Here is a 144,179-nt window from a genome sequence, read left to right on the forward strand (position 1 = left end):
GGGCCAGCAGGTTTCCAGAGATTACATTGAGTATTGGCAAGTCAGACAGAGGGATGGGTTAAGGAAGGAAGGCTTTAGGAGAAGATCTGTTTAGTTCCATTGGAATGGTGTCCTTACTTAAATAATCTTTGTGCTAAGAAAGCTTCCTTTAGGAGTCTCCCCTAGTCTTTCATTGGGTTCACAGAATCCCTGCAGGAATTGAGATTCTTGGAAGGTTTTCATTTTTTGAATGGATATTTGTTGTTTCTACACTCACTGTTGCTATGAAAATTGAGTCTCTGTCTATCACTTGGATATTCTGCTTTATAAAGCAATATTTTCAAAAGACCTCAGAGTAGCCTTTTGTACCAATGCCAGGTTAAAACCTTCCTTGACCTAAGACCAAGAATGTTATCATAGAGCCTACTGACCCTTTGGGAAAAGGAAGTGAATTGATCATTGTAAATGATTTAAGAAGATACCAGCAGCAGTCCATGAAGAAAAGAAGCTAACACAATTTCTTTCAACAAGGTTAATAGAATGAAAGAGCCTCATGGCTATTCTGGTGTCTCAAGATGTGAGTGAGAGCATCAGATGGAACAGTGCAATATGTGCAGGTCTATACATCATGGGAATTTAAAAGAGAAGGAGAAGCTTCACTTCCGAGCCTAAATAGGAGCTTCATTAAGATATAGTGACAGATAGCTAGGTAGAGAGATACATGATAGATAGACAGACAGACAGACAGACAGACAGACAGAAGGTAGTTAGCTAGCAGTTAACTAGATGATAGACAGCTGCCATGACAGGGACTGCAGACCAGTATTCCCTCTGAGTAGTCTCCCCAGACCCAAATCCTCCAAAGAAAGGACATAGCTGACTTTTTATAGCCTTTTAGGTATGACAGTATGTTTTAGATCACATGATTTAGTTCAGCATAGCATATGAGACAAAGGACATGGAGGAAGCAGGCACTGGTTAGGACCTTAAATTAGAGCCTGATGTTAGGCCACAGTTACAGACAGATTCTTAACTTTCTGTTTCAGAGACTGTTAGCCTGATTCTGGGTATGGGATCTGATCTGAAGGTACAGGTCCATGTTCCAAATCATCTCAGTTTTATTTCTTCTAGGCTTTAAGAAGAGGCAATACAAAGTAAAAATGACATTAAAAATCTTCCATGTCACAACCCTGAAAAGGCAGACATAGTCTTTTATTTGATTCTTGAAGTTAAATCATAACTTTAGAAGATAATGAGTATAGGCTGTGAGTCTGCAAGGCTTGGAATATGAGAATCAAAAGCATCAAAGTTACCTGTATCATGTGATCCCAGACTTCAATTATGTTTGATACATTTCTGGCTATGAAAACTGCAATTTTTATGCATAAAATTTTATATTAATGAAGAGCTGGACTTCATATTCACTTTAAAGTGAGTTTCCCACTTTCCTCCTGAATTTGCTTTTCTATTGTGCTCTGAATGTTTGTGTTCCTCTAAAATTCATACGTTGAAATCTAATTCCCAGTGTGAGTATATCTGAATGTGAGTTTTTGAGATATGATTAGGTCAGGAGGTTGAAACAATTATGATGAGATTTGATGTCTTCAGAAGGAAATTCTAGAGATATATATTTCCCCCTTGTAACTATAACACGGGATTTCTCTCTGTGAAGATGTCCCTCTCTCTTAGTCTTGACTGGACAGCATATCTGCCAACACCTTGATTTTGGGATTCCTACCCTTTGGAAGTGTAGGAAGTAAGTTTCTGCTATATGGAAGTCATGCAGTTTGTGGTTGTTTGTTGTAGTACCTCGGTCAGATTAAGACAGCTGTGTTGCTATTCCATATCAACAGTATCACCATCCTTCTAGGAAATCAATATAGATACTACTCATTCGAATTTGCCACTTTTTTCTTCTTCTACTACTTCTCTCAAAACCCATCTTCAACTTTGTCCCATCCATGAACTTTCTAATTATTACACCACGACTTTTGGTACATATGTTGACAAATTTGTTTAAAAACATTTCTGGGAAGATCTCAATTTCTCTTTTCATAACTACCACTTTCCCTTACTCCAATTTCCTTTGTGGGCAAGTTTTAAGTTCTGCTGCCTCCAAGTACCAACAGTGACTTATGTGCCGTGTGATCTAAGAATGTATGAAAATTCAAACTCATAATCTTCCATTCTCACCCCCTCAAGTGTTAGTTTTGAGGTATATGCCACCACCTCAGGTTCTCACTTCCTACCTGATGGTTGTGAAGCTTATAGCAAGTTGCTAAGGTAGACAAGAGGACTGGTGGTTGGTTGTAGCAGTCCTACATTGATTGCCTAAAATGTCTTCTGAAATAGTCTTTTACCATCTTGTAGTTATAAAATTTAAAAAAATCTAGTGTGTAGTTTCTTAAGGTTTTTAAGCAAATGGCCTTCCTGCTCAAGAGTCAATGAAATGTACCACTTTTGATCTTAGTTCAACTGGGAAATCTTCTCTTTGTACAAAAAGAAAAAGCAACATAAATGTCTAAGAGATAAAAATTGAGCCCTACTTATTCCTTCTGCTCCCTTAAATGCCATCTGATTGCTCTTCGTGTAAAAATGGGTTGCCTGGTTCTGTGAAATATTTTATAATACTAGTTACAACAGAAACAAATTGTACTTTGGGGGAGAAAAGTAAATGATAATTTCTCAGTTATTCAGATAATGTAGGTCTTTAGAAGACCTAAGGGTTGTATGGTTTGGATAAAATTACCCATGGTGAATATTTAATGTGATATTTTTCTTTTTGTCATTCTCTGATATTCAAGGTATATGAGTCACAGGCTTGTCACAAAGTAATGAGCTTCTATGCAGTGACCTCTAACAGAGCTCACTGAAAATAACCCTTCCAAAGCATGTTTACACAGTGGCTATTTGGCCGTTAAACAAATACAATATTTAATAGGCCCAAAGTGATCTGCTTACATGGGAGACTGTAATAACTGGAAGGAGACCATGCTAGAATATTGAGAAATTAATATGTGGCTTCTACAAGCAATGATCCTTGAAGAGAACAACAGTTTGTGGAAGATAAGATAAATGCCACCTGCTGCGATGTCTCCAAGGGACAATCAGGAATGTGGTATCCTCTGAAACAAATGCAACTTTCCAGATCTTGAACAGCCAGCTGAGGTGGAACACTGGGAAATGAGTTAACTATTTGGCTTTTCCCTGGCTACTCATCCCCTACATCACTGGGGATGACACTGTGCAAGTTGCAACAGCTGGCGTTTTCATGCCACAAAGCTTGCTCCCAGTTGCTGTAGCACCCGAAAGATCTCCATGGAACCTCAGAAATATCTGTAAATTGTACTTTCCATTCCCTGAGTATTACTTGGTGCAAGGTCTAGTGTTCAAGTGCTTTACATTTCTTTAGGAGATAATATATGGTTGTTTCCAATGGGAGGTGCATATGCTTATAATCTTCACTTTAAAATTAAGAAGCAAGCAGTTCAAAAAGCATAACTGACTGATACAAGGTCGTAACACTTATAAGACATAATTGGGACTCCAGTGCTTTGCATCATATGTTATGATCTCAGGGAGATCAGATAATCACTGGACAAGCCATTTCTTATGAATATGTCATTGTTCAGGAACAAATATGTGATCTCTATAAGGGGACATATATTTCTCTGACCTTTTCACCTGCCATAATGCCAACAAAACAGCAGCTATTTAAAAGTATACTTGTTAATTTAGGGTGTTTAAATTCTAGCCCTTATCCCTGTATAATATCCTTTTCATATGAAGCAGTGAAAATTTATAACACATCATTGTGTTCTAAGGCTAGAAATAATCGTGAGGCAACACAAGCATTAGTATGTAAATATTCATGGGTTGGTATCCTTCTGTTCATTGTTTCTGATTCTTGACTTAGTTTTGCTATTTGAGAAATGAATGATGTAAAGAAAATCAGAACCACTTTCCCAAATCTGGTTGAAAGAGAGTTTGAAGAAGGGAAAGGCAAGGTTTGTTGAGGACAGGGTGTAGATTTGGGTAGCTGTTGTGATAAATTGCAAAGGGGAAAATTCCTTTAGACATTAAATTATCTTATAGTCATCTACACATTGCTTCTGTGGCACTGGTGATTCAATTGAGGACAATGAACATACTTGCCAAGTTCTCTACCACAGAGTTCTATGTTCAGCCCATGGGGAGAGCTTGTAGAACTAATTATTTTTTATGATGTAGCTTCAGTTGATTTCCTTATGGGGTATCCATACTATGTAGGTGATTAAAACATGTACTATTTACATATATATAGTACTTTACAATTTACAAAGCTAAATTTCACTTACTTCCCACAGTAACAATATGATGGAAGTCATGAGGACAGGAGAAAGATTGTCAAGCTTATTTCATGGACGTTTAAAGACTCTTCCACAACCACACAGCTTCAAACAAGCAGGCTAATGCAGAAGCCCAGATTCCGACACCCTTGCTTATGGCACTCTTCCTTAGGCAATCTTTACAAACACTAGAACAAGTGACATGGAATATATATGAACAATCTAGTGATTTACCTAACTAAATATTTTATTTTAACTGTTGGGAGCCACGAATATTTCATAAACTAGTGTCTCTGTTAACATCAAAGCTGCGAATGCATCCAAACACCCCAGTCTCTCTTCAGCAGCCAGTTTGGGCACTCATGACTTTAGAAAAATTGTTCTTGAAACTTACTATATTTCTTGGACTATCCAGCTCTTAAGGAATAACAAATTACACATGTTTATTCCTTGCTGTGTTAAAAACTTTCTTTACTTTTGTTTTAAATAACTGCTTCTCAGACCTATGTACTCTCCAGCCCCAGTCTTCTTCCCATCCTCTATGCCATAGTCCTCAGAAGGGCTATGGGGGCTTGTCTCTAAGCCTCTGTTTTACATCCTTCTGATGTTGGACAGGGGCACTCTGTGGTCCTAGGAACAATATTACAGCATGAAGGACCTTGGGTCTGCTTTGGAGCTACACTGTACCTATTTACTGAAATAAGAATTGAAGTGCAGCTTTCTCCCTAAATGTCCTAATATCTTGAAAATGTGTATCAAAGATTGGTATTATAAAATTCTTTCCTGTCTTTTGATTATATCCTAATGAAAATTTGCATCATCCAAAGAATTCTATGATAGTCCAAATGCAATCACTATATCATTGGTATGTAAAAGTGCTGTTCTGGTTTGAATCCTTTCTTGTGACTGACCTTGCCAATGTGAACATGTTCATATGAATAAGATTAATGATTTAATTATTTTTATGCAAGCTATCCCTCATGTAGGCTGTTTTCCTCAACTTGACTATGTTAATTCATAAAGAAACCACTCAATACTCCTTCTGTAGGAGTTTGTGGTACAATAATCAATAAAGACATAGTGAGTGTCTGTGTGTTGAGACCCTAATGAAAACAGGATATATTTGACAATAAACTGAAGTACACAAAGCTCTTCTCAGTGCATGCTTCCAGAAGGAAACAAGGCTATGGGTCTTAGAAGGCACAAGCTGCCAATATAAATATAGTTGTTCTTCTAATTAAATACCCAACAATATGATTGAATATGAAATAATCTACTTGTGTGAACATTATTTCATGTCATGTCTTAATTCTTTCTAGGCCTTGGCCTGGATTTTGCTAATTGTATAGTAAGTTGTTCAAGTAGGAATTCTTGCACACTCTCAGTCTGTTTTCACCATGCTCTGGTTGACAGTATTCTTTTAGGAAATGCAAAATAACAAGAAGACTCCCTACAGTCAAAAAGTCTAAATTTGTTTAGCTCATTAATTACTTTGCTGTATAGAAGGTTGTAAAGGACAGAATGCATGTAAAACAGCTCATATAGTTACAGGTAAATAGGAAACAGGTGAAATTAGTACTGGCAATGTTCTTCTAAAATAGTCTTTTACTATAAAATTTGCCTTCTATGTCACCTGCCAAGGATGAAGTCCTATATTAAATAAAACATGACTTGAGGAGAGCTTTCTTTTTCTTTTGGGTTTCACAGTTATCACAGTTTCAGTACCTGTATATGGATGGTCTATGCTACTAAAATTTAAAGAAAGAGAATAAGTTAATCAGATGAATTTCTGAACTTTTAAGTTTTAGAGAAAATTAGAATTAGAGAATTTGATGATTTATAAGTTTAGGTTAATATTATGAATTCAAAATACCTAAATATTAAGATTCCAAGAGAATTTATAAATAGTGAAGTGGCATTCATGTTATGACATTTCAGCAATGTTCCCTATGCTATAGATGGCTATCCTTAAATGTTTTCGGCTGCCAGCACTGAAATCCTCTTAGTTAAGGACCATAATTCATTGTTCAGGAAGAGCTAGGACATGACACACATCTGGTAACAAGACATTTACTCTATCCTGAGGCAGAGACTAGTTCGAATTGAACTCCCTCGTTCACAGGTAATTTTAAGATAGGGGAAGACACAGACCACCTGGAAGAAAAAGAGGTGTTGTGGGGGACCCATTGCCACCTTTTTGATGTCCAGTCATCTACAGAGTGAGTGGGCTTGCCACAGAGGATGATGAGTTAACTTGGATCTCACTAAATCTCTACTATGTGCCCAAGATCAGAAGTTTGATTTTAAAAATGGTAAAGTTTCTTCTGTCAAGGAGCTTTTAGTTAATCAGAGTGAGTGAGATAGATGTCTAATGAAAGGAGCAAATTAGGTCCTGCTGAGCCAAGTCCATCAAAAGTCAATTGAAACAACAGCTGATTCTACCTGGGGCCACAGTGATATTCTTTATTTTTAAAGATTTATTTTTGTTTTCATTGTGTGTGTGTGTAGGTATAATGTATGCCATGAGCATGTGGGTACCCAGGCATACTGGAAAACGGTTTTAGATCCTTTGGAACTGGAGTTACAGGTGGTTGCAACCAATTTATGCCTACTTGTGAGAGTTGGTACTGTTCATGTCTGCCCAGCTATGTGCATGGCAATACCATGCTGCTGGTGTAAAATCAACTATGATGAGAATATTTATATGACAGAAATTGGCAAACATTGAGCATGGTTTTTTTTCCTCCTAGAAAATGAGTCATTAAACAGCATCCTAATGCTTGTGAGCAGGGAGAGGTTATAAAAAGGTGTGGAGAAGCTGGTAGTTGGGCTAAATTTTGTAGAGTGGTTATAAAGAAGTTCCTGGATTCATAGGGGAGGGTTTTCAGGGGCTAGGGGAGGAGGGATGTATTTTTTTAGGAGCTAGAGAATAATTAGATTCATCATATATATTTTGAATGGTTATAAACTCTAGTGAATGTTTTAATTACTTAATGATCTTTGATATCAGATTCTAGGTTTTATTAATTTTTGTATGCATGTAACTTTACATATGAACAATATAAATCTTTTATAAATAAATAAATCTTAATATTCATCAAGCTTTCCATATTATTTATCTGGACAGAGTTAACCATTCAGACTAATCACATGCCAAGAGCAATGTCAGGAATCCAGTATGATTATGTACACATATACATTTCATGGAAGGGAAACTAAAAATGGAAGCAGAGGAGGAGTTGACCAAAGGTCATAAAGTTCTTAGCAGTATATAAACCTGGTTGGATTCTGGATTCTTTCTCTAGCATAGGTACCATGAACAATCTTTAACAGATGTCACACTTTTCCTTCAAATGTCTGTCGTCTGAATGAAAGCATCCAATTGGTTGTAATTTCAGTCAGTCACTTTCTGGGAGGCAGAAAGAATATTTACATTTCTTAAGCTTCCTCACCAGGAAGTGAACTTGTTTCCTGTCAATTGTTTGAGTCACCTAAATAGGAAGGGAGTGTAAACTGAGTAGCAGTAATGATGGGTGTTTCCTGTTACATGTTTTAGTTTTAGCATGAAAATATGACTGAAGAAAGCAGCGATGGCCTTGTTCAGAGGAAATACTATGCAGACAAAGTATGCTGTTATCCTAACAGGAATGAGTCTAATTAAAGTGCATTTATTTTTCAAGGTCCATAGTCTTTTTTAACTCTGCTATTTTCACACAGAAAATCTATGTAGCTCTGGGCTTGTCTGATTGAACAAGAACACTCAAACACAGGGTGACTTCTTTTTCAGTGTGTGGCTTTGCAATTCAGAAGATGTAAAGAGGTTTTCCCTGGCTTTCAGCCTCCCAATCTATTTTGATCATGGAGGTTAATAATGCTGAAAAGCACTCAGCGTATATAATGCTGCAGAAGAAATGAGAGTTCTATGTTTTATGGCTGGGACATGACTAGTAATGTATCTGCTGGGAAAGTTGGCATTCAGAATGGAGCAATGAAAATTGAATTCCATCAATTCTTAGCCATTCATCCCTTCCCCCACTCTACCTTAGCCTATGCCTTTTATTTTACATGAGAAAGAAGCCTTGAGAACCCAGAATTGAGCAGGGTGGTGGCTTCATGCTTTGTGGGTTGTCACTATTGTGTAGAGACTTACTCATTTGGCTACGTAGTAGGATTACCTGGGAGCATTAAAGAGCTTGAGGTTCCTTGGAGAAGAATGCAGGCGTCAGTATTGTTTTAAAGCTATGTCACTGGTTCCAGTGCACATTCAGGAATGAGAATGCCTGTAGTGCAACCTCTGAACTTCTCATGCATTAGCTTTGCTCCCAAGTATAAGGCAAGAGCAGTGAAGGTTCTAGTTCTCACTCACTCTCTCATCCTCTCTTCCCTTTTTTTCTCCTTTCTTTGAATGAAACAGTCATTCCTATAATACACATTCTTCAGTATAAACATGGGTGTGAAATTCCAGGCTTCAGCTGTTACCTTGGGCAGATTACTTTAGCACTCTGGTCTTCAGCATCCTTGCCAAAGTCAATTTCTGCCTCATGGTGTTGTTGGAAACATTAAACAAGCAATTTAAATTCAAGCTCTTGGTTGTAATACCCTGCACACAGTAAATGTAAAATTCTATTTTACAGACTACAGAATTTTCAGAGTGTTTTCATACTTAGTGTTCTATTGTAATTTCATTGCAATTCTTTGTCATTAGCAAGTCTAGAATTTTCTACCCCATTTTTTAGAAGAAGACCCTGGGATACAGGAAGCATGACGTTCATCCTCTAACACATAGAATTTTTTTTTTTTCTTTTTTTTTTTGGTTTTCCGAGACAGGGTTTCTCTGTGTAGTTTTGCGCCTTTCCTGGAACTCGCTTTGGAGACCAGGCTGGCCTCGAACTCACAGAGATCCGCCTGCCTCTGCCTCCCAAGTGCTGGGACTAAAGGCGTGCGCCACCACCGCCCGGCCACATAGAATTTTTTATTGGGATTTTTCTTGATTATGGGGAAACGATACACTGTCTGGGAAATATTTTTTTTCCCTCATTGCTGCCTTGGGCAGGATAAGGGTCTACTCATCTTTAATAAATCACTTGACCCTCATCCAGAATCCAAGCAGTAAATGTTTAACAAGCCCAAAGGAATATCCAAGATTACAGGAGGAAAAAGTTGACTGCCAGCTCCCTTAGTCTCTGTTTACAGCTCCCATCTTTATAATTGATCTGGTTAAAAATGTACTTTTAGATAAAAGATCTGTTATCAGTTACATAACACCTCATTATGCCTTTACATGCTATAATAGTGGAATGCAAAGAAAGCATGTTTGTCACATCATTTTGAATAGAATAGTTAAGCTTTTAGGTTATAATTTGATGGAAGGATACCAAAAAGTACTAGTTCATACCATTTAGGGAATAGCTACAGTCTGATACATGTTATTGGTAGAAATTCCAATTATCTGATCCAATTCAGTAAAAATTTTTATTTTTATTTTATTCCTCTTTTCAGAGTTGTATGAGCTATCTCTAGTTTTGGTTCAACATACAGAGAAAAATATCAAAAGAAAGCTCCTGTGAAATGGATTTAGTGTTGATTTACCCAAGTTACAAAAATAACACTTGATTCCTTCCTTCCTTCATTCAAGCAACTCCTTATTCAACAATGTTGCCAAATTTAGAGATTAAGAATTATGACTAAAGAAGACATAAATTACATACCAACTCTAGGAACAGACAATGAAGAGAGTGAAGTTTAAGTTATCAATATCCTTTTGAGAATAATCACTGACTTTGACTTGTAGCATGAATTCTAATTGGTCTTAATAATAAAAACACATAGTCAGATATAGATGTAAATGCTGAGAGATCAGAGAGACAAAGGAGCAAGCCACAGCCACCTCTTACCTCGCTAACTCCTCAGCCAAAAAGAGGGCTGAGCTCCTATCTCCTCCCACCTTATATTCCTCTTTCTGCCCAGCAGTTTCACTTGCTGTCTCCACCTCCCTAGTGCTGGGACTAAAGTCATGTGCCTCTCAAGTACTGGGATCAAAGGCATAAATCCCAAGTGCTTGGATTATAGGTGTATGTTACCACTGCCTGGCTTCTAAGGTTAACTAGTGGCTAGCTCCACACTCTGATCTCCAGGCAAGCTTTATTTGTTAAAGCACAAACAAAATATCACCACAATGACTATTATGTGGTGTGTAAATTTACAACAAATATGTATACATGTGTGTTATAAGCTTACATAAGATTGATAAAAGAGGGGCTAGAGAGTTGGCTCAGAGGTTAAGAGCACTGACTGCTCTTCCAGAGGTCCTGAGTTCAATTCCCAGCACCCACATGGTGGCTCACAACCATCTGTAATGAGATCTGGCACTCTCTTCTGTATACATAATAAATAAATAAATATTTAAAAAAAAAAAAAAAAAAAAAAAAAGATTGATAAAAGAAAAGAATATGAAGAAGAAAGCAGTTGTTATAGAGTTACTGCACATTAAATCTTGGAAATTATTTAGAGCTCAGTGACATTATTAAGTATTTCTTCAATAATTTATCTGATTGGTCTAATACTTATTTTACTTTTCTGCTAATTGGATTAATGTCAATATGTTATATTTTATGATAGAATAAATGGAACAACATATATTACTTACTTTGATTTTTGTACATGGTCAACTCTCAAATGTTACATTTAATCAAATAATCTATCAGCCAGACAGGAATTAGAGTTCTGAGTCCAGGTATCTGGCATCCCATTCATGTAATTCTCTTTACTTAATTCTGAGACCTCTATAGTGTCAAATTAAACTAAACATTAGTTTCTCTGTTCAGGTGAATGCTGAAAATGAGCTCTTGCTAAAAATTTACTTATTTACCTCCTTCCTCAATGTCTCTTGAAAAGAGATACATTATGGTGAAATATACCTTATAGGAGGAAAAAGATGCAAAGTTGCATGACTTGCTATTTAGAAAATAATCCAACTGGCTGGAAATGTGCCTCAGTAGTTAAAAGCCCTGGCTGGTCAACCAGAGGAACAAAGTTTGATTCTTAGCATTCACACAGTGGCTCTCAACTGTCTGTAACTACAATTCAAGAGACTCCAACTCTCTTTTCTGGACTCCACAGGCACCAGGCACAAGAAGTGGCACTCAGATATATGTGCAGAGAAAACATGCATACCTATGAAAAAGAAGGAAAGATAATAAAATTGAAAACAAACAAACAAAAAAGCCAAACAAATCCTGCAACTTTAAACTAGTCAGTGATTGTACTTCTGTAGTTAGAAAGTTTTCTTTAGGGCCTGTAAGATAGAGCCAGTGGATAGAGGGGTTTGTACTCAGGTCTGAGTATGGAGCTGAGTATGGAGTCTGAAGATCCGTTAGCCCCTGAGAGAATTTCCTAAGTGACAAAGGTGCCACAATTCCTGTTTTGAAGCAGTGGAGAGAGGAGGTACTGAGACTAGATGCCTTCATAAGGGGCTCTTTCTAAACAGCATCTGGTTAGAATGAGCCTAGGCAAGCAAAGCCTCAGGAGAGCTTGTATAGGCTTTCTCTGCCCAATGGTTGCACTTTCTATTCTTTAACTACAGCATCCAAGTTTCCAAGAATTGGATTTTCTTCTAAAAAATCTTGCTCATTACACTTTTCAATCACTCCTTTAAAAAAGTGTTCAGTGGATGCCTAGTGGCCTACTGGTATTGTGGTCCTGGCCAGCACATTGTCTGTATTCCAGAATGCCTTTGTATCTTCTTCCAGTCATTGGTGGTGAGTGAAGAAGAACACACTTTAGAATACTTTTGCCTTGCTGTAAAAACAAGGAATTTATAAACATGCCAGTATAAAAGAGGGCCTAGGGGATCATTACTGAAAGCATAAAAGACTAATTTCCTCTATAAAATGACAGCAATAAAAGCCTTGTAAATATGGGTCTCCACAGACTTTTCAAAATCACATCTTTTTTTTAAACTCTCAGTCTAGTAGAGTCTATTATATATTTAAAAGAGTAAATTACCAACTTGTTGTCTGTTCATATGCCTAATCCAAGGCAACATACACCAAAGCAAAAGATAGCAAAAGGAAAATGAGTAGGAAGGAAAGAAAGAGAAAATGGAAGAAAGAAGGAAGGAAGGTAAGAAGGAAGGACAAAAATAGGATAATGGTTGATAAAGGATACTTTCTAACAGTGTAGGAAAGTCCAGAAGATGAGTGAGGGTGAAGTGTAGGCAACATGGTAATTTAATAAATTCTAATTATAAAGTAAAGTTCAAGTTTGCATATAAGCTCTAATTTTTAAATGTGAAGGACATTTCCTATTGAGAGTTTCAGAAAACATTTATATTTTCACTCATTTCTCCATGGTAAGCAGATTAATGAGCAGATATAAGTTGTCAGAGATGTACAAAGGTTGTGACAGTGGTCCTTGGTGAGGAAGTGCTGCTCAGTGTCCGTACTGAGCAATGGGAGTGGGAAATGTGTTCTATGCTGGTGGATGATAAAGGAGGAGGAAGTGGCAAAGTTTCTTCGTTATCAGTAAGTGAATCTCTATTAGCAATAACGAGGGAGACAAGACACACACACACACACACACACACACACACACACACACACACACACACAGAGGGGGGGGCGTGGATAATCCAGATCATTTATCTATTGTTTAAAATACATGTAATATCCAATAAAAAAGTCACATATCTGATGCAACTGCCTAATTGTTCCTTGATTTGTAGAAGAGTGACATAAATGATAGGGGATACTCTTCAAATGGTTTCAAACAGAAAGTGAGCTTTGTATGTCATTCACCTATAACATACGAATTTGCTCATAAATAGTCTTTTTTTAGATTCACACTGAGAACAGAGTGCATTTTATGGTATTTTGCTTGTATTGAGATAGCTCTTAGTTCCAATTTCCTCTGTTATCTAGACTGCTTTTTGTCTTGTTTCTAGGTATCTCTATATTTTCTGAAAATACTTTTCCAGCCACCTTCATGTTGTCATCGCCTTGCAAAACTGATATTTTCTCATTGTATACAGGATAATCTATTAGCTTCTTCCCTATATATACATATAATTTCCCTTCTTACCCATGCCAAAATCTTCCTTGGTCACCATGGTAGGAGGAATCTCTGAGAGCTTTAATCTAATGTTTGAGATGCTAGGAGGTAAGTGCTTCACAAGAGTAGTGACAGGTGTAATGGGGTAGATGATAGTGGAATCTGTTTGTGATACAGCACAATTATATTTGTATATAAATGAAAGATGATGGAGAAGTTTGTTATTTTAGAATCTTGGTGAACAGGATCCTGAGACTGTGTAGGATGCATTTCAAAATCAACTCATCAACTACTTTTTCATGGGTTAGATGCCCTTTAGGTTACCGAGCATTGAAACAATGGATAGCACATACCCCTCAACTTAAAGAATATAAAGTTACAAAGTTCTTTTAAATAAAAACAATTAAGAAGACAAAGTGCTGAATTAGCAGTCGTTGTCTGTAATGTTATCGGGAATGAGAATAATAGGGAATTAGAAATGGAGTCAGAACTGATAGGATGTAAGAGAAAGTGGGGTATGAAAGATGAGGAGCAGCTAGAGGTAGAACCCAGTGGTGGAGAGCTTGCCAAACATGCACAAGGTCCTCAGTTCAATCTCTAAAACAAAAAACAAAAACAAAACAAAAAACTCAAAACCAAAACAACTAACAAAACAACAGCAACACAAAAGGTGAAGAAGCGAGGAAGTACCGTATTCTAGATGGACAGTGGTAAGCTAAGTGTGAGAAGAAGTCTTGAATATACTGGCCAGAAGGGCTCCAAGTGGAGAAAAGGAGAACAGTGTCAGTAAATCCACTTGGAGAAATATATATATATATATATATATATATATATATCTTCTGTTTTCCAAGTACATTCAATGCAGCTTGGGTTGAAAAGTAAAACTTATTAAGGTGGAGATCACAGAGCCTGGTCTCCTGCTCTGAAGCAATCAGGCAATTAGTTTGCTTGCCTCTTTATCTCTGAATGTATGTATTCTTTCCCTACAAAGTTCAGTCCTGTTATCAGGAGTTTTAACCTCAGTTGACTGGCTCTGTGTCTCTGTTTCCCTTCTATTTCATAACCCAGCCTTACTCATAATTTTTCCAGCTCTTTTAGATCTGAATACAGGCAGAGAGAATGGGAATGAGTTGGATAAATGCTCTTCGTCTCATTTGCTCAAAAGTAAGAGAGCCTTAGCTGCTTGTACATGACTGGGAAAAATACTTTTCCTTAGTTGGGAAGAGGCACTCACCGATGTACATTATTTTTCTGAGAAAATGAGAATGTGCTGCAGGCCGCAGGAATATATCATAAGAACTCAGCTGGTTATGGCTAAGTCACTACCTGGAGGGATCAGGGAATTCCTCCAGAGGAAGCCAAATTCCAAGGAGTTTTTGGTGTTATTTGGCTTGTTATATATCAGCTGTCTTCTGTTCTGAAAATCATGTGTGCCTTCATAGTTTTCCTAATTGACTTTTCCCTAAGAAGGGCTAACAGTGTGGACTGATCACTCTCTGGACATACACAATCCAGGTATTTGGAGAACAGCCTCAGGAAAGGCTTTCTCTGGAATCAGATATCTCCCTTGGCCACTTTCAAGGACTAGCAGTAATAACAGTCCACATGCAAGTGTCCTGATTTAAGATAAATTCCACAAGGAGACACCGCCTAGGTCAGGTGGACATTAAGAAATAGCTTTACACAATTTAGCTCGGACCCTCCTTTCTTACAGCCTTACTAACTTTATAGACCTCTAACTTCTTACCTAACCACTTCTAGGAATATTTAGATAACCTTCTGTGCTGACAGCTATGCTCAGCCAGAACCCCAGTTCAAGTGTCCTTGTAATTATCATCATTGGCAGCATCTGGCCAGGTCCATCCCCAGATGGAGGAAAGTACCTTATCAGAGATACTTCTGTACTCTCTAAGAACAGACTTAACCATCCAGGCTACCTGTTTGAGAAGGCCTGGCATATGTGCCAATTAAGGTTTACTTCCTCCTTTCCCAAACCTTACCTCTAGTTCCAGATCTCCCTTTAACTATCACTAGAGGCATCTAGCTGTACACAGGTTGCCTAGCAACTGAGCACACTTTCCCCCACCCTGCAAAAAAATGGCAGATAGCTTGGACAGATACGAGCCACAGGAAAAAAGAAGACAGTTTTATTTTCTCCCATTGACCTAGCAACATTTATATTTTCTACTAATCATGTTTAAAACTATAGTTAAGCACATAAGAGCCCTCTTCTTAGATATTACCTGAATTTAGCCCTTAGTTGATTCATTTCCCCATTGGTCACTTCCCTTTGGGGTTGCAAATGATAATTAACAGTTATTGCCTCCCTATGTGATTCTTATTAGCCCTCTGTTTGACCCTGGAAGCCTGGATTTGCACTGCCAAGGGATTACTCCTTGTAAGTGTATATATACCAGGACTTCCAGGGCACGGGGACACAGAGAAGAGAAAAGAGAATGGAAGAACTAGATGGGTAAGAACTTGAGAGGAACAAACTGAGATGGGGAAGAACTAGATTGAAGGGCTAGAAGAGAGTACTAGAGGAATGAGATGGAAGATGAGGAAGAGCCAGATGGGGAAGAACAAGATGAGGAAGAACAAGATGAGGAGGGAGGAGATGGGAGAGGAGATGATATGCGAAAGAACAAGATGGATGAGAACCTAGAAGGGGCAGAACTAGATGAAGGAATTAAGATAGAACCTAGAGGGGACCAAAGATAAGTGTAGAGAGAAATCAGGCAAGAAATGAGCTAAATATGAGAGCAAAATATAAGCTTGTAACTGACACAGAATAATAAAGTATATGGACTAAGGAGTTTCGTGTACATAGATTCATTTCTTTTCATCAAAGATTAATTATCAGCTGGTTGTAGATTCTTTCCAGATCCTGGGAGAAGACTATCAAGGGGCTGGACTCCCATAGTCCCCGATAAGAATGCATATATTCATTTGACTTCATACTTTATTATTTAGCTTTCATTTTTAACTTTTCATAGTGCTGTCAACCACTCCAAATAACCTTCACTAGGCTGATTCTGGCACTGATTCAGATTACATTAGTGTAAATTTCGGGTTTCCATTGCCTGCTGTTTTTGCAGTAACCTGCAGTTTTATTCTCAATGGTATCATTAGCACCTGCTTCCCTTGGGTGCTGATGGGTGACTACAGAAAGCCCCCAAGCCTATAATAATTTACACTGTTGACTCCTCCTGCAGCTAATTCATCTTTATGATCTGTCATATTCTTCATTTAATGACTTAACCCCCTCACTGCTCTTACAGAGTTGTTCTGCCCAGAGTCAATTGATTTTTGAGCCTTTTAATAAGATTAGAGAGTTAAAGAACCTGACAGATCATCTCATTAGTATGATTTTTTTCAAGATGAGAAAAGCAAAGATAATAAAGGTTAAATAATTTATTAAAACTCACACAGAATTCAGCCTAGACCCTGTTTTCCCAGTCCTCACTGAACATTAGTTTTTAATGTTAAACGTTTTTGAGAACACTATTTATAAGCACTCTGTCTATGCCACTCCCACTCTGTCCTCCCCCCAAACCCTCCTTCTTCTCTCCCAAATTAATCTTTTCTTTAATTATCATTGCTACATGTATGAGCAATCTACTGAGTCTATCTGGCATTGCTCATAGGTACATGTGTACAGGGTTGACCAGTTAGGATTGGACACATACGTACGAGCTCTTTCCTGGAGGAAGCTAATTCTCCCTTTTAAAGTAACTATTGACAACCTGTAGCTCTTCATCTAGGGGTGGGACAATGTGAAATTCCTCATGCATGTTGGCACGTCAGGTGGTGTTGCCATTATGCTGGATGAGGGTCCAAGGGACTCACTAGGCTGGGCCTGAGCACAGGATGTGTGGCTGGGCTAGGCAAGGGGTTTTGGGGTGACACAAAAAAGCAAGTGTCCTGAGAACTCACCAGACTAAGCTGGCACACAGGATGAGCAAACAAAACTAGTTGAGGGCATTCATTTTATTGTATTGATTATGGCTTAGGATCAATTAGGCACCCATGACTCAATGAACTTGTGGGTGTGTCGTCCCTTGTAATGAATCTACTTGTAGCCATGAGAGTGAGGGACAGTTGGTTGAATAGTCCTGTCTGAATATAACCGTAGAAAGCTAAAATAGAGGGTTACAGAAATTTTTGTAGTGCAATATGTATTAATCTTAAATCTCACATACATTAAATTTCCTTAGAATACATTTATTTCTTACTAAAGGATCAATTGACCATTCTTCCTTTTCTATCTCTTTTATTTCATGCATCTGTCAGTCATTCATTCATCTTTCTAAGCATTGCTTTTGAGTATTTCTCAAAATCTTTCCCCAGTTCCTTTTTCAAAATCTGTCACATATGGTCTGCTCTTTAGATTTGAATGTAGCTTCTCAGCTGCTTTCCCTATATTCTATATATCAGTTACTTTTTTGTGGCCATGATAAGATACCACTACTAGAAGCAACTTAAGAAGGAAGAGATTATTTTGCCTTACTGTTTCAGATGGAGATTCATAATGGTGAGGGAGGCATGACATTGAGAAGCTGGCTAATCTCATCTCCTTTCACATTCATGAAGAAGAAAAAGCCAACTGGAAGTGAGGCAAGACTATGACGTCTCAAAACCTATCTCAATGCTATGTCAACCACTAAGGTTTCAAATACCACAAGTCCCATGACTTCCTTAAACAGAATCACCAATTTGGGACCAAGTTTTCAAATATGTGAACCTATTGAGCTGTTTCTTACTCAAATCACTACATCCTTTATTTTCCTTTCCATAGTTCTGCCTTTCACACTCACTCTAGTTTAATGGTCAAAAATAGTGGTTCTCAACTTGTGGGTCATGTTTCACAGGAATCTCCTAAGATCATCAGAAGACACAGATATTTACATTAAGATTCATAGTAGTCACAAAATTACAGTTATGAAGTAGCAACAAAAGTACTTTTATGGGGGTCACCACATTAAAGGGTCACCACATTAAGAAGGTTGAGAACAACTGGTCTAAAATCCACGCTATCCTTAATCAGAACATCTTTTGGGTGATTTTTGCCTCCTCACTTGGAGAGTATCTTCAACCTGGGCTAAAAACAAAAATCAAAACTCTTTCAAGAAATGTGTTTGCATAGATGGATTCAAAGAAACCAATGCCTCAGTAGATCTTCAGTATTTAAATGGTCATGCAATCACAAAATTCATCTACTATTACAAAGAAAGGTATACATTTAATTAAATTTAAATATCATTTTGATTGCACTAGGCTATAACATGGTCTGAATACCAAAGAAACTAAGAGTTGAAACACTGGTCTCTAGGATAGAATTCTTCAATCAATAATCACCATACTTTCATCCTTTTAGGTTTCCTATGATTTCCATCTTGCACATTTTTCTGTTGAAGGTAAAGCTTGAAAGTTAGCTGTGATTGGAATAATCTGAATTCAAAACAATGAGCAGTAAAAAAACCAATGAGTGTAATATTTTTTGGATATAAGTAGAATGTCTAAAAATTATCATGTTTTTATCTTAATTATCTAAAAACTAGGAACAAATGGCTCACTTGATTTATCTTGGATTAAGTAGAATTTTTCAATAAGGTAGTGAAAATCTAATCCTTAAATCCTAAAATATAATACTTTTTTCCCCCATAAACATCCAACTCTTGTTTCTTTTTATAAAATGTTCTTTTTGTGAAAAAGTAAATATATGCATAGTGGGTTCATAATTAATTCTTCCTGCATCATTTTAGTATAAGAATTGTAGTCCTATGAAGAAAGTAAGAGTTATTCAGTGAACAACCACATACACTGTACTTAGTCTTATAAATCCTAGCTACTTTTTTACATATGCATTGATTAATCTTGTTTATCAATGCCATTCAAAGCAAGATGGAGGTTCTAGGCATATACTTCTGCCATTGCGTAGAAGGCTTGTGAACATAATACATTTGTAAAATAATACTTATAAAAATAAATCTAAGTTCCTTAGCCTAATTCTCATTGACCTCCAAGGAAGAGAGGACACATCCTTGGCAGGCAGTTTCTTCTGTTGTGCTCCTCCTTGGGGTTCATCTTGATACCCCTTTCTATATTATTATTTCAGCAAATGAAGCCACTTGAAGTTCCGTTGAAGAATGCCTGTTTGTCTAGGTAGAATAGCTTGCTTTCTCTGCTAGGGGTTCTCTACTTGCCTTCCAGCTACTCTCTTATCCCTATGATCCCTTAAGGCCCACTTAAGGGGCTAGAATTAAAGACTAAAGGATTAAAACAAACAAACAAACAAATGAACAAAAAACCTTGTTGAATTCTATTGAACACAATATGATAAAAACTCCTTGTATTGCAAGTCATAACACATGGAATAATACTCGTGATGATCAATCTTCATTGTCAGCTTGACAGGATTCACAATCACATAGATCATAGTCACACACACACTGTGTGTGTGTGTGTGTGTGTGTGTGTGTGTGTGTGTGTGTGTGTGTGAGAGAGAGAGAGAGAGAGAGAGAGAGAGAGAGAGAGAGAGAGAGAGATTGTTTCCAGAGATATTTAATATACAGAGGAAGATCCATTCTGAATGTAATTGGCAGCATCCTACAGAATTGGTTAATAGACTGAATAAAAGGAGGATGGGTGGGTATGGAGAAAGTAAGTTACATATCATCATTCTCTTCTCTCTGTTTCATGACTATGAAAGCTATCTCATGTTCTCTCTGCCATGCTTTCTAACCTTAATTAACTATATCCTTTCTTCTTATGTATTTATATGTGTGTGCATGCACAGATGTGTATACTTATGCACATATAGATGTGTGAGTGTATGGAGGACAGAAGTTAATGTCTAGTGTCTTTTCTCTATTAGTCTTTATATTACTTTCGAGTTAGATTTACCTCACTAAATACAGAGCTTGATGATTGATTAGATTGGCTGGCCAGCAAGCCCTAAGGATTCCTCTACTTCCACTTCCTCAGATTACAGGTCCATGATATTGTGTTTGTTTTTCACATATGTTCTGGAACTTCATTCATGTGCACAGCAAAAATTTTACCAACTAGACCATATCTCTAGCTATGGTCTCCATTTTTTAAAATAAAAATTTCTTCATATATTATATTCTGATTATAGTTTCTACTTCCCTAACTCCTCCAAGAGTCTCTCCACACCTCCACCCACCCAAATACACACCCGTTCTTGTCCTCTCTCATTAGAAAAAAAAAACAAGAATCTAAAAAAATAAATAATGAAGTGAAGTAAAATAAAATAAAAACTGGAATAGGACAAACCAAACAATTGAACAGAAAAAAAGAACCAAAGAAGAAGCACAAGAAGCATGGACAGCTGTAGATCACACACCTTCACACACAGAAGTCCCGTAAAAACACAAAAACAGAAACCATAATATTGGCGAAATTATTAAGGCAACTTCACGTAGTTAAAAGGGAGGTTTATTTTGTGGGGTAAACTTACAAGTGGAGGGATAGGTTACAGGGTCTAAGCAAGGTGTAGCGCAGTCTGCCAGTGTTCTCTGGAGAACTCTGCTCGGTCTACCTCCAGCGTCCAGGGTCCAGGAACCAAGAGAGCTCCCCCATCCAGATCTTGCATCTTCAGGGTCCTCTCTTGGCTCCGCCTTGTAGGCGTGACAGTTACCGAAGCCTCAAAGGGGGTGGTATTTTCAGGTCAAAGCTGGAACAGCTACCCAATACACCATAATGTATAAGAAAGATCTATAAGGTTAAAAAGAAAGAAACAAACAAAAAACCAACCAACCAAACAAATGAATAAATAATACCCAGACAAAACATTATGAGACAAAAACCTTCCAAAATAACCTTGAGTTGCTTTTGTGTTGATCTTCTATGTCTGTGCATGGAGCCTGCCCTTCAGTGTGATTTGTATACCCACTGAGACTCTCTGGAGAGAACTGATTTTTTTTCTCTTCGTGAGTAGTTGTTAATTGGAGATAGCTTCTAGGTTAGGGATGGGGACATGTGTCTATCTCTCCTCTCAGCACTGGGACCACACTTGACTCAGACTTGTGATGTCCCTGTGCGTGCAGCCAGAGTTTCTGTGAGTTCATATGTGCATTAATCCTGTTATGTCTAGAAGGCTGTGTGTTCTTGGTGTCTTCCCTTCCCACTGGCTCTTACAATCTTTCCATTGCCTCCTTCAGAGAGTTCCTTGAGCCCTAAGGGGAGGGATTTGATGGAGACATCCTATTTAGGACTGAATTTTCTAAGGCTTCTCACTCTCTTCACACTGTCTAGCTATACATCTCTGTATTTGTTCCCATCTACTTCAGAAGGAAGCTTATCTGATGATGTCTGAGCAAGGCACAGATCTATGAGTATAGACATATGTTGTTAGGAGACATTTTATTGCTGTATTCCTTTAACATAACAGTTGTATTTGGTTTTCTCCTATGTCTACGGACTGTTTAGTCTCAGGTTCATGGCTACCTGAGTAGTATCAGGCCTGGGTTCCTTCTCATAGAGTGTCTCGTAAATTCAATCATATATCAGTTGGTTACTCCAACTTTTTTGCCACTGTTGAGCCAGTGCATCTTGCCCTGTATCCATTCCTAAACCATAAACCAAAGCAAAACTTTTCTCCTTTGAGTTACTTTCCAGGTATTTCATCCTTGCAATGGGAAAATAACTAATACACTATGCTTTCTTCAGAATTCCCCTCACCAAATATTTCTGTACCTCTTATTTCTTCCTGTTACAATGTAGGAACTTTTCAATGCAAAAATCTTATATGATTTATAATTTTATTAACAATATATAATTTAATAATAAACATTTATTAAATAAATTTACTTTTAATATAAAATAAAATACTCTTAATATAAAAAATAAATGTATTTCAGTTCAGTCATATTTATGTCGGATTTTTTTAGGGAATTTAAAAAAAGTAAGGATTTCTTCTTTAACATTAACTAGATGGCATTATAGCAATCGTTCAATCTTTCTGGGTCTTTATCAGATAAATGGTGGTAGAAGTACTTGCTCTACCTACTTTGCAAAGCTTCTTTGGGATTAATATGTCTGTGGCCTAAAGATTCCAGGCACTTGAGAAACAATAAGTGTTAAATATATTTACATGCCACACACAAGAGAGAGCAATGGCTCGTAAAGGACAATGTTTAGTTGCTGCCTTCCTGTCCAATCTCAGCTGAAATTAGTATGAGGCTCTGGGGAGTCCACAGAACCTAGGTATGTAGCCAGTTTTCCTCCTACCCATGGTTATTGTCATCCCTCCCTTCTAGCCCATTCCCATTCCCTTGTGCTGATTCCTAAAAACAGTTTCTACCTGGGACAGCTAGTGGCCACACTGGGCTGGGACTCAGGCAAGTTTCATTGTCCTTCATTTCCTCCATAAATGTTATTTCTGGGTTCACCCCTATCCATGCAGCAGTCTACATACAAGTGCCCCTCCTCCCACCCTATCTCCATTCTCTGGGGATTCCACCGACCGTAGGTATAGAACCAGATTTCCTCCTTCTGATGGACCCATTCAGCCCTCTCTTTTAGCCCATTCCTCTTCCTTTGTGTCACTCATGGGAACATACAAACACTCCCTACTTAGGGCCCTGGACTCAGTAAGTGATTTTCACTGTTCTTCATGTCCTCCATCACAGTAACTCCAGTTTCACCCCAACACTGTAGCAGAGTGCTTTCTGGTGCCCTTTCTACATTCTTCCTCCATTTCCTCCCATGTACAACTCAATGACAGTGAACCATTTACTAGAGCCCATGTGTATGCCTATTTCCAAGCCAATGAAGAGCAAATATATGCCTCTTAGTGTTGTTCAGAACTCCCTCTAGAGCAGTAAGGACATTGCTTATCACCATCATCATCATCATCATCATCATCATCATTTGGAGCATGGATAGATGTGTGGGTTTCAGGACTAAACAGGTCAGAATGCAGTCATTAGAGATTCTACTTCCTTTTATTTCCCATTCTTACAGGTAAACCAGGAGTTTTATGCACAACATGGAGATAATATAATATAATATCAAGAAAGAGAAGATAAAAAATATCTTTCTTGGCTCTATTTTCAGCATCATCAAGGATGTCATTCCTCATGTTTTTTGGCATCACTGGCAATCATTGTTTCATATGCTCATTTCTGAAAAAGTCATTAGCAGGCAGAAGGTTCAGACTACCATAATAGATGTGATCTGCTTAGGATTTACCTCTATGGATTAGTATGAGGCTAGTCCCTGACTTAAAACCCAGGCACATGATAGCTAGGTAAATAAAAGTAGGGGGAAAAAGTGATAGATGTTAAAGAAGTGTGGAGGCCCAAATTACTCAGGGTTAGAGAATCTGAGCTTGCTTTACCCAGCTGTGCTGCACATGGGCATGGTTACCAGGTGTTTGGAAGGGTCTACACTTGCCTGTACGGTATGCTTTGATCTGGCAAGGGGGAGCTCTTTTGCCCCACCCCTTGGCATTGTTATAAAAAGCCCTTTTGAATAAAGTTTTGGGCCGTTGGGTATTGACCCAGGTCCTCCCAAAGCTATCCTGCATTTCTGTCTTTCTTCTTGTCAACTAGATCTATCTTTCTACCTGATATTTTCTTATCCTTCATCTCCTCAAGAGTACCCTGGGTAAAGTGGGGGCAGGTCCTCCACAAAGAGGCAACTGATAAGATCTGTTAAACTCCTTTCAAGTTAATCAACTGATTTGAGGGAAATTATTTGGGAGGTAGATCCAAAGCAAAGATGGTAGTTAAAAATCCCTGTATACATTCATCTCTTCATGGGAATTTTGATTAATATTCCTTTCATTATTAAATTTCCTTTGGAAATCCAATCTACTTATATATTATGTACATATTTTTCAGCGTGAGAAACTGAACCTAGGGCCACCCACATTCTAGGCAAATGCCCTTTCTCAGCTATGCTCTTAACAACTACATTCTATTTTCATTTTATCTTCTTCAAATTTTTCTGTTTTAGGTTACCTTCCAAGCCTTCTCTGAGAACTCATTTTTGTCTCTCTTGTATTTCTGTACCATGTTTGCTGTCTTTAACATTGCATTCCTTCTGCAGAACTGTTTCTGAAATCTTTTTAAAAGGGAGTCTGTGCAGGCGTCTTCCCCCACTAGATGGTTAACAGAGATCTGAGAGTGTGCACTATCCTTTCACGTGCTCGATTGCCTTCTCAGTGTGTCAGACACAGCCGGTTATTAACACACACACATGCATATCCTTGAAGACAGTGTCTTGTTTGCATGACCGTGTACAGATATGGTGGGATGTAGCTTCTTTATTCTCTTCTGACTTAACTGTATCAACAACAATAGTGGTTCTTTTTCTTTTAGATGTTTCATCAAAGTTACTTTTTTTTCTAATCAACCTAAAACCTTTATTTGTATTATAAAAATAACTCTCTGTAGATGAAATCCTAAACAATCTTAGTAAATAAAAAACATAGAGCCAAATACAGAGGTAATAGCCAAAGAGATCAGAGAGCCACGACTACCTTATCCTACCACCTCACTGCCATCGCTTCCCCAGAGAGATCTTCTTCCTGTCTGATTTGTGTTTTTATTGCCTTTCTGTTCTGCTTTCTCATTGGCTCTAAGCTCAGTCACATGACTTCATTGTCACTGCCTGTCTATACAGACCTCCAGGTCTCCTTGGTTGGTAATGGGATTAAAGGCTGGTGTCACCATGCTTGGCTGTGTCCTTGACCACACAGAGACTCTGCCTGCCATGAGTTCAGATTAAGGGCATGTGTTACCACTGCCAGACTTCTGCGTATGGCTCGTTATGTGACCTCTAATCTCCAGGCAAACTTTATTTATTAACATACAAATAAAATCACATTTCAGCACAATTAAAATATCACCAGAAATCTCAGATTTTCTTTGGCCTAAAGGGAAATTGTCAACATTTGGCCCTTTCAAATGGAGAGTTTCCACCAGATAAATCCACAGCTTTCTGTTCCTCTGTGATAGTTCCTTCTAGAATGCCTCTACCCTCAGTTTCTGGTAAAGCTTCCCTTGACATGGACATTCTTTCACTTTGGATGCCACATTTTCCCTGTTTTATTTTTCATTACAGATTGGCTTTTCATTTGCATAGTGCAAATGATTGGCTCCTTCAGAAATACTGTATAGTATATGTCATACTCTGGTGGACTGTGAGACTGAACAGCCATGGAAAACTCACTTCAGGATTCAGGGCTGTATAGATATCAGAAAAGACTGGCAAATGCCAGTGAAAGGATTTGCCTTGGTATCTTTTCTTCAGAATCCCATAAGCAGTGCTTTGAAAACACTTGACATGAATGTTTTTTTTTTGTAACTGAAGAATTAGTCTGTTATATACTGAAAGAATGTGTCACTAGGGGATCAGAAGGAGACTTTGAACCAATTCATATTTTGATTGTGGCAATTAATCAGTGAATGATGTGTCTGAAATGGAGAAGAGAAAGTTACTCATGATGTGGTTTCATTCTGTTGACTGGCCTGCCTTATAGTTCCTATGAGAAAGGAGACAAAGTGATTAGAAGAAAAGAAAGAAATAAGAAGAGGGAGACATATTCTCTATAATAATCAAGGAAGAAATGCTGTAAATAATTGCCAAGTCTAAAAGTTAATTTAGAGAATTTCAGTTCACAAAATTGCAAAGTATCTTATTTTTTTGAGCTATATTTGTGAAATAGTTTTGTAGACAGAAAGATATTTTGGATGCATATGTATGGTGTGCATGTGTGTGTGTATGTGTGCTTCCATTTGTGTGGATGCATGTCGATGAGTGAGTGCTCCTGTATGTTAGCACTGGTGTATTTCCATATGTGTAAGCCTGAAGTTGACATCAAATGTCTTCCTGATCACTTGCCATTTTGATTATTGAGGCAGTGTCTCTATAGTGAACCCAGAGTTCTCCAGTTCTACTAGTCTGATAAGAAGATCTCTGTCTCTGTCATTCAAGAACTGGAATTACAGGTACCTGCCATTCCTATCAGAATTTTCCTTTTACTTGAGTGGCAATATTTTTATCCATAGAGTCATGTATTCTAAGCCCTAGATAGTCCCACGTTTTATCTTAGAGACACCTTATACTACTGTTACTCTTCTTACCCCTTTTACAGATAAACAACTTCTCCAGCTCACAGGATCAAGCACATAATAAATGTTCAGTAAAATTTCTTGGATGAAATAGTGTGTCTAGTATAATGTGATTTTGTAGTGAACTGTATCTTTGGATGCAGTTATTATTATCTTCTGAATAATCAATCCAGTTCCAGGATCTTTTCAGTAATTCATAAGCCTGTCCACAGAATGACCTGGATGATGGAGGAGAGTCAATGAATCATGTCTACCCTTTCCTGCTGGAAGATTTCAGAAAGTCTGTGCTTGCCTAATTAAGAATGTTTCACTCCCACAGAAATGTACTGGTTATTGGAAAAAATGACTCAAGTAATTCAAGTTTATGTAAAGTATTACAGGGTTAAGTTCTATTGTAGTTTCTGTTGTATCTGATTTTAGAGCTTCCTGTGAATTAGGCTTTTTTCTCTCTATAAAAAGACTCACCAAATTATTTGACTCCACACACATTCCATACACACTCTAAAACACTTCTCTCTTAGCTTTATGTCCCTCTTTATTTCACAACTCAGAGAGTCCAGTTAGTGTTGCCTCATATGTTCATGAGATAATCACTAGAGCATTTGTAATTTACCAATGGCCATACTTCCAAAGAGAAATGATTCATCTCCACCCCTGCTGCCATTGAGTATTAGCAGCTCCTCAGGTAGGACTAGGGCCTCAGAAGAACTTGTATATCCATGTTGGAATTTTAACTGGCTTGTGTAGTGTTGTGCATGTAAGGAAAGCTTCTGTATGTCCATATGTGCAATAACTATCTTGTGTCCAGAAGATAGCAGTGTTTCATAGCACTCCTCCCATCCTCTGGCTCTTATATTCTTTTGGTTCCTTCTCCTGCAATGTTCTCTAAGTCTAGGGGGTGATGACTTGATATAGGTGTCCCATGTGTTGCTATAGTAAAATACTACAAATGGGTAACTTGTAAATAACAGAAATGTATTGCTTACAATTATTGGGGCTGGGAAGTCCAAGATCAAGACACTAGCAGATTTTGTGTCTAGTGAGGGACTGTTCCTTACAGGCTGTAGCTTCTTAGTGTCCTTACATGGTCAAAAATGTGAACAAGTTTTCTTGATTATGTTTTATTAAGAAATTAACCCCACTAATAAGGGTTCATGGCCCAATCACCTTCTAATTGTTCTGCCTCTAATTACTGTTGCATTGGTGTTAAGGTTTCAACATATTAATTTCAGAGCTTTATTAATTAAGAGCTGTATATAAAAGTATATGAAAACATTCAGGCCCACAATGGGCATGGATGGCAGTGGAGACATAGCTTAATGTTGTTAGCTGTGTATCCTGAAGAATTCTTTAAAGGGAACTCTACTTATGTGAAAGCAGGATCTAAGTTTATGCCACAGGAAAGAATCTCCGGGGGGGGGGGTCAATATGAAGTTGGAGTTAAAATTTTACTATATTTTAAATCATTCATGGATACACACACACACACATACACACACACACACACACACACACACACACACACACACACACACATACCAGATATACACTCAAGAATGACTCAGTCTTCTCAAGACAGAGTCTCATGGAAGTGTCTTAATGACAGCTTTATGCATGATAGCTGAGCACTTGCAGTCACTTATTCTTAACACTTTGACCAGTAATGAATCTCTCCATTAACCACTGCTTCTCTGGCCAAGATGAAAAGCAGCACAGATCTATGAGTATAAACATAAATTTTATGAGGCAATTTTATAGCATGACCATTTAGAAAAACAATGGTAGGTTTCCCTTGGAGCTATAACCTCACCAGCCATGAGCTTTTGAGCAGGTTTATAATAGCCAACGAGTTTGCTCTTGTGGAGCAGGCCTCAAATCAAGTCAGAAAGCTCCTAGTTGCCACGAGAACCGCCATGCCATAATTTCACTGCTGAGTGCTTCTTGCCTGTCAGGTCAATAATTCAGTGTCCAGTGAGAGATAAGATCTCCAGTAGCCTACATAGCACCTTCTAGCATTAGAAAAGCTAGGTAACATAAGATAGTTTCCTGGCTAGCTCAAGATTGATTTCTGTTGTATTTTGCAAACCTAATGTGTGGTGTCTTCAGCAAAAGGGTCTTGTTATCTAGTTATGATGGTCAACAGAAGCAATGCCAACAGTCTGTGTTGTGTAAGGTGCTGTTGGGGCCTCCATGACTAGTGACTCATTGCCTGAGACCAAAATTTTCACTTCATAATGCATGTATCCTGGAAGCAGCAGTGTATTGAAAGTTGGAACTCATTTTTATTCTGAAATTATTTTAAGTTAGCTTACAAACTACCAGGATCTATAATATGTCTCCATATATCCTTGGTTTTTGTTCAATTATCTCCCAACTTCTCTACTCCTCCATCCTTCATTCCCATTCTCACCTACATTTAACTCTTGGTATTTATGCCCTCTGTTTTTCATATCACATGCATTCCACCATTCCCCCAATTATATTTTAACTTAGCTCGCAGGATCATAGATTTCCATATACTTATTTTTATCTAAATATAGGAAGCAAATTTATTAGGTGCTTTATGAGGTGCTTTGTAAAGATTTATAGGCTGATAAAATATAAGTCAAAAAAAGACAACAGAATTCTTATTGTACTTAAGTCACAAGGAGGTCAAGAGTACAATTTTGACTATAAATGCCATTCATAATATTGTTCGTGAGATTTTATCAGACAATGCGTTACATAGTTGTTGTCAGGTGGTTTGCACATTTTTGGCAAGAGACTTAAATCATATTCCCAGGTGAGACATTCCTTTTGCTTCCCAGCTCCCTTACATTGTCTCTCCTTTTCTGTTCTGTATCAATGGCATCCAGCTAGAGAATAACTGACTTTTGATACTGCTCCTGCTTCTCAAATCAGTGTGGCCTTTGCAGACTGCTACAAACCACAGCAAATAGTATTACTTCAACAGGGAAGCATATGCTCCGTTCCCACGAAATAGCTGCAATGCAGACTGGAGCTAACATGGTGGTAAGGCTCAGTCTCAAGCTTCTACGACTCACAAATTCCATAGATATGTTGTAAAGATTGTCCCCCTCTTACCAACACTGTATTAGCCATATTTGGAGATATTCAGAAAGTTCATTGCCAATGGCTTATGTCAGAAGTTGTAACATGTTAATCTTACGGTTATTTATCTTCACTCCAAACAGTGATTCTTTGATTAACCCTTTCTTGGAGTCAATGGATGATTCCTTACTCATTTCTTCCTGACTATCATCGTCCACAAAAATCTAGTGACAATGATCTTAAAAAGAAAGCAGTAAAGATTACATGTTGTTTGTAGCCATGCTTTTGCTATCAGACAAAATGGGCCTCAGCTGCTGAAAGGCAGAAGCTGGTGATGTGGTTGCTTTTTCACTTCACCTAAGTTCTATTAGCTTAGTCTTCAAGTCAGGTTCTGAGGTTAGACCACCAGCTTCCCCAGCTTTTGTCTCTTTGCACATATCATCTTTCAGATCTTCATGTGCCAAGGTCTAACTTCAAAGTGGGGGAGGAAATCATGGAGATTTTGAAGTGTGGAGGAAGGAAAACAAAAGGTCCATTCAATGTGAAAGAAAATGAAGAATGCCCCTTTTATTGTGACTAAGTCACTGTATTGAGTGGGAAGAAGTGAATTCTACTCTTAGTTTGGATTTCAATTGCTGTGCTAAATCACCATTGTCAAAAGCAGTTCAGAATTTAAAGGGTTTAATTTGCTTAAACTTCCATATCACTGCCCATCATGGAAGAAGTCAGGGTTGGAACTCAAACAGGACAGGAACGTGGAGGCAGGAGGTGATGCAGAGGACATGGTTCGTGTGTTGCTTAACTTACTCCTTATGTCTTTCCCAGACTACTTGCTTTTAGCACTTAGGACCAGCAGCCCAGGGGTAGCACCACCCACAATGAACTGGGCCCTTCCACATCAATCATCAATCAAGAAAATGCACAGGCTTGGCTAGAGTCCAATCCAGGGAAAACACTTTCTCAGTTGAGGTTCCCTTCTCTCAGATAACTCCAGCTTGTTCAAGTTGACATAAATTAGCCAGTACACAGTGAGAATGAATGGTAAGAAGACTCAATAGCAAGACTGTAGCCCACTTCCTCCTTCATTCCTCTGGTGCATTTCAGAAGAATATGCTGCCTTGGCAATTAGTTTCATTAAAAGCTGGCACCTCCTGAATTGTGGGTCTGTGATCAGGCCCTGTCTGTTTAGCTGCCTGTTTTACTGGAAGTTGTTTGAAGTGAGGAGAGCTTGGTTTTAAATTAAGATGTCCTTGAGTAGTATGAGAAAATATTTAATTAATGTATGACCTTTTGTTAATAAGGAAAAATATGACCTATAGTGCATTGGATAAAGCTACCTGGAACGCAGTAAAAGCTGAACATTCTTGCTTAGAAATTGTTTATTATTGTCCTGCTAAAGTTGGGAGAAAATAATCACCATGGGGCGAGACCTAAGACATCCAGTGGGAGGCAGTGCGAAATAAAATCTATAATGCACTCTTTGTGGAAGGCATATTTTTTCTTAAGCATAAGCAAACTGAAGCTTAAGATTAGTCCTATATTTTGTGGTTTTCTGGCAGGGGCCATAGATGAGCTTTGTATTAAATTCTTCTTTACCAGTTCCCACTATACTGCTTAAAAGGAGAGGTTCATTTTAGTATCTGTGGTAAAAGTACATGTATAGCAAATTTTATGTTATGCAATTTGAAGATTTGAGGACATATGCTCCAAAGTAGCTTCTTAACCCAGTGCAAAATTATTTCATTGGAGATTTATTTCTTTGAAATTAATGATGATTACTTAAAATACCTGGAAGGACAAAACACCTGTTAAGGCCTAGATTTTTTTCCCAATAAATTTGTTTATAATTTTTCCTCCTTTATGGAAAATTTATTGCAATACTCCAACAGCGCATTACTTTTTTTTTTTCAGCATCTTGCTCTGCAGCTTCCTTCGCCACTCTGCAGCTTCCTTCGCCAGTTTTGCTCATATGCCAAAGAGCCTTGAAGGTCTTCTTGTCTGTGATGACTCTGGCTTTCTCCTTTGCTGTAAACATTCTGGATGGGCATCACAGTCCTATTAGCTGGGTTCCCAATTTAAGCTCTTCAGTAGAACTACCACTCTTCTTTGGAGCAGAAGGCTTCCTGGGGGAAAGCATGAACTTGGAGAGAGGTACTCCTTTGGGCACTGTGCATTGGCCTGTAGTGATTCAGTGGGTTTATTGCGCTTCCTTGGGTCCACAGAGTGTGAGCCACTTTCTTATTTATTTATTTATATTTTATAATTTAATTTAATTTTATATATCAGCCACGGATTCCCTTGTCTTCCCTCCGCCCGTGGCCCCCCCTCCCCCCAACACACCCCCCATTCCTATCTCCTCCAGGGCAAGGACTCCCCTGGGGATTCAGCTCAGCCTGGTAGATTCAGTTGAGGCAGGTCCAGTCCCCTCCTCCCTTCACCCAGGCTGAGCAAAGAGTCCCTGCATAGGCCCCAGGCTCCAAACAGCCAGCTCATGCACTAAGGACAGGTCCTGGTCCCACTGCCTAGGGGCCTCCCAAACAGTTCAAGCTAATAGATTGTCTCACTTATACAGAGGGCCTGATCCAGTTGGGGTGAGCCACTTTCTTATGGATACAAGCTACCCTGAGTTCTTACAGGCTGAAGCCCTTACTAGATTGGACCTCTGTGGTATCTCACTGTTGGGCACCTCACTAAGGGCTGATGAGACTGGATGTGGGACGAGGGGCCATGTAGCACCTCCTCCTGCCGGGCCTAGTGTCTGTGGGTCTTGTCTGCCAGCTGGTTGGACCATGTGTCCACTTGCTGCTGCAAATTCTTAGGAAAGTGGAGCTTCAGGATCACACCATTTGATCTGGGCACATTGGCTTCCTCCTATGCAGGAGAATGGCCGAGTGGAAAGGGCGTTTATAATGTTTTTAATTGAAGTAGAATTACAACTCTTTCTGGCCCCCATTTTCTCCTTCCAGCCCCTCTCATACTCATTCTTCTCAAGTGGTAGCTTCTTTTTCTTTATTGCTGTCACACACATGCACTCACACACACACATACACATCTTATATGTAGGGTGTGAGTGTGTGTGTGTGTGTGTGTGTGTGTACAAATATATAATTAGGCCAGCTGAGTCTGTTTTTCTTGTGTACACAGTTTCAGGGCTGACTACGCTGTATTGCACAGCCAATAAGTGGGCTCATCTCTCAAAGGGGCTAATTCTCTTTCTCCCCATAGTCATTTGTTGGCTTCATTTCTTTGTCTAGGGATGGGAGCCTGTGAACTTTTCCCCTTCCATACTAATATGTTCATTGATCTTGATGTGTCATGGTTTTTAAAAAAAGGCATGAAGTTGATAGGGGACATATAAAGTCTATGGGAGGAATTAGAAGAGGGAAATGGAGATGGATACGATCAAACTCCATTGCATACAAATATGAATTTCTGAAGAATAAAGAAAAGATGTAAATTCAAAAGGGAAAAGTGTATGTGTGTGTGTGTATGTGTGTGTGTGTGTGTGTGTGTGTGTGTGTGTGTGTGTTTGTGTTAGATAGGAAAGAGGAACTTGTTAAAAAGAAACTAGATTGAGGACCAAAAGGTAACAAGGACGAAGTAGAAATTTAAAAAAAAAAAATAGAGAATCTGAAGAGAACTCACAAATGGAGGACAAGTCTATGACTAGCCATTCCACAGGCAAACACACACACAGACACACACACAGACACACACACACACACACACACACACACATGTGTATTTAGACACACTTCATCTTCATGCCCCTTTTTTAAAACAATGATACTTCAAGATCTTGGACAACTGATTTCTATGTGTAACCCCCAAAGTGTCTAATAAATATTTAGCATTCAAGTGTCGGTAGATGGCACTCTTGTCTCGTATCAGAACTCTTCTAGGAGGAAATGGAACTTGCTTGGAAAATCTATAGGTGGAGGATGAGTTTGTCTGGCTGTAGCCACAGAATTAACTCACTATCCCTTTAATGCCAAAGGGATTTCCTTAGCCTAACTCCCCCAACCACTGCTCATCTTTCAGAGATTCCCTCACAACTTGTATATATCTAGCATTTGTGTGCCATTGTGGTTTGACCCTACTCTGTACTGGTCCAAACTGCCTCAACGTAGAAATCACAATTATTGCAAATTATTATTATCACAACAAATGATAGTGTTCTGTACTGCCATATTAGTTTTTCAAGGAGTTAAAATAGCCAAGACAAAAGTACCTTGGCCACAGTTTCCTATTTCCAGAGAAAAAAATTGAAAACCAAAGTTCCTGGGAATCCATACTCTTAATCTACTGAGGATTCACTGGAGCTTTTCCCTACTAGTGTTTATGTTTTCAGCAGTAAACAAACCAGCCATGCAGCCATCTATCATCCATCCATCCATCCATCCATCCATCCATCCATCCAGCCAGCCAGCCAGCCAGCTAGCCAGCCAGCCAGCAAACAAGCAAACAGCCTGAGAAAGAGGGAGGAGGTCCTAACGTTCTTTCAGGTGCATTTGTAGTGTAAACAAAAAACAAGAAAGCTATAAATGTCCTGACAAGGATTAAGGTACCTTGACAACATGTGGGATGAAGGCCTCTTTATTGTCAAGGTGGTTACAGCATTGAACTTGAGGAGAATTTTTACTCTCTGCCTAGACCAGACTGCCCTTATAGGTGAGAACAGACTTGTAATTTTATAGTGAGAAACACCATCACGACAAATCCAAATCAAAAACGAAAATGCTTAATAAAAAATGAAACCCAAACCAAATAGCCTGTAGTTCAGTGTGAGGTGATGGCTATGATGGTGCCTTCCACCCCAACCCTGTCCTTCTGGGCACAGAACGTCAGAAGAGCACCCAGAGATGTCTTCAAGTTCTAAATTAATGGTAGCCCAGACCAAAATCTAGAAAGGGTTTGAATGCTGAATTAAAGTTCAAATAGGAAAAAAGAAGCCCTAATATTCTACTCTTTGGATTTGTTTCTGTTCATGTAACTAACATTTTCCCAGACTGAAAATGTCAGAATCTCCTGTATCCTTCATTGTCCATCCATCAGTTATCTCTTCATCCGAACAAGCTTCCTTAAGCTATTCTCTCTCTCTCTCTCTCTCTCTCTCTCTCTCTCTCTCTCTCTCTCTCTCTCTCTCTCTCTCTCTCTCTCTCTCTCTCTCTCTCTCTCTCTCTCTCTCTCTCTCTCTCTCTCTCACACACACACACACACACACACACACACACACACTCTCCCTGTCTCTCCGTCTCACTCTCTCTCACTCTCTCCCCCTTTCACTCTCTCTCTCTCCCTCTCTCTCTTACACACACACACACACACACACACACACACACACACACACCTGTACATCATCTTCTTGTTTTTATTAATGGCACTCTCATTCTGGCCTGATTCACAATATCCTGCCTATTTCAGTCTTCTCTTCCAGTTCCTGCCACATGCAGATTCCTTTTCAAGCAAAGTTTTCTCCTCCCAAAGTGTGCAAGGCTCTAAAATGTCTACAGATTTGAATGTAGATAAAAGGAACACAAAGGCTGTGAGGTTGACTCATATTTGGTACTTTAGATTCCTCCTCTTTAAAGATGGTGTTCTGCCTGTGGCTTGCCTGTACCTCTAAGAGCCACTTCTCTATACACATGAAAGGTTTTTTTTTGCCTTAAGTACCCATGTCTGCTTGCCTGAGTACATTCTCTAGTTGCAGAAACATGTGTGCTTAAAGTGTCTTGGTGTTAGTGCTCAGGAAAAAGTAACCCATGACCAAAGATGTTGTTAGATTTTCTTTTACTCTAGTCCCATGTTGGGTGACAAAATGTTTTGCTCTTTGACTCTTTACTCTTTGGCTCTTTTTGGGGGGCCCTCCACACAGCTCCCAAATAAATCACACACAGAGGTTTATTCTTAATTATAAATGCTTGGCCTTAGCTTGGCTAGTTTCTTGCCAGATTTTCTTAACTTTAAATTACTCCATATACCTTTTGCCTCTGGGCTTTTATCTTTCTCTATTCCTGCATATCTTTTCTTTCCTTCTTACTCCATGTCTGACTGTGTATCTGGGTGGCTAGGTGGCTGGCCCCTGAAGTCCTCCTTTTTCTTCTATCATTCTTTGCTCTTTTATTTTCCTCTTAGATTTCTCCTTATTCTATCTGTCCATCAGCCCCACCTATCCTTTCTCCTGCCTCACTGTTGGACATTCCACTCTTTGTTATACCATCAGGTGTTTCAGACAGGCAAAGAAACACAGCTTCACAGAGTTAAACAAATGTAACTTAAACAAAAGTAACACACCTTAAAATAGTATGCTACAACACAAAGACAGATGGGAGCTGATAGATAATGACCCCATTTTCCTTGTGACAGCAAGTCTGAATTGTATTTTCAGTCTCTCAGTAGGTGTGTGGTGGGAATGTGTCTTATTTGCCCAAAGTAACAACCCACTTATTAATTCACTCCTTATTAGCTTTTCCCCCCTTCTCCAGATGAATTTATAACTCACTCTCTCAAGTTTCTTGAACTCCTTCTCATATTAGCTACACACATCTAAGTTTTTAGAGGTCTGGTTTTCATGAATACTTACTTTTCACAATGTAATTCTATCTCAGCTCAGTAACTGTATATTATCCTCTGAACAAATCCTGTGCTTTTCAATTTATTTCTTTTGACCAGAACACTTTCCTTCTGTGAACTAAAACTCCATTCACATTGGGAAATTTCATGATTCTTACTTCTTCTTTCAAGATGTAATCTTCCCTTGTTTGGTAATCCTTATGTATTTGTTTTATTTCTGCTAGTAGACTGGGCTCATTAGGAGAATGTTATCTATCTTTGCATATATTTTAATATCATGTACAAGCAAATGTTCAACAAATGAATGCTGACTTACAGGTAAGTGAGTTATCATGGACAGGAATATTTCATAAACCATATGTCCAGATACTCATTTTCTGTCGTACTGGAAGATGAATGTTTTAAATTCTCAGGAATCAATATACAGTCATTATTCAATAGGTTTAAGGATTCTGATCATTCACTCAGTGAATATACTCTGAAATTCTAGAAGTACAGCAGTTTGTTTTAATTTTGCTATTATTCTACTATTATCTTGAGTCTTAGAACCAAGTAGTTGTAGCACTACCTAAATATTTGCCATTCCTTCTATATGGCTAGATAAAAAAAACGTATTCTTAGAAGAACTGAGCAGGTGGAGATGGACAGTCTTGTCCACCCAGAGCCATTTGCCCTAGGCAGGGAGAAGATCCTTGAGCACCAGATGGTTGGGTGATATTATAGCGAGAGAGTATATGGTGGGGTGCAGAAGAGAAAGACAGAATGGTTCATATCTTCTGGAGAGTGGTGGGGGCAGTGAGCAACAGGGTGATGTGGGAGGCCTGCTTACCACCCAGGGCCATGGCGACATCCAGTCCTGGGCTGCTACCAAGTGCCATGTCTGTGTCTATGGATGTGCTGCAGCCACGTCTGTGTTGATGTCCATGGACTCCTGTTACCACTGAAGAGAGAGGATGCGCAGGGTCTAGGCTGCCAAATGAGGCCACATTGATGCCCAATGGCCATGCCACAGCACAGGCTATCCCAATCTGAGTGGTTTGAGTTACCCCTGGGGCCATGAAGATATCCAGGCTTCAGCTATAACCAAGGGCCATGTCTGGGTCTGTGGCCCTACTGCAGCAAAGGCAAAAGGGCAGTTACTGTGCCTGTTACCATGGAAGTTTGTATAGAAGCCAGAGGTATGGGCTCCTCCCTGGCCCTATGTTGGTATCTGAGGGCCACCCTGAAGCCTGGTTCATGGTCTTACTGCAGCCTGCATTTGTGTTGATGTCCATGGCCTGAATCACCACCAAAGGACACACAGATGCACCTGTAGCCATGTTGGAGACTGAGGGATGTGTTGTAACAGGAGCCATGTCCATCTGTCAGCCTGCACTGCCTCCTGTGGCGATAGTATCAACCCGGCCTGAGCTACCCTTAAGGGCCATATCTGGGTCTATGGCTCTACCACAGCCAGGGTCTGTGTTGAGGTCCATGGCTCCTGTTATCACCAAAGGCCATGAGACTGCCCAGTGTCTGGGGGCCACCATCTGGGGCCATATTGAAGTCAGGGAACCATGCTGCTGCTGAGCCCATGATGATCTGAAAGGCCTAAACTGCTACCCAGGGCCAAGGTGACATCTGGGCTCAAGCTGCTGCTGATAGCTATGTCTGGGTCCATGGCCCTGCTGCAGCTGGGGCCTGTGTTGATGTCTGTTGTCCTGTGTTACCACAGGGGTCCATTGGAACCATGTGTTGAAGTACAAGGGTTGTGCAGAACAGGCCCAGCCCTTCACTGCCCTGGAGAGATAACAGACCCCGATGACCCTGGCACAGGAAAGCTGTCCCATCCGTTAGTAGAAGAGCTGGCTCCTAGCCCAATATTTGGGAAAGCTTGTCCCACCCCTTACCATGCATGTGGAAGAGCTGGCTCTGCCACTCATCTGAAGGGAGTGGTCCTAGCAGCTGGGTCAGAACAAACAGCTACAACCCAGACACACATCCAGGGCTTTAAGTGGGCACTCCCCAATATCTATGACCTGCTGGGGATCATGAAGGGACTAGTCCTTTAGTACCATAGCCATACGATCTTTATGGCTCAGAGAAAATGCAGGATATCATAGAGGAGTTTTCAGTGATGGTGTACCAGAAGCCAGAGGTTTTGAATCTGACCAACAACACATTAAACAATGAACATTTGCAAGTAAAGCTATGTGGACAAAAGAGTATATTACATGATACACACAACTCCTAATGCCACCAAGACTAATGAGGTGATAGAGAGGTAGGAAAGATGGTGGAGTGAAATGTCTTTCTTGTTTGTTTGTTTTTAATTAACGTTCTTATTTGCATTTAAAATTTATCTTATTTTCATTATTTTATTGTTATTTATTTTTATTATATCTTTTTCTTTCAGGGGGCACTACAAGAATGAAGGATGGATACTGAGGGATTGGAAAATGAGTGAGATTAGCATGCATGATGTGAAATTCCCAAAAAATCAATAAAAATTATGTTAATTTTAAAAAAGTAAAGAAAAAATGTATTTTTAGTAAACTCAGAATCTATTCTAGACTCATCTTTTCACTACAATTTCTTTTCACTGCTCCACATATACCAGCGTGATCCCTGGGTTACTGTGGGAAAAGTCCTAAGTAAGAGTAAAATTAAAAAAAAAAAAAAAAGCTGTTGAAGTGTACCATCTACAAATTCCCCAAGGGACCAGCCATCACACATCATCCTTTCTTGACTTTAGGTCATTGAAATGGCCTAAGGCCAGCTTGCCTGAACTCCTGGGACACAACATCATGATCCCTCCTTCGATAAAGAGATACTCATAGCTGGTTCTCTGTGGTTAGCCTGGGTTGCTTTCATCACAGGTGGTCGATAGGAGTTCATGCTTTAAGATAAATAGTCTGAAAATAGCACCTAACTGCTGACAGGTGTTGAGATATCTTAAGTACATGGTCCTTACTGAGATCGAACCATTGACAACCTGCCTCCAGTATGATGTCTTCTGACAATTGTGTGTGTGTGTGTGTGTGTGTGTGTGTGTGTGTGTGTGTGTGTATCCCTAAAGATGCCAGAGACAAGGGGATTTAAACTTTTAGTTTCCTCAAAAGAAGATATTATCTGTAGTGGTTTTTTTTAAATCTTTGTCACTAGAGAGCAAAGCTAGATCAAAGAATTTTATTTTTTTTCTGGATATTGTCTTTTTTTTAATCTTTATTTTTGCTTGCATCTATATGCTTCTTAGGAATTGAAGGTTTGATTGCCAGCAGGATTAGCAACATTTCTTTCTCCCACCTCAAATAAAGATAAGATAAACGAAGGCACTCTTTTTTTTTTCAGAATTATGGTTCTGTCCTCTTATTGCCAAGTCTTTAAGATTGAATCTATGGTGTTCAGCTACTGATTTATAGTCCATACAATCTATGACTTGAGCAAATATTATTTGTGGAACGCAATCAAGAAGCTTCATTTCACTGGGCAGAGGTGGCACTTGCTTTTAATCCCAGCACTCCAGAGGTAGAGGCAAATGGATCTCTGAGTTTGAGGCCAGCCTGGTCTGTAGAGTTAGTTCCATGGCAGCTAAGGCTACACAAAGAATCCCTGTCTTGAAAAAAAAAAAAAAAAAAAAAAAGAAACTCCATTTATTATCTCCCCAGATGCTTTTACCTCAATTCTGCTGATTTTTTTCTCCCTAGTGCATCTGCTGGTGTGGGGCCATGCCAATTCTCTCACTCTCACGCCTCAGGGCCAGCTCTCCCATCTGCCACAGGTGGTGAGGGACAAGGGAGGAGGGAGATATTCTCTCTCTAATCCACTCCACAGTATGGCAGAATAGGAATGGAGTCAGACCTCCCATGCATGTTTGTGGGGGCAAATCACCTGGGCCCTGGTCAACAGGGTCAGCTCTCTATGGTGCTGCCCAGGCAAGGTGCAGGACCTGCTCTTCTGAGTGCTGCAGCTGGTGAGGAGCAGGACTAGTTCTTCCACTGTCATGATCCCAAGACCAGTTTTTCATGTCTGCAGTAGGTGGCTAGGTACACGGAGTGAGGGGCAAGGTGGTATCTCTCCCTCATCCATGTCCTGGCAAGAAGATGGGAATTTTGGCAGAGATGAAAACAGTAAAAAGAACCAAGAAGAAATGATAGAAAAGTACAATAATATACACAGAAACTTCATTTAAGGACTAAATATCCACACACAGGATAGGAAAGAAACAGTGTATTGAGACAGGTCAAGAAAAACTATCCAACTAAAAATTCAAAAATTCAAAGAAATTTAAAAAACAACAACAAATGACCATCTGAGATCTATTGGACAATATCAAACCATTTAACATAAAGAATAGTTGTGTACACACATGAAAGATAGTATGGTTTCTACAAAGAATATAGGCAGAACCTCATTGCATTATTCTGTAGCTCCTTACCACATCCTGGATAGGCAATATATGAATGTGAAATGGTAAAAGGAAAAGAGAAAATAGTATGGTGGGTATTATCTCCTGGTATCATGTGTGTGTGTTTGTGTGTGTGTGTGTGTGTGTGTGTGTGTGTGTGTGTGTTAGTTTGGAAGTAATTGGCCCCATAATCTCATAGAGAGTGGCACTATTAGGAGGTGTGGCCTTGTTGAAGTAAGAGTGCTTTGTTGGAGGAAGTATGTCACTGTGGGGGCAGGCTTTGAGGTCTACTATGCTCAAGATACTACTCAATGTCACAGTCCACTTCCTGTTGCCTTCTGTTTAAGATGTGGCCAGCATCATGTCTGTCTGAATTTTGCCATGCTCCCCATCATGATGATCATGGACTGAATCTCATGTCCTACACAAAGGCCACAACAGTATGTATGGAGATATAAGGCATTTACTCATGATAGGTCCTGTGGATGTGAGAGCAGCACTGGCCCCACTCCTTGCTGCCTGCTGCATTGAGTGAGCCAGTTGGAAGAGTGCTTGGAGAGCTCACCCAAGTGGCAATGATGAGGGAAAGCTGGTGGGCTAACCAACCCAGATACCACCAGGCCCAGAACCAGGGCTCTGAGTTAAACCACCACAAACATCCACCTCATCTATGAACTGCTAAAGTATATGAAGAGGCCAGACCTGCAGATCCAAAGCTACAGGGTCTCCATGACACAGGACAACAACAGGATAGCCAAAAGGAGTCAGTCAGGGCCCAGTATCCATAGAGTAGTAGAACCCACATGGTCAGCTCTAGTGTGCTCCCCAGGTGAGGTGCAGGGCCTGCTCTCCCTTGTGCTAGAGTCAGTGAGGGAGAGGACCAGCTCTCCCACCTGCCATAGGTATTGAGCTGAGAGTAGGGAAGGGCATCTTTCCCTCACCCGTGCCACCACATGGCAGATGAGGGGCAGAGTAGGGTCAGCTCTTCTGTGCTGCACAGGTGAAGTACAGGTGAGCTGCCCTGAAGGGCATGAGCACACTGGCATGTGTCCTGTATGTTCTCATTTTGAATGGACAGGACTATTTAAAAATAAGCTTTGTATAAATCCTCCTTTGACACACTACTTTCTCATGTCATCAGGTATATTATGAGGACAGAAAAATATCTTCCTGATACTGGTTTTCCAGTGTGAACAGTCCTGAAAGTTCATGGCTCTTTCCTGTGTTTGACTCACATTTCATCCTGAATTTGGGAGGTAAGGGTAACATATGGATTATGTCATTTAAGGTATGAGGATTGGGGTGTATTTTTTTTTAAATTCTGATTCTGAATTGCGTTCTGTTGCATCCCGAGGCTTTGAACCAGACCATTGATTCATTTCAATGAAGACTTATAAGCATAAATACATGGACTAAAGGGTACACTGTGCATCTCCCTGGGTCACACTACAGCTTCCATGCTGAGATTTTTGTTTGTTTTTGTTTTATTTTGTTGTTTTACTTTGAACTATTTTTGTTTTGTTTTGGGGGGGAGTTCACAAGAACAGAGGACAGAAGTGAATGGGCAGGAAGTTGAGTTGGATTGGGATGCATGATGTGAAATCAACAAAGAGTTAATAAAAAGCTAAAAAAGTTCCCATTTTCTAGTATGTTTTTCCCACAAGACTATTTTCCTTTTAATTTAATTTTTAAATTGAAAATAGATTTTTCTGATTATGCTTTCCCCCTCTAGCTCCGCTCAGATGCTCCCCATTTCCCTGCTCACCAAAATCCACACCCTAAATAGGCAAAAGTTGGAGACTGCTCAATTCATAACGTTATCACCATATCCTACACAAAGGCCACAGCAGTACCTATGGAGACATGAGTGGCTTATTTATGATAGCAAAGTGGTGAAAACAGAGAAATAGAGAAGACACTACCTGATCGTGAGCACACTGGCACCTTGCCCTGTCTATCTTACATGTTCTCATTTTGAATGGACAGGATCTATACTTTTAAAATGGTTTTTAATGAAGTGGATTCTTTGATAAATCTTCCCAGAAACTGAGGTGTTTGTAGTACTATGATCTGCAGGAAGTGATGAAGGGGCCATTGTTTTGTTGTCAGGAGCTTGACAGGGCAGCTTGACAACCACTGTGTTGAACTGCCCCTACTCAGAACACCAGGAGGCTGTGAAGCTAATCATTTCAAGACCCACTTAATAAGAAAGTATGATATTCTGCTGACTATTCAAAAGTAAGCTTTGCATAAATCGACATACTACTTTCTCATGTCATCAGGTATATTGCAAGAACAGGAAAATATTTTCCTGATGCTGGCTTTCCAGTGTGAACAGTTCTGAAAGTTTACAGCTCTTACCTGTGTTTGACGCACATTTCATCCTGTATCTGGGAGGTGGAGGTAACATCTGGATTAAGCCATTTAAGATATGGGGATTATATTGTATTTTTTTTTTAAATTCTAATTCTGAGTTGCTTTCTGTTGCACCCAGGGTTTCATTCTTGCTCAAGTTTGTGTGTTTTCCTTTCTGTGAATTCCTGCATCTAAAAATGACATTGGTGGTTGTTCCTGTTCATGTTTCATTTTTATGCTTTAGCCCCTCTCAGTTTTTTTTCTTTTCTCCACTAGTATTACTATTTCTGAGTGCTCTAAATGATGATTTTTATGCAGTTGGTTTTAGTTAAGCTTTTAACGCTTGAGGTTGTACTTCCTTCTGTGGAAATGCTTATAATTTTAATTTTTCCCTAATGGATTTAAACAACTCTTATTTAACATAAATCATTAAAATGATATGTTCTTGTTAAAAAAAGAGGAAATAGAATTTTTCCATTCTGATTGTTCTGATTGCAAGTTCACCTCTCTTAATTCCTCAGATATTCTCCCCACTTCCCTACCCAAACAATTCCACACTTCTTCTTTCTCTCTTTCATTAGATACAAACAGGCATCTAAAATGATAATAATAATATAATATAAAGAATAATGATAACATAAGGTAAAATAAAAACAAGCAAACTAGACCAAATGAGAACAAAACAAACAGGAGAAAAAGAAACAAGAAAAAAGTTGAAAGAACACACATAAACACAGAGACTCACATGTATGCACACACAAAAGTCTCCTAAAAACAAGAAACCAGAAACCTTAGTAAATAAGCAAAACACATGCAAGGTTAAAGCAAAAATCTCAGACAAAACATTGTGAGACAACAATCTTTTCCAAATATCACTGTATTGCTTTTGTGTTTGCCATCTGCTTGTGGGCATGGAGTCTGCCCTTAAGTGTGATTTGTATACCCAGTGAGACTCCATTCAAGAAAAGTAATTTTTCCTTTGTGAGCAGCTATAATTGTAGATCGTTTCTTGGTTAAGATAGGGGCTTATGTTCACTTCTCCTCTCAGCGTTGAGACCCAATTTGGCCCAGACCTGTGCATGCACCTGCACAGGCTGCCATAGTCTCTGTGAGTTCATGTGTGTTGATCCTGCTGTGTTTGAAAGGAATTCTTTCTTTGGTGTCCTCCATCACCCCTGACTCTGAACATTTTTCTGCCTCCATTCCACAGGGTTCCCTGAGCTCTAAGGTGGGGGGTTTAATGGAGACATCCCATTTAGGACTAATTGTTTCAAAGTTTCTCACTCTCTGTACACTGTCCACTTGTGGGCCTCTGCATTTGTTCCCATTTACTGCAGGAGAAAGCTTCTCTGACTATGGTTGAATAACACACTGTTATATGAATATAGCAGACTATCATTAGTAGTCATCTTATTGCTTCATTTACTAAGAAGAACAGTAGTATTTGGAGTTCCCCTAGGTCCATGGACTAGCTAGTTTTAGGTTCCTGGCCACCTGTGTAGGGCATGGGTTCCATCTCATGGAGTGTGCCTTAAATCCAAGCAGGTATTGGTTGGTTACTCCCAGAAGATCTCTGCCACTATTGTACATGCATTTTGCAGAAAGGTCACTATTAGAGATCAGAGTATTTGTAGTTAGGTTGGTGTTTACTTTTCTCCTATGGTAACATGCAGAAAACTGTCCAGTATGATGTACACTAGTCAGTAGAGATGGAGGCTCTAATTAGTCATCAGCTTAACTTCTCCATATTGAACAAATTGTGTAGATGTTTTGTTCAACAATAGGACCTTAACATCCACTTTTGGAAAGCAACCAATAGCCTTGGCAATATTCTGGGTTGTTTGGAAGTTTCTGTGTGACTCTTTTGTTGAAAAACTCAATTAGATATAACCTGATCCTGGAAATGGAGGCTTCATTTGGTGACAGGAAATGTCCAGTTGAAGCTATGTCTCCTCCAGTATTAGATGATTTCATTTAGATCAATTTCATTCACACACACACACACACACACACACACACACACACACACACACACATATTTCAAGAATCTTCTACAGTGTCAAATTTTCATATGACCCATCAAATAGACCTTAGCATTAGTTGTTCTTCCCACATTCCTTCCCTTGTACCCTTCTTCCCTCCTCCTCCTTGTTTGATCCTCCATGTCCAAGCCCATCAACACCTGTAGCTATCTATTTTATTTCCTCTTCCTAGAGAGATAACCCTCCTTCACCCCCAGTACCTTGCTCTATATCTAACCTTTGTGGTTATGTGGACTATAGTCTGCTGATTAAAGACTTAGGAACTTACATCCACATGTAAGTGAATTCATACCATATTTGTCTTTTTGGGTCTGGGTTGCCTCACTCAGGATAATTTTTTCAAGCTCTATCCATGTGGTTATTTGAAAGAGATTTGCCTCCATTGGCTCATAGGTGGTGGCACTATTAGGTGGTATGGGCTTGTTGAAGTAGGTATGGCTTTGTTGGAGGAAGTGTACAACTAAGGGGCAAGCTTTGATATCTCAAATGATCAAGCCAGGTCTAGTGTGACATTCAGTTCCTGCTGTCTGCCAATCCAAATCCTGATGTAGAGCTCTCAGCTCCTTCTCCAGCAGCATGTTTGCTTACATGCTCACATGCTTCCTGCCATGACAATAATGGACTAAACCTCTTAACTGTAAGCCAGCTCCAATGAAATGTTTTCCTTTATAAGAGTTACAATGGTCATGGTGTCTCTTCATAGCAATAGAAACCCCAAGACAATCCATCTACCTGAGAATTTAATTCTTTCAACAGATGAGTAATATTCCATTGTGTAAATTCACCACATTTTCTTTCTTTATTCATCTGTTGACAGGCACTTATGTTGTTTCCAATTTCTGGCTATAACGAATACAGCAGCAATGAAAATGTTCAGGCAAGTATCTCTGTAGTAGGATACAGAATCTTTTGGATATATGTCCCAGAATTATATAGATAGATCTTGAGGAAGGTCTAGCCCCAGTTCCCAGAGAATCCATTACCCTCATTTCCAAAGTGACTGTACAAGTTTGCACTCCCTTCAGCAAACTGACTTTTTTCCTTATTCTACATCCTCGGAGCATGAGTTGTCATTTATTTCATTGATTTTTGGCTATTTTGACTGGTATAAGACCAAATCTCAAAGCAGTTTTGATTTGCATTTCCTTGATGACTAAGGATGCTGAATGTTTCATTAGTTGCCTCTCAGCCATTTGTGGTTCCTCTTTTAGAATTGTCTATCTTGATCTGTACCCCATTTTTAAATTGGGTTCTTTGTTTTCTTGATGCCCAATTAAAAATATTATTAAGATCATAGACTTCTATCAGGTGTGCAGTTGGTAAATTTTTTCCCATTATGTAGCCTGCCATTTTTTTCTGAATGTTTGTGTCTTTTGCCATACAGAAGCTTTTCAGTTTCATAAGGTCCCATTTATTATTTATTATTCTTTGTGTCTGTGTATTACGTATAAAAAGTCTTTTCTTGTGGCAATATGTTCGTAACTATTTATTTCCTACTTTCTCATTTAGCAACTCAGTTCATCTGGCCTTATGTCCAGGTCTTGATCTAGTTGGAGTTGAGTTTTGAGAAGGGTAATACATATGGATCTATTTGTATTCTACTACATGTAGACATCCAGTTTGACCAGCAACATTAGTTGAATGTGCTGTCTTTTGTATTTTTTACAGTGTGTATTTCTAAATTATTTATCAATTCAATTGTCCATAGGTATGATCTGATGTCTGGGTATTCAATTTGATTCCAGTGGTCAACATAAGACTATTTTCTGCACATATTTCTTTTAAACCTCTTTTCTTTTAACTCCAAATCTGAGTCATTTTGGGAACCTGTTTCTATTATTTATTTCTTTTTTATTCTTACATTGCATATTGTCTTTCTATGTATTCTAAATTATGATTGCTTGATGGATGCTGTACAAAGGAATGGCAGAGTTAAAAGTGCCTACCGCTAGCCCATATTTAAGGAGACATTCCTTCTGTCAACCATTGTTAATGGAATCTACCATGAGATCTATTAGTTATCTAGAAGGAGAATCTACTATTAGCAGTTGTAGAGGGCTTGGTTTGTTGAGATTTTAATACATTATCCTGTTGATTTCACATGATCTGAGGACAGAATTACAAATGCCTCAGCAGGATATGACAATTAAACATGAGAATCCGATCATTTTTTTTCTCTCTCCTTAGAGCATTATCACCTGACCCCTGAAATGTGATTTATGTCTCAGATTGACTACCTGAATGCAAGATTGGGGACCACAGTTGAATTCTGTTTCATTTTCTTTCTTTTTCTTTTTTTCTAAATTTAGGAGAGTTCTTTGTTTTCCTGTTCTGTCTCTTGTTTTAGGGGAACGACTGCAGTGTTTTGTGTAAGGACTTGGATTGTCTGCTGGAAGATCTTTAATACTTATTTTAAGAACTTCCCACATGCTTCATACAGGAGTATGTGCTTCTTTTGCCCCACATGTCAACATGCTGAGTTCCATGTTGAGAAAATAGGTATAAAAGAGTTTATAGGTGAATATGAATTAACTGTTGCTGGCATTCTTTAGAGTTCTAAGTTGTCTTCATAGCTCATTTGTATCTATTCAAAGCTAAACAGGTAGTGAACATTTCTTTTCATTCTCATTTAAGAACGTTTCTTCTTTCTCCTATCCTGCTTCTTCACCAAGGATGTAAGTTATGAAATTTAGTTCACCTGGGTTTCCGTTTATTTCAGATCTCCAATAAGTTTGCTGTTGTTGTTAGTGAGAACTATACTCTTCACTTTCTGTTTGGCCATAATGTGTGAAGTTTGGGAAAACCTAGAGGTAAATTAGAAAGCATTGGCTTGTGGCACAATTTTGAGGCCATGAAAATTTGCATTGAGTATATCTCCTATCTTGGAAAGTCTGTCTGATTTAAACCCAAGGCTTCTGTTATCCTTCCTTGTTCCTTATCTAAGGACAGAAGTCATTTCCTGGAGGTGTGACTGCCTTGATTGTAAAAGCACTGACATATTTGTCATTATGGGTTTATATGTTTCTCAAAGAATGGTGGGTTCATTAATTTATGCAGTCAAAATGAGTGAAACAGCAAAAGCCTGGTAGTGAAGAAAATATTGCAGTAGGTTAATCTTTCCCATACAGTATTTTAGGTTAACATTTCTTATATGGTATTTTAGTGAACAATCCTATAGATTGCAGTTACAATGAAGAAACACCAGAAAAACAACAAAACAAAACCAACCTTACATACTTTAGATCTTCAGTCAATGTGTTTGCTCTTATTTTCTATCCTTCCTGCAGGTCATTCCTACATTCAAGTGCATTTAAATATACTTCCCTGGAGATCCTTTCTCATCCTAACTGTCCTATAAAGAATTCCTGGTGGCTAATTGACCACAAGGAGATACGATACAAAGCAGAGAGTCCTACTAGAGAAGAACTCTGTTCTATTAACACGTTTTAAAATCCAATTTTCAACATGCACAGTGTGGAACGTAAGGTATAATTATTGTATACTTGAATAAAATACAATCTAATTACAGTTTATAAAAAAAGAGGGGGTAAGAATTTTGAAGTTCACCTTTTATAAATCAATGTGTTTTTTTTTTTTTTCTCCCTGGTGTCTAGCTTCATAGTGCTAGAAAGTGCAGGCCACTGTGGGGGAGCGGAGAAGAAAAGTCATCTTATGCAGCAATCTGCAATACTGACCTGAGAGGCCCACGGTGTACTGATGAAAAAGTGGCATAATAATTTTGTAGCCACCAACTACTTTGGATTTGACTGGATCTGAGGCCTACTTTACAGAAGCAAATCCATGCCTGGTGTTGTAAACACAAACATATGGCTAGTGAGGTCCTAAGTCCAAGACGAAACTACCACGGTTATTTTTCTAAGTGGTCATGCTATCAATCTGCCTTCCACACATTTATATTTCTGCACATATATTTGTTCCACCTAGTTCAAAGAGGTTTCCTTTTGCATAAGGTAGAGGTTAATGTTAAATAATCATACTGGACAAAATACTGAGAATTAGTGACTGAATACTGCTGTAAATGGAATATCTATATCAACATCCTGCTCAAAGGCCCAAGAAACATCATGAAAGAGGTGTTGGAAAGAATTTAAGAACAAAAGGGTAAGGAAGAGTGCTATGAAGTGCTTGAAAAGCATTCTTGATAAGATATGGCTCTTATATTCATGAACTCACAACAGCTGTGGCTACTTACAGAAGTCATGAACAAGATCAAGTCCACCAAATCCCCACAAGGATGGGAGGGGAGCTCATGAGGTCTCATGAAGCTGAAGAGCTGTAGCCAGCTGATAGCTTTTTGGGAAGAGAGGATTCTTCTTTGGGGGTGTGACCACTAGTGGGTAGCCCATGCTTAGTAGTAGCCCATACCCATGCATAGATGGGAAGCATTGATAGTACTCCCTCTCTCTCTCTGTCTCTGTCTCTTTCTCTCTCTGTGTCTTTTAAAGAACAAAAATTGACATGAAATATGAAAGGTGTTATGTTGGATAGGATCTGTGGAGAGTTGAATGAGTGAAAGAAGGATGAATATTGCCATAATTTAGTTTTGATTTTCAGCTTGAAACTCCTGAGAAGAGGGAACCTCACCTGAGGTATTTATTTCCATCAGATTAGTCTGTGTCTATGTCTATAACGAATTGTTTCTTTGTTAATTGATATATGGACCACTAGGCGGTACCATACATTTGTAGGTAGGCCTGAGTTTTAATAAAAACATAGCTTTGCAGGCCAGGGGAAGCAAACAATCAGTGTTCCTTCATAGTTTCTGCTTCAGTTGTTGCTTTCCGGTTCCCGACTTGACATCTTGCCTTGGATTCTTTCAGTGATGGGCTGTAACCTATAAACCAAATAAAGTCTTTCCTCTCATATGTTGCTTCTGGTCAGTGTTTTGTTACAGCAACAGAGAAGCAAACCAGTACAGAAATGATCATCTCTCATTGTATACAGTAAAACTACAATTATATTTTATTTAAAATGTTTTGCCTTGTATAAAAAATTCTCATTAATCCATTATCTGAGTCCCCAAAGTTCACTCTAAATATATGTAAATAAATATAGCAACATTTTCCTTTGTTTGTTAACAATACCCAACTATGAAATACTTCTTGAGAGCCAATTACACTAAGATTTAAGAATAAATTTCCTGCAATCATGGGCAAACAATTTTTTGTTCTGTGTTTTATTTTTTGTTTTTGCCTCCTTGCTTTCTGATTTAATAAAACTAGACATTTTCTATACCCCTAACTTTCCTTTAGCAAGTGGTGTTTAGAAAGAAAATCATAAGTTGATATTCTTAAAAATACTGTTTCATTCATAATTTTGAGTAATACTAATTTCATAAGAATTGTAATGACAAAGACAGTCCAAATAGGAAAAACAAAAAAGCTTATGACACACAAAATGAACTATTTAAAAGAATTTGTTTTGAAATGCAAAGGGTTATAAGTCAAGTACATGGTCTACATACTGCTATTTATTACCTCGTGTTGGCTTAAATTCATCTCTTCTGACGATCCTGCGTAAATCATGGTAAGTTTCATAAAATATGAGAGCTAGTCCATTTTTAAAGTTGCCACTGATGGTGAACTTGGCACTCTTGGCAGCATATCAGTTGCTGTACACTTCCATAAGACCATCACTTCTACAGTCTTGTAGTAGTTGAATGAGAGAAGAAAAGGTATTCGTAGGAAACAGGTGCAGAAGGTTGATAGCTTGTCCAGCTGTCAGTACTCAGACTATCAGCTAAATACAAATTGAAAAGTTAAATTTCACTTTCACCAAATTTACTGGGTAAAAATCTCAATTTTTTTGTTTTATTTTAATACATTCATTGATTCTCAGAATATGCAGCTTTATAGTGGGCATATTTTTTATTCATGAACTTTTTTTTTACTGAAATTAGACTACACAGTACAGAATACCCAGAATAACATTAATCAAAATATACATGACAAATGGAATTCCAAATAGTGCCAAATACACATTAGTTTATAAAAAAGAGACATTTCTTTTACTTTTTTGATATATAATTACATTTCCTCCTTCTTGTTCCTCCTAAAAAACCCTCCCATACACCCCTCTTATATTTTTTCCAAATTCATAACCTCTTTTTATTATTTGTTGTTTCATCATATATATGTATATATAAATAAAATATGTATTATACTTTGGACTGACCATTTATTATTGAATAAGAGATTAGTGTGCTCTTTTCCAGGGAAGAATATTTCTCCAGTTTTCAGTATTCCTCGGTTGCCTATAGCCCTTTGTGTCAGCTTGAAGCCTTTTAGGCTACCCTCCTAACCCACCACAACTCCCTATCCAGGTTAACAAACATACTGTTGTATTTCTGCTCATTTTTATACAATCATGTTTGTGGGTGCAGCTTTTGACTTTCCTAAGAGACACAGTCTTTCAACATTCTCTGTTCCTCTGTATCTTACAAAGTTTCTGTCATAGGTATGGGTACATTATCATAAATGTACCAGTTGGGACTAGACAATTCTGCATTTCAACTGTTTGTGGTTTTCTGTAATGGTCTAAATCTGTTGCAAAGAGAAGTTTACTGGATGTGAAGTGGAGACTACAGTTATCAGACTAGACTCTGGGGACAGATGTCTGAAAAGATTTTTGAGAAGAAAAAAAAATAGTGTTCTCTGACACACTTCTTCCTTGCCAGTTTTTTCTTGACTATACCTTCTCAAGTACTTCCAAAACCCTTGTAATATGTCATTGCACTAGAACACAACTTGAAAAGCCCCCTAGGCCAGTTTCCTGAACACTTGCCTCTAGTAATGAAGATAATAACATCTCCATTTGGGTGCTTTCCATCCTTCTCACACTGACATTCTTTTTCTGAGTCACAGACCATAGGGTTAAGAAGAATCCCAATGATGGCTTAGGTCAGCTTCCTTTTTCTCTGGATGCTGCAGTTTAAGCTTAGAGAAGTTGATATTAATTCAGTGACAATGGCTGGAAAATACAACCATGGACACAAATTATTTAGATTCAGGTATTCCCATTTTCCTGGGCTGGAAAATGAAACCTAATGGCATTATTGGTGATTGTATTTGTCATAAAAATATATCAATCTGGATGCCTTAAAATGTAAATTTATTTTTCCTATGGTCCAAACAATTATAAGTCTGAGAGTAAGGCACCATCAGTTGCTTTACAAGGAAATATCTCTGGCAAGTGTATAGTAAGGTACTTGATTGATTTGTCTGCAGTGACTCCCTTTATGAGTGCATGTAGAATTATCTCCTGTGATCTTCCTTGTTTATAAGGATAATGATCTTGTGAATTACAGCCAAATTGTTATTACTTCATTTAAGCAAAATTACCTCTCAAAAAGTTTAGCTGCATATACTGTCAAATTAGGACTTCAACAAATGAATTCAGTCTTTAGTACTGACCAAAAGAGAGACCACCAGTTTTTCTATAGTGGAAATATAAATGCAATTAAACAAAAAGAAAGGTCTAGGTATCTCTGAAATACCAACCTCCAATCACTGAATACAACAATTCTTTCACATTTTTCATTCTAGTTAACCTTTGAACACTATGCCATGTGTACTATCATTTATTTTCATCTTATAATGGTCACTGATGTGTCCTGTCACTTTGGTAGCCTTCTACTTCTCTGCCTATACAATCACCTTCTTATGCTGTTAGTCTGGAATAGTTTACAGGCTGTAGATGCTACCCAAGGTTTTGTACCTGACTTCATTTTATCTTCCTCTGATCTCTCACTCTTCCTGACAAGTTCCCATTGATTCAATTCTCACTTCTGTCCAAACCCTTGTTCTTTAATTTATTTGACAATTTTGTATGAGTACACTGTATTTATATCATTCCTACTTCCTTCCCCGCTTCGTCTCCTATCCTGTCCCATAAACCCTTCATGAATTTATGACCTCTTCTTCTATAATTGTTGATACACACACAGGCATTCACACATGTATTTATACATGTGTGCTCCTGTGCGCACACACATACAAAACCTACTGAACCCACTTAGTACTGCAGTATGTACGTGTACTTATGGCTGACCATTTAGGATTGGGATACCATTTGTGAAGAAAGTTGGTTCTCCCTCTCTCAGCATCCCCTGAATTCTAATGACCTTTAACAATACCTAGAACACTGACACTGAATTTGTTACCTCTATCCTTCCATCCATCTCAAACTGCTGCTTTCTGAGTTTTAGTTACTCTCAACTGGGTCTTTATTTCTTACTTTAATCCAGCCACTCACAATCTCCCTGTCTCTTCATGTTTCTATTAGACCTTACTTTTTCCTAATACTTCCATCAAGTTTAGAGCTTTAATAGATTTAATGTGACATAATTTAGTAGGCATAGTAGCTGACAGCTTTCTACTCTAAAACATTTCAAAATGGTTTACAGATAAAACTTTAAAAGTAATTTTATTGTTGATGTCCCTTTATTGTTACAAAAGTTTTCGGTAGACTATGACAAACTGACAAATTACTTGTTTTTAAAACGGGTTTATTTCTTATTTTTAATTATATGTATATGTGTGTTTGTGGATATGTATATTTGAGTGCAGGTGCCTGTGGAGGCCAGAAGATGTTACTATATCCCCTGGATCCAGAGTTACAGGTGATTGAGAGCAACCTGATATCAGTGCTAGCAACTCAACTTAGATCTGCAAGAGCAGTTTGTATTCATTCTTTTTTTAACTGTAGTTACATCTGTTGGAATATACTTTGTTCATGTGTTCAAATATCATCTTTAACAAAATCTCATTTGATTTTTTACCAATGATGACTTGGGAGCCAGGTGCTGGGGTGAAAGCCTGCTAGCTCAGAGAGGCAGAGAAAGCACCCTGCTGATCATTCATCTCAGCCAACATCCTAGATGCCTCCTCCCTTCTCCTATGCCATTTCAAAAACCTCCTCAAACTCAGTGTTCCTCCCTTCTACTACCCATGCATCTCTCAACGTCTTCCCAACTCCCTCTTATACTCTATGCTTTTTTCTTTTTCTTTTTTTATTAATTAAATTTATTCACTTATTTTTACATCCTGGCCACATTTCCCCTCCCTCCTTTCCTCCCTTTCCTTCCCCTAACATTCCTCCCAATCCATTTCTCCTCTATTTCTGTTAAGAAAGGGCCAGACCTCCCATGGGTGTCAACAAAGCATGGAATATCAAGTTGAGGTAGAACTAAGCTCCTCCCCTTGTATTAAGGCTGGGCAAGGCATGAGGAATACATTCCTGGAAGCTAGCCAAAGCTTTAGGGATAGGTCCTGCTTCCACCACTAGGAGTCCCACAAGTACACGCTACATAATCGTCACACATAATGTAGATAGAGGGCATAGGTGGGTCCCATGCAGGCTCCCTATCTGTCAGTCCAGCGTCTGGGAGCTCCTATAAGCCCACATTATTTGTTTCTGTGGGTTCTTTTGTGGTGACCTTGACACAGTCCCCCCACCCCCAGCTTGTACAATCCTCCTTCCCTCTCTTCAACAGGATTCTCCAAGCTCAGCCCAGTGCTTGGCTGTGAGTCATTGCATTTGTTTCCATCAGACCCTGGGTGAAGGCTCCCTGATGACAACTGGGGTAGTTAGGATGACCAGTTCAGGCTTCCTATCCACTATTGTTAGGAGTCTTAACTGGGGTCATCCTGGTAGATTTCTGGGAATATTTTATTTTGTATTTTGAGATTCTAATATAGTTACCTTGTAGGGAGGTTGCTATTGTAGAATCTATAGTTTGTAGGAGGATGATACTGGTGATTACTTTTTTCCTCTGGTAGAGTGGAGAGTACCTTCCCACAACATTAATGCCAGTCAGTAGGGGTAAAGCTTCTAGTTTGTACCAGTTTGACTTCTTCACATTTGGTGACATAAGTAAGTATTGTCTCCAGCAATAGAGCAATACCATCTGGTTGGAGGCAGCAATCAATAGCCTTGGTAATAACCTTTGTCATTTGAGGGTGCCATGGGACCCCTATGGCCAATGACTCAACAATATGCAAGTCATTCGTGGCATTGGATATTTAAGTTAGTATAAGATGTCAGGTTAGACTTCATTTGTATATGTATATATTTTAGGAAAATTCTTTAAAGGAAGGCTTTGATAGTTCAAATGGCCTTTAATGTAAGTTGTCCCTCCTAATATTCCCTTCTTTTTGAGGGAGAGAGAGAGACAGAGAGACAGAGAGAGACAGAGACTGAGAGACAGAGAAAATAAACTTGGGTAGGAGAGATCTGGGAGGAATTGGGAGAAGAGAAAAACACGATCAAAATATATTTTATGAAAAAAATGCTGCCGGGCAGCTGTGTTGTGCTGTGGGATGGTCTGTATGTCAAGTGTGTTGCTGATTGGTAAATAAATAAATCACTGATTGGCCAGTGGCTAGGCAGGAAGTATAGGTGGGACAAGGAGGAGAATAAAGCTGGGAAGTAGAAGGCTGAGTCAGAGAGACACTACCAGCCGCCACAATGAGAAACAGCATGTGAAGATGCCAGTAAGCCACGGGCCATGTGGCAAGGTATAGATTTATAGAAATGGGTTAATTTAAGCTGTAAGAACAGTTAGCAAGAAGCCTGCCATGGCCATACAGTTTGTAACCAATATAAGTCTCTGTGTTTACTTGGTTGGGTCTGAGGGGCTGTGGGACTGGCAGGTAAGAGAGATTTGTCCTGACTGTGGCCCAGGCAGGAAAACTCTAGCTACAGTGGTGCATGCCTTTAATCCCAGCACTTGGGAGGCAGAGTCAGGTGGATCTCTGTGAATTCAAGACCAGCTTGGTCTATATAGAGAGATCCAGCAGAGGCACCAAAACTACACAGAGAAACCCTGTCTCGAAAAAACAAAACAAAACAAAAATACTGTGTCTAAGAAACAGCTGAGAATATTGGGCATTTGGGCATCATAAAGAAATGGCTGTGATTTATAATTCTAGTTTGTAAATAAATAATTGTAGCAGGCTTTCTCAGACTGCCAGCCCCCAAATTGTGACAAGGAGACTTATTATTAGTTATGAATGCTAAGTCTTATCTTTTGCTTGTCCCATTAATTAAACTATTATAGCTTAATTTAATCTGTTTCTCTTCATCTACACTTTGCCTTGGAACTTTTTACTTTTCTTTCATTCTGTATGTCCTATTTTCCTGCTTTCTCCATGTCTGACTGGCTGGTCTTTGCCTGGCTGGCAGGCCCCTGGCTGCTCCCTGGCCACTGGCTGCCTGGCACATGGTGGGCTAGCTGGTTCCCCTTTTCTCCCTGCCTGCTAGCCTTGCCTATTCTTCCTCTGATTAGCTATTGGCCATTCTTTTGTTTACTAGACCAATCAGGTGTCTTAGGTAGGCACGGTGAAACAGCAACACACATTTACATAGTTAAACAAATGCGGTATAAATAAAAACAACACACCTATGTAATTAAACAAATGCAGCATAAACAAATGCAACACATCTTTACATGGTTAAACAATTATTCTGCAACACAAACATATGGGACACATCTTTACAAATATTCTATTCCACAACAAATAATGGATGGCAATATACAAATAGATCATTTCTCCCTTTCCTTCCCTCCCATGAGTCCCTTCTATATACCCTCTCTGCTTTCTTTCTGCATAAATACAACTAGCTCAGTTTGTATTGTGTTGGTTGTAGCTAGACTTTCTTTGGACCATCAGCTACCAAATAATGACACAAACACTTCTTATTAAGTATAGAGGCTTGGTCTTAGCTTAGGCTTGTCCCTAACTACCTCTTATAACTGCATTTATATTAATCTACATTCTGCCAAATGGCACATTACCTCTCTTCCATATTGGATGTCCCACTCCTCTGCGTCTGGCTGGTGAATCTCCACCTTTCAGATTCTTCCCCTGAGGTCTCTCTTTCCCTGGAAGTCCCACCTATCCTCTACTGCCTAATTAAAAGCCTTTCAGCTATTTATTAAACTAATCAGAAGGTGCCTTGGCAGAGACACGTCTTCAAAGTGTACAAAAGATTATCCCACAACAGTTAGTTGTATGTGTTTTCAGGACTGACTATCCAGAATTGTGTAACCAATTGGTGTTCTCTTCTCTGGAAAAAACTATTTTCCTCACTCTCATCATTCCTTAATTGCCTGTAGTTCTTTGTCCAGGGTTGAGACCTCTTGGGCTTTACACATTCTGATCTAACTCACACTCACCCACCATGTTCCTTTTCAACTTTCTCATACTTTAGCATGTCCATTGTCCTCCTTGTTGAACTCATGTGTTGGCAGTCCTATTGGTGAGACTTTTAAGAGTATAGCTTCTGCCATTCCTAGAAGACACAATCTCATAGCAAACTACCAGTTTCTCTGGCTCTTGTAGTCTTTCCACCCCTTCTTCTACCTGATCCATAGGCTTCAGATGAAGGAATTGTTTTGTAGACATATTCATTCTGTCAAGGCTCTACAATTTTGTATTTTGATTGGTCATGTTTTTTTTTGTAAAGGTCTTCATTTGTCGCAAAGGTAAGTTTTGTTTTGTTTTGTTTTTTTATTAAGGGATGAGAAATACAGTTGTCTGTGTGCATAGGGATAAATATTTAGAATGTATTTAGGGGTTATACTGATTTAGTAAAATGGGAGTTGTAGGTTCTCATTCAAGATCACTTTACTAGCTGTGGGAAGTTGGGTTTACACAACTATTTCTATCACTCCAACAAAATGCTTGTATATTTGGATATTACATTGTAGGATATACAGTTATTTAACTTTCATTGTATGATTAAGAGAAATACACTGTATTGTAAAGAATACTGACTCTGGCTTTAGGATATCAAGACCCTGTCATTTATTAGATATACAATTTAATTATTTAAGCTTTCATTTTTCTTTTCTATTAATGAGTGTTGTCTTAAAACAATAAATCTGCAGGTTCAAGTGTTTTTTTCATACAAAACAATTAATATACCCTGTGTCCATTTAATGTAGGAAATATAGAGACATCTCAAATTTTCTGAATGGTGGTCTGCTTGGAAGATAGGTGGGTCATTCATCATTTGTCAGCATGTATGATATTTCTTTTCTCTCTGTCCTCATCCTGCTTTCTAGTCCCAGATGCTGTCACCTCCCTGAACTAATTTCCCCAGACTATAAATAAAAACACTATTATCATATTGACCAAAATCAATTGGTTGTATATAACACATCTTTATTTGAATAAACTTGGGAAAGTAGATGCTTATCACACATGATTGGATACGTTTTTGGTGAATATTAATCTTCATAGTTCATCAACAATTCCTACTCACAATGAATTGCTTCCTGGAAATTTTCTTACATGTGGCCTACTTCTGTGACTGTGGACCCAACTCCTCAATCAAATGAGGACCCCCATTCCTAACTGTTCAGTTTTCCATGGCATATTGTAAATCGAAATATTCAAGATCAATCCCCTTTTCTCTTTCAAGCAACAAACTCAGTTGCCTTTGTAAGCACAGTAAGAGTTTTTTCCCACTATTTTTAGGGTATACTTATATATTTTTACAAACATGGCTTTGGAAATAAAGGAGCATTATTTATTTTTAAGAACTTCTGATGCCCTCTTACATCAATTGGCTAAAATTGTACCCAGGTTTTAAAATTTCATTTTTTCTCTTATTCACCAAGAATAGTCCTATAATATAACACTAATCCCAACAGATATATACGTTAGATGGCTAGGCAGATTGAATACATGAGCTTATGAGAATTTGTTGGAACTACAGAAGAATCCATAAGAAAAGTGCCAGTGATTCTTTGAAAGATACCCACAGACCTAACATATATCTTGCCAAATGTGGGTGCACATGGACATGCATCTATCAACAATTCACCAATTACTGCTAGCTTGTTATAGTTTCTTCTTCTATCAGCTAGGTATTCTATCTCCATTAGAAATTTCAGATGACCAGAGGTGGAAATTAATATAGAGAGTTTATCTTTATGTCTAGTATATAGTAAATTATTAAAATGTATAATTATCCTTTCTTTTATTTTTATGCCTTTATACTTAAGGTGGTATTCAATCAGATTATAAAATATTTCAATTTAATACCAATAAGATTGTATTCAATTCAAAAATAAAATAGGTAGTACTATGAGGTAATGTAAATAATATTAAAATAGTCATATCTACATTAATAAAAGAGATGCATGCTAGAGAGATGTATCAGTGAATAAGGTGTTTGGCAAAATATAAGCACCAGAGTTCAGTTCCTTAGAATTTATGAAAAGTCAAGTTCAATAGGATGCATCAGTAATCCTAGTACTTCTATGTTGAGATAGAAGACAGTGACAGGAGACTGCCTATCATCTTGTGGGACAACTAGCCTCCTGCCATGCAGTGAAGAAAAACAACAAAGGGAGAGGGAGAGGAAGGTGGGTGTGTGTGTCTGGGATATCCTGTCTCAGCATGGTAGAAGACTAGGACTGACACTCAGGGTTCTCTTCTGATCACTTCCACACACAGCCTGTGAAAAGTATGTGTCAATACTCATTTAAAAGAACATACACAGAGAGAGAGAGAGAGAAAGAATTATAAAATTCTAATTTTCTAATTTAAGGTCCATTGTAGAGAATAATGATGGTGAACAGGCTTTCTATAAAATAGTCAATATGCACTTAAAAGATATTCAGCATCTCTTTCCATCAGAAACATGCAAATTAAAACTTGGAGATTACATCTCACTCCAATCAGAATGTCCATCATTAAGAAAATGAATGACAACGCATACTGGTAAGGATGTGGGGAAGGCGGAACACTGATCCATTGTTGGACACATTGAGTCAGTCACTATGGAACAAGTTTGGCAGTTTTTCAAAATCTGAATTACCATATGACTTAGTTATACTAACCCTGGGAACACAGCCAAAGGGCTATGTATTGTGTCATTGAGATGATTGTATATATATGTTTATCCCTGCTCTTTTTACAACAGCAAGGAAATGGAGTAAGCATAGATACCCATCAACTGACTAATGGATGATGAAAATGTAGTATATATGTACAATGGAACTTTATTCAGTCATAAAGAAAAACGCAATTATGAAATTTGCAGAAAATACATGGAACTGGAAAACATTATATTAAGTAAAGTAACTGAGACTCACAAAGACAAATACCATATGTTCTTCTAAGTGTGGATCTCAGCCTCTGATAAATATTTGTTTCCAGATGGGAGTAAATATGGGCAAAGGCCAGGAATCTAGAAAGGGGTCTGGATAATTGAAAAAAATGAGGAGTTTTGGTTCAGCAACATGAACAATTTCAATATGAAATCAAGAAATTTATGCCCAACCAGATAACTGATGAAGAAACTATATTCTTTAATTACTTGGGAAAGGGCTGGTGAATGTATGCAACTTGTATACTTTACAAAGCCTTTATTTTGTTTGGTGTTTCATTGAGCCTTGTGAGATTGAGAGACATTAATATCTTCATAGGAGACCATACAAGGAAGAGAAACTGGTGATTATCATATGCTGATGAAGTGTTTGATTGTGGAGGTGATTGTATGATACACTCACAAAAGTTTTTTCTCTCTAGTTCTTGTTTTCATAGCTTTGTTTCATACAGAAGGGAGGCCCAATTGCCATCTTCTTATTTCTTTTCCTTTCCTTTGTCTACCTTAAAGTTGTGCTTGAACTTTCGGAAGCTGTTAGGAATGACTGTGTGTGTGTGTGTGTGTGTGTGTGTGTGTGTGTGTGTGTGTGTGTGAGAGAGAGAGAGAGAGAGAGAGAGAGAGAGAGAGAGAGAGAGAGAGAGAGATTTGGAAAAATAATATGCTATTACTACCCATAGATTACAACTTAATTCACCTGTTTTTTTGAACACAGGGATGCTATTACATACCCTGATCTTCAAATCTTTGAAGCAAAAGCAAAACCATGTTTTCTCGTATTGAAAAAAATTTTCTTCTCACTTCATATATCCTGACTACAGTTTTACAATTTTCTCCCTCTACTCCAGCAAGTTTCTCCCCATTCCCTCCCATCAAGATCTCCTCCCCTTCTATCTCTCATTAGAAAAGGACAGGCTTCTAAATGATAATAATAAAGTATAACAAAAAATAAAATTATAAAATTAAAAAAAACTATGTTTTCTCCCATTATATTTGGAGATTTCCTGATCATTTTTATTTGGAAACTCTTATTCTTCAACCACAGATTTTCTTTCACATAAAAGAATCTTGGTTCTTTGTATCTCTACTGGCTATTCCCTGCCCATTTGTTGAAGTGGAGCAGAGATGCCTTTATGACTTTAAATTTTAGAAGAAGAAACTGGACTCTCAGAGCCTAGAATATTCCTCTCTAGGAAGGAAGTTTCCCATAAAATGTATATATATAATATTTTTCCTTCAAGTAGCTGCACTTATAGATGGGGTGGTTTTGTAAAGTTGTGTTTGACCTGATCATATAGACTATCACTTATATATGATACTTATAGGTGTTTAGATCCAAAATTAGAAGTATCTTATATTGTTTATAACATTATTATTTTGCCAAATAAAATTCAGCTACATCCTGAATATGCTATAGAACACCAGTATGACTCATGGTTCAAACCATTAGAATCTATGTCTAGAAAGATAGGAATAGAGTAGCTGACTCAAATTCTAGTCTAAATTGAAGGCTATGGAAGGTAACATGAGAAGGATACAGGTAAGTTCAGGTGGTTTGTACTTAGGCTCAATGGTCATCAACTTCTATTTTTTTTTTTTTTAATTTTCAATTTTAACTCTAGGTCAGTTCATTATTAATGCCCCAAAATATTAAGTGTGAATTTTCTTTTTAGATATGAGGAATTATTATTACTCAGAGCAATACTGAAAACAAAACTATTGTCTTAAAACACCAGAAATAACTGCTATGATTTAGTATGAAGAATGCAGATGCTATGTTATAGCATGGAGTCTACACTAAATCCAGTTCTAGTGTAGCAGAGTGTGACATCAAAGTGGGAGTGGAAATTAGGAAGCTTTAAGTACACAGAAAATAATACCAGTTTTCTTAAATAGCATGTGGTCACAGCAGTTGCTACTTTATGAAGAAAATTGTGCTGTCCTACAAGGGAGATGACGACATATTTTTCCCTCAAGAGGAGTAGATGTATTTTGGCAAATAGCACCAAAATTAACTAGATGAATGGATTTTTATAGATTATGTAGTGCAGACACCTGGTATAGCTTAACTATCATATTAACAAGATTTAGCCGCAAAGATTTCCTGGTGATTAGAAGCATCGGACTCTTAAGGAACACTGCCTAGGATTAGTATCTTGGTGAAATTTATCAGTCAAGTATGTGCCCTTGGGCAGATTATGAAGAGAGAAATGTTATTTTTTTAATTTTTTAGTTAAATAGCAATTCAGAATCATACAATTGAACTTTAAGATTTTAGATACAGTAAAGACTCAGCATTGAATTAATTTCTGAAGTCCTAAAGTAACCATATCTAGTCCAGTAAAGGATTACCAAGTGACTGCTGAAGAAGGAATCTTAAGTCTACCCAGGCATTTGGATCTCTTTTGAAACTGAAATGATTAGAGGGCTGTATTTAGGAGAATAATTTAGAATTTAGATTTTTAGGATGTAAAGAGCACAGAAGAAAAATAATTTGAGACTTGAATTACTTGGGACTGTAGCTGGAGAATTTTTCTCCAGCTCCCACCGCCAAGTCCCGCCAGTCCCGGAGCCTACTTATAAAATAAACACACAGACTCTTACATTATTTAAACTGCTTGGCCATTAGCTCAGGCCTATCATTGTCTAGCTCTTACTCTTATATTCAGCCCATTTCTATTAATCTTTACTTTGCCACGTGGCTCATGGCTTACCGGTACTTTACATCTTCCTTGTCTTGGCAGTGGCTCCAGCCGGTCTCTCTTTCCTTCCTCCTTTCTCAATTCTCCTCTCTCCTTGTCCTGCCTATACTTCCTGCCTGGTCACTGGCCAATCAGTGCTTTATTTATATAGAGTGATATCCACAGCATGGGACTTTATATTTTCATGGGGATTTAACATGAGGACCATAATTATTCCTCAAGAATTTGATAATAGAGGGTTATTTTGTAAACTGGATAATATTATTTTGGCATTTTAATATCCTGGGCTCTTAATAACTTTATTTTTGGAATGCCATGTTGTTTTGACCTGACAAATGTTCTCTGTTCATGACACCTTCTGTATGTTCAGTGGGAGGGAAATACTCTCAAATTTAGGAACCTGACACAGCAAGAGAACTTCTAGATATACAGGGGTTTGAATATATATTCATATCCCTTTCTTTGTATTCCCTAATATACAAATTTTGGAGGCAGCATTATTTTACTTAATCTGTTTTGTAACTCATAGAGTCCTGGTTTTGAATGGGGTGAAGAGAAAGAGAGAGAGAGGAGAGGAATTTTATAAAAAATATTTATTTCATTATTTTGTCATGTGCATATTTCTCTCTATTTGTGCATATAATTTGTGAGTATAAAATCTAGAAACAAAGCATGAGAGAAAATGAAGCATATTTATTTTTATGAGACTGTCTTAATTCACTTAACATTATCAGCAGCTGCATTCATTTTTCTAAAGATGGCCCAACATCATTCTTCTTTGCAACTGAAAAAAATCCGCTGTGACTGGGAGGGATAACTAACACTAAAAGCCTTTTGAAAAAGTCTTCCATAAACCTGCTATAGTACAAGTTTCCTAAAATAGGTACATATATAAAAAAAAGGTTTAATAGTGTTGTCCTCTAACAAGGTGACAGCACTCAACTTGATACCACATTCTACCAATTAAAAACTTCTGTGCCAGAAACGGATTACCTCTTTTTGAGTTATTGGCCAATGGTTCCTGTAGACCCCCAAACATAACAGAATATGGTCATTGCTCTTGGTTATTCTTCAGAACTTTATGGTCAAGCTCTATTTCTGACAATACCTGATACTTGAGTGATAAATTTGGAGAAATAAAGTGGGTATTGTTCTGGATGCTTCATCACTACTGAATACCTCTCACAGTTATGGAAGTTGGTAGACACAGTATCAGAGGGGAAAAGTAATCATTAGGCTCACCCACCTGTCAACCCTGTCAGCTATAATAATGGGACCTTTGTGGCAAAGTATGCTGACTGGTACAATAGTGGCATGGGCGTTATAGGGTTAACCAACACCTTTCTGACCAGATCAAGGCCTGCTCCATGAGATAGAACACATATCTGACACTGTCAATGAGTCTATAAATTTGTTCCTCGTCCCTATGGGAAAATATGCTACTGTTGTTCTGCTAAATGGACATAGTATTAGAGTGATTCTCAGTGACATTTTGATATATCCATTGATTAGTGCAGCTCTCAAAAATTCATAAAAGAAGATTCTTCTTACAGTAAGATGGGATTTAACACAGAGATCCAAAATGAGTCAATATATGAAAAGTAAGTAACCATAATGTTCAGTCCCAAGTGGGACATTTATATCACACCCTTTACATCAAGGCTCAGGGATGTTTTCAGAAGAGAGAGTATAAAAAGTATAAGAGCCAAAGGTGGTGGCTTATTTGAAAGAAATAATGCTTCGGACATAAAAGAGCAGTTACACATAGGAACTCAAGGTGATTCTGACAGAATGCACAAGATCTGTACAAGTGCAAGCCAGAAAAAAAATCTATGATGGGGAGCACATAGTCTTACACTTAGATAAAGAGATATTGGAGTTTGATAGCTACTGGAAGAAAAAGAGTCCATTTTCTTTAACGGTGTGACTTTTGGTATATTGATTACACTCCAGGGTAGGCCACACATTAAAGAGTAGTTGGCTAATAGAAGCTGGACCCAACTGGCTTCTAAAAGGAGAGAAAAAGACAGAGGGAAAACACTAAATTGGATTAGTAGAGAGGTGGGCATGGATGTGGCAGTAATTAGCAGTTGGGGGAGGTGAGGTGAATATGATCAAATATATTTTATGAAATACTCAAAGAATTAATAAAACTATTACTAAAATACATTGTATATGTCACATTTTCTGATGTTGAACATAAGGATTGTTTACATAATTAGCTATTATAAATAGTGTTACAATAAATGTTGATGCAGGACAAGTGTCTCTGTAATATGTTGACCCAGGAGTAAATATGTAGGAATGGTATAACTGTGTTATATAAAAGTTGTATTTTCAGTTGGTTTCCTCCTCCTCCTTCTTCTTCCTTAGAAACCTCCATTTAGGCTGGGTGGTGGTGGTGGTGGTGGTGGTGGTGGTGCATGCCTTTAATCCCAGCACTTGGGAAGCAGAGTCAAGTGGATCTCTATAAGTTCCAGGCCAGCCTGTTCTACAAAGCGAGATCCAGGACAGGTACCAAAACTATGTAGAGAAACCCTGTCTCAAAAAATCAAAAAAAAAAAAAAAAAAAAAAAGAAACCTCCATTTATTTCCATAGTGGCTAGATTGGTTGACATTCTCAGAAGTAGTCTGTAGGGGTTCCCTTTTGTTCACACCTACTCTGGCATTTGTTATTTGTTTCTTAATGAGTGCCATTGTGACTGAAATAAGATGAGATTTCAATGTAGTATTATTTATCTACATTTCTCTAATAGTGAGTTTGAATTTTAAAAAAAGAATTTGCTAGCCATTTATGTTGTATCTTTTTAGAATTATTTGTGCATTTACTAGCCCATTTATTGATTGAATTATTTGACATCTTATAATTTAGGATAAAATAATTAGGAAAAAAATAATTTAAATATTAATACTCTGTGAGATATATATCTGTTAATGATTTTTCTCTTATTCTCTAGGCTGTCTGTTTACTTGGTTAATATTTCCTTTTATATTAGAGAAGATTTTGTTGTTGTTGCTACTGGTTTTACAAAATCAGTAGGACCTGCTTGCCGTCATTGGCCTATCCTAAGTGACTGTAGTCCTTTTCAGACTAGGTCCTTATAGGTCCTTACTAATGCATATATCTTGAATTATACTGCCTTCTACTTTACCTTGTAGTAGTTTCAGAGTTTCAGATCTAATGTTGTAGTGGTTTGACTGAGGATGTCTTCCATAGGCTCAGATGTTTGAACATCTTATGTCTCCCATGGTGGTCCTTTTTGTATACATTCAGGAGGCATGGCCTTGCTGGAGAAATTATGTCATTGTATGTGGGTTTGAGATTTCAAATCCATATGCTATTTCTATTTCACTCTGTGTTTTGTGCTTGCAGGCCAAAATACTTCCTGCCTTGACTCTGTTATCATCAACATTAACCCACTGGAACCATCAGCCAAAATGAACTTCTATAAGTTACTTCAGTCATGGTATTTTGTCATAGCTGTAGGAAAGTTATTAATATGAGTAATGAGGTCTTTGATCAGTTTGCAATTGATTTTTGTTCTGGATCAGAGAAATGATCAAGTTTCATTCTTCTACATGTAGATTTCCAGTTTTCTCAGCATAATTTACAGAAAGTGTCTTTTCTTCAATGTATACTTTTTACCTCTTTGTACAATATCATGTGGCTCTAGTTGATTGATGTTACATGATTAGTCTGTGTCTGTTTTTGTGACAATCCCATACTATTTTTATTACTATGATGTTGTTTTATATTTTGAAATTAGCGGTGGAAGTTCTTTTAGCAGTGTTCATATTGTTTAGGGTTGTCTTGGCTATCTGGTGTCCTTTGTGTTTCATATAAATTTTACCATTCATTTTTGGGTTTTTTTTGTATTTTTTGTGAAGGACTTAGTATTTTCATTGCTGATAATTTTTTCAACTTTTCTATCAGGGAGATAGACTGGTGCTTAATTTTATTTCTTTTGTTTGTGATTCTTTGTTTGGTCTTGGAATCAGGTTAACATTGCCTTGGTAAAAAGAGTTTAGAAGAATTCTATCCTTTTCTATTTTATGAAAAAACTTTAGAAGTACTAATGTTAGTTCATCTGTAAAGATCTGGTAGATTATTAATTATTGTTATTTATCGTTATTATTATTATTTTGATGTAGTCACCAACTACCTCTAGCTCTTATAATCTTTATGCCCCATCTTCTGCAATAACCCCTAAACTTTAGAAGGCAAAGATTTGGTATAGGTATCCCATTTAGGACTAACACTTATACTTTCTTATTAATTTATCTTTGTTCATATGTGAAGGCTTCAATTTCTTTATCTTCTGCTCTAGCTCTAAAATTCTATCTTCTCCTTGGTCTATTCTTTAGGTAAAGTTTTCCATGGAACTTTTTCAGTACTTTGCTTCAGGTTTTTTTCTTCAGTTTTCTATTTTTCAATTTATTATTTCATATTTTGTAGTGACTTTCTTATTTAATCCTATTATCTTTATCCTCTTGGAACTTACTTGGGAGTTTATTTATCTCTTCTTTTATTCCTTTTAGAATGCTTATAATCATTTACTTGAATTATTTGTCTGGAATGTCAATGATTTCTCCTTCACTATTCACAGTTTCGATGGGATTATGCTTTGAGTTTCTCCAGTGTATAGCTCACAAAGGACCATTGTCTGCCACACTACCAAATGAGCAGGTGTCTTTTTGAAATAGTATTTCTCAACTGTTGCAGTCAATTGCTTAATGAAATATAAACACCTCCTTTTGCAAGTGTAGCACAAATCTGAAAAGGTCTTATTAATAAAAACAAACCCGGAGCCAGATATTGGGGTGAGTTCTGAAAGACCAGAGAGTCAAAATAAGGCACAATCAACCTCACCTTGACAGCTCCTTAGCTGATCCTGTTTCCACAAATCCTCAGACTGAAAGCCTCTGAGTTCTCATCCAAATTGATCTCAGCTGAACTCCTGCTAAAAGCCTAAAAGCTCAAAAAGCTTCTAGTTCTTGGTATTCACATCTTATATATTGTTCTGCTTCCTGTCATCACTTCCTGGGATTAAAAGTGTGTGTCTTTCCCAAGCAAGACATGAGATCTCAAGTGCTGGGATTAAAGGTGTATGTTACCATGCCTGGCTGTTTCCAGTGTGGCCTTGAACTCATGGAGATCTGGATGGATCTCTGTCTCTGGAATGATAGGATTAAAGGTGTGTGCCACTACTGTCTGGCCTCTACATCTAATCTAGTGGCTGTTCTGTTATCTGACCCCAGATAAGTTTTATTAGGGTAAACAGATAAAATATCGCATTTCCCCTTGTTTGTCTAATATAAAAAAGTTATAACTAATATGACAAACTATATAAAATAAAGTATAATAACTATAATAGATACAGTCAAGAATTACATTAACAATGTCTAGTCTATTAACATTTGACAGATTCAGACAAAAAACTCCATTATATACATTAGCAATGTCCAGTCCATTAACTTTTACAAATTCAGACAAAAAAAGTTTCATTATGTATCCTATTTTGGTGAGTCCAATACAATATTTGTATATAATATATAAAAATCCAATCCAATGTAAAATATTTAAAAGTAGTAGATTCTTTATAAAAGTAGATTCAATAATCTACCCTTTTATCCTGTTATTTCTATATCTTTTTGTTTGGAGTAGATTCAATAGTCTACCTCTTATCCATATCCTCTTTTTACTTTTTTTCTTTTTTTAAAACGAGAACCCTGATTATAATATCCTTTGTTTAGCTTTTTTTCCTGATCATTAACAATTAACAACTTGTAACCAACCATTGTAAACAATGACAATATCCATAACTCATTAAACGACCAAAAAACACCCACCCCACCGCTTGGGAATGTGGGCATCATGTTCTTAAAATTACTTCCTGCTTTCTGGGAGCAAAGACATTTGTAGGGGATCTTGAAAAGAACATTTTTGGGTTAATTGTCAAGTCCTGGGAGAGGTAGCGGTATCATTTGTTATCCAGTCTCTTCAAAATTAAAAAATTTATGGCTTGTCCCAAGTCCTTGCTCTAGTTGTCCATGAGGCTGGATCATATCAGCTAGCCATGTTAAAATTATCCTGAGCAGTTTGTAGTCCAAAGTCGATCTTTGGGTGGTATTAATCAGCTTGATGGCTTTATCATAGTACAAGTCCATGTGGAATCATCATTGTGGGAACCTGAAAAGAAAAATTTTCATTATTTATCCTATTTTGGTGAGTCCAATACAAAATTTGTATACAATATACAAAAATCTAATCCAATGTAAAGTACTTAAAAGTAGTAGTTTCTTTATAAAAGTAGATTCAATAATCTACCTTTTTATCTCATCATATCCATGTTCTCTTTTTTCTTTTCATAGTAGATTCAATAATCTACCTTTTATCTTATCATTCTATATCTTCCCATTTTTCTTTTCACAGTAGATTCAATAATCTACCCCTTTATCCTATTATTTCTACATTTTTTCATAGTAGATTCAATAATCTACCTCTTATCTATGCAAACATAGCTTCATACTCCTTGACTGAATGACCTCCCCTTTTCTACCCTTGAAAATGTTTGTTATTGAAAGTAACATGTGAAATTTTTAAACCTATCTATTTTGAGTTGTGTCTCCCAGTATCTGGGGTTAATACTCCGTGGGATTAGATGTTACTTAAACCTCAAATTGACCCACCAGTTCCTCTGGAGTGGACTCTAGATTTTCCTCTCCTGCTATGTACCTCGTTCTGATTTGCAATTAGAGCTATGAATATTTAAGCATCATCCAACTCTTCTAATAGCTGTTATATAACTGTCTACAGTGTGCTCCCTAGAGACTGTGGCTGACCATGCCTGGCTATTATCTGTGTTCCAACATGATCGGAAATATCTGTCTTATACTGAAATCCATCTTCAAATTTAAAATGCATTTACTCACCTTGTGAATTTTACTTTATAATGCACCAATTATTGGCTTCTTACCATCCTACTTATCATGCCCCTCTTCTATCAGTGTATCCTGGGTTTACCTTCTAGACAAAACCTCTTGAACTTTAATTTTTGTCTCATTGGCCACATCTGGGCACACTCAGGCTAAGATAATACACAAAATGCACCACAAATTCAAATGAATAACAGCTTTCTTCCCTTTTGAATTATTTCTACTACAGTTTACTTTGTAAACATGAGTGGTCATGAACTGTGTTGAGAATTTTCATAATGCTCTGAGAACCAGAGAGGGCTTTTTTTCCCCCTCGATTAAAGGTTAGAATACTTTTTCTGCAGTAAGCCAAATAGTAAATATTTTAGGATTGTAGATTATACATTTAGTGTTATATATTATTCTCTGTATTATTTATTATTTAATATTATTTTAAAAATACAAAAGCTGCTCTTAGCTCTCAGGCCACATATGGGTTGAATTTGCCATACAAACTGTCCTAGGGAGGGTTCTGGCTTCACAACATGACCTTAATTAGACACGAAAAGCTAGGCTTTAGACAAGTTCTCACTCTTCAACACTGATTTATATTTATTCAGAATGTCAGAGTTTTGGCTATGAGACAACGTGTCCTTAAACAGTGTAATAATATAGGTTTAAATAAGTGAGAAATACATGTGTTGAATTTTTTCCATAAACCACACGAAAGGAGAAAGTGCTTGGAATAGCTTTGTCTTGGGGGTAGTGGAAGATTAATTTTTTAACAAAAATATTTGTAAAATAGTTTTGGAGACTCAACATGAGAAGAGAATTGGTTTTGCCTTTAGTAGGCATTCTGTACCTTAAGCTTGTTCTACCCCCAAATATGTTGATGTTTCAAGTAGAATTTCAGCCCTTATAACTTTTTTTTGTTTCTAACAAATGACTAGATCTCATTTATTAGATTCATAGAAAACATTTAACTATATATAACTTATATAGGGGAAAATGGCCATATTTGAAAACAGCTACAAAGATCAGTGTAGAACACAGGATTATAATGAGCAGAGTCACAGAACACACTAAGGAGGTATATATAGTCAGTCCCACTGCAACTTATTGGGTCAAATTTTTAAATATTGACTTATACTGTGCGCTGTTCCACAGGCGGATCTCCAAACTCGTCAAAGCACAAGGAGCTGCTACTTCTAACTGAGCCCAGCATTTTAAAAAATGGGAACTCTTGGTCACAGTATGTCAATAAATCTGAGTTGTTGACCACAATAAGGATGTCTCTATTTTTCCTATGTGTCGGGTGATAGCAATAGTGCACAGGCAAAAAGGCTTGTAAACAATTGACGCACTGTGCATCTAATATGTTCACATGCATCAAGGGAAGGTATCCATATGGGATGATTTGTTTGAGAAATTCTAGTATTGGGGATGATGTATCATGAAATACTAATTTTCAGGTCAAAAGTTTGTCATTACATATTTAGTCTAAGACATTGAGGGAAATTTCAGAGTGTCATGCACATGTGAGGTTAGGTAGGTTAGGTTAGATAGAGAAAAGTATTTTTCTGAATGAGATTTGTAAATCTTGAAATGGATGATTGGGGGATTGTTGTAATGATCAGTGGGTAAAGTGACTGCTGTCCCAGGGTTTCCAGAACTCACGGGAAAGTCTGGCAAGGTAGTGTTGACCTCTAACCACAGAGCTGCTGGGAGAAGAGACAGGAAATGGCAAGTTCCAGGTCCAGTGAAAGACTAGCTGAAAACAAAATAAACAAAACCAGACATTGGTCTCTGGTTTATAGACACAGAGAGATAGTGGGGAGAGGGAGGAAAGGAGAAAGGGAGGGAGGGAAGGAGAGAGGGAGAGAGAGAGAGAGAGAGAGAGAGAGAGAGAGAGAGAGAGAGAGAGAGAGAGAGAGAGAGACTTAGACTTTCTTGGTCCAAGAACAAACTAATAGGAATTTTTAAACTCCATTGCTTGAAGTCAAGCATTTTGAAATCATGTCATTTCTTAGAAAGTATTTAGTTGTATTAGTACTATTAGAGCTGAGAACTATTGTCTACAGTGTAAGTGAATAAACTGTACTCACCTTTAAGTATCAGCCTCTGTGAAAAGAGGGTTATAATTCAATATCCTTTATGGTCAAGGCAGTCTGAAGCATCAGTCCTCTTGAATTTGAAATGTTTCACTTATTCACTGTATTCACAGTAGTGGTAAAATCAAATATGATAGGTGAACTCTCGGAAACATGAATTCACCACTGGATCTGAGGTGCCACCTGAATGCTGGTAATGTGTGGACAAGTAGATGTGTAGCTTGATATTTAAAATTATTTTTATTATTTATTGTATTTTTGAGCTTATAATTACATTTCTCTCTTCCCATTCCCCCTTCTATGCCCTCTAATATACCCTTCATTGCTCTCCTTCAAACTCATGGTGTTTTTGTCTTCTTATGCTACTTGTTATTACATGTATATATGTGTATATATATACATTTATATTCCTAAATATATCCTGTTCAGTCTGTGTAATGTTACATTTATTTATTTTGGAGCCATTTGACACTGGAGAACCAATTGTTGTGCTCTTTCCTAATGATTCCTTTTTTCTTTTAAATAGAGACAATTAGATCAGAGAATTAAAAAAAAAAAGAAAAAAGCACAAAAGGATAAATGGAAGAGAATAGCCAAGAAATGATTATTTTATTACTAGAATTCATTGCCCATGTATAGTTGAAGTTTAGATATTATGCCAATTAGTTTTTGTTGACAATATGAAAAAAATCCTCCGTCACCTGGGAAGAGAAAACCTAATTTGAGGACTCGCCTAGATCAGATTGTCCTGTGGCTCTGTCTGTGAGGAATTTTCTTGATTGATGATTTAAGTGGGTGGGCCTAGCCATGGTGGGTAGCATTACCCCTGAGCAGGTGCACTCAGACTGTATAAGAAAGATAACTTAGCAAGAGTTAGTGAACAAGCCAGTAAGCAGTCTCTCTCTCTGTTTTCAGGTTCCTGCCCTGACTTCCCTCAGGGATGACTTGTTCTTAGGAGTATAAGCTGAAACAAAGCCTTTATATACTTAGAATGACTTTAGTTATGGTGTTCATCACAGCAAAGAAACCAAACTAAAATGGGTATGTTTGGCTTTCAAAAGGAGATTTCATTTTTTTCTTCTTATTCTAAGAATATTGCTACTGCATATTGTATTTAAGTGCCTGTCTGAAAATTACAATTCCTATTGATAAATAAGGAAATCTATTTAATGTTAGTATAAGTCAGATCTTTGTACCTTCTAGTTTGTCAAAGATAATTTTGGAAGACTCTTTTGTATTCATTCTTGGAGAATACTGGCTAAACCCAAACAGAGAAATCTCTTATCCTGGTAGAGTTTCTGACTTTGGTGAGGCCACCGTTGTATTTCGGTGTTCTTCACATCTGATCCTTTTGCTTATCTGATCATTATGCTTATCTGTCTTCACATACCTTGAAAATGAGTATCCATTCCACATTAGACTCATATTTTGCTTTCTCTTGGCAAGTTTACACAATCCTTTAGAAATGTATTTCTCTCCTCTGTGCTCCCACAGTACTGTAAGACTTGAATTATAGTGTAACATCTATTTTTTTTTATCATTTTTACTGAAATGGAAGGAACTTTTAGAAGTTTGCATGTGCTACTAAGACAAGCACAGAGTGTGAAAGAGTGCAGCTCAATGGCCTAGAGGTCAGATGTTTGTGTTTGATTTGCTAAGGTTCTATGTATCTACATAGTACTTTAAATTGTTTTGAATTAATAGCCACTGGAAGAAAATGGGAATTTATGACACCTTTGAGAAATGATAGTATTGCTATTCTGTATGGAATGTTCACTGGGGCTGAGAAATGAAAATTCCATATATTAGTAACAAGTGCTATCTGATTGACCATGGTTCTCAGATATGGTCCTCAGCAGCTGGACTTAATTGCATTATTTATTTACATTATCTGTCTTGTCTCGGTAGGTATTGGAGAGTTCAGTCCTATTTCCTGAAATTGTTCATTATTAAACTGCTCAATTCCTTTGCAAAGTCGTCCTGATCTCTACTCTGTCATTTATAAAATGATCTTTTTATCTCTTAAACTCTTAATGCATTGATCTTAATGAAGGAAGGTGTGTACCTAGGACATTTGGAATAGTCTTTCAAAAGGGTATTATAGAACATCAAAAGAGAAAAAAAATGTATCTTACAAAGCATATCCTTCTCCAGGGGTTAGATGGGTAAGTTCCTGATCTTCCCATCTATGACTCATCCCCAAGGCCCTAGTTCTACTTCAGGTCCAACACCCAGTGCCCAGTCTGGGCTGGCCATGCCTACCTGTGCCACAACCAACCTCTAGGCTTCTTCCAGAACCTACTCTTCCTGCCCTTGATCACAGGTGCCTCCCACATCATATTTAACTTCTCCACCCAGCCAGAACCTACACATTTTTCTTCACAGTCTAGCTGAATGAGTTCACTTGATCATTCCCACCTTGAACACACTTTATCCTCAGATATACTTCTGAACTCTAGGCTTGCAGCAGAATGCGTTTTCTGCACATTAATCCAGACCCCTATGTCCACCTAACATTCATTTGACCTAAAACACCCAACTTCTAGGCCCAACACATCCATATATCCTATCTTCTGCCCCAATCTGCTCTGTCAGTATTGGACACATAATGAAAAAAAGAAGTCTATATGCCCAGATCTCATCACAAAAATCTTGAGTATATAGTCTGGAGTAGCTGCAGATTCCAGGAAAATGAAAAGGTACAATTTTAAGGAGGAGAGCACCAAGAGAGAGGGGCAAATAGAGTACACAAGAGATCTGGAGAGTGGAGTGAAGAAATGGTGGGCTTTAATCATAATTTATGGGAGAGAAATAAATACATAAGAAATAAAGAAAGACGATAAAATAATAAGGATGTTTCAAAATGTTATAGGAATCAAACTACTGATTGTCTACTAAGAGTACTTATAATACACATAAATCTGTGTGTACATATACATATATTGTTTAATTGAATTTTCCCATTGGGGCTGACAAAGACTTTCCACAAGAACCATAGAGGATCTCACAAAAACTCTCAGCACCAGGCATTAGAGTTCTCTTTTAAGTCATTGTTCAGGGTTGTCCAAGAGACTCCCAGACATTGTAGACCATTACTTTTGGTTTTCCTGCCTCTCAGAGATGGAAAGTAAGTCCTTATTCCTGAGATACATTGCACTTTATACGTTGCACCTGAGTCAGATCTGACCTGAAATGTTCCTCCCAGGGGGCTAGCTTTCATGGTGCCGTAACTTGCCATGCAACAAATAGGCTAAACCCAACTTTGATGCCTGTATACCACAACAACCAGAGTGGCATGGTAACCCTGAGGGTGAAGTACTGGGACACATACATACCTAGGTTGTAACCAAAGCTTTTCACTTGAACTTAAGGTTGATTCAATAAGAGGTAGACCATACCTAGTAGTGGAAACCTAGACAAAACACATGGTTAGTGAAGTCATGAATCTTGGAAGAGAGCTTATAACCACCATTTTAATAAGCCAGTACAATTTTTAACTACATTCTAAATATTTATATTTATACCCACAGATAAGCATAGTTATCAGGCTACACCAAGGAAACTTCTTTTTTGAACAGACAGATTCCAGATATAGCAGGAATCTTAAAAGTTCTTATTAATAAAATCAAACCTGAGGCCAGTTATTGGGGTGAAAGCTGGAAGATCAGAGAAGCAGAACAAGTCACAGCTACTTCACCTTGCCAGTTCCTCAGCTGATCCTGTTTCCTCAGACTGGAAGCCTCTGAGTCCTCATCCAGAATGAGTCTCAGCTGAACTGTAGCTCAAAAGCCTAAAAGCTTAACCAGCCAAATGCTTAACCAACCAAATGCTTCTAGTTTCTGGTCTTCACGCCTTATATACCTTTCTGCTTTCTACCATCACTCCCTGGGATTAAAGGCTCACTTTCTGGGATTAAAGGTGTGAGTCACCATGCCTGGCTATTTCCAATGTGGCCTTGAACTCACAGAGATCCAGAGGGATTTCTACCTCTGGAATGCTAGGATTAAAGGTGTGAGTGCCACCATTTTCTAGCCTTTGTATCTAGTGGCTGTTCTGTCTCTGACCCCAGGTAAGTTTATTAGGATGCACATTATTTTGGGGAACATAATACCACCACATTTCCCCTTATTTTGTGTAAAATTAAAAAAGCTTATAACTAATACAAGAAAAACTATCCAAAAAGTATATACAATATATACAGTCAAAAATTACATTAACAATGTCCAGTCCAGTAACATTTGATAAACTCAGACAAAAAATTTTTCATTACTTATCTTATTTAAAACAAGTAGTTCCTTTTTAAAAGTATTTTTTCTTTTCATAATAGATTCAGTAATCTACCTTTTGTCATTTTTATATCTTCTCCTTTTTCTTTTTAGTGTAGATTCAGTGATCTATCCATTTATCCTATTATTTTTTTATCTTTTTTTTTTCAGAGTAGAGTCAATGATCTACCTCATATCTATATTCTCTTCTTTCTTTTTCTTTTTTTTAAACAAAACCTCTGAATCTAATCTCCATGTTCAGCTTTTTTTTTTGACCATTAACAATTAACAACTTGTAACCAACTATTGTAAACAATGACAATATCCAAAACTCATTAAACGACCAAAAACCTCCCATCCCACCTCTTGGGAATGTGGGTGTCATTTTCTTAAAATTACTTCCTCTTTATAAGGTGAAGGCATCTTTAGGGGATTCTGAAAAGAAAATTTTGGGGTTAATTGTCAAGTCCTGTATCATTTGTCCAGTCGCTGCATAATGAGAAAGTGCAGGGCTTCTTTCAAGTCCTTGTTCAAGTAGTCTGTCAGGCTGGATCATCTCAGCTAGCCATCTCAAAATTGTCCTGAGTAGATTGTAGTCCAGAGCTGATCTTTCCGTGGTGTTAATCAGCTTAGTGACTTTACCATAGTCCATGTGGAATTGTTGTTGTGGGATCCTGTCTTTTTGAAGATTTCAAAGCTGTTGTTAGGTGTCATGGTTCCCTGAAGACTTTTTTTTTTTTTGTGCCTCCTCTGTAGTTTGGAGTAATCACAGTCTGATAAATGTCTGTCTCTCGGAACCATGAATGTTTTTCCCTGGAAGAGAATATCTTCACAGCAATTTCTCCCCACCATTTGTCTTGCCAAACTTTTCCAAACTGACTTTTGCCCAAGCTTTCTTGTAACAAGATGGTCCTGGCAATTCTCTGAACAAGCAGCAGTAAACCCTCTGTCCCAGGTAGCAGCATCACCAAAGTTACCAACGCGATGAGAAGGAGCCAGCAACGTGGAGCAGCAGCCTCTGACTCCATGATCCCACCACTGCTTGTGGTTCCACCTGGGGCCGAAGCTTCTCCCAAGCCTCCTAGGCTGGCCTCAAACTCGGGATCCTCATGCCTCCACCTCCTTCAGCAAATCCTACCGGCGAGTGCCACCACAACTGGCTGAGTGTAGCTCGGGCCTGAGCTGGGGCACACAAGGCCACAGGCAAGAAGGTTTTTCATGAATTTGTACCCGACCTTTGGAGAACAGTAAAACTCAAAATGCAGGGTTGTTGAGTTCGGTCTTAACTGATACAGCTAAGGCACAAGTCCTGCACCCAATGCTCAGGGACCACTGTGCAAGAGTGGTTGGAAGTATTGTTAGAGTCAGAGAAAATTGCCTATAAGATTGTGTTTTCTAGAAATGTCAAAGGAGCCACTCCGATGACATATCGCCAACACTCTCGCCCAAACATGAGGATAACAATGACATCAGTGGTCATGCTTTTGTCATGAAAGCTCAGGATGCCCAAACCGAAGACAGACGTCTAAAAAATGCTGAGAACAATTTTTTAAAAGATCATGAATTTGAGAGAGAGAGCAAGGCTTTTATATATAGGACGGTTCAGAGGAAGAACAGTGAAAAAGGGAAATAATTATAATCTCAGGAAAAGTACTACATAGGACTAATTTAGATAAATGTGAAAAATATATTCACCTGTAATTCATGTGGTTGATTAATTCTATAAACTGTTTTCATTTCAAAAAACATTCTATATTTTATACTTTAAAACATAAAATAAGAGACCAAAATATAAAAAATTAACTTGTATATGATCTTCTATTCATAATAAGATCCACTAAATTTTGGGCTGGAGAGATGGCTTAGCAGTTAAGAGCATTAGCTTTTCTTCTAGAAGACCAGGGTTCAGTTCCCAAAAGCCACATGGTGGCTTCCAACCAGGAGGTGAGGAACTTCATAGAACAAAGGACAAAAGCACACACGTGCTGGGAAAACAACAATAGACATAAAAGTAAACTAACAAAGAAAGAACCATGGAATTTTGTCTTTGTCTATTTCTTTACAGTATTTCTCAATATTGTAGTTATTAGGCACATAGCTTATCACCTACCTTAGATTATAAGCCATTTGAGCAAAATCTCTTGGTTTATTTCATTTCTGTACTGAAAGGTCTCTTCATCATGGTGGATAATAAATATTTGTAAGTGGAAACCTTAAATAAAGTAAGTACATTCAGACAGAGCAAGGAGATTCTAGATTGGCAGAGGTTATTGTGCAGTAATTTATAACTGTGGAGGGCATACTGAGAGCACAAGAAATAGCCTTCCCCAAGGAGAAGCCAAAACATTATCCTGTGATCAATTTCAAAGGCCATCAATAGAGGCAAATCCAATATACTAGTCAGTCTAGATGGTACAGTTTTCAAAGGGAATAATTAAAGCATGTTATATTTTGAAAGAAAAAATATTCTATGAAAGAATCTTCATGTCCTAAAATATTTGACATCTGCCCTGCATCTTTATTAAAATATCTGTTTTTACTGATAAAGAAAAAAAAATCAAGTAACAGAAGTCACTGAGGGGAAAGAACCCATCAGAATTTTAAATATATATTCCTTTTATCTATGTTCATGACTAAAGTCTTAAAGAGACATGGCCAAAACTTGCTGGAATATATACTTCAAATCATACGAATGTTGGAGGTTTTATTAAAAAATGAAATGCATCTTGTTTCTATTAGATTCTGACTACTGTTGAAGAAAATGAAGTCTCTCTAATTACCACAAGAGGGAGATATATAAATAGCAGCCTAGGCACTAAAGCTTGATGGATTTCCATATTCTAGCCTCCTCTGAGAAAAGAGAACGAGAGGGAGATTTTATGTTTTACATTTTCCTCTCATAAGATGCCAACATTCTCTTCTTTGCTGTAGTTACTTCATTCTCTGTAATGGATTGAGCATTCATAACCTGTTTGGAAATGAATACATATGGGTCTACCTCACTTTATGAACAACTCTGTTACAAGGGAATTTTAGTTCTGCTTAACCGATTCACTTGTGTCAGCACGCACTTGTATATGTCAGAGTCTCAGTCAGACAGAAAGGATATGGAAGGAACATGAAAATGTTTTCATTGGGAGTACCTAAGTATATTTTCAGGGTAAGAGTTGCCAACACTGAAATAGAAGATGAATTGGATTACTGTCAGCAACACATAATAAATGATTAAAGAGGATAGAAAGAGAGAAGTGATTACTTCTGGCTGGTGATTCAAGAGAAAGTGTTGCTTAAAGTGGGTCATTAAGAAAGAATGCAAGCTCTATAGACCAGACATTAAGAATTAGATTTTTCAGGGATAATGTAAGCAGAACTAGAGTAACTCTGGTATTTAACTCACTTGGAAAATTACAAGTCATCAGAGGGCTGAAAAGAAGGAAAGTAATGATGGAGAAGAATGGAAAACGTAGCTGAATTCTTTAGTTCATGTCATATATATATATATATATATACATACATATATATACATACATACATACATACACACATATATATATATATACCTTGCATGCATATACTAATTCTGACCTTCTACTGAGCCTTACTTTCTGACTCTTTCAGTTGATAAGATTCATAAATCATTCTCTCTGAAAAAAAAAACAACTTGGCACATGAATAAACAGGGAAACCCATTTTCCTACTCATTTTTTTGGTGCCTGTTGACAAGCATGGTGGAGAGAGCTTTGATCACAAGCATCATGAGGGTCTATTGCTGTGGCATTAATTCCCTGATCCAGAGATTATAGCCATAGTGATCTGCTGGAAGCATTTTCTTAATTGAGGTTCCATCTTCCCAGTTGACTCTAGCTTTGTGAAGTAGAAAACAACAATATCAACAAAATAAACCAAAATATAAAAAAAAATAAAAAATAAACATCAAACCAGTGTAATTGATCAAGAGCAGACTCCTTCAGTCCTTCTAGTTTTCCAGGTATTTTTACCCTGGATTTGGACTCTTTAGGTTTCAAACAAGTACTATTCAAACCATGAGATTGTATATTGAAGAAAAAGGAAATCCATTGAAAGACTTTAAGTAATTGCAAGGGACACTCAGGTTTGTGTTTCAGGAAAAACATATTGATGGAGTATGGAGTGGATGGTGAGGAAATTGGACACAGGATTGCATACTGTTAAGGATGTTGACATAGGGGAAAAATTCACATAAGTGTTTACAATGAGAAATTACCATTTTATTGCCTTCATGGGCACATCTTGCTATGTCAGTTGTAATTATGACTCACAAGGATCATGGTTATGCAAGACTGTTGATTACTGGCCTCTACCCCCAGCATCCTACAAAGTACATTCTGGTAGTATGAAAGATAGCCAACAGGAAGGAAGCTTCCTAGTCAGTATCAAATTGATTTCTCCATATTTTGTGACACAAGTATGTTGTCTTCAGCAACAAGGTTGTACCATCAATTCTGGTGGGCAATCAAGGGAAATTTTAAGTTTTGTTTGAAATTTCACACAGCTTTAGTATATTCCTAGTTTGTTTTCTTCAACTCAAAGTTTTCACTCTTGCCTTGTGTTCTCGTGGATTGAATTTTTAAGGAGTATGAATCATAGCAACTACCTACAGTTTATTTGTCCATGGGGCTTGAATATTAAGAATAAGCATCAAAGGTAAATTTTAGATGACGTAAGTGGAAACAATTGCATTTTGTCATAGGCATTCTAGGACTTGTTTACTAGTACTACAGTGTTGACTCTTCTCATCATGGATACAACATTTTTTGAGTGACCCTATATATTGTTTTTGCAAAGAAAAAGCCCTTAGCATATTCATTGAGGTTTTGCAAGCATTGGTTGGTAAGAGGCAAGGTCTTGTCCTTTGTGGTCACTTGTCTACATGCAGTCTTTTGTATACTTTTAAGAGATCTATCACCACTGTCTTGAAAATATACAGTGATAGAAACAAGTTTGTTTGATTTTTCTTGTGTTGGGATATAGATGATGATAAACAGTGATCATCACAATCTAGGCCTCTGTGTTGATACTGCTATTTAATCATTGGGAGTAGCATGATGCTTCAATTGATATTCTTTGTTTCCAAGCACATAAAACCATATTTCTGACTCAGTGAAATGCTATTTAAATCAAAGTGTTTGAGTACATTCTAGACTCTAAGAAAACATTGAATAATTAGGCCTTTCTAAGGGGAAGGACCATGAGAGTAATCTGAAGCAAGGTAGAAGACTAAAGAGGTATTTTCTTCCAGATGCTGCAATTAAAGACTGAAACTTCACTATTTCATCATTAATGATTCACACATGTGTCTATGACCAGGAAAGAAAATGTGACATTGGCACATACCACACACTGCTATCTCTTGACTGTTCAGCTAGAACAGTCTAATAGTTTCAGTTGAATGAGGGACATGTCCAATGATTATGAACAGTGACTATTTGCATCCAGTTTGATAGCTGGTACATGGTTATTATTCTTAGCACCAAACCACAGCCTATGGCTGTGAATCATTACCATTGCTTCCCCCCAAAAGAAGCTCATCTCTGAGAAATGATCTGACCATGATGACAAGTAGCAAGAAGAGAATGAGATTCTAAACCAAGGCAGCTGACTATTCACTATTTCATGTTACCTGTTACTAGAATGTATGATGTTAAAGCTATTAGGACTGTTGTAACATTCTTTTCACATTCCAGTTTATTTTATTTGATCAAAGGCTAACTTTGTCCCAATGGCTGTTTTCCTTCCCACATGTCCTATATTGATAAGAGATACCCTCAAACCCACATGTGTTTTATCAATATAATTCTGTATTGAAGGGCTTTCAGAATTAGACTGACTAGAATCAATGTAATTAGACTGAATATAACCATGGAAGCACAAACAATGGCTCCACACAGGTATCAGAACTCAAAAGGTGTAGCAAGAAAATTTGAAACAATGAGTCAAGTCATAGGTTTCAAGTTAGTCCCAGAGGATTTTACTATATTCATATAAAGAACAAAAGCTAATATTTAAAGAGCAAGTCATGCCCAAAAGCCTCCATTAAAAAAATGAAATACAGTATTTATTCTACCATAAAGGAGAAATGCCAGATCTATGCTGCTCTGAGGTAGGCACTTGTGTTGAACTCTGTGAGCAGAGCAATTTGATGTAAAGATGATCTCCCACCCCAGGGAACTGCCCTTATTTACCCTCCCCCTTTTATAAAAGAAGAGGGGCACCCATTATAAAGCCTGTGGTAATATGCAAGAGTCATTATTTTCTAGTTTTAGAAGCATTCTGTGCACATACGGTTAATCTATCTTGACTTACGTGAAACTGGATATATGCTTTGAAATCCTATTCTGCAATATCTGAACTTCATGGACTCTATATCCTGCTTAGCTCTTTCTGTCTTTTTGAGAAGGTTATGAGCATATGCATAGACAATCTTTATTGCATTTCTTCTTGGCTAGAAAGTTAACTGATAAAGCACAGTTTATTTTTGCCATTGTTGTTTTACTTTTGGCCCTTTATTTTTCTTTCACATATTTCTTGAGCATTGTGATTGCTCAAGAGAATAGGATTAGGGTGCCATTGTCATGAAGATACATTCCATGAATATGTGTGTATCATCCCATAATGAAAACAAACTAATTATAACACAGAAGAGGATGATACTTTGGGGATTGATGGAGGTCAAGTTAAGTAAACGGGAAGGAGAGAGTGACAAGAGAAAACACTGACTTAATGGGAAGGAAATGCCATGATGAAAAGACAAGACAGTAGATTAGGGGATTCTGGAAGGAACTGAAACAGACAGAAGGAGGGGGAGGGTAGAAAATGGCTTTCTAAATGAAAGCACACCAAAAGGTACAGAGTTTGCTAGCTGCTAATGCTATATGAACCCAACGATGATGATAAAAAGTTATAATTGAAACACTGTTGGTCAAAGTTTTTATGATTATCTTCATTAAAGAAGGATAAATTGTTGTATTACCTAGACTCAAACGCTGAGGCAGGCAAATAACTATTTTCTGCCTGAAAATTTGAGAACTGGACTTCTACATGGTGGCCCTTCCATTCTCTGCCATTTACACATTCTCTGTGACCAGATGGTGAAAAGAGAAAGGAAAAATGGAGGACCACCTGCCTTCTAAGAAACCATAGACGGGGTTGGAGGTATAGCTCAGTGGTAGACAGCCTGCCTAACATACACAAAGCCCTAGATTCCATCTCCAACACTGGATCAAAAACAGAAATATCTTAAGTGAAACACATGAGTTATGCTCACATTGTATCTGAGACAAAGCAGTCTACATTTCTAAGGAAGATAGGAAAATCGTTTAGCCATAGGTTCATATAAAATTTAGATACTACAAAAACCACATTTTTGACAATTCTTTTTTTTTCTATAGAGATCTAGTTGCTGAGGTTTTGCACCAGGAAATCTGGTAGAGAATTTGTATCTGTGAGAATATTTAGCTACATAAGCCCTCTGGCGCTAGTAATAACACCTACCCACCAATGTCTAATGAACATTAAATGACATAATTAGTATAAAGCATTTAACACAATGCTTGGAAAGCCATCAACTCTCAGTAAATGTTTCTTATCATTCTTCATAGCTATAGATCAAATAATATGGAAAGCAGCAAACACTTCAGTCTAAATGGATGACACACAATTTATATGTTTAGCATATAATTCTCAAGTACATTATTTTGAGATAAGTGTTATTTGCATTCTATAAATGAGGAAGGATAGCTAGCTCACATAAAAATAGGATTTGAGACTAGATTATTAAATTCCAAAATGCATGTTATTTCCAATTGCAGTATTGTGAAGCAGAAACAGATAACAAACAGGGCTTGGGGTGGAGGAGGGGACCAAGAGGAACAGCTCAATCTAAGAAAAAGAAATGAAATTTTTGAAAACTAAAAATATAGTTTTAGAAGTAAGGCATCTGAACCTTAACCATTTATCTTCCTCTCTTCTAATTCTAACCCAGAGAATCAAAGATGGGACTTTAAGATAACAAGGCAGAACAGGTTTGTGCTTTAAGAATTGCTAGGCTTCTAGTAACCTAGCAGAGGACTATGTTTGTGTTTGTATGCAATACTTAAAGTGTTTCACAATCCTAACGACTCCCTTTTCCAGTTAATAGTGTGTCTGAAGTCACTGGGCATTTTCATTATCCCTAGCATTTCTATACAATAGGCAGCAGAGGAAATTTGGAGCTCAGATATATAATCACGAGAAAGTCCATTATGCACTCTGCAGTTGATATATTCTATCACCAGTTGTTAAAGATATACTTTCTAAACTCAACTTTAGGGACTATAATCTAGATCATTTTCCACAGAGTTTCTATGCCTATAAGCACAAGTAAACTCTTGTAAATATGCAAATCAAAGAAAACAAAACTTAGGATGTGCTTTATCTCAAAGATTCACCAGACACTCTTTTTTTTTTAATTTTTATTTTGCAATACAATTCAGTTCTACATATCAGCCACAGATTCCCTTGTTCTCCCCCCTCCCGCCCCCCTCACCTTCCCCCCCCAGCCTGCCCCCCATTCCCATCTCTTCCAGGGCAAAGCCTTCCCTGCAGACTGAGATCAACCTGGTAGACTCAGTCCAGGTAGGTCCAGTCCCCTCCTCCCAGGCCGAGCCAAGCGACCCTGCATAGGCCCCAGGTTTCAAACAGCCGACTCATGCAATGAGCACAGCACCTGGTCCCACTGCCTGGATGCCTCCCAAACAGATCAGGCCAATCAACTGTCTCACCCACTCAGAAGGCCTGATCCAGTTGGTGACCCCTCAGCCATTGGTTCATATTTCATATGTTTCCGTTCGTTTGGCTATTTGTCCCTGTGCTTTATCCAACCTTGGTCTCAACAATTCTCGCTCATATAAACCCTCCTCATTCTCGCTAATTGGACTCCCAGAGATCCACCTGGGGCCTAGTCATGGATCTCTGCATCCAGATCCCTCAGTAGTTGGATGAGGTTCACCAGACACTCTTAAACCAATTAACGTAGAAGAAATGTAGGTGTGAGGATAAGATCTGCAACACTTCCGCAATGGCATTAGCTACTGCCTTGTTGCTGTGACAAGAACAATTTAAAGGAGGGATTATTTTGGGTCCTAGTTTGAAGTCACAGTCCATCATTGCATTGAAGTCATGGCAGCAACAATGTGAGGCTGCAGGAAAATGAAAGATATGGGTTCTTGTACTCATCTCATTTTCTATTTTTAATTTAATTCTGGGATCCAACTCATGGATTGGTACCACTCATATTACTGTGGATTTTCCAACATCTATTGACCTGATCTAGATAATTCTTTACAAACGTATCTAAGTATTTGTTTCCATGTCGACTAAATTGTACCAAGTTGCCAAGATTAAATAATCACACTAACATGCTTGATCTTAGACCCTCTTGCCAAAGGAGCTGTTAAAGAAGTTTCCTGGTTGATAAATTCTGCACTAGTACATTTCATTGATTAGTGACCTAGAGACTTTAACTTAAAAGTCATAATCCAATATGGGGAGTTATGAATAATTTAACAACATTAAAATATTTCTTAATCTTTAACAACTAAAAATTAATTCAAAATCAACTACATAATAAATCTTTTTTTATTAAGAAATTTTTTATTCATTTTACATACCAACCCCACATCCCCATCTCATCCTTCCTCCCACTCCCCCGCAGCCTTTCTTCCCCTAACCTACCCTCCATTCCTCTTCTGAAAAGGTAAGGCTTCCCATGGGGAGTCAGCAAAGCCTGGTACATTCAGTTGAGGTAGGTCCAAGTCTCTCACCCTGCATCAAAGTTGTGCAAGGTGTCCCACCATAGGTAATGGGCTCCAAAAAGCCAGCCTAACACAAAAGAATATGCATAATAAATCTTAAGTTATTCTGGTAGTGAGAGTTTATGTTGTATGGTATGCCTTCACTACAAATTGGTTCTTGATACCTAATGTGGGCATTTTACAATGCATCTGCCATCACACTACAATAGCAGTGTACACTGCCTGAAACTCAAAGACTCAGTTTTAAGACTGTAGTATATTATAAATTGCAGTGCTTTTTATTGCACATAGAAAGTTTTCTACTCTGAGGCAATGTATGTTTAATTACAGAAAACAAAGACTTAGCCAGGCGGTGGTGGCACATGCCTTTAATCCCACCATTGGGGGTACAGAGCCAGGCGGATCTTTGTGAATTCGAGGCCAGCTTGGTCTACAGAGCAAGATCCAGGACAGACACCAAAACTACACAGAGAAACCCTGTTTCAAAAAAATCAAAAAGAAAAGAAAAAAAGAAAACAAAGACTTTTAACTATTTTCTGATCATTCCTTTGCACTGAAGCTAAGATAAACAATGCAATAGCTATGAGTACAGTTTCTTTAACTCTTCCATATGTCCCTAATGTTTCTATCATGTCTGTACATCTTTGCTTAACAATGTTCAATAGCTGATAGTTACTCCGTAAGTACTAAATTAACATGTCTTTGAAGTGAGTGACAACATTTGATTTTCAAAACTGCTGTTTAAGATACTGACAAGTTTCATTAAAAAAATTAAATAAAATTTATTTTTGGATTAGGACAGAATTTCCAAAAATTTCTAAAATTGTTATAAATATGTGATACTATTTTATACTATACAGCTGTGTAGAGTGGCATGTTCAACTTTGATGCTCATTGCAATCAAAATATTGATTAATTCTGAAAAATATTCAAGATGCTCTATGCCCTGAAATATTAAATATCCAGTCAAGATTTTTCAAGTATTTAGGTAGGAAAAAACTCCATTTCTGTCTAAAGTTGCATACAAATTTCCTAGCAACATTAATAAATGGTAAAATTATATGTTACTGTTTTAAATAAACTTATTTGTTTCATAATAATATATTAGGTTAAAAGAAATGACAAGTGGAGAAAGTTCAAGAAGTCCTGGTCTATATTTGAGTTGCAGAATATCTCAAAATAATTTAGTACTTCTTAGGAAATACATTTTTCTTAAAATTTTTAAGACTTCTTCCATGTGAAATCCCTTTGAACCATTTCTCAAGTTACTCTATCTGTAGACACTATTAAACTTCATGAAAAACTCATTCCTCTTTTCTTTTCTTAGCTCTAGTTAGTGTGTCTTCTTTCAAGGGATGAATTATGATTGGCTAAATAAGGTATTAACAGCTATCTGTCACTGTGCAAGTGTCATTCTTGGGTTGGCCAAGGAACTGTTCTGGCTAATAAATAAAAGAGGTGTCTTCCTGGAATTTTAATGTGTATGTGCATGTATAAACTTTTACAATTATTTAAGCAAATTTAACCAAGTAGTAAAAAAGTAATGATTTCAATAAAAAGAGAGTTATGAACAAGAGCAAGATCCATTTTGGCATATTTCTTCTTCCTGCCTTGATCATGGTTAAGCAAAGATGTTCACATATCATAGATCCAGGTAAAGATGCATGGAAGAATTGAAGAAACTGCACTGAGAGAGATGGTGTTTTTTTAATCTTAGAATCAGTGTTCTGACTGCAGTTGTAAGATTTCTACTAAGATGATATAATTCTATATTATTTAATATGATTTTATCTGTATATTCTCTGACCTGCAAAAACAATCCTAAGTAGTTTCTGAGATACATGTGAGAAGACAAGTTGTAAATATCTTGACAAAGCTAGGGATGAGGTGGTACCTAGGACACTGAATGTCAGTCTCCTTTCTATTGGTCTCTTTGATAATTATATTATTATTATCATTATCACCACTATTTTGAGAAAAATCTTGCTATATCGATAATTTTGGCCTGGAATTCACTATGTAACTTAGGTTACCTCCAACCTACAATTATAAGTTAGTTTCCCAAGTGGAGTGCTGTTATTGCACATAGGTGTCACCATGTTCACTTTAAAATTGCATTCTCATGCAAATGCAAGTAATGTTATGGAATCAGTCATTTTGAGCCTACAGTAATTCAAAGTATAAGAAAATTATTTGCAAATGCTAATGTTTTGGCTACAATTTGTAAGTAACAAACTAGTGCAGCATGCCTCACAATAGTTAAATATATGTCTTACATTGTTCTTTGTGGAATCTGATCACCCCAAAGATTTTGCTTTTAAGATTATTTTTTATAGATGATAACTCCATATTATGTAGTCCAGAGGTTGATAAATTCTCTTTGTAAAAGATCCACTATGCTATATATTTCCTTCTCTTGTCATAAAAGTTTCTATTGAAGACTGAGTTTGTTTACAGTCCCTATATAATATGCTTACAATATGTAAGACAGATCTTTTAAAATGTGACTGTCTGAATAAAGCAGACCTTAAAAAAATCAATCTCTGGTCGACTAATGACATGACTGTGTTCCAATAAACCTGTTTACAAAATAGACTATAGGTTGAATTTAACACCTAGACTTCTTGCTAATCCCTTACCATCTACTGATTACTTTTATTTTGTATTTTCTGGCAGGTATGTGAGAAAGATTATTTTAGAGATAAGGAACCTAAAGCTAAGAAATACTAAATGATTTTCCTATAACCAATTCGCAGCTGAACTGGTTCCAAAACCTATTGTCATGCCTCGTTTGCTGTCACTATGCCACCGTTGATAACTTCTCCACCCTACTGCAGATGGGAGCGGAGCGATGTTGAACCCGGTAGTCTACTTCGCTGGTTTAACACAGGCAGTTATTAAAGAGCTCCTAGTAGAACTCAAATTCTAACTGGCCAAAGTGAAAAGAGATGAATTGTACAGCTGAAGTTACTCTCTAGTTTATTTCTAGGAGTAAGAATGTTCATTTGCTCTCTAACCTGGGCCACCTCTGAGCCCATTTCTGTCAAAGACTCTTCTTTGTCAAAGGCCATGTCTGCACACACTGAAAAGGCCTCTGAAGCCAACATTGTTTACCAATTTGTTATTTGAAGTGTCAGAACTACAAACAGATGAGGTCATGCAGAAATTCTCACAGCTGTTATAAAACATTGCTAATTTCTCTATAGGCTTAATAGAAAACACAGTTCTTTGGTCTTAAAATGGTAATTGTTTGTGACCCAGGTTTCTGAACCCAAACTCCCAGGTTGTGTGTGTGGGGAGTATCCCTTGTATCCAAAGGAAGGTGTGTGGAAAAAAAAGTCAAAACACCAAACATCACAATGTTAACAACAGTAAAAACATATAGGAAGCATTTTTAACATGAAAATTCTTCCTGATTAAATAAATCAAATTTCTCTGTCAAAAATTGTATTGAAAACAGAACTTGGATCTGAAGACTTGGATCCTCTATATCATGTTAAGAAATATTGATTGCAATCCATGCAAACACTTTCTCTTAACTATATACTTAAAAGCTTTTATAAATACTGCAGTAAAGTGAGATTCATTGGCAGTTAAACTCTAACACCAGCCTGAGCTCATTTATCAACCATGTGACTGAGCTGCTGGCCAGAGGAAACAGAGACAGTAGAGAATTTATATACCATCTCTTGAAAAAAAATCTTCCTGAAGAGTATTAAAGGCCATGTTATACATTTAGATCTAATAGCCAATGCACAATTTTTAGAAAAAGAAAAATAAATGTGGTGGAAATAGGTCATCTGGGAAATTCTATTTGCACTACAGTCAATTGTTGCACTTCAGCTTTATTAGATACTCCTTTCTCCATTAAGCATAGCTTGTCAGAAATCCTATACCAAGGAAATAAAAATTCAGGAGGGTGTCCAAATCATTATTGCATATTCCTCAGAACAGATTCTTTGTTCTGGAAACTGTAAGTGATTTGTGACAGTGTTCATGGCATTTGAAAGTAAGATTAGTCAAGTGAGATTTTTAATGAAGGATGTGTGATAAGGGTGTCTGAGTCAAGTCTGCTGCCTCTCAGACCTGATTTTTCTCTGCCATGTTTTGTTTACAAACTGAGAAGTCCTGTTCAAGCTGAAGCTTTCACGGGCATCTTTGATGGGAGCACTACTGTAAAAATTCAAGAATACGATAGTTATCAAAATAACAAAGCAGTTTAAAAAGAAAATACAGCAAATTTATTGGTTAAAAAACTAGATGTGACTTTCATTTCATTTAATGTGCTTTTAACTTTGAAGGTAAAATGAAATAGGCATATGAAGAAATCAGATTAAAAGGGAAAAGAGAGTAGACGGAAAAGAGGAGTTACTATAAAATGCATCAAATACAGGGGTCACCAATTTTATTCTGCACTCATAAATGCAATATAAAGAAATTGTTCAGGATAGATGTAAATAATTGGTACTTAGGCTAAGTTGTGAGAATGTTCTCCTAGAGTCTTATAAACAGGAAACTATAGGGCGATGAATTGTGTCCCTAAAAGCCTGGTGAAAATCAGGCCATTCATCTTAGTTTAGGTAGTGGCAAAGTGACACAGGGCAATCAGCCAAAGCAGCCGTCCAAGAGGAAAGTGCAACAGCTGGTCTATCTCTAGAGCCTTACTTTCCTGTCGACATGCTTGGTGCTCCTGTTTATCTCGGAGTCACTGGTGGCTCATGCTCTTGCTTTTCTACATTCTTTAATCTTACTGAAGCAGACACTCCCTGAGAAACATAAGCAGACAGTCCAGCTCTCTGATGGTTATGGTAGGGATCTCTCAGTATGTGATAAGGACCAGTTTGCACTTTCTTCTCTGTAAAGGAATCTAATCACATATGGCTAATCATTTGTCTGTTCTGACTGAACCCTCAATGTGGACATCATCCACCATGGGCTCAAGAGGAATGCAAGATTCTGACTCCATGTCCTCTGCATTTGTAGCCCCTGCCCCTCTGCAGAGAAGAAGATAAGGAGAATTTTGCCAACACCATAAATCCCCCAAACAAGACTGACTATGCACCACAGTGAAAAGATTGAATACTTTAAAATACTGACTGCAATTGTTTGCAGGGAAACAGGTTGTAAGACAGATCTTTAAGATGTGAATTGGCTGAAAAAAAAAAAAGAAAAAAGAAAAAAAGCTCAAAGAATCAACCTCTGGTTCTGGTATGGTTGCATATGCCTTTAATCCCAGCACTTGGGAGGCAGAGACAGGCAGATCCCTGTGAGTTCAAAGTCAGCCTTGTCTACAAAGGTAGTTCCAGGAGAGCTAGGGCTGTCACACAAAGAAATCCTGTCTTGTAACCGCCCCTCCCCCCACCACATTCTTTTTTTTTTTTTTTTTTTTTTTGTATAATAGGCTGTGAAGCCATAACCTACATGATGGTCATGATGAAATTCATTTACATATGTATATGTACTGTGGATATCCAGAACATTAGGAAGTCAAGGTAAGCGGTATAGGGGTGCCTATATTCATAAAGACCTGAAAGCATGGGGAGTGGAGGAAGCTCTAAGTGAACGTATAAGGAGCAGATAAAATCCTAAGTGAATGTGGTAATATTAATTAGGAACCCAATCCCTCAGACCTGTGGGAATTGGCAAAACTGCTCTAGATCAGTCTTTGGGAAGGGCAAAGTCTTCATCCAGTCCTTGTGCAGATGCTGACAGTATGAAAACACTGGCACCTGCAGCTTCCTCCTCCTGGATACAATGACCACAACCTGAGACTACTCACCTACAGAGACCTCCTCCTGATCTGTACATAATAAACACACCGAGTCTCCTCATTGTTGCATAGTGGTTCCTCTCCATCAGAGAGCACACGACCCACCCAACCTCAGATTCCTGGATTTCTGTGTGTACGTCTATGTGTCTGTCCTTTCTTTGTTCCAGTCACCCCAGTCAGTTTCCCAGGACAAATCCTTCCAAGATATAGTGGGTTATTTCCTCACTATATCCTGAGTTGTGCTTATCCTGTTGTAACTGCAAGTGTTCCTTTAAAGTGATCAAAAGTGTCTCTTTGTGTGAGAGACGTTACATGGGTAACCTGTAGACTGGAGTCAAAGATGCTACAATTAAATGAAACTGAAGACTTTAATATCCTATGTCATGCTATCAATTTGGTTGCTGGGGAGTATGTCAGAAACTCCACAGCAGATGAAATTGAGTCAAGTGGCCTAACTAGGAGCACATTTGGATAAGACTAAACCAGTTGAATCATTGGCAGCTGAACTACTTGTGGTGCATTGGCTTTTCTGGGAGATATGAACCCAGAGAAGATACCAACAACTCACCAAAGTATGAGTTATAACAAAATTTAACATGAAGAACCAAATGGAAGAAGATAACTGAAGAATTATTTAAAATTATGTTTGATCTCTCTCTCTCTCTCTCTCTCTCTCTCTCTCTCTCTCTCTCTCTCTGTGTGTGTGTGTGTGTGTGTGTGTGTGTGTTTGTGTAAAACCTGACAATTAGAAAAGGAACAATCATATAGCAGAAAAAAATAGAGACTGAAGTAAGAAGAATTTTCTGGTAGTGAAATTGGGGACCAAAGAACAAATTTGAGGCAAAACAAATACCTCTGCAGCCTAAAGTCATACTGAAAGGAAGCAAGGGCTCAAATAGGATCAATTTTATAATTATTTCAGAAAATTATGAGAAAGTTTTAAGAAGAATCTAATTAATCTACTTAGAATCTTGTTTTAAAATATAATTTGTTAAAATGTAGCTTTATCACTTTAGTGAACTAGTATCAGAAAAGATGGGGAAATGCCTGTTAGAAATCAGCTGAAACTGTTCGTTCCACAGTTTGACCTTGACCTACAGAGGTGGCACCCTGGATTTGTGTTCTCTGCTGCTGAAATCATGCTGTCTCCTCCTGTAAGTCACTCTATATTATGGAAAATTCGGCTTTTTGTTTGTTTGTTTTGTTTTCATCCTGTGCATTGCCCTTCAAGACTCGATTTCTCAAGCGTCTTTTGACTCTCTCTTGAGGATGGAGATGACTGTGCACCTAAAGTAAACACATGACCATCACTGTCTGTCCTGAACCACCCATGATTACAGACTGATAATTGGCCTGGTCTCGGAGAAGAAAGGGTATACATTTCTAAATTTGTCAGGGTCAACTGAGACTGTAAGGGCACATGAGCATATTAAAACTATATCAGGGAAGCAGGACCAAGAATGAATTGGACACATCAGACCAGGAAAGAGGCATACTTTCATCATCTGTACTCCATAAAGAGGTATATACCCAGCACTGTGATGGCAATGGCCCAGTCTATTATCTGACCACATGGTATGTGAGTTGAGGAGTGACAGGTATAGAATTCTTTGCTATTTCTGGGGCTTCAGTGCATCTTAGTCACTACTGTGGATATAAACTATTCCATGGCTGTTGTTTGTTCTGGTCACTAGTCTGGACCTGCTGTCCATCTGTCTACCTGTTCCTTCTTTTAGACCCAGTCCTGTCCTCTCACATCTGCAATTGGACTCTTCTATTCAGCTCCACCCTCACACTTGGTGACTCATCCACAAGGCCCACCCTCACACCTGGGACACCAGCAGTGCTACTGCTCCAAAGTCTTCCTCCCTGCAGCTCAGTTTCCATTTGTCATCCTAACCATACAAATGCTATTTATATTTCCATCTGCCCAACAGTGAACCTTCTTGAAACTCCTTGCCTCTTTTATCATTTATAGTCACTCTGCAACCAACCTATACACAGATGCAGACACACATACACATATGTATATATGTATGCAAATATACTTATATGCTTACCTTGTGATGTGATATGTGATATGCAAGTTAATATTAGTACTTGACATTGGAATAAAAGAATCTATTTGCCTCAGCTGAAATCACCAGGGAAAAAGAGACTATGACTGCCACTAAAAGATTTTATTATTTAGTAGGTTCTAATGCTGTGGTAAGGCAAAAATGTGTCCCTCTTTGTATCTGTCATAACATGTTCATGATACCCATATAAAGATCAAAATTTAAAAAATAGCTGTCATCAGTAATGGTCTGGAGACATTTGTATTGGCTGAACTATTCTTCTTCAGGGGATAATTATGACAAAGTCACTATTGATAGGCAATCAAATACCAAGATTCTAATATATGTGAGTAGAAGGTAAAAATGTATATATTTCATTTCATACAGGAATTCTGGGCAAGAAATTATAATAGCATAAATGTGTATGCTGAATAGTGATCATAGCAGAAAGAAATGAGTACATTTGCGTGATAAATACTCAAAATATAGAATTTATAAGATGGCTGAAGATAACCTTTAGTGAAGAAGAGTTCACTATGAAATGATTAAAATTTGGAAGTTCACCAGGCATTTGTTGCTTATGTATTTATTCCTAGTACTCAGGAGACAGTGGCAGGTGGATCTCTGTGATTTCAAGACCAACCTGTTCTACATAGTGAGTTTCAGGAAAGCTAAGGCTACACACAGAGACCCTGCCTCAAAAAAACAAAAATCTCAAAATAAATTGTGAGTTCACAGAAAGAAGAGAAGAATTAATGCTATAATATTCTAAAATAGCAAAGTAGTAGAAGGTAATTAGAAAAAAACCTGTGCCTTAGTATGATTAAAAAAGACAAAAAGAAAATAATAGAACTTGTAATAAAAATGTGTTCAGAAGCCAACTATAAGTTTCAAAAGGAGCTAAATAAAATATAGCAATGTAAGTATAGTGTTTGAAATTAAGCCGTAAGTAGATGATTTAAATGACAGATTAGATACAGCTAATGGAAGATTCAAGAAACTGGAGGATCATCTTGAGGAAGTCACTGAAACTGATCTCAAAGAATTCATATCAGAGATGAGAAATATGAAAGAACAAATTTGAGACATGGGGAAAACATGAGAGAATTCACAGAATTTACTTAATATGAGTACTTTCTGAAATTTTGTTCTTGAAATTTGTATGAAATTCAGGTATGTAATGAAATATGATCATACATCTTACCTTCTCTTATATAGCTCCCTCCCAACTTCAAGTGTTTTTTTATAACTCAGTAAGTCAAGTTATTAAAGGCTTATTGTATGGGTATGGGTTATGTGAGTTTTTATAGAACAAACAAGTTATTGAGAACAAATAACAAATAATACCCTAAAAGTTAAAATTGCCTATATTTGAAAGAAATCAATTGTCAAATAGACAAATTAGGTCATGAACAGGATAGAAAACTACATAACCCTAGATATAATAGAAGGTACTAGAGATCATGGAAGGAAAAATTGTTAATAAGAAAAAATAAACAAATAAAACTTCTCATCAATTCCTGTAACAAAAGACTCACAATTAAACTGGTGGGCTTCTCAAAGTAGCAGAATTCAGTGTGATAATATCTTCTAGGCTATAAAGGTATATTAAACGCCATTTACTAATAGGACAAAATGAATCACCAAAACATTATATTCAGTGAAAAAAAAGGAGTGTCTAAGCAATTATAAATATATAAATAAATTTAACTGCCACTTGAAAAAATATAAATCTATAGAAGATTTTCTTCTTGGAAAAAATTGAGGAAAAGTATAACTGAAATATTAAACAATTAAATCATAGAATAAATGAAAAGTGGTGATTTGAATAAAATCATTCTGTTCTTTGTGCTATTTAAGAGGGAGAAGAAGATAATGATTACTTTTAGACACAATAATCAACATGGTAATAGTTAAAGATAGTACATAAGGACAAAATAAATGTCTGCTTGCTATCAACAAAGGCGCAAGAAGATAAATAATTCCATCATTCTATCAAAGAGCAATACAAAGAGAAAAGCAAAAATAAACTAAAAGTGAATAGAACAAAATTCAAACTCACAGCAGAGTACAACATCCACAGTACTTTTGAGGTTGACTTGCCGTACTTAAATGTGAACTACTACTTTGAGCCATAACAGCTTCTATACTGGTCACCCATTCATGATAAGCTCTCTGTCTGCTTGGTGGGATGACTGGAAAATGAAGCTTCATATTGGGTAGCAGGTATTTCTCTCTATACTACTTAGCTCGTGATCTTTATTCAGATGGAATGCTGAGCCTGATGAAGAAGGTATTCAGAGGTAGTCCTCAAATAAACTTCTTCCAATGGCAGAACAAAGTTAAGTACTGGGAGGAGATTTTTGTGAGTGGAGATGTCCACAATTGCAACTATAAAATGTATTATTGATTTTAAAGTAATGCATCTTAAATTATGTTTCTAGAATTGGAAAAGGGAACCTTAAGAGAGAAACAAAGTTACCCCAAGGTATTTTCTATCATTTGTGGCTATTGTAAAGAGGGATGTATCTCTGATTTCTTTCTCTGCCCATTTGTCATGTGTATATAGGAGGGCTACTGATTTTTTTTAGTTAATCTTGTATCCTGCTACATTGCTGAAGGTGTTTATAAGCTGTATGAGTTCCTTGGTCAGACTTTTGGGATCACTTATGTATACTATCATGTCGCCTGCAAATAGTGAAAGCTTGACTTCTTCCTTTCCAATTTGTATCCCATTGATCTCCTTATGTTGTCTTACTACTCTGGCTAGAACTTCAAGTACTATATTGAATAAGTATGGAGAGAGCAGACAGCCTTGTCTTGTTCCTGATTTTAGTGGAATCACTCTGAGTTTCTCCCTATTTACTTTGATGTTGGCTGTAGGCTTGCTGTAAATTGCCTTCATTATGTTTAGGAATGTTCCCTGTATTCCTGATCGCTCCAAGAACTTTATCATGAAGGGGTGTTGGATTTTGTCAAAAGTCTTTTCAGCATCTAAAGTGAAGGACCTGTATGACAAGAACTTTAAGCCCCTGAAGAAAGAAATTGAAAAAGATGTCAGAAAATGGAAAGATCTCCCATGATCATGGATAGGTAGGATTAACATAGTAAAAACGACAATTTTTTGAATCTATGGATTCAATGCAATCCCCATCAAAATACCAACACAATTCTTCAGAGACCTGGAAAGAATAATACTCAATTTCATATGGAAAAACAAAAAACCCAGGAGAGTAAAAAAAAAAATCCTGTACAATAAAATAGCCTCTGGAGGCATCATGATCCCTGACTTCATGCTCTACTATAGAGCTACAGTAATAAAAAACAGCTTGGTACCTGCATAAAAACTGACATGTGGACCAATGGAACTGAACTGAAGACCCTGACATTAATCCACACACCTATGAACATATGATTTTGACAAAGAAGCCAAAACAGTACAGTGGAGAAAAGAAAGTATCTTCAACAAATGGTGCTGGCATAACTGGATGTCAATATGTAGAAGACTGGAAATAGAGCCATATCTGTCACCGTGCACAAAACTTAAGTCCAAGTGGATCAAAGACCTCAACACAGATCCAGTTACTCTGAACCTTATAGAAGAGAAAGTAGGAAGTAGTCTTGAATGCATTGGCACTAGAGATCACTTCCTAAATATAACACTAGTAGCACAGACACTGAGAGAAACAATTAATAAATGGGACCTCTTGAAACTGAGAAGCTTTTGTAGGGCAAAGGACATGGTCAACAAGACAAAACAACAGCCTACAGAATGGGAAAAGATCTTCACCAACCTCACATCTGACAGAGGGCTGATATTCAGAATATATAAAGAACTTAAGAAACTAGACAGCAAAATACCAAACAGTCCAATTACAAAATGGGATATAGAGCTAAACAGAGAATTCTCAACAGAAGAAGCTCAAATGGCTGAAAGACATTTAAAGAATTGCTCAACATCCTTAATTATCAGGGAAATGCAAATCAAAACGACTTTGAGATACCATCATACACCTCTCAGAATGGCTAAGATAAAAAACACTGAAGACAGCTTATGCTGGAGAGGATGTGGAGCTAGGGGAACTCTCCTCCACTGTTGGTGGGAATGCAAGCTTACACAACCACTTTGTAAATCAATATGGCACTTTCTTAGAAAACTGGGAATCAACCTCCCTCAAGACCTAGCTATTCTACTCTTGGGCATATATCCAAAGAATGCTCAATCATACCACAAGGGCACATTCTCAACTATGTTCATAGCAGTATTATTTGTAATAGCCAGAACCTGGAAACAACCTAGATGCCCTTCAACTGAATAATGGATAAACAAAATATGGTACATGTACACAATGGAGTACTACTCAGCAGAGAAAAACAATGAAATCATGAGGTTTGCAGGCAAATGGATGGAACTAGAAAAAAATCATCCTGAGTGAGGTAACCCAGACTCAGAAAGACAAACATGGTATGTACTCACTCATAAGTGGATACTAGATGTAAAGCAATAGATAACCAGACTGCAACTCACAACTCCAGGGAGACTACCTAGTAAAGAGGACCCTAAGAAAGACACAGGGATCACCCAGTGACAGAGAAATAGATGATGAGATCTACATGAGAAAACTGGGGGTGGGGGTAGGTAATGGAGGGCAAGGGTCTGGGGAAAGAGAGTTTAGAGGAGAGGGAGGTCCCAGCTGGATCAGGAGCAGTATGGGAGAATGGAGAGGGAGATACCATGATGAATGAAGACCCCAGGGGAATAGAAAGAAGTAGAGTGCTAGAGAGGTCTCCAGAAATCCACAAAGATACCTCCACTGTAGACTACTGGCAATGGCCAAGAGAGTGCCTGAGCTGACCTGCTCTGGTGATCAGATGGCCAAACACCCTGGCTGTCATGATAGAACTCTGATCCAGTGTCTGATGGAAGCAGATGCAGAGATCCACGGCTGAGCCCCAGGTGGAGCTCCGGGTGTCCAACTGGCGAGAGAGAGGAGGGATTTTATGAGTGAGAGATGTTGAGACCATGGTTGGAGGAAGCACAGGGACAAATAGCCAAAGTAGTGGAAACACATGAACTGTGAACCAATGGCTGAGGAGCCCCCATGGAACTGGACCAGGCCCTCTGGATAAGTGAGACAGTTAATTAGCTTGAACTGTTTGGGAGGCCCCCAGGCAGTGGAACCAGGACCTGTCCTTGGTTCATGGGCTGACTTTTTGGAGCCTGTGGCCTATGCTGAGACACTTTGCTCAGCCTTGGTGTAGGGAGGAGGGGACTGGACCTGCCTTGATTGAGTCTGCCAGGCTGGGCTGACTCCCCAGGGGAGACCTTGACTTGGAGGAGGTGGGAGTGGGGGGTGGTTTGGGGGGTTGGCTAGGGGGTGGGAGGAGGGAGGATGGGGGAATCTGTGGCTGATATGTGAAATTAAGTTAATTATAAAATAAAAATACTATAAAAAAAGAGAGAAACAAAGTTTAGATCTGTGTTTCTTAACCTTTAGCATGTAGAAATATTGTTGAACTTTTAAAAACCAAAACCGGAGTTTCTGTTCCAGCTTGCTTATGGTATTGAAATTGAAATTTTACATTTTTATATGTCATAAAATAATTCTTTTTTTGGTGATTTGGATTTCAACCACAAACCTGTGATAGGTATCATTAGTGTGTGGCTCCAACACCAACAGAGCTGTAAACTGCTCAGTACGGAGTGCGCACACTTCTTTCCTCACTCCTCGCAGCTTTCTCTTCTCTCAGCACAGTCAAGACGGAAACGAATGCTTCTTCTCCACCAGTAAATGTGTATTTCTGGAGACTAGCATAGACAGAGATATAACTGAAATATACACAAAAGTATATGAAGATGTTACATCAGTTTGACAATGGCCTGTGGAAAGTTATAACCAGTGCTACTCAGGGACATTAAAATGTCCTTTTTATTTCTGAAGGGAACTGGTGCAAGAGTTGTAAAAAACATTGAGATGCATAGGTCAAGAATCTTAAGATGTTCATCCTGAAGAAGCGATGATACAATTACTTATTTTGTACTTTTTTATATGTACCTAATAAAATAGTTACTATCCTATGTTGTGATAGTCTAATAGAAATATTTACCTAGAACCTACAGGATTGTGGGAAAGTAGAATCGGTTAAAAGTTTTACTTAAGTGTGCTGAGTTCTGTTCATTTATAAAGCTGCCTTCTATTATTTTAGGAAACCAAATAATTGCAAGAAACTGCTTTCAGCAATGATTTAAAGTCATACTACTTACTCTTTTTGCTAAGGAAGTAATGTTTTAACTGCTACATGCAGATATTTGTTCCCATAGACATGCCTAACTATGGTGGGTGTATTCAGTTTTGGAATGAACTATGATGGACAGGAGATTCAAAGAGTTTTCTCAGAAATCCATATGGTCAGGGATTTTAACACTGTTATCTGATGTTTAAATGCCATAGGAAATTCTGAGGATCTGAAGAACTTTTGCTAAGCCTTACTTGGTAATTATGATATAAAGCATTAGTGTGAACTAAAGTCGAGTTTTCCTATCTCTCAGAGTACCTGTTTGTGTTTTCATGTGTCTGTATTCCCATAACAGTACTCTTTCATGCAGACTATCTCAGAAAAAAATAGAGATATAAGTCATGATCAAAGAAGGAAAGGTTAAAAAATTTAATAAATTATTTTACATCCTGATGGCAGTTTCCCCTCCCTACTCTCCTTCCATTCCCTCCTCCCAATCTCCTCTCTGCTTCCCCTCCCCATCCACTCCTCCATTTCTATTCAGAAAATGGCAGACCTCCCATAGATATTGACAAAACATGGTATATCAAGTTGTAGTAAGACTAAGCAACTTGTATTAAGGTTGGGCAAGGCAAACCAGTATGATGAATAGGATCCCAAAAGCCAGCAGAAGAGTCAGAGACAGCCCCTGCTCCCACTGCTAGCAGTCCCACTAGAAGACCAAGTTACACAACTGTCACATATATACAAAGGAATTACGTCAGACCCATGAAGACTCCCTGGTTGTCAGTTCAGTCTCTGTGAGCTCATATGAGCACAGGTTAGTTGATCCTGTGGGTTTTCTTGTGATGTCCTTGACTCCTTGGCTCCTACAATTCTTTCTCCCTCTCTTCAGTAGAATTCTTGTAGCTCAGCCTAATATTTGGCCATGGGTCTCTGTATCTGTTTCTATCAGTTGCTGGAGGAAGTCTCTCTCATGATTATTTGGCTAGGCACCAATCTATGAGTACAGCAGAATACTGTTAGGCATCATTACATTGACATCCCCCTCCACACACACCTGTCATGTTTGGTCTAGGTCTAGGTCTAGATCGTTATGTTTGGTCTAGACCTATACTAGGTCTCTGGGCCATCCAACCTCTGGGTTCTGGTGCTCCAGGCAGTGTCAGGGGTGGGCTCACTTTAGTGGCATAGGTCTGGACCACTCATTGGTTGGCCACTCCCATAATCTCTCTGTCGCCATTACCCCAGCACATCCCATAGGCCTGACAGACTGTAGACCAAAGGTTGTGTGGCTGGATTTATGTTCCAGTCCCTCCACTGGTAGTCATGCCTGGTCACAGGAGATGACCAGTTCAGGCTACAGATCTGCAATTGCTAGGAGTCTTAGCTAGGGTCATCCTTGTAGAGTCCTGGGAGTTTCACTTGCACCAGGTTTCTACCTGACCCTGAAATGACCCCCTTTCCAGGTGGCTCTTTTGGGGATGGGATGGGGGAGAAGAGTACTGAAAAATAATTTTTTTTAAATTTTATTTATTTGGTTTTTTGAAACAGGGTTTCTTTGTGTAACAGCCCTGGTTGTCCTATAGACCAGGCTGGTCTTGAACTCACAAAGATCCACCTGCCTCTGCCTCCTGAGTGCTGGGATTAAAGGTGTGTGCCAGCACTGCCTGGGTCTTAAAAAATAAATTTTTATTGAAATATTATAATAATGAAAAATTTCAAAAAGCAGAGGAGAAATATTCATCCTAGGAAAATGAGTAAATATATGCCAATTCACCCATGCTATATGTAAATGATGGGGTATACTGGTAATTTTTTTATAGTTTAATACTTTATTTGTTTATGTTGGATATTGCTGTGAGACTGGGAATGAACTGGGATAATGTGGAAAAGAAACAAGGGCACAACACTGACCTCAACAGAAAGTGGATTTTGCTTTAATTAGAATGGTGAAGGGCAACAAACTTTCTGCAAGAATGGAGGTCGTGTGTATTTAGAGAAGCTGGGGACATTTTGTGTGTGTGTGTGTGTGTGTGTGTGTGTGTGTGTGTGTGTATGTGTTGTCTAGCCATATGTTTGTATCTCTCTATATACCATCTGTATCTATATCTATACCATAATCTATTTCTATCCATATCAATCTATACCCACATCAGTATATCTATATGTATCTTCTCCCAAGGAGTTACAGCTGTTTTGTAGTTTGACTGGGAGAAGGGTGAGTTGTTTTCACTATTGGACATATTTTTCTGCAGATGATGGGGAATCATCAGGCTGGGACTAAGCAATTCTTTATGGCTTGCGGCTTTCAGTAAATACAGCCTGACTCAATTCTTCATGAATCAACCATGCTATTACTTAACACTCACCGATACAGATCTGAAGGCCTTTCTGATGGGAATGTCTTTCTTTAATGCTGTGAATATGTCTTGCTCTGATTGGTTGATAAACAAAGCTGTTTGGCCAATGGTGAGGCAGAATAAGTTTAGGTGGGACATTCTAACTAAGAGGAGAAAGACAAAGCAGAGGAGATGCTGCCAGCCACCACCACGAGAAGCAAGACGTAAAAGTACCAGTAAGCCACAAGCCATGTGGCAAAGTATAGATTTATAGAAATGGGTTAATTTAAGAGACAAGAACTAGATAACAAGAAGCCCGCCATGGCCATAGCTTAAAAAAACGGTATTAGCCTGTGTGTGTTCATTTGGGTCCGAGCAGCTGTGGGACCGTGAGGACATAGGAGCCAGGTGGGCACAGGAAAACTTTCAGCTACACCTTTCAAGTATCTGAGATTACTAAACACATTAGGTATATATGTAAATTTTCAACTCTCCGTATCAACTTTGCTCCTGCTACATCTTTCCCATGATCTTCACAGCTCTATTCTGCTAGCTTCGCCTGGTTTATGATAGGAGGTCCCTGCCTGCATCACTACACAACTCTTCAACTGGAACTAAGGTGCTCCCACATTTTGTTTTTTAAGATGCTGATAATTTTTGACTCTGTTTCTACTTTTTATTTGTTTTTCTGTAGCTATTTTCAATTTGCTGATGGTCCACTCAAAAGGAAACAACTGTCCGTGAGGTTTGCAGGCTGGCAAGCTCCTCCCCACTGAGCAGCGCTCTTCAACTCCCCTGTGCAAGAGGTCAGGCAAACTGCTTGTCTGAGAACTTCAGAAGTCATTCATGAGTTCTTACATCACTTCTTTATTTTCCCCTTCTTCTGTGTGCTGCAAGAGATTTGATAGGTTTCCTTGTAGGAAATTGAGCTCTTTCACTAATTGTAGCTTTCTCTCTCATTTCCCAGTTGTTATCCTAAATATTAGGACATGTAGCAACCTTCTTCTTTGCTACAAAACAAAACAAAAAATCCAAACTTAGAGCTTTAGCACATACTTATTTCTTTGACACAAAAATTTTCTTTCTTCACTTTTGTTTAGTTGGTTTGAGCCTGTATGTATGACCGAACGTGTTTCAGAGCACATGATGCTAGGGCCTATTACATGGGGGAAAAAACTATATCTTTCTTAACAGTATTTGCTCATCCTGCAGTGCTTACTAATGAGGACTTAATTTAAGGACACAAATTCAAACAATTGGATACTAAATCCAGAAGAGACAATATTGTGACAGGTAAATAATCTTATAGTACTTTGAAATAAATAGCCAAATAAACTTGTGGTAAGAATAGAATGAGCTAATGCTTTTACTGTCAACGGGAATTGTGAGCATTGGCCAGTGGCTCAGCATACATATTCTATAAGAGGCTTACCAGAGTGCCCTAGCATAATGGGAAGTTCTGCCCTAAAGGTCAGCTACTCTGCTCTACCTTCTTTTGCTTTATAGATTAAGAACTGAATATCCATTCCTTGACCTCAGTATTATCATAAAGCTGGCTGGTACTTTGACCTGATGACCTTGGGAAATGGAAGTGTTGGAAAGTAGAGAACATTCTGTTTTCCTTTGTTCATTTAATATTTTATATATATATATATATATATATATATATATATATATATATATATATTTCTAAAAAGTAAAAGTATTCCCCCCTTACTGATACTGTAAGGAATAGCTCTAAGGTGCATTAAAAAGTGGTTCTAAGTGAAGGCTTGTTAAATACTATAATGTTCTTCCCACTAACAGTTTTTTTTAAATAAGGTAGAGGCCATTTTGCTTGTTTTCTGATAAAATTGATAGCATAAACTAAAGATTTGTGTAGGCTCTAGTCTTTAGATATTTATTCAAAATATAAATTTTATGTAATGTATTGAAATGAATTTTCCCTAAGAAGAAAAAGCTAAAAGATTACTAAGGTAGAATTATGGGGCTCAGTTTCAATCAAGTGTCCTCTGCCATGATCAAAGTGCCTGTCATTGGGGACTTAGAGGAAGGTAATAAAAATTCATTGGGATAAATCCAATTAAAATTCTCAAATGGTTGTAAATTTGTGTCTTGTATACTTTGGGGGAGAATTAAAAAAACTGACCCACAGATGCATAGCTTTGAAGATCTAGAAACTGAAGATGAGAATTTAGCTTTCATGAGCAACCCTTGAGTTCCTTTCAAGCAGAGTTCAGATAGTTTGCCTTTAAAAATAGACAGGTGATAAGCAGAAGGGCTCGAAGGGAGGTGAGCTTTTCACTTTTCAAATTCATGATTCATTCTTCAGCCTTCTCGTTTTCTGAACTGCAGATGTCACAAGGTGAGAATGAATCCTCAGCTTATTCTGGTTTCCAGGTTGCAATCCTTCTGCAATTTTGGTCTACCCTTGAGGAATCTATGGAGACTACAGAAATGCTTCACAGGCAATCATTCTGCAAGAAGGCACACGCACACACACACATGCGTGCACACACACTCACACATGCACACACACACACTCACACACACACACACACACACACACACGAAACTACAATGAAACTTCCTTATCAAGGGGATGAAAGCTATTGTCCACCGCTCATTTAAGTATAAATATACATTGTTGTCATTTATCACACTATCACCCTCCCTTAAAGAAATCATATGTGATTGTTTTCTTGGAAGCCATACATTCCACAGCATTCAGTTCAATTAATTCAATTGTTCTCTCTGCAAAGTAGCTGAAGTCAAAGTTTCTGACCTTGAAGTTTTGGTTACTAAGAGTTTGCAAATGTAGTTATAAAAGCTAAGTAGAGAACTGGACTTCATCTCAGACTCATAAGGAGAAATAAAGGAAGCTCATGTGAATATTTTAGGGAAATAATAGAAGGAGGGGAACCACGAAACGGTTGTGATGTTGAAAACGAACATTTAACTGGTAAACACTCATTATTTCCTGCAACAAACCATGTATGTTTTCATAGGCTCATCTGGACTTTAACATTCTTCCATTCATCTTCCTTCCTGGAACAGGTAGGGCAGGGCTGACAGTGACAGAGCATTCTGAAGCTCAGGGAACATCTCCAAAGCCACCAAGGTTAACGACAGAGCCAACACTTTCCTGTTCTCGTATCTTTTTGTTACTGCATTGATCAGAAACTAATCTTGAAACCTTAATGTCAGAGCACTATCTACACAGTGAAGAGAAATGGTGATAAGGCTATGGATGATACATTTTATCTAAAGCAAGCTAAACAATTCAAGTCCAAATTATCCATTTCATAGCCTCTGTAATTGAAATTAGCTGGACGGTGAGCACACTGCTTTGTATTCTTGAGTCAATTTATTTGCTGTGAATGCTTTCATAATAGAATTCCCCTAATCCATTAAGGCAACTAATATTTATTGAGTACTATGTGCAAGGTGCTACAAATAGAACAGTGAAGCACATTCAGATCTTGCTCTCAACAGTTCATGACTGGAAGGAAAAATAAGATTCGTTAAAATCTAAGTGCTCCCTGATGTGGGAACACATGGATTTAACACAGAAACTAACATTGGGTATTGTGGTTATTGGTGGAGAAGAAAGGTTAGGAAGGTTTTCTGAAGAATGCCTAACATGAAACATGTATGATGCTTGAGAGTTTTTTGAGTGAAAGGACAGGAAGCAGGAAAATTCTAGCCCTGCTAGTTTATTCTAACCTGTGGGATGGAATAAGCAGGATATCACTCAGGATTTGGTAAGACTTCAGATGCCTGAGACATAAACAGGAAGGGATTAGGGTCTATGTGTCTAATGCTTATTTCTAGTGTGCCATAATATAGTCTAGTTCCAGGTGTCCTAAAATATTCCACTGGGAGATCGCTATATACTGTTTTTAAAGCTTTAACCATTATTTTACAAGTGCAAGAAAATACAGCATTAATGTCTTAGGGAAAGAAACATAATTTAACTTCTTCTCCCAAAAAAGGAAAATAAGATTATGTTGGAAACAGAAGAGGTAAAGATAGAAGTTAAAACTTTTTCAGGTTGAGTATTACTTTTGAGAAAAATATCTTTATTGTACTGAGATGGTGGGGGCAGGGCTGTTCTTTGGATGAGACACTAAATGGTTCGAAAAATTTTCATAAAGCAACTATTCTCAAAATTTTAACACAGCCCCTATTTTATTGAATTGCATTTTAGAGTCCGTGCTTGTATTGTTTTATAGAAAGAAATATTAAGAATAAATAACAAGCTTTCCAGATGGTCCCATCTATATAACTGGCATGAGTTTTATGGGCAGGAACCACACTGTTTCTCGATATGTTTTCCTTTGTTAGTACGTTAAGAATAATAACCATTGGTACTGTTGGCAGACTTCCCAGATTCCTCTTATATTTTAACAATCACAGCAATTATAACAATACTTGATATGAGTGGAATGCAGATTTTATTACTCATTTGCAGACCACACTCTCCCCTTTCTCATTTCCACAAATCATGTCACTACACATACATGTGACCAAAGGATAAGTCTAGAACTGGTGTCTCATGAAGCGACAAAGTCATAGTAAAGTATTTAAACAAACTTTCAACTTAAAATCAAGGTCAGTTGTTTTTATTTTCTCTCCATTATGGAAAATTGTTGGTTTCCTTTAATCTATCTTTCAGAATATCAACTTCTTCATCATGGCCATAAGAAAACTTTTGATATACCCCAAGAGGAGTGAAGGGAAAAAAGTACTTGAAACTTCTATGACATTGGATTATTCTTTCAGCATTTTCAGTTTTTGTTTTTCTTTTTTTAACTATTCCCTACTTGGTCTGTACACATGAATCCTACAATAGTTAGAAGAGTATAAACAAATGAATTGTGTTCTCTAATACTATATACACAGCATTACTAAACTACATGTTAAGTGCATGCATGAAATTATTTCAATCCCCATGGTAAATTTTTAATTTTTTGTATTTCCATTTTAAATGAAATACATTTTACCAACATTGATAATGCCATTATTGTTAATATATATAATTTCTAAGGATGGTCTTTCCACTATGTCATCTTTAAAGGTTTTTCACTCCTTGGTGACTTGTTTAATGTCCTCTAGAGTAAGTACAATGTTAAAACTTGTTAGAGACTCTGAATATCAGGTTGATGGTCACTGAACAAGAAGAAAGTGAAATGTGAAATTACTGTACTAAAATGAAAAATATTCTGTATGTAGTCAATTAGTTTAGTAACCTATGCATAAAAGAGAATTGTGAAATTGTAAGATCAAGATTGCAATGTCACTAGCCATATTATAACTCTTCACACTCTTTCTCCATGTCTTAAAATGGTGTAAATGCCCAATCTCCGTTTGTTTCATCATATGGTGCAGTTTAGCAGCACCGCAGACAGAGTACTATAAATACTTCGTTTTTTATCTTTGAAAATTGGTAAGTTAAAATAATTTTACCTAATGTTACCCTATATCAAAAATATAGTGGTGACCATGATAGCAGTTCTTCATTTTTCTGTCTCATTTTCTTTTTGCTATTTCTTTATCCGTGAATCAGCTAGTATAGTGCATAAAGACCCAGATGGAATAAAAGTCCAGTCTTGCTGACCATCAGTCTTTTCTCAAGAAGTCAGGTGACTGAAGAAAGGAGAATGAATAAGAAAAAATCAGGAGCTTCAGAGAAAATATATAAACATTCATTTATCTGCTTACTAGATCATTCAGATAATGTACTAATTAATTCAATCTCTCTATATATTTGTTATCCTATAAACAGCTCATTTTATTTTCTGAACATTATGCTAAGGTCAAAATAGGAAACAAAAAGTTAAATAAACATGCATCCTTCCTGTCTCTGACAATCATATTACAATGGGAAATAAATCATAATTAATTCATAAATGATAACAATAGAGGCAATTTTAAGGTTCTTAGATGCTAATTTGGATAATGAAGTTGTAAGGGGGAAACTCTGTCTTGCTCCCTCTTTTTTTAATGAATTTTGGTTTTTCATTTCATGCCCCTGGTTATTCAAAGGCTTAGGTTGTCTCTTTCCAATGAATGCCTTAAAGACAGCTAACACGTTACAAGGTAAAATGTCTTTTGTAAGTCCTGCCATCTATGTACAGTTCTCTATGATACTTTGATGGGAAGAGAACTTTGATGCAATGCAGTGTGGAATAAGGTAAGGACAGACTCTGGAGGTGAGAGTGTGTTTGATGTCTTCAGCTTTCTTTAGCTAGGAAAGCTTGGTTTTAACATGCATGACATACTATTTCCAATGAATGTGACAGAGTATGAACATGAAACTTATAGAATTGTTATATGTATTTGATACTGTGGCTGCTCAGTTATTCTCAGACACTGGTTCACTGCTAGATCCACTTCTTAGTGTTAACATTTTCCTGTCAAAGTTGCTCATCACCAATCAACACTCAATAGATTTGGGGCTTTATATGACATCTCCTGTAGATCTGACTTTGTTCTTCTCTACCAAATAGGTTAAATGAATAAAATACTCAGTCTAGGTCTACTGATCCTGTTTGTCTACCTGAGTTCTGGGTCCTAGGCATCTGACTGCTGTCTTTCATATATGGCTTTATTCATTTTTCTGTTAGTGCAGTAGGATAGTAGGTTAACATGGACTTCCTGAGATGGCTATAGTCCTCACAAAACTTTCTAAGACTTTCTTGTATGAGATATATATCCAGTTATTCATCTTTGCATCTTTTCACAATTTCATCCACGAGGTGTTTAATTTATCTACATTGACATGCAGTGTCAATCTATCACAGCCAAGACCATCCAACTGGGCACTCTAAGCCTCTACTTATTGGTATACATGGTTGAGAAAGACTTCCTGGTGTCTTTTATAGATGTTCTAAGCCATTAAATAGAACATATATGACACTATATTAATAAAAATTTTGAGTCTATTTTATGTCTAGATGTCTAGTGATATTCAACATGTTTGATGCAGCTTCCACTGAATTACTATGGAAAATGTCTAGGGAGATTTACCTGAGAAGGGAAAAGGAGTGGAAAGATCAAGGAAGAGGAAGTGGGAGAGAGGAGAGATATATCACACCAAAGATAAGAGATAGAGATAATACCATAGGGGATCATTATACGTAACACTTCACACACACACACACACACACACACACACACACACACGCACACGCACACGCACACACACGCAAACACACACACACATGCGGGGGAAGGGGTTAATTGAAGTTACAGCAATTTACAGTGCTCCCTGTGAAAACCATAGACAAAATCCAAACAAACGAAAAACAACAACAACAACAACAAAAAACCCAGTGCCAGGTATAGGAAACCTCATTTTGAGTTATTAGCTGAGTCATTGAGACCTCAGAGCTATATAGGCTATTTCCATTGCCCTTGATATCTTTCAGAAAAGAAAGGAAGACCCTGTTGCTGAGACATCACACATTTCAGACAATTCAGGATGAATCAATTTGGATCTGACTTGTAAGCCTCTTCACTGAGGACTACCTAACATAGTTTTAGAAGAAGCTATGCAAGCTACTAATGGAGAAAAGTAATCAATAGTTCTATCCAGCTATAACTCCAATGAAACACAACAATGACCAATATGGCAAGCTATTATTAAAGATGTGACAGTGGCACTTGTGTCCTGGAGATAACCAACAGCTGCCCAGCTAGATTTAAGGCCTGCTCAATTGGAGGAAATTCATGTCTGACACTGTAAATGTAAACAACTACCACTAGCTGGTGAGGCCATGAAACCTAGAGGGGAACCAACTACCGGCACTTTCTTAAATCAGTATCATTTTTAACTGCATTCTAAATACTTATCCTTATATCCTCAATTAGCATATCTCTCATCTTAACCAAATAGGCTTCTTTTTGCAGCAGAGATTTTTAAAGAAAGCTACAACTGAGATAAGCTTATTGTGTGATGTCTGCCTCCATTTAACACATTTACAACGTAACCTGTATACTTAAGCCTCAGGGAACATTGCAGAAGAAGGCCCCAAAAGACTGGAAGAGCCAAAGCGTGAGGATGTCTTCTGGAAAAACAAAACAAAACAAAAAACTGTCATGGGTGGAGGGAAGGAGGGACAGAATGAATCTAGATCTGGGATTTGGAGCCGAATATAATAAAGAAATATTATTTGAGATTCTGTTAGACTTAATAAAAGATATTGTCATAAATACTAATATGGAACATAGTGTTGATTCTGTGGCTGTACACTATAATCTTTAACTTCCAAGCCTTATATTAACCAAGATGTAGGTATTAGTTATGCAGGCTACACCTGTCTACTTGGTGAGGGATTTTTTAAACACAATTCAGATTCTACTTTGACAACAATTATAGAGTCTAGTTGAGCCTAACCACATTCCTGAATGTCTTTTAATATTCCATTTTAGGTGAATAGCAAATAGAGCACAATAAGAACCAAATCACGGCAAATCAACAATGATTTTGCACTCTGTTGTTGATTAGATAACCTGAAATTAAACTAGTATTTTATAATAAAATTTCTTATTTTTGTAACATGAGAATTAAATCCCATGGCTCTATGAATTACTAACATAGCATTTTTTTCTGCCATGCTTAAGCCTGGCAGAAGGCTGTTTATGGAGAGAATTTATCTGAAACAACTATTGCTTTCATCAGTACTGCTGTATAACAGATTGCTGCTGATATCATATTTTTCTAGGACTGCCTGAACATCTGGATAGGCCTGTAATTCTGGAAGTGACTATAAGATCTCCATAGGTGTCCAACATGGTAAGAGGGGCAAATTTTCTCCGTCAAATTTCTAATTATCTTCATGCTCTTCTTGACTTTCTTGTATATTTTGCCAATCTTCTTTGATTTTATAACGTATACTAGTGTTGTTTCTCAGCTGAACTTTATATTAACACATTTGTTGTTCATGAAGCTGGGACTTCCTATGTAGTATTCATTCCCCTTGCTTTGAATACCTGTTTAAAAAGCTTTTCAGAATCTATGAGAGTTGAATCTTCTCCCTCTGCCAGCAGAATGTAGGCAGGACACAATTATGGTTTAATTCTAAATCTTTGGTTGGCTGTTTTTATTAGATCTGGAGGATTTTTTTTTCCTTCTATGCCTTCTCCATGTGTCTGGAAAACATGAAAGGTCTGTCACAGGTGAAAATAGTTTGATGATCTTGGGGTGACAAGTTCATGTCAAAGTATGCTAGTGGCACTGTGAATCTTCTGTATTTTGTTCCTCTGAAAACCTTTAAAGGGTTTTTCAATACTTTGCATCCTGACAAATTCTGTCTGAGGATTTCACTTTCTGTATTGCTGGAAGGAAAACTGACTCTGAAATGCTGCTTTCTGTGCCTTCCAACAGTGGTCATAAATGGTTTGTAGATAGGTGCTTAATCAAAGATGTGTCACCATGCACTTATAAATATTCATCCAATTATCAAAGAAGATGTCCCTTTAAATGATGTACGGCACTTGGGTATCAATGAATTTAAAACTCTATCAAATTTGAGGATACTGTCTATTAAATGCATATATACTCTATATAATGTCTGTTAAAGGCATGGCTGCAGGTTTGAGGAGGCTGGCCTGGTCACTTTTTTTTTTTGTTTGTTTGTTTGTTTGTTTTTTTCAGTCAGAAAGCATAAAGAGATGAATGTTCATTTTGGTAGTGTTGCTGCTGCTGCTGTTGTTCCCATAATATACCAGGGAAATATGAAAAAGGAAACCTGGGCTGTTTATCACACCTTGAGAGCTTTCCTAGCATCTTCTTCTTCCCAGACCACTAACAGAAACACACACAGTTCTTGCTGAGCAATCTTTTTTTCAGTTTCTACCTTCATTTTAAAAAATTTATTTTATTTTATTTGTGTGTATGGGTGTTTTGTCTACATATATATCTGTGCATCATGTGCATGTCTGGTGCCTTTGAAGGTGAGAAGAGGGAGGTGGATATTCTGCAGCTGGAGTAACAGATTCTTGTAACCTGCAATGTGTGTGCTGGAAATTGAACTTGAGTCTTTTGGAAGAACAATCAGTGCTTTTAACCACTGAGCAATCTCTCCAGCTCTTTACTATTTTTTTAAATGCAATAAAGTAGCAGAAAAAAACAACTTCTCATTATAGCACTGGAAAGTAAAATGTAGAAAAATAAATCTTTAATTTCCCCCAACAAGAACAAAGGCAATAACCTCAAACTAAATTTTTTCACATTTTATTTCCTAGTCAGAAGTAGCTAACTTTCAAATTAAACAGCTGGAAGTTTCACCTCTAGGCAACACTACCCAGATAGCTTCTAGCAAAGCAAGCTATTGATTTACATAATGACCTATTTAATCAATCCTGAAAACCTGCAGTATTTACAAACTTCCCCTGTTACTATATCCTAACACCAAAAAAAAAAAAAAAAAAAAAAAAGAAAAAAAAAAGAAAAAAATCTGAAAATCTGATTCTAGGGGAATCTGGGCCTTTCAGTCAGAATTTCCTACATAAACAAGAGCCCTCAACTGTCAGATTTCTTCCTTGTTTTTAAAGTTCTTCTGAATTTAGATCACTTTGTCTAAGACCATGAAAAGAACTTTCTACCACAAACAGTTCACTAGTTATTCTTAAAGGTGGATTAGGGAGCTTCACTTCTGTCTATGTCTAATTTTGTCATAGCTTGTTCTGTTGGGGGCTCTAAGTGTGAGCACCACTGACAATTTGTCTCAGGAAAATGTTCTGATGTGGAGCACTGTCCTGTGCCTGGCAGAGTACTTACGGATATGATTTTCCTTAGTGGGGTAGTCAGTGCTGTCTCCAGGCACTGGCAAACATCTCCAGCTAAGAAAGTGTTCTGATTAGATTAAAGAAAAGTTAAAGGAGAAAAACTGCAAGGAAGAAGAGGGGAATGGCCACCTTTATGTCCCTAGATCTTTTCCTGGTCTCTTTTCTCTTTCTTGCTTACCTTGAATAGCTTGGTTTCTGGTGGAATGGAGGAAAGTTCCTAGAGATTTTAGCACATTTGTCCATAAGGAGCCAAAAAACCCCTAACTTTGAAGGAAGCTTCAGAAAGAGAATTATAAAATCTCAACTAGAAATATGGGATGATTATGTATCTTTTCAAATTTTCTTGTAAATGGAGGCAGAGCCTTTTGTCCCGATTGTCTAGTCTCAAATAAATACACAAAAGCTTATATTCATCATAAAATGCTTGGCCGATGGCTCAGGCTTATTAATAACTAGCTCTTCCATTTAAATTAAACCATTTCTATTAATCTATGTATTGCCACGTGGCCATGGCTTTACCAGTCCTCTATGATCTTGCTTCTTGAGTGGCTGACTCATGTCCTTCCTGATTCCACCCCTCCTCCTCTGAATTTTCAGTTTGATTGTTCTACCTAACCTTACTCTGCCTTGCCATAAGCCAAAATAGCTTTATTATCAACCAACGAGAGTAGTACAAATTCACAGTGTACAAAAGGATCATCCCACAGCATTTACCCCTTTCTGTCTAATCAGAAAGGAAGGTTTTAACTTTAACATAGTAAAATTACATACAACAAAACAGTTATCAAGCAAGAATTATAGTTACAATATCTACTCTATTTGTATTTGGCAAAATCACAGAAAACACTCAATTATCTATCCTATCTTGGTAGGCCTAAAGTTTTATATCTAATTTACCTTTTATCATAACCAAGGAAAACTATAATTATTACTATCTAGTTTTCAACTCCACCAAAGACCTGAGAAGGAAATATGTTACTGGGTAAGCAGGAAGTGCAGGCAAGTGACTTCCTAAAATTGTGAGAAATGACAGAAATAGCTGGCTGCTGGACAGTCACCCTACGTTTCTCTGTAACAGTGGGACATCCATGTTTGTCCATAGGCATAGCATATCTGATAAACTTTTCTCAGAAGTAAGAAGTGTTGATGGACTGTCCTATCTTGTCTTGGCAGTTTGGTATTGGGTTTTTTGGTGTTCTGCTGGTCCAGTTTGAAAAGTAACTGTTAGCAATTGAGGCAAGGGCAGTTTCTTTGCCCACACGACTAGCTTTTGCCATAAAGAAAACAAAGAAACAAAGTCCATATGGAGTGTCTTTGGTGCCCATTATCTCTTTAGAAGTAGATTGGTGCTGCCAGGAGCAGACACATCTCATGTCAGAAAAACAGATTCTCAGTTATTAAAACATTTTAAATGCAATATTCTATAGGTCTTTGAAGTGTTTGAAGATTAACTATATATTCTCTATATACCCAGAAAACCTAATTAACATGACTATAAGTTTGATAATTATGGGTGACTATTAACCTGTATTCCTTCATTACATATTACATTTTTAATTGAGCTGCATAAACATAATACCTTAAACAAGAGTAGAAGTATACATATAGTATGACGAAATTAACTTTAATTTTGTATCAATAAACTAAAATCCATACTAATGTAAAATATGTAAGATTAATAGTTGTTTTTTAGATTAAAGTAGATTCAATAATCTACCCCTTTTTCCAATCATTTTTATATCTTCCTTTCTTCTTTCAGAAAGAGATTGACTATGACCAAAAACAATTTATTACCAAGCCTCCTTAAATGAAAACAAACATTTATAACAAATATTTTGGGAATGTGGGTGTAGTTTTCTAAACTACTTTCTGCTGCTTGGGGTTTCTGGTAATCTTTGAGTGATCCTGAGAAAAGTGGGATTATGGTCAAGTACTGAATAGAGTATTCTGTGAGGCTGAATCATCTCAGTCATCAGCCTGGAAACTGTTCTGGATGATGGATCACCTGGGCCATCAATTCTTATCAGAGATTTGTCAGGGAGTCTTCCTCAATCAAACCTGATTTTTCATCACCTGGCCTCTCATTTCTGTGGAAACAAAAACACAATTTCCTCCCTCCCCCACCACCTCCAAAGTGATACACCTTTTGACTTAAATTTTGGAGTCAAGATATTTTTTAAAATATATAGGTTGGTTTAATCTAGCAGCTTTTATAATCAAATGTCTCATAGCAGTGAAAAATTTTAAAGACAACATAATAATATACATGATCCAGACTATCTGTCTATTTTCTATCTTTACATGGCTTATTTCCTTTATATTACTTCACTCTCCTTTTTTAGGACTTTATTTTATTATTTTAAATCTATATTTTAATCTAACACTGCATATACTCTTTCTCCTCTCTCTCCCAAGCCTATGCACATTTTCAAACACACTGTAGCCCATTTAGAGGCCATTTTGTCTGAATCGGTTATTACTGTGTATCTCTGACCCCTTTGGTCTGTATGAACAAAAACCATAAATCTGCTGGGCAGTGAAGGCTTGTACCATGGCTCCTGTGAGACTGTGGGAATCTGCAATGCTACAGCTCAAACCTGCACACTGCAGCCAGACACATCTCTGTACCATGGCCCACATTAGAGACATGAAGTATGAAGCTGCTCTTGGCTCTGTTTGTGTATCTAGAACCCTTATTCTAAGCTTTCTCAGGCTTTATGTAGATGTAGGTATGCCACATTGGAGTGCCATTTGTAAATGGAGGAATAGTCTTTTGTCCTGACCACCCAGTCCCAATAACCACACAAAAGCTTATATTAATTACAGAATGCTTGGCCAATGGCTCAAGCTATTAGTAACTAGCTCTTCCATTCAAACCCATTTCAGTTAATCTATAAAATGCCACATTGCAGTGGCTTTACCAGTCCTTTAGCATCTTGCTTCTTGGGCAGCTTGCTTGTGTCTCTCCTGACTCCTCCCCTCTTCCTTTGATTCCTCAGTTTGATTGTTCCACCAAACCATATTCTGCCTTGCCATAAGCCAAAACAGTTTTATTATCAACCAATGAGAGTAACACATATTCACAGTGTACAGAAGGATCATCCCACAGCATTTTCTTTAATATTATCTTTTGAAAGGCCATTTTTCAAAGAAGATAATTCTGCTACAGTTTGTAAGAATGATATTCACTGATTGAGTGAATATGTTCTGTTTCAAGTCTTATGTTACACAGGTTTTAGCAATTGATTAGCTTACTAATAAATGTTCAGATGAGTATAATATTATTATCCAATGTCATGAGCTTCACAATGAGAACAAAGAGACTTAGGCTTGTTCTGAGCCACTCAGAGTATAAGATGTAGAAATGGGGTTCAACTGAAGCTACACAGAACATTAAAAAACAATACCTTTTTACTTAAACAGGTCTTCGTTGTTGTTGCTCTGATTTTGGTATTCTAAAACTGGGCTAAAACTGCAAAACACGAGTCTAATCATTCAGAGACCTTGTATAAAATGTTTTCCTATACTAGATCTTATTTTAATACACCAGAAGATAACATGTGTAAATCCTTATGCCAGTTGCTCCAACTCCTGTTATGTGAGTGGTTTTTGGTTACTGTTTGTCACTAAGGTCTCTGAACTACTGTTTCCACAGTCCAGCCTTCTACATTATTTTATGCATGTTGGTACTTTCTGCCTTTTGAATAAATAACACCTAATCAAAATAATAATAAAATTTGCATAGGAGACATAGGTTTGACAAATAACATATGTTGAATGAAGTGTACCTGCTTTCAACCCAACTGTTTAACCATTGATAAGAAAGGAAGCTACTATTACATTACATTATACTAATGAAACTAATGTCTGCTTCCAGTGTGGCTTAACACAGTCTTGAAAATGACAAAAGAGCATTTGTTAGGCTTTTTCTTTCACTGTTGTGTGATAATGAAATAACTGTTCTCTTATTTTTCTGAAATAGAGTTTTTGGTAAAATTACAGAAGTTCAACTGTAGGAAGAATTTCAGATCTGATGTCTCTCTAGATCAGCTACAAAGAAGATGGATTATTTTTGATCAATAACTTAACTTTTGAGCCTCAGTTTTCACATAGTATAATTGGGATATTATGTATCTCATAGATCCTTTGGGATGACTGTTAAATAATTATATGTGGAAATGTACATAAGTGTTACATAGACTGTAGCTCAGTAAATACATAATAATCATCTCCCATGTAAGTCATATTGTTATGAACCTAGAGATGAGTAGCAAAAAATGCTTGACTCAAGGAATTCATCTTCTAGAGAATGAAGGAGACACACAAACAAATAATAGTAATGTGAACTATATGGAAAGTCCTGTCAGGAAGGACAGAACGGCAGGAAAGAGACAATGTCTGGTGATGAAACTCTCAAAAATGTCATTTCAACTGGATATGAAAGACTGTCAGAAGTAAGAAAGGCTAAGAGAGGAAAATGAGTTGGGAAGATGATCTAGTGGATGCAATGCTTGCCTCGCAAACATGGAGACTGGGATTTAGAGCCTCAGAACACATGTAAGTCTATATGGGTTTTGTGACCTACCTGTAATCCCAGCACCAGTGATGTAGAGACAAGGGATATTCTGTGAGAGCTGGCTACCTAAACCATCTGAATTGGCAAGCTCCAGGTTCAGTGGGAGTCCTTGCCTAAGTAAATAAAGTGGAACACAACTCAGTAAGCCATCTATCATCACTCTCTAATTCTGAAGGCAAATGCCCATACATACAAGCTCACCTGTATATGCATGCTCCTTCGTATATGAACACACACACACACACACACACACACACACACACACACACACACACACTAAAGGTTACATATTTCATGAAAATGATCATATGGAAACATAAGCATATACTTTGTGGGGAAATGTGTGTGGGGATACATTTTTTTTGAGTGATTAGGTAAAGAGATTCAAAATAGAGTCAGTCAAAATAGGAGGCTTGTGAGTTAGAAAGAGTGCTGTAGCAACAACATGAAGCATACAGTATGTTGGCATATGGGTCAAATTATTGGTTGTTCAATATAAAAGTTCTGTTGGAAGAAGACAGTAATAGCAAGGTAAAGAATATTGATAACTTTTGAAATAAATTTTTTCTCGGTTCTGTCTAATTGGCCAAAAATACACTCTGGTCCCAATTCATGAGGGTTATAGAAGAGTAAGAAGGAAAGATAAAAAGTTATTGCAGGTGATTTGGGTACGTAAAGGACATCTTTTGAAGAGGGAACCACATAGGCATTTCCTCTCTGTAAGTGATAGTACATTAGAATCTGTAGAATACAGAGAAGGGGATACATGATGAGAGACAAGATAAGAACTATAAGTAGGGGCCGGCATGCATTTGGCTTTGTAAGTCCAATTTGGGGAGTTAGTTTCAGAACAGGGATGGATATATCTTGCTTTTAGGCAAGATTTCAGGTCCCATGTCACAGAATGATAGCTGTTCCTATGCAAAGAAGTTTAGTCTAAATAATCCTTTAACTCATCAACAAAAATCTCATTAAACATCTTTTATCTATTCTTTAATTTTCTGGTTTCAAAGGCAATTCAAAGACTCACTTTCCCGGATATTACATGATTATGGCAAACATATTGAATGTCTTCTGGGGAGATTATATTTTTTATTCTTCTTTGCATCTTTTCAATGAAGGCTTGTAATCTCTGTGCCCTAAATCAGAGAGCCTGAGCCAACTCTAAACTGTCCTCTCCCACCCCCAACTTCTTCAATTTTTGCAGTTGTTATTTTTAAAGTTCTGTGGGAGGGTAGGAGTGAGAAATGGAAAATAAGATACACTGTGACATTTTAACTTGGGGACCTTTCTCTGGCTTTGGGAAAGCCAGCTGAACAGGTTTCCATTGTCACCCAGTCAGAGAATGCAACACAGCCAAATGTCACTTCGGAGTGCTTGTGGCTGTTTCCAGTGTATATTGGATTATTCTTCCTTTTCATTGTTCAAGAATAAGAGCTCAAAGCCACCCCCAGGTCTGCCTTTCTTCTTTTAAATGTCTCCCTTCCTCTCATTGCTAAAGCCATGTACCTGCCAACAAGCCACACACAACTTTTTTCTGTCTTATGTTGGCAAAACTGCATTTGCAAATTCATCTTCACCTGAGTAGTGTGTATTTGCTGAAGCTGAAACAGATATCCTCCCCCAAAGAACTGAACAAAGTTGCCAGAAAATAAAAAAAAAATATTTGGATATTACTTAATCTTAGCTTGCCTCCCAGACTCATGGAGGCAAAACTGAGGAGAAGTAGAAGTCTCATCATTTCCATGTTAGCATGCTTGCTTTCATTAAGCTTGGCTTTCCTTATTTGCTGAAAGATAGTAGTAATACTTTCCATATGGAATAACACTGATGATTAAAGGAATCTAATCCATTATCATTTGTAAGACCCTGCAATCTAGCCCAAAGCGCCCTCATTCTTGCCACAGGCTTGTGAAAGAAAAGGAGGGGAAGAAGCTTGATGGAATCAGAGTCTCCTTTGGTATTTGAAGAAGCCCAGGAGAGCACGTAAGAGTCAAAAGATATTCAGAGATGAGTTCCAAACTAGGGCTCTGGGGATAAAGAAAGCCAGTCGGGCTAACAGGCTTAACTTCTTATGGGCACATAATCCAGCAGCTAGGAAGCTGTTTATGTTATGAAGGTGCTTCTGAGGGAGAGTAGTGCAAGGATCCACAATATACCATTTACTAGGTGTATATTGTGGGCATCCTGTTTAGCAGCTTCTGCCTCAAATATATCACCTGTAAAACAGCTAGCACATCTATCTAACTGAGATGTTGGGAGAATAAAATGAGATAATATCATCTAATTTAGAGCATTGTTTAACAGTCTGACCATGTCTGTCCAAGGCACTTCTATCTCTTTACCCTCATAAAATTACAATTATTTGTGTGCTAGTTTTATATAGGAGGCCAGGACATATAAAGAAACCCAGTATATTAGTTACTTTTCTGTTGCTGTGATAAAATGCCGTGCTAAAAGCCACTTGATGTAGAAAGTTTATTTGGCTTATGTTTCCAACGTCCTAAGTTCATAATGGTGAGGATGCCACGGGAGGGCAGCAGGGGCTGGAAGCTGGCTGATCATATTTTATTTACACACAGGAAATAGAAAGTAAGAAAAGGAAGGGAGGAAGCTATAAAACCTCAAGGCAAGCCTCTCTCCAGCAAAGCTCTACCTCCTGTAATTTCAGTAAACTCTCCACACAGTGCCAACATCTAGAGAACAAATGCTCAAAGGGCAGAGCCCATATAAGGCATTTCCCATTCAAACCACTGCACTTGGATAAAAGAAATTAAAAAGGCTCATTGGCTTCAGAACTCTGCTCCCCAGTGTCTGCTACACTGTCTCGACCAGTGGTTGTCACAGAATGGAACTTGCATCAGGCTCACCTGGAAGTCACAAGTAATGAAGATCTTCTGGCTTTGTTAGATGTCATTAGCTCATCCCAGAATCAGAAGCTCTGGGGGTTGGAACCAATGCTTTCTGTTTTAATACGCCCTCTAGGGCAATCAGATATGACTCAACTGTGAGTTCTACCCTTCCTTCCCTCCTTCCTTCCCTCCTTCCTTCCCTCCTTCCTTCCCTCCTTCCTTCCTTTCTTCCTTCCTTCCTTCCTTCCTTTTCTTTCTTTTCCTTCCTTCCTTCTCTCCTTCCTACCTTCTTCCTTCCTTTTCTTTCTTTTCCTTCCTTCCTTCTTTCTTTCACTTTTTTTTTCTTTCTCTCCTCTCAAGTTTCCTTTGTGTATTTTCTAGTTATTTTTACTAAATTTCTGACATAGTTGTAAAGGTTCATCATAACTGTAAATTGATATTGTAAGAACTACAAGTTGCAGGGGTGGTGGTGCACGCCTTTAATCCCAGCACTCATGAGGCAGAGCCAGGCGGACCTCTGTGAGTTCAAGGCTAGCCTGGTCTACAGAACGAGATGCAGGACAGGCACCAAAACCACACAGAGAAACCCTGTCTTGAAAAACAAAACAAAACAAACAAACAAAAAAAACCCCTACAAATTGTTAAAAAATGTCTATGCTAAAAACAGAAAATGGTGTCTTTAGTAACTTTAAAATAAGAAGCTTGAAGCTTGAAGCTTTTTGTGTCATGGAACTTGTATTTTTGTCCTTTTAAACTTTACATCTAGGCCACAGTGTCTCCTCCCAGTCCCTCCCCCCACCCCCACCCCCACCCCCACCCCCAATCTACCCCTCCTTTGTTTCTGTTTAGGAAATGACAGGTCTCCCATGAGTATTAACAAAACATGGCACATCAAGTTTCAGTTAAGACTAAGCACCTCCCCATGTATTAAGGCTGGACAAGGTGACCTAGTATGAGGAGGAGGGTTCCAAAAGTCAGTAAAAGAGTTGAAGACAACCCTGGTTCTCAATAAGATCAAAAATATAAGTGACAGCTCATGCTGGGGAGAATGTGAAACAAGATTTAACTTTTCTAGAGGTGAATTTTGTAAACTATAGTAACAACCTGTTTTAATAGACAATTTTTTTTATAAGAATATAGACCTATTCTGTCATTTGTATACCGTCTAAGGTTACTTTTGTGCTACAATGCCAGAGTTGACTTGCTGGGTCAAAATACATCTTGACAAAACTTAAAATATTTACTACTAGCCCTTTAAAAAAAATGTTCACTGCTCTGGAGAGACCTCTAGTACTTTCAGCACATAATAATCACTCCAAAATCATTGTTATTATTATTTATCAGTAGTAGTAGTAAGTGAGTTATTATTATCAGTAGTAGTAGTAAGTAAGTAGTAAAAGTTCATGATTTATGGACATCCAATGTTCTCTTATTGCCAGGGAAAAGGTAGGAAAAAATCATTGCAGGATTGGATAGTACATAGCCCACTTCATGAGCCAGGTACAGCTGAGCAGTTTGCTAATCAAGCTAGCTGCTTCATACCACAGTGGAGGCCAGTGAACAGATTGCCCCACTCTGTACTATTATCCTCAATGGCCTTGGAGTGGCTCCCAGAGGCCATCTGGGATCTGGAGAACTTGATATGCCATACTCAATCTTCAGTTTCCATCTGATTCCCACTTGCAGCAGAAGAACACTTGATTTCCAAGGATTACTAGAGAGAAAGACTGAAAGATGGAGAATTGCTCTTATTCCATATTCTTGCATATTCGGTTTGTTTTGAATTTGATTGTCTGATGTTTTTCTACAAGTAAAACTCACCTTTTTTATTTCTTTCTCTTGTTTGGTTCTTAAACAATTGTTTATTACACACTGTCATATACCAAAGATTAGCACATTTATGGCTTTCTCATTAGACAGCTAATTACAGTGGTAAGCTAGGGAGTGGGGCTCTGTAAAAGAGTCCTGAGCTCCCAGCAAAAGGAAGGATGGGAAGGAGACCTGTAGTGATTAGCAACAAAGTGGTCCACCATTGCAGGAAGAAAAGGCTCAAACCAGTTGCCAAGGCATGCACATAATGTATATACTTCCTTATGAGCCAACCTGGATAGAGTCTGCCGGAGGGCCTAGCAACAGGCATTGTCAGAGGTCCTGATCATGCCTAGCCAATGAGGGACAACCATGCAATGTTACCAGATTGGGACCCAGCCTGAGTGATGGGAGGAGGGTATATAAGGCTTTCTCCATTACTGTTTGCCTTTCACCTGACTCCCAGTGTTTGTGTCACTGATGCCATATCTTCTCATTCCCTCCACTGAGGGAGCCATTAGGACCCAGCAACACACCATTGCCTTCAGAAATATTTGCTATCTGCCTGTGGTTTAAGACTTTTAGCCCACTCAGCTCTTCCTATCTTCCTAGGTGCTTATTGCTCCACTCTTTTTTTATTAACATCTCTCAGAAACTACCTCACACCATCACTAAGGTCATGCCCTCAGAGTTGTATTAACCAGAAAGCCATCTTTTCCTCTTAAAAAATGCTTCTGACATTTATATTACAAAACATAGAGAACCAAAGAATACCTCTTCTCTTCTCCACAAATCAATTCACCTAATTCCCAATTTTAAAGTGAGTAGTATGAGATGAATTTCCTCTCCCCTGACAAATTATATGTTAAATCTCTAACCTACAATGTGATTACACTTAGAGATGGGGCTTAAGAAGGTGTTTAAATATCAAAGATGATATGTGAATATTAATGACATAAGGCTATAGTATTGTCAGTGTCATAAGAAGAGCTTTAATTTTCTCTCTTCTTATATTTCTTTCATGCTTTTCTTCCTCCTCTTCCTCCTCCCATCCCTTCCCCCATCTTCCTTTTTGTTCCCTCTCAGCCTCATCCACATGCATGTACTAAGAAAAGACTATGTGAAGACACAGGGAAGATGGCTATCTAAAATTAGGAAAAGAGCCCTTTCCAGGCAATGTTGTTTTGACTCATAGTCTCCTAAATGGTAAGAAATGAATTTTTGTTCATTTATCTGCCCAGTCTGTGGCATTTTTGTTATAAGGAACTGTGAACTAATTAAGGCATGATGTTTCTGCGCTCTAGCTATGGCAAGGCTGTGGAAACCTTGCTTTAGACATACAGGTTTATCTATAACAGACATAGAGCTTTCTCTATAGCATCTTTATGCATTTTCCCTTTTCAGTGTTCAAGTGCAGAGTAAGCATGTGAGAATTATTCTGAACTGGCTTTTATCCTCTCTTCTATACCTTATAGTTTGCTTCATCTATGGTTCAAATAGTCAACTCTGGCATTGCAGTACTAAATTTGCCTTAGACCATACGCAAATAACAGAGCAGGTCTATATTCCTATAAAACCTTGTTTATTAAAACAAGTCGTTACTGTAGTTTACAAAAATCTCCTCTAGAAAAGCAGATCTCAAAGTTGAATTTTATCTGAATGCCCTGGAGGGCTTATTAAAACAAAAAAACATTGATTTCAGTCCAAAGAGTTTCTGATTCTGGGATGAGCTAAAGAAGTCTAACTAATCCAGAGAAGATTCATTTCTTGTGACTTCCAGGTGAGCCTGATGCAAGTTCCATTCTGTGAGAACTACTGGTTTAGACAGCGTAGCAGACATTGGGGAGCACACTTCTGAAGCCAATGAGCCTGTTTAAATCCTATTTTCTGACTGTCGTAATTTGAATGGCAAATGCACTCTATAGGCTCATATATTTGAACATTTGCTCCCAAGATGTTGGCACTGTGTGGAGAATTTACTGAACTTTTATGAAGTAGAACTTTGCTGGGAGAATGTCACTTGGGGCAGGTATGTTGACTGAATAGAAAGTCTCTTCTTTCTTGATAATCAAAGTATTCAGCATGGCTGCCTGACATTCACACATTGGCTGATGGCCTGTTTCCCCTGGATACTGCTTGGGATTCAGCTCTCTGTTTCCCAGCTCTTTTCATGGAGTGGGTTCTCAGTAATGTTTTCCTGTTTGACTGCTGGAGAAAACTGCAACTATGTGTTATCTTTTCAGAACACATGGCCTTAAATTTTTTCATGACTGTGCAATGAAGCTTGCTGGCCCCTAGTTAGAGTTTTAAATATGGGTTCCTTGCCTAACAACCTACCTCTTAAAATGAGTCACTCACTAAAGTCTTCAGTGAAACCTCTAGAAGACCTTCTGTCATGTGCAAAGCCATGGGCTTTTGTACTTGTCTGCTTCCATTCAAGATCTTTCTTGGCTGTCTAGCAATACTAGTTAATTGGGGACTTGGCTGCAGACTTCCAGCCGGGGCCACTGGGAAAGGACACAGACACCCTGCATGGAAGGTTCAGAGAATTCATTACAACAGCTGCATAGCCTGATTGCTCCAAACCCATTATTCATTTTGTATCATTGTTGACCTTTCTCTCTGCAGTCTCCATGGAGAATTTCAAGCCATTTTCCAAAGCACAGATGGATATCTGTAATGAACAATAGCACAGGAGTCTATCAACTTCAGCTTATAATTCATCTTTGCTGTAGGGTGGGCTAGGAGAAAGAGATGAATGTAGGAAAGCAACTGTGGCTCTCATCAGGATCTCAGAGCATCACATAGCTTCATTGTGAGACAAAGAAAACTAACCCATGCAACACTATTGATGATATCTTCATGTTTCTAAACTTCAGGGTAGAGAGAGACAATTTTGTCCATAAGCCATTGACCTCTTTTACTAAATAATGAAGGACTCCACCTTTCTAGCTGCACATTTTTGTGCTTGGTTTAGAAGCCTGTGATCTTCTGAAGGGCTTCTCAAAAAAGCAAGATCAACTGAGGCTTATGGGCCCTATCACTTCTGTTTTAATGTCCCCTTCTTTCCCTCCTGAGCTTCTTTATAATCCTTAATACGAGTTTGTTCATTCTCTATTGATAATTCCTTCCATTGTCAGTCATACTGTGGTATATATATATATATATATATATATATATATATATATATATATATATATATATAATTTTTTTTTGGTTACACATAATCTTATTCTCTTTGAAGGACAGGATCTGAATAACATCATGCCTTAGTTACTGTAAAGTCAGGTAGTTTTGGTTTCAGAAATGGCTCTATTAAAGGTGAAAACAATATAGTAAGCACGTGATTATCCACTCAGCTTCTTCTATGCATTGTCTTTGGCCTTTTTTTTCTTTAATTCATAGCACTGGGTTGGCTAAAGCAGCTTCATTGGTGATTTTACACTAATTCCAGAAGATAGTGTTTCTTTTTCCAAGAAATCCCAACAAAGGTCTCACTCGTTTTTGTAGGGTTCTATGGTAATCCCTGGTAATTCCTGTGACCAAAGGCTATCTTAGGTTAATATGATTTTTCCCTGTAACTCTGCCAATCACTTTAACACATTGTCAGAATGTAGGTAAAGAGGTTAATTCCACAGAGTAAGTTAAGGTACTGTTTCTATGTGAATGGACTACAAATACTGGTGAGGCAAATAATCAGTTTTCTTTCCCTTTATTTAACCCTGCAGCCTTAATAGTACTTACAAGGCAAATAAATATAGAAATGCCTTTGATAAGCTTTAGAAGCCACCCATTTGCTACAGTTTTGATGCACTAACTCTAAACTGTACAGCAAAATGTGCAGTCAAATATTGGACTACAGAATCAATACTTCCTAGGGTAAAACCCTTTTTATAAATAACACAGTTGGGTTTTCATTGTTAAGTTTTATTTTTCTTACAGCAGACATCAGATAAATATTTATTCCTCTATTTTAGGAATTGTTTCTCCTACACTAGTTCACAATTTGGTGATTTTGGAAATCATAGTAAGGTCTATGAGTAAGGAATGATATGTTTCCAAACACAAATCACAGTTTCAAATTGACGACTGCTATTTTCACTTTTTCAGGCATACCAGGACTAATACACACATAAACTCACAGAGATGGTAGCAAATATGCACAAGACATATACGTGTTCAAACCAGACAAAATACCAGCAATGAGTAGGGCTTTTTGTTCTCTACTCCAGTTTTCTAAATAAATAGAAGAAAGCAAAGAAAAAAATATTTTAGAAAAGCTACTTCTGCCTTCAGTCCTTATTAATCCTTAGCTCGGGGACAAAACTGTAGGTTGAAAAATAAAAACAGAAACAAACTAATTCTTGTTGGATTACTTTTTTATTTTTTGTGCCTATAATTGAGTTGTTTCCCTATTCCCTTTCCTCTTTCTAAATACTCTTACGAACCTCTCATGAATGTATATATATATTCATATATATATTTATGTATATATATATTCATATATATATATGTATATATATATCTCACTCTTATAATGCTATTTTGTATGTGTATATTTTCAGTGCTGATGATTTGGTGTTGGGTAACTAATTGGTGTTCTTTTCCCTTGAGAAAACTATTTCTTCTGCTCTCAACATTCCTAAGTTGCATGTAGCTATTTGTCTAGACTTTAAGCATCCCTTTTCCGTGTCAACATGTCTATTGATACCCTTCTTATTCATGTTATATTTAAGCAGCCATGTTGATTAGACTTTATGGTTGTTGCTTCTGACATTTCTAGGAGACACAGCCTCACAGCAAACATCCTATTCCTCTGGCTCTTACAATCTTTCTCCAATCTTCTTCCACAATGATCCTTGAGCTTTAGATTCAGAAGTTGTGTTGTAAAAGTATCAGTTATGCCTCAGTTTCACAACTCTGCATTTTGGCTGGTTGTGTTTTGCAATGGTCTCCATCTGTGCAAAGAGAAGTTTCCCTGATGAGAGTGAGAACTATATCTATCTGTCGGTATAAAAATAAATATTTGGAATGCAGTTTGGGATTATGCTATTTAGTAAAAATGGCAGCTGTGGGTTCTTCTCTGAGATCTCTGGGTTCTTTAGCCCTTGGAAGTTGGCTAGGTTTCCAGGACCAGGCTTGAATTTCCTCTTGTTGAGTAGGCCTTAAGTCCAATTAGAGAGCAATTGGTTACTACCAAAGTATACATGCAACTACCCTTCCCTTAAGATTATCCTGCCGCCGGGCGGTGGTGGCGCACGCCTTTAATCCCAGCACTCGGGAGGCAGAGCCAGGTGGATCTCTGTGAGTTCGAGGCCAGCCTGGGCTACCAAGTGAGTCCCAGGAAAGGCGCAAAGCTACACAGAGAAACCCTGTCTCGAAAAACCAAAAAAAAAAAAAAAAAAAAAAGAAAAAAAAGATTATCCTGCCATGCTAGTCATTGTTGTAGATCATAGGTGGTTTATAGTTGTATGAGATTGTTGGTTATTTCTGTCATTTAGAAGCTTGCATGATACTTTCTGTTACAATGATAACAGTTAGTCCTCAGGGAAGAGTCTTTCAGATTAGATCTAGCTCCAGTTCCCTAAGCCCTATGTCAAATTTACTTCATTTCTTCAGCATTAGAGACTTACCTCTGCCCTCTGGGGTCTAAATAAGGGCAATAGAAATAGTCAATAATGTTTTGAGAGTCTCTTGGACAACTGTGTTCAACAACTGAAAAGAAGACTTCTCACACTAGGTGTTGAGTTTTTGTTAGATGGTCTTTGGCTCTTGGAGAGAACGTTGTCGGCCCAGCTGAGAAATTTTCATTTAAATTGCATGTGTATATTCTTACACTAACTAAAAATGTAGAATATGTATTTTCATGTACATAGTTGAAATTATAATGCCTTATGACTTTTTCAGACATCCTTGGTTTATTTTCCTTCCTCATTCTTCAGTACTCATCCTCACTCTCTTCCCTAAATAGAACCCCCCCTTTTCACATTTCTCCATTAAGATGACTTGTACCTGCTATTTGTCCCACCCTCATAATTTTCTCTCTTTACTAGGTTTTGCACTTATTCTGGGATATATGTTTACATCTGAATCTCAGATGACACTTTCAACTCTCTGGGTCTAGGTTACTTCACTCAACATGATCTTTTCTAGTTTTATCCATTTACATGAAAAGTTTGTGATTTCAGTTTTCTTTACAGTTCAGTAGTATTCCATAGGTTATATGAAATACAATTTCATTGCTCATTTGTAATTTGAAGGACATTTTGGTTATTTCCATTTCCTAGATGCTATGCATAGAACAGTAATGAATATGTTTGAGCAAATATCTGTAGAGTAGGAAGTTGAGTCCTTGTGCCCTAAGAGGTAGAGGGCAAGAGGTCCTTGTGCATACAAATAAGCCCCCGAGAAGCTAGGAAAAGCTAGACATGCAGGCTTACCCCTTCTACGGAAGGGGATATTTACCTGTTCTACTGGAATGCTGATAAAGGATGTAGTTTACAACCTGGTAATAGTTTGCCATCTACAGAGCCAGTCTTCACTCATATTCTGCAGAATTTATGGCCCCCCAGTCCTTTACCCCTAAATTCTTGGCCATAAAACTCATCTGTTTGAGAGACGTCACTTGTACTTTGCACCTGCATACCTGACTTCTATGTTATCTTTGGGCCAGGCCAATCTTAACTCACACAGGCATTATGATTACCTCAGTCATTCTCCCTAGACCTTCAATCTTGGTCATTATCTCTGAGTCAACAGTAACCATTTGTGTGTGTGTGTGTGTGTGTGTGTGTGTGTGTGTGTGTAAGAAGACAGATCTACTTTGAAAATAATTTCAATGTAAACATGTCCTAAGCTTTGTTATACTCATAGTACTGAGTTAATTGTTATCAGAAAACTTTTTTTTCAAAATTGTGCTGTGGTTAAATATGGCTAAAATAAATGACCAGCGGTCAGACTCTAGAAGTTTGAACTAGTGATAACTAACTAAGTCAGGGTGAACCAAATTTCATTCTTGTCTTTTTGCAGATCATTTCCTTTCTGGCCTTAAAGACTGCAGGAACCCACCATACTAGGGCATATGCCTAGGAGCAGTTTAGTTGGGTCAGATGGTAGATTTACTTTGAGCTTTTTGAAGATTCTCTGCATTAATTTCCAGAATGACTGCACAAGTTTGAAATCTTGCCAACAATAAGTGGGGGTCTGCCTTTCCCTACATTCTCCCTAGCATTTGTTGTCAGTTCTTTTGTTGATCTTTGCCATTCTGACTGTGGTAAGATGAAATGTCAATGTTATTATGATTTACAGTTCCTTAACTGGTAGACATGATGAACATTTAAAAAAAAAAAAACATTTCTTAGTTCCATCAACCCTATCCTTTTTTTTATTCTTTTGATAAATTTTTGTTTGGTGCCAGCTCCATTTTGAATGGGTCATTTTTTTCTGACTGTTTTGAAGTTGCTTTTTTTTTATAGCAGTGCATTGGAGGTGTTAACTCTCTGTCAGTTGTATAACTGGCAAAGATTTTCCCATTCTCATTAGTCTTCCCCTTTACCTGATTTTTTTAAAATTAAATATGTAGAGCCTTTTAGTTTTATGAAGTCCTACTTGTCAATTGTTGGCCTTAATTCATGGTCAAGTGGAGTCCTATTCAGAAAGTCCTTTCCTACACTATATCAGTAGAATACTGCCTATACCTTCTTCTAGCAGTTTATTTAAGGTTTCATAATTAGTGTTTTTATTTATTTAGAGTTAGTTACTGTGCACAGTTATAGATATCCTTCTAATGTCTTTCTTCTGCATGTCATTGTCCAGTTTGCCCAATATCTGCTATTGCAGATATGTTATTTTCTCCATTCCATATTTTTGATTTCTCTGTCTAATGTTCAATGGCTAAAGTTATAATACTCATGTTTGCATCTATTGATATATATGTCTCTTTATGTGCTAAGACCATGTTACAAACAAATGTCTTTAATAGTATATTCAAACACAATTTAAGTTCAATGGATTTATTGACTCTAGCAGAACATTCTAAAACCTCTAGACAATTCCACTGCATGAATAACTGTAATGTCTTCCATTCAACTGCAGTGAAAATCAGCTCCATGTTTCAGAGAAGCCAATACTGTAGGTACAATTGAAGGTAGATGATGAAACACCTTTTTTAGTCCATAGCCAATTTCAGTTTCCCAGTGAAAAGAGTATGTGGCCGAGGATGTATAGAAGAACTGAATTCTTGTATTAATATTTCATTTGTTTGCTTCATTTCTTTTGGTGCCTTAGATGTCACAGTACAACTTTGCATAGACATCTGACTTAGAAAACAGCTTTTTCTTCATGAGTCCTACCAGTTGATGACAGAGTCTACTTCTCCTTCTGAATACAGACACAGATTTTAAATCTTAGCACTGACCAGTTATGTCACTTCAAAAGATAATTTCAGAAGTTCAATCTACGATCCTGACTAAGAAATTTCAATTTTTTTCAACTCTAGACTTGACTCATTCTCGATTTTTAAGAAAAAGTTATTTGTAACACTGTTTCTTAACTTCACTAATATTACCAGTTTGTGATTTATGGCAGCCCTGCTTTTGTGAACCTCAAAAGGGCATTGCTGAGGAACTCTTGCTCCTTCTGAAAATAAAGGACACAAACAAAAGAGCTGAATGACATTTTGAGAAATAGAAACATTTTTCTATCATTTGAGCAGTGATTGGAGTCTACGGGACATGGAAGATTGTTTTTTTGTTGTTGTTGGTTTTTTTTTTTGTCTTTTTTTTAACTAAGGAGATTTTTATTACTTTGGTAACCTTTCTGTATGTATTAAATGCAAACATATATATGTTGTGTGTGTGTTTATGGCCCAACATCACATTTAAAACTAATAAATTGACCACGAATTCTATCTCCAGTGATTTCAGAAAAATTTTCAAGATACATATAAAGCACATTTGTGAGGTATAAGTTGTGGCTTCAGGGATGTCAAAAATTTCTAGGCCATATCTAGAAGATCATCCATTATGATAAAGTTGCTTTTATCACAGAAATGCAGAGTTTATTGAACATGCATAAGGCAATAAATATTTCATATAAGTAGAATTAAGGATAAAAATTATCTGATCATCTCAACAGATGGAAAAGGCCATTTATAAAGTCCAAGATGTTTTCATGATAAAAATCCTAGGTAAAACAGGATTGGAGAGAACATAGCTTAACACAATAAAGGTTACATATGACAAAATCACAGTCAACATTATTCTATATGAGGAAAGAGCTAAAGAAAATACATTAAAATCAATATAGTTCTAGAAGCATAAGCCAGAACAATTTGACAAGAGAAAGAAATTTAAAGAAAGAATTAGAAAAAGAAGGCAAATTATCTCTATTTGTAGATGATATAATACTATACCTAGTAGGTACCAAATATTCTACCAGAAAGCTACTAGGAACAGTAAAAAAATTTTAGCAAAGTGGCATGGTACAAAATTAATTTGCACAATCCGTAGCCTTTCTATACATCAACTAAGAAAGAGATCATAGATACAGCTCCAAACACGATAGCTTCAGAGTCAATAAAATATCATGGAACAAACTCACAAAGGAAAGTAAAAGACCTCTACAATGAAAACTTCAAGCCTCTAAAGGAAAAAAATAAAAAAAAAAACATACTGGAACATTGAAGACATCTTATGTTTATGGATTTGTAGACTTAATATTTGAAAGTGATCATTTTATCAAAAGTTGTTTACAGATTCAATTCAATTCCAATAAAGATAGCCATAACATTCTTCAGAAAAGATAAACATCATTAAATTCATATGGAACAAAATAGTCCCCAGATAGCCAAAGCACCTCAAACCAAACTTAATAATACTGGAGACATATAGGATATCTATTTCTCTGCCTTTCTGCCTGTCTGTTTGTCTGTTGGTCTATCTATCTATCTATCTATCTATCTATCTATCTATCTATCTATCTATCTACCTACCTAGCTATCTATCTATCTACCATCTATTTATATATATGTATATACCTATGTGTTTGTATTTAATATATGCATGTATATTTGTGTGTTGGTATTTATTATATATTAATATATATTATATATGCATATGTATAGAATACACACACACACACACACACACACACACACATATATATATATATATATATACATTAAAAATAAATTTAAACCATTATGGCTGACAATGTTCCCCACAAGAATCATAGACTAACACCACCATAGTATCAGGTACAGGAAATCTCTTTTTAAATGATTGGTAGTTTGAAAGAGAATGGCCCCTTTAGTATCTTATGTTTGAGTATTGGGCCCCTTGGTTGGTGGAACTTTTGGGGAAGGATTAAGAGGTATGACCTTGTTGGAGTAGGTGTGACTTTAGTGGTGAGCTGTGAGGTTTCAGAAGACTGCAACCATTCCTACTGGTTCTCATTGCCTTTTACTCTTCACAGATCAAGATGTACCCTCTGAGCTGATCCAGCTGACATGTCTTTCCTCTACTATGAGAGATTTTAACACTATGAAGTAGTTTTTTATAAGTTGCTTTGTTCATGGTGTTTTGTCAAAACAATAGAAAAGAAATTCAAATAGTTGGTCAGTGCAGTACAAGTGATTCTCAAAACAATAGAGTAATATTGCCCTTGGCTGCCTTTAAGAGGTTGAAGGTAAGGCCCTGTCTCTGAAGATTTAACATGCATAGGACAGAAGACATGGATATTTGCCCACATTATCCTTAAAGCCTCCTTCCTGTGGTCTGTCTTTCATAGTACTAGACAACATTATGCAAACTTCCAAAGGAGGGAAGCAATTAATGGTCCTATCTAGCTATGACACCTATGAACCACAACCATGATCAGCATCATAATATATCTGCAAAGATACAGAAAATAGAACTTATATGTTGGTTTTTAAAAGCAGCTGTCTAATTGGACTTAAGGCCCATTCAACAGAAGGGAAATTATTCTTGGTACTAAATTCCTCTCTTCTCAGGGTCATGGATCTTGGAAGAAAACTGACTACAGCCACTTTTCCAGAACAATACAATTCCTAAATACATTCTACATCTTATGCTTACACCCATAGATAAGTGTAGCTACCACCCCTCATTAAAGAATCTTCTTTTTAGGGCCAATAGAGGTCATTACAGGAAAACACAACTGGACACAATGCAGAGATCACTGGATCATGTGAAGTCCATGTCTAATGGATGACTGCCGAGAGAAGTGAGTCTCTTCCAGAGTTTAGCGCCCTAATAGGTTGGCTAATACATAGCAGTCAGCCTGAAAACCATATATACATGAACAATATAAACAAACTCAGAAGGTTGAGTTTATATATTTGAGCATGGGAGATCATGAAAGAGGTTAAAGTGAATGAGCTATGGAGGAAGAAGAGGAAGTAAAATGTAAAGGTGAAGGTGATGTCATCATGTTTAAATTGAAATGCATAACAAATAAAAACAGAACCAAAGTTTAAGAAAAAAATTTCAAGGCAATAATGTGTATTTGATGCATAGGTCACTTATATTCTATATAACTCAAGTTTTATTTAGCTAAGGATCATGTCTGCACTTCACATCTTCAAGTTGTAGGAAGGTGTCAGTCATTAGGCTTTATGAATGAATAGCTTGAATTTTGGGGTATTTTTAGGTATGCGGAAAATCATGTTATTCTTAAAGTATGATTTTTATAAGAAGGTAACTATAATCTGACATTTTTATACTCTTGTTATTAAAAATGAGTAACAGATAGTTTCATAATAAGAAGCGTTTCAATAGAATTTGCTATAAAATATAGACTATGATCAAAACAAAACATTGGGAAATACTAGTAATATCATTGAATAGTACATATTAAAATAACATATTTGCATCTCTTAGCAAAGTAAACAAGTCTACATATAATCAAGTACCAGAATTGCCAGTTAAGAAATTCTTTTTCTTTCAAAATTTGTAAAATTTGTAAAATGTTTAAATTAGGGGCTGTAGATATGTCTCAGCAGTTAAGAGCCCATGCTCTAGCAGTAACCTGGATTTTATTTGCACCAAGACATAGTGGTTCACAACCATCAGTAACTTTAGTCCCAGGAGATCTGATGCCCTCTTCTGACCTTGGAGGGCACCAGGCATGCATGTGCAGCCTTTTATGTCAAACGGTGTCCTCAGCCCCAATTTTCTATGGATATTTTCAAATAACCAAATAAGCCCTGTGATTTGGGGAAACACTTATATCATAATAAAGAGTTGACTATACAAGGCTATGTTCTCAACCCAGCAGAAAAAGCATATCTAACATGACACTGTGTTATGGCAACAATGCCTTGTCAACATTTATTGGGAAATTTTCATTTTTGTATATCTCTTCTCTAAAAAAAAATCTATTAAAAAGATGGAGAAACTCTTATATACTCCTGTAAGAATAAAACTTCAACAATTAACATGGAGATATTTTTACCTGTCACTGGTTTTAAGCAAAAAGCACAACCAGGAAATGCTGACATATGTAAATTAAAAACATTATTGGTATTTCCAGATACAGAAAGATGAATACATAGAGAGATATTGTCACAGTCTAATCTTGACTGAGCTGTTGATTCTGTGTTAGTAAAAATGTTCATGACTCATACCTGCACTAAAATTAATGTTAACTAAGAGTCTCAGCATTTCTTAGTTGCCTATAATTCTGAGCCTCTTGGACTCTTGGAGAGAGGAAAGGGAAGAGATAAATAATATATTTATATTACAAACTAAAAATAAAAGAAATATAAAAAGAAACAAATGTTAATCTTTCCTCTCTCCAAACTTTTCATATATGCCTCCTTACTTTCATTTAAATTTATGGCCTAGTTTCTCATTAATTATTATTACTTACACACACACACACACACACACACACACACACACACACACACACACGCCACTTATTTTGCTAAATACATAAATTCAATCTGCTCAGGCTGTATAACATTACTTTTGTGGATATTTTTTCAGGCTTCCCATTTGGTATTAGACAACAATAGACATGGAAATGTGGATGATGGCAGGGGCTTGGGCCAGGTGAAGGTTGAGGAAGGGAGTCCAAGAGGCTCAGAATTATAGGCAACTAAGAAATGCTGAGACTCTTAGTTAACATTAATTTTAGTGCAGGTATGAGTCATGAACATTTTTACTAACACAGAATCAACAGCTCAGTCAAGATTAGACTGTGACAATATCTCTCTATGTATTCATCTTTCTGTATCTGGAAATACCAATAATGTTTTTAATTTACATATGTCAGCATTTCCTGGTTGTGCTTTTTGCTTAAAACCAGTGACAGGTAAAAATATCTCCATGTTAATTGTTGAAGTTTTATTCTTACAGGAGTATATAAGAGTTTCTCCATCTTTTTAATAGATTTTTTTTTAGAGAAGAGATATACAAAAATGAAAATTTCCCAATAAATGTTGACAAGGCATTGTTGCCATAACACAGTGTCATGTTAGATATGCTTTTTCTGCTGGGTTGAGAACATAGCCTTGTATAGTCAACTCTTTATTATGATATAAGTGTTTCCCCAAATCACAGGGCTTATTTGGTTATTTGAAAATATCCATAGAAAATTGGGGCTGAGGACACCGTTTGACATAAAAGGGGCCTGTAGCTGGAGATCCTGTGATATTTTAGGACATTGCCTGAAATGGATGGGGTAATATAACACCAGTTAATGTATTGTCATGGACCATAGTAAATTAACTGAACTGAAGTAGCAGAATGTTGTTTGAGGAATGTCTATGCATGCATGTTTTTATGCATTTCTATTATATTCAATTAGATTCTGCCTTCTACAGTATTTTTCAGATAAATTTCTATTTAAGCAACTATGACTTTAAATATCAATCCCAATAAAACAAATTCATGCTTTCAGAACAACTGTTCTAGAAGAATTGAGTCTATGTGTGGAGTTAAGCAAATTTTCTGAATTAAGGAATAAAAGAATAGCACTTTAGACATTTTTTAATATGTTGGTTTAAGGAAATGCCACTAAGTAGAAATAGAATCGTGGGATCAAGTTGGGTTGAGAATATGCTGGTACTATGCTCTTAATTCATATTCTTTCTTTTTCCTTCTTAGACTAGAGCATCAGAGATGCTTCAGAGACCCAGGAGAGGAGATTATGTATTCAAAGGAAATAAATAAACTTGAGATATAATTCAAAGGCAATCAAAAGTCTTGCTTTCCTAAGATCTGCAATGTGACAAGCCTCCAATGGTAGATCAAATCAGTACTACAGGGAACAGAGTGTGATGGTTGTATTTGATAGCCAATTTGATTGGATCTGGATTTAACTAATAGAATGCCTTTTGCTCAGAGTGAGCAACTCCTGGCTGTCACAGATCAAAGAAAGTTCAGGAAAAGAAACAAACGAATGAACTAAATACTGTGCTCTCTACCTGCCTATATGTGCTTCTTGTTGGTAAATATGCTTGTCTGTGCTTTTTTTGCCATTCTCCCTTGACATGCAGCCTTTTGAGTGCTCATGTGTACTGACTACCAGCTAATATTCCAGAAATTCTCCATGCCCTCAGCCGCACATTGACACTGTTGAACAATTCATTCCTGTGGACTGAAACAGCTTCTGGGCTTTCAGTTTTGTTAAAATGATGGGAGATAGTTTAAGAAAAGTAGAAGGAACAAAGCAAAATCATATCCACTTGATTTGACAACATTGCTACAATATTTCAGTGAAAGAAAGTGAAAAAAAAAGGGGGGGGGAAGTTGTCATGTGGTAATGTTCCTTTCTGGTTACGTCCTCCATTGTCTTCCTTTATGAACACAAATGATGAATGAAATACAAAGGCAGTCAAGAATATGGGTGACATTTCTTTCTCTCTTGGTGACTCCTCTCTGTGGTGATCTATACTTTCTAATTAGTTTTTAGTGTGGAACCAGTAGGGCAGTCCACTTGTTAATTTATCTACGCAGCTTTTAAATTGGCCTTGTTAAGCTTACTCGACTGGTGGATGAATTTCATTCTTGGCTTAAAGGATTGGCTTCTCCTAAATGTCTGGCTTGTAGATGTTGTCAGTGTGTAAACTTTTATTGATTTTTAATGCCTTTAATGGGGGGAACTACCCCATGCCACATCCGCATGACAAATTGCTTGACTAACTATGCAGGCCTGGCACCTAGTTGTAGTGCTAAGGAAACAAACTGAGCTAATCTAATCAGTTGCCAAGGAAATCAAGTTGGCCTTAGTTGCCATGTTGAGAAGTCACAGTCTCCAAAGATTAGCACTGTGAGGCTTTTGGCCTTCAATCTTCCTTTAACATTTCTTTAGTTTCTACATTGGCATCTTGGCTGAAGATAGGGGAATATAGGTTTGGCTTCTTTTATATAATATTTTTATTTTATAATTAACTTAATTTCACATATCAGCCATGGATTTCCCTGTCTTCCCTCCTCCCACCCCCTAGCCCTTTTCCCCAATCCACCCCCGACTGTCTCCTCCTCCAAAGCAAGGTCTCCCTGGGGGAGTCAACCCAGCCTGGCAGACTCAGCCAGGGCAGGTCCAGTCCCCTCCTCCCTACACCAAGGCTGAGCAAAGTATCTCAGCATAGGCCCCAGGCTCCAAAAAGTCAGCCCATGCACGAAAGTCAGGTCCTGGCTTCACTGCTTGGGGGCCTCCCAAACAGTTCAAGCTAATCTACTGTTTCACTTATCCAGAGGGCCTGGTCTAATTCCATGGGGTTCTTCCACCATTGGTTCACAGTTTGGATGAATCTAGAAAACCAACCATATCTTCTCAATGGGGTATTTTAAAAGAATTCCCTTATAATATTTTGAATTTCTTTGATATACCCTGTCTCCATGCGTCCATCTATCCTTCCTTCTATTAATTTGAAACCATTTTTTTCTTCTCTGTCTCTGTCTCCCACTTCCTCTCCCTCCCTTTTCTTTTCTCCCTCCCTTTCATTCTCTCTTCCTTTTTTGGTTTATTGGGCCAAAGGGCTGTTGAACATGTTTTTCTTCTCAAAGTTCTAGTTCTTACATTCTTTTATTCTTTGTTTGTTTTTGTTTTATTTTGTGTTTTTTTTATTTGTCTCTCATGAAATTTTGCTCTGTCTTTTTTTTATTATTTCTTCCCATTTTATGTGCATAGGTTTGGTTTGTTTTTCTTTTCCAAATTCTTGAGTTGTATCATTAGGTTATTTATTTGTGCTTTTTCTGATTTTTTTAAATTTTGGAGTCTGGAGCATTAAATTTCCCACCTAAAACTGACTTCTTTTAATCAGGCATACTCAGGTTGGTATGACATTAGACAAACATTCTCAAACACACACACACACACCCCAAAAAATCCAGTACCAAAAAAATGGGCACATATTAAAAAGATCATCACTCACCATCAAGTTATCTCTCAAATGGCTTGTTGTATTATGTTTTATTTTCATTTCCTTCCAGGACATTTTTTATTTCTTTCTTCTTTGACTCATGTACCATTTAATCTTGAGTGATGGTTTTAAGATTTATTATGTTGCAGTCAGAAAAGATATACAGTACTATTTCATTTTTCCCCTGTATTTGTTATGATTAATTTTGTGTACCAGTATGTGTTCTGTCTTAGAGAAGCTTCCATGTGCTGCTGAACAGAATGTACACTCTTTGCTGTTTCATTGTAATGTTCCATAGATACCTGATAAGAACATTGAATGCATTTCTCTTAATGCTGATATTCCTGTGACTTTGTTCAGATTACTTGTCTATTGTAGAAAGAGGGTATTAAAACCATTCCCTATTGCCCTATTGTTGAGGCAGAGTTAGTTCATGTGTCAATTCCAGTTGTATGTTTTTTTTATAAAAGTTGATAGGCCAGAATTCTGTGTATATATGCTTAGGTTGTAATGGCTTCTTGGCTAATTTTTCCCATGATTAAAATGGCATGTCCTTCTTTATTACTTCTGATTAGTTTTAATTGACAGTCTATTTTGTCAGATATTAGGATAGCAACTCCTTGTTTTCTTGTCCTCTTTTCTTGGAATATTTTTTCCCATCCTTTCAGTGTAAGGTGGTACTTATATTTAAAAATAAGATGAGTTTTTTTGTAAAAAAAAAAATAGGTAGATTATGTTTCTTACTCTAGCTAACCTGTGTCTTTTGACTGGGAAAGGTTGTTACTGTTTAAGTTATTATTAAAAGGTGCATGTTGATTGGTGTTACTTTGTTGAGCTTTTGTTGAGATCTATTCTTTGTTTCAGTATACTTTTACTTGTTTTCATTCTGTAATTTTTCTTATCGTTATTAGTCTGTTTGCTTCTCTTATTCTTTATAGGTCTGGTGTGGTGGTATTTTACTTGTACTGAAATGTGATTTTAATTGTATGTTAATAAATAAAGTTGCCTGGGGGTCAGAGTTTTAGAGCCATAGCAAGTGTGTGGCGGTGGTGGCACACGCCTTTATGGACCTGGAGGGCGGTACATACAGGCAATGACAAGGCAGTCACGTGTTTAGGTTTACAACCAATGAGAAGGCAGAACAGCTAGACTATAAAAAGGCATACACACAGGAAGTAGGCCCCTTTTTTTCGGAGAGCTCTCTTGGCTGAAGCAGGATAGCTGAAGCAGGAAGGGTAAGGCTCTTAGTTCTGACCTTTTGGCTTTCTTCTCTGAATCGGCTCTGTGTTTCTTATTTGATAAGACGGTTGGTTACATCTACAGTCTGGTTTAATGGATATGAATTCTTTTAGCTTCTTTATATCATGGAATATTTTTCCTTCTTCAGCTACTACAGATATTTTTGCTATTTACAGTAGTCTAGGCTGTGGTTTTAAGAACTTGGAAAACTTCGTTCCAGATTCATTTGGTATCTAAAGCTTCCACTGAAAAATCAGTTGTTATTCTTATGGATTTTCCTGAATATGTGACATATTTTTTTCTACTGTAGCATTCAATATTATTTCCTTGGTTTCTTGAGTTTTTCAATCATATCTTTATTTTATCTTGACTTATCTTCAATAGTTTTATTTGTTTACTAGATTCAGTTTTCTGATTCTGGGCTGTAATGGTCATTACATGCAGCCACATAGTTGTGTTTTTTTCCTCATTGTGTAAACTTTACTCATTATGCTCATTACACTTCTTGAGCTTTGTTTTTATGTCATCTTGAAGTTCCTTAATTCTGTGAAGAAGTTTGAATGTTCATTTTTATTACTTTATTTGAATGTAAATTTTAAAATTAAATTTATCATAAAACTTGGGAAATAAAAACATTGCACACTAAAATTAACCAAAATCAAATTTATACATATTATTGAAATTTTTTTTAGAGGTTACAATTCATTTTTTTCCTTTTTATTTTTATTTTTTGATTTTTCATTTTTTTGTATTTCATTTTTATTTTTATTTTTTTAATCTTTTTTTTAAATTTTATAATTTAATTTAATTTTATATATCAGCCACGGATTCCCTTGTCTTCTCCCCACCCCCCACCTCTATCCCCCCCCCACCCCCCACCCCACATTCCCATTCCCATCTCCTCCAGGGCAAAGACTCCCCTGGGGATTGAGTTCAACCTGGTAGATTCAGTCCAGGCAGGTCCAGTCCCCTCCTCCCAGGCTGAGCCAAGTGTTTCTGTATAAGCCCCAGGTTCCAAACAGCCAGCTCATGCACTGAGGACAGGTCCCGGCCCCAGTGCCTGGATGTCTCTCAAACAGATCAAGCTAATCAACTGTCTCACTTATCCAGAGGGCCTGATCCAGTTGGGGGCTCCTCAGCTATTGGTTCATAGTTCATGCTTCTGAAGCTGTAGAGTTTCACATATGATTTAGCAATTTCACTACCAAATAAAGTGCATGTGCATCTATCCACCACCAAAACCAAAAAAAAATCCACCACAGAACTGGAACTAGAAACACCATGGGACTTTTATCACATTTCATAAATAATGTCCAGTACAAACATTGAGTCCTTCATCTGCTAATGTTTAGCATTTTTTCTTTTCTTTATCTCTTTTCTCTTATTGTAAATAGATATTTTTCATACAATATATTTTGATTATGGCTTCCCCTCCCCAATCTGCTCCTGATACTCATCACCTCCCTTCCCATACAAATCTACACTATTTATTCTTCTCTCTCATTAGAGAACAAACAGGCATATAAAATAATAATAATCCATGAAAATAAAATAAAATAAAATAAAAAAACCAAACAAGTGGGAATAGGACAAATCATACAAACAAACAAAAATAGCCAAAGAAAAAGTAAAGAAACACTTATAGACAAAGAAACACATGTCCATGCACACAGAAATTCCATGAAAACATAAAACTGGAAACTGTTATACATATGTTTAAGAAAAGTGAGGTTAAAACAAAATGCTCTTTCTTTCAAAACATGGGAGAAAGTACCTCCAAAACTGCTATTGGGTTCATTTTGCATTGGGCATCTAGTGCTGGGCATGGGAACTATCATTAAGGGTGGTTTGTATCCTCCGTGAAACACCACTGGAGACAAATAATTTTTCTTTGGAAGAGGTTGTCAATTGGAGATAGATTCTAAGTTAAGGATGGGGACTATTCCACCTCCTCTCTCAACAATAAGTTCCTGGTCTGGTACAAACCCAAGTCGGCACTGTGCATACTCCCATAGTCTCCGTATGAACACATGTGTGTCAATCCTGCTTTGTTTAGGAGGCCTTGTATCCTTGGTGTCTTTCAACCCCTTTGGTTCTTACAGTCTTTCCTGCTTCCTCTTCTACAGGATTCTCTGTGCCTTGAAGTGGGAGTGATGTTTGTTGGAGCTATCCCATTTAGGACTGAGTGTTCCAAGATCTTTCACTCTCTGCTCACTGTCCATCAGTGAGTGTCTGTATTTGTTCCCATCTACTGCAGGAGGAATCTTCTCTGATAATAGCCAAAACACTGATATATGAATATAGTAGAATGTCATTAGGAGTCATTTTATTCCTAGGTTGCTTTAGCAGAACAGTAATATTCATTTTTCCCCAGGTGTCTGATCAATCTAACCTTCCTGGCCACCTTAGTTTTAACTGTCCCTCCTCATTTTCCCCCACTTCCCCTTATTTCTTCCCCTGCATCATCTGATTTTCTCATTCTAGTCTCCCATAACCCACAGTACATCCATCAATATCTAGTCTATTTTCCCTTCTTTGAAGATGCATACCACCCCAAGTCCCTTACTCCATACCTAACCTCTATAGTTATATAGATTGTAGCCTGCTTATTGAAGACTTAACAACTAATATGCACATATAAGTGAATACATACCATACTTGTATTTTGGGATCTGCATTCCAGGATGAATTTTTCTAGTTCCTTCCATTTACCTGCAAATTTCATTTTTTTAAACATCTAAGAAATATTCCACTGTGTAAATGTCCTACATTTGCTTTATTAATTCAGTCATTGATGTAATTTAGGTTATTTCCAATTTCTTGCTATTATGAATAGAGCAGCAAAGAACATGGATAACCAAGTGTCTCTGTAGTAGGATGTAGAATTGTTTGGGTATATACCCAAGAGGGATATGCCTGGATCTTGAGGTAGGTATATTACCAGTTTCCTGGGAACTGAAAGACTACTTTTCATAGTGGCTGCATAAGTTTGAACTACCACTGGCAAAGGATGAGTATTACCTGTGGCAGGCTTTCTTTTGGGCCACTAACAACCTCCCAATTCATGGCATGGAGACTTATCATACTTATCATTAGTTATGAATGCTCGGCCTTAGCTTATGCTTGTTCCACTAGCTCTTATAACTTAAATTAACCTGTTTCTCTTCATCTACATTTTGCCTCAAGGCCTTTTACTTTTCTTTCATTCTGTATGTCCTACTCCATGTCCAGGCAGCTAGCTGATGGCTGCCTGGCTACCTGGACCCAAGTATCTCCCTCTTTTTCTCTCTTGGTCTCTCTCCTTGAGCCCAAATTTCTCCTAATTATTCTCTCTGCCTGCTAGCCCTGCTTATCTCTCTACTGCCTTGCTATTGGCCATTTGGTTTTTTATTAGACCAACTAGGTGCCTTAGGCAGGCAAAGCAACACATCTTTACATCATTAAACAAATGCAGCATAAACAAATATAACACATCTTCAGATATAATAATATTTCACAATAATTCCCCTTTCCCTATAACCTTGCCAGCATTAGTTCTCATTTGCTTAGATATTTTGACTGGTGTCAAATGAAATCACAGAGTAATTTTGATTTGGATTTTCCTTGTGACTATTTTTCATCTGTTTGTGTGTAATATTTCGGCAACTCTCTTTTTAGTTCTGTACCCAGATTTTAATTTAGTGATTTGCTTTATTATTGTTGTTGTTTGGTTGTTTGGTTTGATTTTTTTGAAGCTCACATATTTGAGTTCTTTATGCATTTTAGTTGAAAATCCTCTATCATATGTATAATTGGTGAAGATCTTTTCCTATTCTGTAGTTTGTCACTTTGTCTGAATCATGGTGTTCTTTACCATACAGAAGCTTCACTTTCACAAAGTCACAATTATTAATTGTTGTTCTTAGTACATGTGCTGTCAGTTTTCTGTTCAGAAAGTCCTTCTTTATGACAATGAGTTCTGGACTATGCCTCACTTTCTCCGTTATAAGATTAAGAGTATCTGGTCTTACGTGGAAGTTCTAGGGCCATTTGAAGTTGAATTTTGTTCAGCATAATAAATGTGGGGTTATTTGCATTATTCTACCTGCAGCCATCTAGTTTGAAAAAGACCATTTTTAAAAAAAAAATTTTGCCCAGTGTATTTTTTCCTTCTTTGTCAGATCTAGGTATTCATAGCTATTGTAGACTGGGTCTTAATACGATTCCATTGGTCAGCATGTCTGTTTTCATGGCAATACTTGCTGTTTTTATTACTATAGTTCTGTAGTACAACTTGA

At 37.4% G+C, this 144,179-nt stretch overlaps 1 pseudogene; it reads right to left on the reverse strand.

Moving 5' to 3' along the window:
* Positions 1 to 29,598: 29,598 nt before the first annotated feature.
* LOC131904791 (large ribosomal subunit protein eL13-like) lies at positions 29,599 to 88,904 on the reverse strand (annotated as a pseudogene).
* Positions 88,905 to 144,179: the final 55,275 nt, after the last annotated feature.

This window comes from Peromyscus eremicus, chromosome 2 (genome assembly GCF_949786415.1).
Source record: "Peromyscus eremicus chromosome 2, PerEre_H2_v1, whole genome shotgun sequence".
NCBI classification, from domain to species: Eukaryota; Metazoa; Chordata; class Mammalia; order Rodentia; family Cricetidae; genus Peromyscus; species Peromyscus eremicus.